At 46.1% G+C, this 144,179-nt stretch overlaps 2 protein-coding genes across 2 annotated transcripts; both read left to right on the forward strand.

Annotated features, from left to right (window-relative positions):
• Positions 1-41,656: 41,656 nt before the first annotated feature.
• LOC138792204 (zinc finger protein 268-like) lies at positions 41,657-45,975 on the forward strand. Its single transcript, XM_069969346.1, has 2 exons — positions 41,657-41,757; positions 42,856-45,975. Exons 1-2 carry the CDS (start codon positions 41,691-41,693, stop codon positions 44,766-44,768), a joined length of 1,980 nt encoding a protein of 659 aa, XP_069825447.1. The 5' UTR covers positions 41,657-41,690; the 3' UTR covers positions 44,769-45,975.
• An 11,825-nt stretch (positions 45,976-57,800) lies between these two features.
• LOC138793976 (uncharacterized) lies at positions 57,801-115,207 on the forward strand. Its single transcript, XM_069972740.1, has 19 exons — positions 57,801-57,927; positions 77,239-77,648; positions 78,874-81,538; positions 82,470-82,542; positions 86,860-86,969; positions 87,036-87,237; positions 89,329-89,515; positions 95,223-95,334; positions 95,615-95,718; positions 95,795-95,961; positions 96,053-96,945; positions 97,184-97,532; positions 97,679-99,900; positions 102,229-102,266; positions 104,776-104,879; positions 105,219-105,431; positions 105,800-105,917; positions 106,625-106,873; positions 113,308-115,207. Exons 2-19 carry the CDS (start codon positions 77,582-77,584, stop codon positions 114,945-114,947), a joined length of 9,513 nt encoding a protein of 3,170 aa, XP_069828841.1. The 5' UTR covers positions 57,801-57,927; positions 77,239-77,581; the 3' UTR covers positions 114,948-115,207.
• Positions 115,208-144,179: the final 28,972 nt, after the last annotated feature.

The following is a 144,179-nucleotide window of genomic DNA, read 5'->3' on the forward strand; positions in this document are numbered from 1 at the left end:
GCCATTAAATGACGGCCATCCACTCAATTACAACATTATGTGAACATAGCCTTTCTGTGTTTTCAATCCACTCCTGGTTTTGGTTGCTATACAGCCTCACAAATACAGCCTCAAATATACATAGTGTGAACCCAGCCTTGAGGTGCACCAATGTAGCAACTTTGGATTCCTGCTGTCAGTTCCCAGCCGTGAGGAGCGTAGTGCCGATGGTATTCTCTACTATAGACTATACAGAGGATGTAACAGAATTTTTTGAGGATTCCTTTCAGGTTGATGAGAACATAAGCAGGGACACGGAGCAGGGTCGCTGCGCAGTTATAGGGGACCTACCTACACACACACACAAAAAAACCAATCCCAAGCAGCCTGTAGATCTGCAGGTCATATACTTGACCACTTCCACAATAGCTGGCCGTTCCTGCCTCCAAGCCAGGCTTGTGTAACAAACATACTTTGATGATGTAGCTTATAGAGACTGTGAATTCATAGAGGGCCTGAGAATTCGTAGAGGCTCACGATAGCCAAACATAATAGTTCTCCTTTCTTACAAATGGTGGGGAGACAGTGGTCACCCTTATGGGGCTGGTGTTGTTGCCAATTTACCTAAACCCTTCAGACGTGACCTACAAAAAGAAACTGATAAAATAGATCTGGTCCAAAGACGGGCTACAAAAATGGTGGAGGGTGTAAATCATAAAACCAAAAATCGGGGAAGACATAAGAATCTAAATCTGTATAATCCGCAGGGAAGAAGGGAAATGATTTACCATTTTATTACATAAGGATTTGATAACCAACCGACCAGCAGGAATTCGGCCACTCACAGAGCTGTTAGTGTCTCTATAAGAAGCTCCTCCTACTCTGCCCGCATTACCTGAATTACCGGCACCTGTGCAACCTCATTATGTCAGGACGGGGCAGGTAGGGACAGGACACGAGCCCTGACGCTGAACCCACCAACTGTCCCTACCTACTTGCCTCAGACGGCCCTATGCGGCTGTGGACAACCACGTTGACGTTCCCTGCGCTGAATATGTGCACGCAGAACAAGACAGACAAACAAACACAAAATGGAATAGTCAAACAGGCCTGGTCAAAACCAAACAGGCAGCGCAGTACAAAAACAAGTAACAATCGGATAGTCTAAAGTCAAAGCCAGATGTCAGGTGACAGACGGCAAAGGGAGTTAGGATGGGAAACGCAGGAATAGACAGGGGGAGCTGGGATCAGGTTAATAATCTAATAGCCAGCAAAGAAGTGAGCAGCTAGCTGTATTTTATCCAGGATCAGAGGCTAGGTCCAGCAGCTGATTGGACCAGCCCTGATCCCAGGACCAAGGTCAGCTGAAACATTGAAGTCCTACAGAGCTCTGATTAACTCCCGCATTGCTGGATGGAAAGCAATCGGGTGTGTCAGAAGAAACCAGGCCCAGTTTACACCAGGTTACTGCACATTCCTGACAGTACCCCCCCCCCCTTATGAGCGGCCTCAGGACCCTTAGCCAATGGACCAGGCTTAGAAGGATTTAGTACATGGTATCGCCATAACAGGCGAGGAGCGTGCATGTCCTTGGCAGAAATCCATGTACGTTTCTCTGGCCCGAAGCCCTTCCAGTGAACAAGATACTGCAATGAGCCTTGTACCCAACGAGAGTTCAGAATCTTCTCCACCTCATACTCCAATTCACCCTGGATGATGAGCGGAGCAGGGGGAGGCGACGGAGACACTGGAGGAACACACTATAAGGCTATGTTCACACTACGTAAAACTACGGCCGTAGTTCTCGCCGCAGAAGTGGGATCCCGGCCGGAGCGTACACACATCGTATGAGCTCTAGCCGGGATCCCATGCGGCGCCAGTAAAAACTGACAGGTCAGTTTCCTGCGGCCGGAATTCAGAGAATTCCGGCCGCAGAAAGACCGGTCAGTTCACACAGTGAAGCAAGCGGCTCTGATGCGCCCGCATCAGAGCTCCGCGGCCGGAAAGATCACCCAGCCGGTACTTAAGTACTTAAGGGGTCACGGAACGGCCGGGTGTTCACGTAATGTGAACATAGCCTAAATACGGAGAGATACAGGCAGTTTTAACCTGAAAGTAACAGGGTTAATGATCTCCACAATCGTATATGGACCAATATATTTGGGTGCCAGTTTACCGGACTGCACCCTTAACCTTAGGTTCTTGGTAGAGAGACAGACCTTCTCACCTAGTACGTATTGATGGCCAGGTATGCGTCTTTTATTAGTTTTGAGTATATGGCTTCAGCTGAGGGGTTCACAAATTTGGCGGAGTGAGTGGATGAATACCTAGGGTTAAAACCAAAATTACAAAAGAACGGCGACATCTTAATTGAACGTTGCTCATGATTGTTTAGAACAAACTCTGCTAGTGAAATAAAGTCCCTCCATTTGTCCTGGGCATCAGCCACGAAACACCTCAGAAACTGTTCTAGTGACTGGTTGATTCTCTCAGTCTGTCCATTAGTCTGTGGATGGAAAGCAGATGAGAAAGATAAAAAGATACCCAACCTGCCACAAAATTCTCTCCAGAACTTAGCTACAAACTCAACACCTCTGTCGGAGACAATGTTTTCAAGGACACCATGCAAGCGCAGAATGTGGTTAATACACAGTGTGGCTAGAGTGCGGGCGTTAGGGAGCTTACACAGAGGGATGAGATGGCACATCTTAGAAAATCTATCCACAACCACCTATATCACGGTCTTTCCCTTAGAGAGTGACAAGTCTGTAATAAAATACATAGAAATATGTGTCCAAGGTCTCGTAGGCAACGGCAGTTAGGATGGGAAACGGACCACGGACGAAGTTCAGCTGAAACCATAATCAAGAAATTCTCGGCACTCCAAATGCACTTAGGATACAAGGTAAAAAATTTTTTTGGTCATTTTGTATTTTTGTATGCGATTTTAGAATTATCTTCTCTATCTATTTATTACAGGTTGCTATGAGAAATTGAAGTATATGTGGGGTAGGCTCTTGGTCCTTTTATTAGTGTTCAAGTTTGTGTGTATTTTGTATATATATATATGACATGTTATTTACTTACCTGTGTTCACATTTCGCTAGTTGCGGTTATGTTTCTATTTCCTTGGGAACCGGATACTCGGACTTGTTTATACGTTGTCAAGGCATGGATTGACGTCATCTGGGAGCGCCGCACGTTGGGCGAGAGACGTCATCATTATGAGCAGGATTCCTATAAGTATAGACAGCGCTCCAGTGTGTATTAGGCAGTTGAGAAAGGCGGTTGCGCCGAAACGCGTCCTGACTTTATATGTATGTGCACCTCGTCTTATCAATAAAATCACCTTGCATCCTAAGTGCATTTGGAGTGCCGAGAATTTCTTGATTTTGGAATTGTACTCTAATCTACGAGCACCAGCTGCAGAGTGCCGACGGTGTGGAAGTTATTATACAGCTGAAACCATAGTCTCATAGATTACTGTTAATAACACACTACACCATCATGGATTATAATCCTGCGGGGCACACACCAGCACATGTCGAGACCCGGGTGACGTCACAAATGACCGTCTGATAATCCATGATCTAGAAGAGGTCATCTGGTCAGATGAGGCCAAATAGATTTTTTTGGTATCAACTACTCATGCTGTATTCGGAGGAAGAAGAAAGAGGAATACAACCCCAAAAACACAGTCTCGACCAGAAAGCATGGGGGAGGGGGGGGGAACACCATACTTTGGGGGCTTTTCTATAGAAGGGACACAACGACTGCACCGTATTGATGGGGGATGGATAGGGCTGTGTTTCACCAGATTTTGGCCAACAACCTCCTTCTCTCAGTAACAGTCTTGACTGGGTCTTCCAGCAAAACAATGACCCAAAACACATAGCAAGGACAACTAAGGAGGAAACCCACAGCCGGGACAACTAAGGGAGAAACCCACAGCCGGGACAACTAAGGAGGAAACCCACAGCCGGGACAACTAAGGGAGAAACACACAGCCGGGACAACTAAGGAGGAGACCCCCAGCCGGGACAACTAAGGAGGAAACCCACAGCCGGGACAACTAAGGGAGAAACACACAGCCGGGACAACTAAGGAGGAAACCAGCAGCCAGGACAACAAAGGAGGAAACACGCAGCCGGGACAACTAAGGAGGAGACACACAGCCGGGACAACTAAGGAGGAGACACACAGCCGGGACAACTAAGGAGGAGACACACAGTTGGGAGAACTAAGGAGGAAACCCACAGCTGGGACAACTAAGGAGGAAACCCACAGCCGGGACAACTAAGGAGGAAACACACAGCTAGGACAACTAAGGAGGAAACACACAGCTGGGACAACTAATGAGGAAACCCCCAGCCGGGACAACTAAGGAGGAAACCCACAGTCGGGACAACTAAGGAGGAAACCCACAGCCGGGACAACTAAGGAGGAAACCCACAGCCGGGACAACTAAGGAGGAGACACACAGCCGCGACAACTAAGGAGGAGACACACAGTTGGGAGAACTAAGGAGGAAACCCACAGCTGGGACAACTAAGGAGGAAACCCACAGCCGGGACAACTAAGGAGGAAACACACAGCTGGGACAACTAAGGAGGAAACACACAGCTGGGACAACTAATGAGGAAACCCCCAGCCGGGACAACTAAGAAAGAAACCCACAGCCGGGACAACTAAGGAGGAAACCCACAGCCGGGACAACTAAGGAGGAAATCCACAGCCGGGACAACTAAGGAGGAGACACACAGCCGGGACAACTAAGGAGGAGACACACAGTTGGGAGAACTAAAGAGGAAACCCACAGCTGGGACAACTAAGGAGGAAACCCACAGCCGGGACAACTAAGGAGGAAACACACAGCTGGGACAACTAAGGAGGAAACACACAGTTGGGACAACTAATGAGGAAACCCCCAGCCGGGACAACTAAGAAGGAAACCCACAGCCGGGACAACTAAGGAGGAAACCCACAGCCGGGACAACTAAGGAGGAAACCCCCAGCCAGGACAACAAAGGAGGAGACCCACAGCTGGGACAACTAAGGAGGAAACCCATAGCCGGGACAACTAAGGAGGAGACACACAGCTGGGACAACTAAGGAGGAAATCCACAGCCGGGACAACTAAGGAGGAAACCCACAGTCGGGACAATTATGGAGGAAACGCACAGCCGGGACAACCAAGAAGGAAACCTACAGCCGGGACAGCCAAGAAGGAAACCCACAGCCGGGACAATAAGGAAGAAACCCACAGCCGAGACAACTAAGGAGGAAACCCACAGCGGGGACAACTAAGGAGGAAACCCACAGCGGGGACAACTAAGGAGGAAACCCACAGCCGGGACAACTAAGGAGGAAACCCACATCGGGGACAACTAAGGAGGAAACCCACAGCCGGGACAACTAAGGAGGAAACACACAGCCGAGACAAGTAAGGAGGAAACACACAGCCGGGACAACTAAGGAGGAAACCCACAGCCAGGACAACTAAGGAGGAAACCCACAGCCAGGACAACTAAGGAGGAAATACACAGCCGAGAAACCCACAGTCAGGACAATTATGAAGGAAACGCACAGCCGGACAACCAAGAAGGAAACCTACAGCCGGGACAACCAAGAAGAAAACCCACAGCCGAGATAACCAAGGAGGAAACCCACAGCCGGGACAATAAGGAGGAAACCCACAGCCGAGACAACTAAGGAGGAAACCCCCAGCAGAGACAACTAAGAAGGAAACACACAGCCAGGACAACTAAGGAGGAGAAACCCACAGCAGGGACAACTAAGGAGGAAACACACAGCCGGGACAACTAAGGAGGAGAAACCCACACCAGGGACAACTAAGGAGGAAACACACAGCCGGGACAACTAAGGAGGAAACACAGCCGGGACAAGTAAGGAGGAAACCCACAACCAGGACAACTAAGGAGGAAACCCACAGACTGGACAACTAAGGAGGAAACCCACAGCCGGGACAACTAAGGAGGAAACCCACAGCCGGGAAACCCACAGTCGGGACAATTATGAAGAAAACGCACAGCCGGACAACCAAGAAGGAAACCTACAGCCGGGACAACCAAGAAGGAAACCCACAGCCGGGATAACCAAGGAGGAAACCCACAGCCGGGACAATAAGGAGGAAACCCACAGCCGAGACAACTAAGGAGGAAACCCACAGCGGGGACAACTAAGGAGGAAACCCACAGCCGGGACAACTAAGGAGGAAACCCACAGCCGTAACAACTAAGGAGGAAACCCCCAGCAGGGACAACTAAGGAGGAAACACACAGCCGGGACAACTAAGGAGGAGAAACCCACAGCAGGGACAACTAAGGAGGAAACACACAGCCGGGACAACTAAGGAGGAGAAACCCACACCAGGGACAACTAACGAGGAAACACACAGCCGGGACAAGTAAGGAGGAAACACACAGCCGGGACAACTAAGGAGGAACCCCCCAGCCGGGACAACTAAGGAGGAAACACACAGCCGGGACAACTAAGGAGGAAACCCACAGCCGGGACAACTAAGGAGGAAACCCACAGACTGGACAACTAAGGAGGAAACCCACAGCCTGGAAAACTAAGGAGGAAACCCACAGTCGGGACAATTATGTAGGAAACGCACAGCCGGACAACCAAGAAGGAAACCTACAGCCGGGACAGCCAAGAAGGAAACCCACAGCCGGGACAATAAGGAGGAAACCCACAGCCGAGACAACTAAGGAGGAAACCCACAGCGGGGACAACTAAGGAGGAAACCCACAGCCGGGACAACTAAGGAGGAAACCCACAGCGGGGACAACTAAGGAGGAAACCCACAGCCGGGAACACTAAGGAGGAAACCCCCAGCCGGGACAACTTAGGAGGAAACCCACAGCCGGGACAACTAAGGAGGAAACACACAGCCGGGACAAGTAAGGAGGAAACACACAGCCGGGACAACTAAGGAGGAAACCCACAGCCAGGAGAACTAAGGAGGAAACCCACAGCCGGGACAACTAAGGAGGAAATACACAGCCGGGAAACCCACAGTCAGGACAATTATGAAGGAAACGCACAGCCGGACAACCAAGAAGGAAACCTACAGCCGGGACAACCAAGAAGAAAACCCACAGCCGAGATAACCAAGGAGGAAACCCACAGCCGTCACAATAAGGAGGAAACCCCCAGCCGGGACAACTAAGGAGGAAACACACAGCCGGGACAACTAAGGAGGAAACCCACAGCCAGGACAACTAAGGAGGAAACCCACAGCCTGGAAAACTAAGGAGGAAACCCACAGTCGGGACAATTATGGAGGAAATGCACAGCCGGACAACCAAGAAGGAAACCTAGAGCCGGGACAGCCAAGAAGGAAACCCACAGCCGGGACAACCAAGGAGGAAACCCACAGCCGGGACAATAAGGAGGAAACCCACAGCCCAGACAACTAAGGAGGAAACCCACAGAGGGGACAACTAAGAAGGAGACACACAGCCGGGACAACTAAGGAGGAAACACACAGCCGGGACAACTAAGGAGGAAACACACAGCCGGGACAACTAAGGAGCAGCTCCGTTAGATACAGTTCAAGGTCCTGGAGTGGCCACCAGTCTCCACACCTGAACCCAATAGAAAATCTATTTGTCAGGACAGGGCAGGTAGGGACAAGACAAGACAGTGAGCCCTGATGCTGAACCCATCAACTGTCCCTACCTACTTGCCTCAATCGGCCCTAGGCGGCCGTGGACAACCACAAAAACGTTCTCTATAATGAGTACGTGAAACACAGAACAAGACAGACAATCAAACACAATATAGGATAGTCAAACAGGCAGGGTCAAAACCAAACAGGCAGCGCAGTACAAAAACAAGTAGCAGTCGGATAGTCAAAAGTCAAAGCCAGAGGCAGGGGCGCAACTAAGAATTATGGGGCCTCATAGCAAGAAAATTTAAGGAGCCCCCCTCCTCTACGCACAACACAAAACACTGCGCATATGAATATATATACAATATATGCTCTGTGATGTGGCCTCTTGTGGCCAGAGACAAAATCCTGGCAGCAGCCACAAGAGTCACTGGCAGAGCAGAGAGCTTATGGCTGCTTGCTCTGTCAGTCCACTGTTTTTACCTGTAAGGGCCCATTATTAGCCCTTATGGATAAATACATAGGTGCAGGAGCAGACTACCTTCTGCATAACCCCTTTTGTACTGCAGTGTGTAAGTGACCCAAAGTTCAGAAGACAGAGAGATATCTGCTTTACTGTTGGTTCACTGATAAGCACTGACCTCTGCACAGCAGCTGGAGAACAGAGGTTATCAGAGGAGATCTCTTTCTTCTGCTTGTTAACCCTTTCTTTGTGTTGCAACACGTAAGTCAACATTGGGTCACTTACACACTGCAGTACATAAGGGGTTAAGCAGAAGGACACACTCTTACCTTCTCCCACAGGCCCCCCTCCTGCACAGGTCCCATAGCAACTGCCTACCCTGCCTCTATGGTAGCTACGCCACTGGCCAGAGGTCAGAGGGAGTTAGGACGGGGAGCGCAGGAATAGGCAAGAGTTAGCTGGGATCAGGGTGTTAATCTAATAGCCAGTGCTGGGACTCTGCCTCAGCTTAGTTTTATGCTGACCAAGGGCCCGGCCCGGATCCCCATTGGACCAGCACTCTGATCTTTCAGGTTGCTGACAGTCAGAGGAACCCGTCAATCACACAGACAGCACAGATGCATTATCAAATTCAGCAGCTTCTCAGCTTAACTCCTGCATTGCCGGAATCTGAGAAGCAATCGGGTGTGGCACACAAAAGCAAACACCAGGTGCAGTTCACACCAGGCTACTGCACATTCCTGACACTATTCAGGAGCTGAAACTCAAAGTTTCCCACCCGCAATAGGCCCGAAACCTTAAAGATCTTTGACAGACCTCTCCATTCTTTATAGGTAGGAAATCTTCTTATAAAATCAGCAGCGTATGAAATACTTACTTTCCCCACTGTATCTATCCTTAGATAATAACAAAGAAAATACTAATAGGGTGGATATATCTGCAGATATATATATATCTGCAGTTGGGGTATGTCTACATAGGGAATCCTGGCAGATCACCCGCCGTGGATTCCGCAGCTCGCCCCCGCTCGCATCTCCGTTGGTCCCATAGGCTTCATTCTTTGGCTTGGCAGATTCCACCGTTCGCCCGAAGAATAAGCGGGTACATTGGATGGTTCCCGGCATAGTGTCAGTCTATTTCCTGTCCCTTTCCTCCTTGTTCCTTATTCTCCTGGTAATACATGTGGATGAGATGGAAATGATGGCGACATTGAGTGCGGACATTATATGGCGTCACCATCTCTGGGGATTGTTACCGTCCTCTAGTGTCTATAGGATTATATGGTGACCTGTGTAATACATGAGCTGTCATTCGGATTCCTGTCAGTGTGACCATGCGGGGGCGCTATTGCTTGTGCTGCTATAGATAGTTCCCTATAAGGAAACCCACATCGGGGACAACTAAGGAGGAGACCCACAGCCTGGACAACTAAGGAGGAAACACACAGCCGGGACAACTAAGGAGGAAACACAGCCGGGACAAGTAAGGAGGAAACCCACAGCCAGGAAAACTAAGGAGGAAACCCACAGACTGGACAACTAAGGAGGAAACCCACAGCCGGGACAACTAAGGAGGAAACCCACAGCCGGGACAACTAAGTAGGAAACTCACAGACTGGACAACTAAGGAGGAAACCCACAGCCTGGAAAACTAAGGAGGAAACCCACAGTCGGGACAATTATGGAGGAAACGCACAGCCGGGACAACCAAGAAGGAAACCTACAGCCGGGACAGCCAAGAAGGAAACCCACAGCCGGGACAATAAGGAGGAAACCCACAGCCGAGACAACTAAGGAGGAAACCCACAGCGGGGACAACTAAGCAGGAAACCCACAGCGGGGACAACTAAGGAGGAAACCCACAGCCGGGACAACTAAGGAGGAAACCCACATCGGGGACAACTAAGGAGGAAACCCACAGCCGGGACAACTAAGGAGGAAACCCCCAGCCGGGACAACTAAGGAGGAAACCCACAGCTGGGACAACTAAGGAGGAAACACACAGCCGGGACAAGTAAGGAGGAAACACACAGCCGGGACAACTAAGGAGGAAACCCACAGCCAGCACAACTAAGGAGGAAACCCACAGCCAGGACAACTAAGGAGGAAATACACAGCCGGGAAACCCACAGTCAGGACAATTATGAAGGAAACGCACAGCCGGACAACCAAGAAGGAAACCTACAGCCGGGACAACCAAGAAGAAAACCCACAGCCGAGATAACCAAGGAGGAAACCCACAGCCGGGACAATAAGGAGGAAACCCACAGCCGAGACAACTAAGGAGGAAACCCCCAGCAGGGACAACTAAGGAGGAAACACACAGCCAGGACAACTAAGGAGGAGAAACCCACAGCAGGGACAACTAAGGAGGAAACACACAGCCGGGACAACTAAGGAGGAGAAACCCACACCAGGGACAACTAAGGAGGAAACACACAGCCGGGACAACTAAGGAGGAAACACACAGCCGGGACAAGTAAGGAGGAAACACACAGCCGGGACAACTAAGGAGGAAACCCACAGCCGGGACAACTAAGGAGGAAACACACAGCCGGGACAACTAAGGAGGAGAAACCCACAGCAGGGACAACTAAGGAGGAAACACACAGCCGGGACAACTAAGGAGGAAACACAGCCGGGACAAGTAAGGAGGTAACACACAGCCGGGACAACTAAGGAGGAAACCCACAACCAGGACAACTAAGGAGGAAACCCACAGACTGGACAACTAAGGAGGAAACCCACAGCCGGGACAACTAAGGAGGAAACCCACAGCCGGGAAACCCACAGTCGGGACAATTATGAAGAAAACGCACAGCCGGACAACCAAGAAGGAAACCTACAGCCGGGACAACCAAGAAGGAAACCCACAGCCGGGATAACCAAGGAGGAAACCCACAGCCGGGACAATAAGGAGGAAACCCACAGCCGAGACAACTAAGGAGGAAACCCACAGCGGGGACAACTAAGGAGGAAACCCACAGCCGGGACAACTAAGGAGGAAACCCACAGCCGGAACAACTAAGGAGGAAACCCCCAGCAGGGACAACTAAGGAGGAAACACACAGCCGGGACAACTAAGAAAGAGAAACCCACAGCAGGGACAACTAAGGAGGAAACACACAGCCGGGACAACTAAGGAGGAGAAACTCACACCAGGGACAACTAACGAGGAAACACACAGCCGGGACAACTAAGGAGGAAACACACAGCCGGGACAAGTAAGGAGGAAACACACAGCCGGGACAACTAAGGAGGAAACCCACAGCCGGGACAACTAAGGAGGAAACCCACAGACTGGACAACTAAGAAGGAAACCCAAAGCCTGGAAAACTAAGGAGGAAACCCACAGTCGGGACAATTATGTAGGAAACGCACAGCCAGACAACCAAGAAGGAAACCTACAGCCGGGACAGCCAAGAAGGAAACCCACAGCCGGGACAATAAGGAGGAAACCCACAGCCGAGACAACTAAGGAGGAAACCCACAGCGGGGACAACTAAGGAGGAAACCCACAGCCGGGACAACTAAGGAGGAAACCCACAGCGGGGACAACTAAGGAGGAAACCCACAGCCGGGACAACTAAGGAGGAAACCCCCACCCGGGACAACTAAGGAGGAAACCCACAGCCGGGACAACTAAGGAGGAAACACACAGCCGGGACAAGTAAGGAGGAAACACACAGCCGGGACAACTAAGGAGGAAACCCACAGCCAGGAGAACTAAGGAGGAAACCCCCAGCCGGGACAACTAAGGAGGAGACACACAGCCGGGACAACTAAGGAGGAAATACACAGCCGGGAAACCCACAGTCACGACAATTATGAAGGAAACGCACAGCCGGACAACCAAGAAGGAAACCTACAGCCGGGACAACCAAGAAGAAAACCCACAGCCGAGATAACCAAGGAGGAAACCCACAGCCGGGACAATAAGGAGGAAACCCCCAGCCGGGACAACTAAGGAGGAAACACACAGCTGGGACAACTAAGGAGGAAACCCACAGCCAGGACAACTAAGGAGGAAACCCACAGCCTGGAAAACTAAGGAGGAAACCCACAGTCTGGACAATTATGGAGGAAATGCACAGCCGGACAACCAAGAAGGAAACCTAGAGCCGGGACAGCCAAGAAGGAAACCCACAGCCGGAACAACCAAGGAGGAAACCCACAGCCGGGACAATAAGGAGGAAACCCACAGCCCAGACAACTAAGGAGGAAACCCACAGAGGGGACAACTAAGGAGGAAACCCACAGCCGGGACAACTAAGGAGGAAACCCCCAGCCCAGACAACTAAGGAGGAAACCCACAGAGGGGACAACTAATAAGGAGACACACAGCCGGGACAACTAAGGAGGAAACACACAGCCGGGACAACTAAGGAGGAAACACACAGCCGGGACAACTAAGGAGCAGCTCCGTTAGATACAGTTCAAGGTCCTGGAGTGGCCACCAGTCTCCACACCTGAACCCAATAGAAAATCTATTTGTCAGGACAGGGCAGGTAGGGACAAGACAAGACAGTGAGCCCTGATGCTGAACCCATCAACTGTCCCTACCTACTTGCCTCAATCGGCCCTAGGCGGCCGTGGACAACCACAAAAACGTTCTCTATAATGAGTACGTGAAACACAGAACAAGACAGACAATCAAACACAATATAGGATAGTCAAACAGGCAGGGTCAAAACCAAACAGGCAGCGCAGTACAAAAACAAGTAGCAGTCGGATAGTCAAAAGTCAAAGCCAGAGGCAGGGGCGCAGCTAAGAATTATGGGGCCTCATAGCAAGAAAACTTAAGGAGCCCCCCTCCTCTACGCACAACACAAAACACTGCGCATATGAATATATATACAATATATGCTCTGTGATGTGGCCTCTTGTGGCCAGAGACAAAATCCTGGCAGCAGCCACAAGAGTCACTGGCAGAGCAGAGAGCTTATGGCTGCTTGCTCTGTCAGTCCACTGTTTTTACCTGTAAGGGCCCATTATTAGCCCTTATGGATAAATACATAGGTGCAGGAGCAGACTACCTTCTGCATAACCCCTTTTGTACTGCAGTGTGTAAGTGACCCAAAGTTCAGAAGACAGAGAGATATCTGCTTTACTGTTGGTTCACTGATAAGCACTGACCTCTGCACAGCAGCTGGAGAACAGAGGTTATCAGAGGAGATCTCTTTCTTCTGCTTGTTAACCCTTTCTTTGTGTTGCAACACGTAAGTCAACATTGGGTCACTTACACACTGCAGTACATAAGGGGTTAAGCAGAAGGACACACTCTTACCTTCTCCCACAGGCCCCCCTCCTGCACAGGTCCCATAGCAACTGCCTACCCTGCCTCTATGGTAGCTACGCCACTGGCCAAAGGTCAGAGGGAGTTAGGACGGGGAGCGCAGGAATAGGCAAGAGTTAGCTGGGATCAGGGTGTTAATCTAATAGCCAGTGCTGGGACTCTGCCTCAGCTTAGTTTTATGCTGACCAAGGGCCCGGTCCGGATCCCCATTGGACCAGCACTCTGATCTTTCAGGTTGCTGACAGTCAGAGGAACCCGTCAATCACACAGACAGCACAGATGCATTATCAAGTTCAGCAGCTTCTCAGCTTAACTCCTGCATTGCCGGAATCTGAGAAGCAATCGGGTGTGGCACACAAAAGCAAACACCAGGTGCAGTTCACACCAGGCTACTGCACATTCCTGACACTATTCAGGAGCTGAAACTCAAAGTTTCCCACCCGCAATAGGCCCGAAACCTTAAAGATCTTTGACAGACCTCTCCATTCTTTAAAGGTGGGAAATCTTCTTATAAAATCAGCAGCGTATGAAGTACTTACTTTCCCCACTGTATCTATCCTTAGATAACAACAAAGAAAATACTAATAGGGTGGAATAGATGGACATGGGGGCTTTTTCTGCCTACAATCTTCTATGTTTATATATCTGGTAAATCCCAGAAATAACCGGCCATATATCTGCAGTTGGGGTATGTCTACATAGGGAATCCTGGCAGATCACCCGCCGTGGATTCCACAGCTCGCCCCCGCTCGCATCTCCGTTGGTCCCATAGGCTTCATTCTTTGGCTTGGCAGATTCCACCGTTCGCCCGAAGAATAAGCGGGTACATTGGATGGTTCCCGGCATAGTGTCAGTCTATTTCCTGTCCCTTTCCTTCTTGTTCCTTATTCTCCTGGTAATACATGGGGATGAGATGGAAATGATGACATTGAGTGCGGACATTATATGGCATCACCATCTCTGGGGATTGTTACCGTCCTCTAGTGTCTATAGGATTATATGGTGACCTGTGTAATACATGAGCTGTCATTCGGATTCCTGTCAGTGTGACCATGCGGGGGCGCTATTGCTTGTGCTGCTATAGATAGTTCCCTATAAAGAGCGGATTGATTTAGGCCTTATGCACACGTTCAGTATTTTTTTCTGGTCCTGAAACAACCCGTGAGAAATTGCGTATTGGACATCCGTATTCCATCCGTATTCCATCCGTTGCTGGACCAGACTTCAACTGAGCAGTGAATGAATGGCAGACCCCCTCTGTGGCATCAGACCCCCTCTGCGGCTGCATCAGACCCCCTCCGGCGGCATCAGACCCCCTCCTGCGGCATCATACTTTCCTAACCACATAGTAAACACCAATTTATTGAGCTAATTGGTAATGATGATTGGCAGCTGGGCTACAAAGGTACAAGTACCAATTACCTCAATAAATTGGTGTTTACTATGTGGTTAGGAAAGTATCAATGAATCAATTAAGAGCACTGAAGGCAGAACGGCACAGGAGGATCGCATAGGAGATTGCATCCTTACCGCAGGAGGGGTCTGATGATGCCGCAGGAGGGGGTCTGATGCCGCCGGAGGGGGTCTGATGCCGCAGAGGGGGTCTGATGATGCAGGAGGGGGTCTGATGCCGCCGCAGGAGGGGGTCTGATGCCGCCGCAGGAGGGGGTCTGATGCAGCCGCAGGAGGGGCTCTGATGCAGCCGCAGGAGGGGGTCTGATGCAGCCGCAGGAGGGGGTCTGATGCAGCCGCAGGTTCAGACTGAGGAATTCTCGCAGAAAATGTCCGCGGAATTCCGTCAGCTGTCCGCCCGGAGATCCGGAGAACTATAGATCCCAGCACTTCTATATACTGCTGTGCACAATAGGAGCATGAGTTATCCATATTTTTCTACGGAAATACGGATGCCAAACATGTTGCAATCCGCAAACAATCCGTAGACAATTGATGTCAATGAGAGCATCCGTGAAAAAATCTGGGTCCGCACTAGGACATGTCCTTTTTTTTTTTACGGATTGATTTTCATCCATTTCTGCTACTGATCGTGTGAATAGCCCAATAGACTTCAATGTGCACTAACTCGGATACGGAAATACGGATCCGTAAATTACGGAACGTGTGAATAAGGCCTAACTATCCGAGGACCGAGGGACAGTCGTGTCTTCTCATGTAGGTTGTAGCTGACTCCTCCCACCCATGTGACTGATCACATGACTGTGACATCATCAAAGGTCCTTAAGACAACCAGGATCCTCCTCATATAGAGGGTTGAGACTAGAATGTAGTTGCCAGGGGTAGGTCCTACCTCTGAAGACCGGAATCTAGCCCATTCAGTGTGAGCAGGCTAGAATGTAGTTGCCAGGGGTAGGTCCTACCCCTGGAGTCCAGAATCTAGCCCATTCAGTGTGAGCAGGCTAGAATGTAGTTGCCAGGGGTAGGTCCTACCCCTGGAGTCCAGAATCTAGCCCATTCAGTGTGAGCAGGCTAGAATGTAGTTGCCAGGGGTAGGTCCTACCCCTGGAGTCCAGAATCTAGCCCATTCAGTGTGAGCAGGCTAGAATGTAGTTGCCAGGGGTAGGTCCTACCCCTGGAGTCCAGAATCTAGCCCATTCACTGTGAGCAGGCTAGAATGTAGTTGCCAGGGGTAGGTCCTACCCCTGGAGTCCAGAATCTAGCCCATTCAGTGTGAGCAGGCTAGAATGTAGTTGCCAGGGGTAGGTCCTACCCCTGGAGTCCAGAATCTAGCCCATTCACTGTGAGCAGGCTAGAATGTAGTTGCCAGAGGTAGGTCCTACCCCTGGAGCCCGTAGTTGCCAGAAGTAGGTCCTACCCCTGGAGCCTGTAGTTGCCAGAGGTAGGTCCTACCCCTGGAGCCCGTAGTTGCCAGAGGTAGGTCCTGGCTAAAAAGTAATTCCTACCTCCGGAGTCTAACCTATTCAGTGTGAGCAGGCTAGAATGTAATTGCCAGAGGTAGGTCCTACCCCTGGAGCCCGTAGTTGCCAGAAGTAGGTCCTACCCCTGGAGTCCAGAATCTAGCTCATTCACTGTGAGCGGGCTAGAATGTAGTTGCCAGAGGTAGGTCCTACCATTGGAGTCTGTAGTTGCCAGAAGTAGCTCCTACCCCTGGAGTCCGGAATCTAGCCCATTCACTATGAGCAGGCTAGAATGTAGTTGCTAGAAGTAGGTCCTACCTCTGGAGTCCGGAATCTAGCCCATTCAGTAGGAGAAGGCTAGAATGTAGTTGCCAGAGGTAGGTCCTACCCCAGGAGTTGCTAAAAAGTAATTTTTACCCCTGAAGTACAGAATTTAGACTGTTCTCTACTGAGCAGGCTAGAATGTAATTGCCAGAGGTAGGTCCTACCCCTGGAGCCCGTAGTTGCTAGAAGTAGGTCCTACCCCTGGAGTCCGGAATCTAGCTCATTCACTGTGAGCAGGCTAGAATGTAGTTGCCAGAGGTAGGTCCTACCCCTGGAGCCCGTAGTTGCCAGAAGTAGGTCCTACCCCTGGAGTCCGGAATCTAGCTCATTCACTGTGAGCAGGCTAGAATGTAGTTGCCAGAGGTAGGTCCTACCCCTGGAGCCCGTAGTTGCCAGAAGTAGGTCCTACCCCTGGAGTCCGGAATCTAGCTCATTCACTGTGAGCAGGCTAGAATGTAGTTGCCAGAGGTAGGTCCTACCCCTGAAGCCCGTAGTTGCCAGAAATAGGTCCTACCCCTGAAGCCTGTAGTTGCCAGAAGTAGGTCCTACCCCTGGAGTCCGGAATGTAGCCCATTCACTATGAGCAGGCTAGAATGTAGTTGCTAGAAGTAGGTCCTACCCCTGGAGTCCGGAATCTAGCTCATTCACTGTGAGCAGGCTAGAATGTAGTTGCCAGAGGTAGGTCCTACCCCTGGAGCCCGTAGTTGCCAGAAGTAGGTCCTACCCCTGGAGTCCGGAATCTAGCTCATTCACTGTGAGCAGGCTAGAATGTAGTTGCCAGAGGTAGGTCCTACCCCTGAAGCCTGTAGTTGCCAGAGGTAGGTCCTGGCTAAAAAGTAATTCCTACCTCCGGAGTCTAACCTATTCAGTGTGAGCAGGCTAGAATGTAGTTGCCAGAGGTAGGTCCTACCCCTGGAGTCCCTGGTTGTCAGAGATTGGGGGTGGGGGGCTTTGGTAACCTACATGGCAACTCATCACTCACTAAAAAGCTGAGCCTGACAAGCTCAGAGAGAGAGAGAGACAGTCCTTACACCACACAGAGGGAACTGATCCATCTACAAGGAGAATGGGAGGTGGATAGAACTCACTGATCCATCTGCCACATTATACAGGCAGGAGAGATGTCAGCACATGGGTATTGTAAGGGTTAGTGCCAGAGATATGTAATTTCCTTAACAAACATCCAACCTTCCAGTATATATCAGCTGCTGTATGTCCTACAGGAAGTGATGTATTCTCTTTAGTCTGACACAGTGCTCTTTGCTGCCACCTCTGTCCGTGTCAGGAACTGTCCAGAGCAGTAGAAAATCCACATAGAAAACCTCTCCTGCTCTCCAGACTGGAAATAATAAAGTAATCTAAAAGAGGTTGCAGGGCCGTTCTATGGCCTCCCTTCCCTGCTTGCGCTCGCTTTGCGGGGTTTGCGGTCACTGACCGACAGTGTGTAGTGTAGGGACTCAGGGGACCTGCACGTGGTACACGAGGCAATATGGTTTAATCAAATTATATACCATCATCCTGGCGTTGGTTTTTAAATGTAGCCGAGAAGCATTAGGGCCCATTCACACAGAGCAAGAACGGCGGAATGCCGCCAGCCTTAGTGTCTTAATGACACTCTATGGGAGGTGCACACTGCATCTCTCGGCGCTGAAGAATGAACATGTTCATTCTTCAGCGCAGGGAGAGGAGCCGCACGCGCCTCCCATACAAGGTCATTATGACACGGAGGCTGGCGGCATTCCGCCGTTCTTGCTCTGTGTGAACAGCCCCTTAGTGTCAGCCATAGGTGTGAGGTGCAGCAGCTCCTTTCTCTCCATGCCGTATAATCTAAAAGAGGTTGTTTCTGATAGGCAGGCTTTAAAGGGAATCTGTCAGCACCGGGCCAGACCCAAGGTGCTGACAGTGTAGTATAGGTGTGCATGGTCACTTTCTACAAAGCCTCCCTGCAGTAATTTGTTTAAACTCCTTACAAACGCACTCTAACCAAGTGTCACAGAGTACTGGCTTGGCATTTGGGCCACACCTCGGCCCGCCTCACCCCATTTTCATGCATTTTACCCATTAGCCTGCCTCCTGCTCCCTGTCGTAGTCACGTTGTTGCACGTCTGCACAGACAATTCCCTCGGAGGGTGTGCTCCTGATAACACCATTCCTGCATGCACCATAGGGCGGAAGAGGAAGGTGCAGAGGGCATTGGCTTCAGGCCCTCAGCATGTGTGCACCGCACTTCTGCCCAACAACGCATGCACGATTAGCAACATAATGATATCGGGGAGCAGGAGGCAGGCGAATAGGTATATATGCATTAAAAAGGGGAGGAAGAAGTAGTGGTGAGGCGGGCCGAGATGCGGCACAAATGCCAAGCCACCACTCCTCTTTGACGCTTGGTTAGACTGTTTGTAAAGTGGAAAAATCCCACTGCACAGAGGCTTTGTAGACAGGTTCAATGCACACAAGGGGATACACACTGTTAGCACCTCGGGTCCAGTCACTGACGGATTCACTTTGGGGCTATGTTCACACTGGGTATTTTTCTGTCCGTAGTGCAAACCGCGAATATACGCACGTAGTTTTGAGGTTGATGCGTTTGCTTGGAAGTATACGATATACGCCTGCACAATGCACACTACGTATGAGCTTACGGCGGGATCGTATACGGCGCCATGAAAAATGAACAAGACCATTGTTTGAGGACGGAAATGTTGTAACTCACGGCCGTGGATTCCCATGCAGTCCCGTACGGAGTACTTATTTCAGCCAAATTAAACTTTATTTTTCGATCCAAAAGGTTCTGTGTGTTTTATTGGGCGAAGATTTCCAAGTAAATGACCTGTTTCAGATCACTACGAAACAAGCTAGGGAAGCATAACTCTACTACGGGCATATGTTCGCAGTTTGTATCATCCGGCCGCATGTCGATTTTTCCCACGCACGTAGTTTCAGCCGCACATGTACGGCAGCGTTGAACTACAGCCGGATTCATACGCAGTGTGAACATAGCCTAAAGCTTAAAAATGTAGAAAAATAAAAAAACTAACCCACATGGGGAAATGTTGTAACTTTTACATTCTGAACCCTGCCAATGAGCAGCACGCAGGGAGACGCATCCCCCAACTCACTCGGAATATATATGTATGTGTGTGTATAGGGTACCCAGCAACCTTGGTGCAGTGGGTACTGGAGTAATAATGGGGGAAGGTGGGGTTAGTGTTAGCCATTTTATACCAGCTAACACTAAGCCCTGACTCATGGATGCCATCTGTCAGCCTGTAAAGTAAAGATGACAAGTTGAAAAAAATAAATGTTTTATTCAAAAAATAACCCCCCCCCCCCCCCACACACACACACACACTCCTCGTTGACCACACTGGTAATTGACATTGTCCACCAAATCAGTCACAAGCCTGTTTACCAATATCTGAAAAACAAGAGGGGAGACACAAAAAAGGGCAGGAGCAGAACACCCATCATTTTGAAAGGTGTTTTGCACCTTACAATATACAGCATCTTGCCAGATGCTGCTTACAGTCCGGTACACAAGGGGTTAAGTGAGGATGCATCGCATCTCCACTTAACCCTTTTGGTGCCATACTGAACAATGTGGCCCACGATGGGGTTGTGAGGATGCACTGTATCCACAACAACTCCTTGGTGGCCAGACCAATCTCACTCTTTACCCATCCCCGCAAGGAAGGGGGGTTAAACGCCCCCTTCCTTTCTGGGATGGGTGCAGTGCGGGTAAACCTTCCATACTCACCTTCAACATCTTCCTTCTCCAGAGCCCAGCACACTGAGCTTTTAGTGTGCTGTGCTCTGTCTCTTCAAATCTACCATCAGCCACTCAGCGGCTGAGGCGGGGCATTGCTGCAGGCGATGACTGGCTGAGCAAAGACTTGTGCAGTGTCAGCTCAGCCAATCAGCAGCTGATCACCTCTCCCCCACCCCAATAAACACAATGAAACAACAGCCCCAGCTCTCCCCCACCCCAATAAAAACATGAAACCATTTTTTTTTTTAAATAAACTTTTATTACAAACAATTTAAAGATTAATATTGCACAGTGATCTGTCAGCAGGTTCTGGTTGTATAAACTAATAGTGTGTACAAGGCTTTTTATGCAATCAATATTATACCTTTATTTTGAAAATTAAGGTTATATTCACAGGTTTTTTTTGGGATCCGATGCAGGGATATGTCGCAAAGATGTCTGAGACAGCCCATAGAGGTCTATGGAAGTGCCGGAATTCTGGACACTTTCCTGATGCACATCAGGAAAGTGTCCGGAATTCTGGTGACAGGCCAAGCTGGGTGCAAGTGACAGGCCGGGGCTGGGCGCCTGCATGGAGCTACAGGCACCAGCCCCCCCTCCCAGGCAGACACAGTGCCAGTGCAGCGGACACTAGACTGGGAGCACTAGGCTGGGAGCAGACTACAGGCAATCTTGGCAGCATTCCTCTATCTAGCTACCCCCCCCCCCCCAACCTCAGCACAATGATGATCGCTAAGTCCCCCGGGACCGCAGCAGTGATATTTGCAGCCCCACCCATCTCATTCTCGCCAGCAGTGATAATTGCTAAGAAACAACTCCTCCCCCCCCCCCCCCACACCTATCATGTGTCACAAATCCGGAAAATCTGTCCAGATTTCCAGACCCATAGGGGTACATTAGTCATGGACACATTTCAGGATTTTTTTCTGAAGGGCGTCTGTTCCGGAAAATAGGTCAGAATTTTTCACATTCTGTCCTAATTTCATCCGAAATTCTGGCACAGATGCCCCCGTAGAACTATACGGGAGCACCAGAACTCCGGATGCTTTCCTGATGCACACCAGGAAAGCATCCAGAACTCCTGATTTGGTGCCCCAGTGTTCCTTTTACAGACCTCACTGTGCAACGATGAGTTCCCCTTACCCACCCTCACCCCTGCCACCCGGACCCTACCCTGCAATAAGGAGCGCACCCCATACCCTGATTGAGTAGCACCCCTTGTATCTCCCGGCTGTGTCAACGCAGAGCACAGCGCACTACTCACTCTCCCCTGTGTCCCTGCCGATCCACAGCAATCCTCCACCCTGGACCCTTCGGAACCTCAAAAGTGCTCCCCTACTTCCCCTTCCCCTCAGGAGTAATACCACCAGGACCTCAGGAGTGATCCTCCACATCCCAACTGTCCCCAACTACCCCACCTCAGATCTCGGCAGTGATGACATCAGCAGTGATGGACAGCCTGATCTAACTGGAGGTGGCCTGACCAGGAACCATGAGAGCAGAAAATCCCCCTTCAGCTGGGGGCGACAGAGGGGGGGGGGGGGGACTGGGGCAGCTGGGGGGAACAGAGGAGACTGGGGCAGCTGGGGGTGACAGAGGGGGACTGCGGTGAATGGGGGGGACATCTGGGGGGAACAGAGTGAAGTGGGGCAGCTGGGGGAGGGGCTGGGGGTGCCAGATGGGACTGGGGTAGCTGGACACCTCCTCCCGGCCGCACATGGAGCTCCTCGGTCTCTGGAGGCCGCGGGGACTGCAGGATAAGGTGATAGCATTGCTGCAGGTTCTGGGGCTGTACAGCAGGATTGGGGGTTTACACTGCACCCCCTGATCCTGCTGTAAAGCTCCAGGACTCGTAGCAATGCGATCACCTTACCCTGCAGCCCCCGCAGTCTCCTCCAGAGACCGGGGAGCAGGGCTGTATTTACCCGTTCCGCTTGCTCTTCCCCCGGCTGCCAGTGTGCTGTGACATCTGTGGGCGCTCCGCTGCCGGCTGTACAGGGAGGCGGTAGTCCCCATGTGGCCGGCACTCTCTGGGACATGTCCTTCTCCCCTGCAGTACGGAGTGCACCCTCTGCTCCCAGGCACCGCCCACCTCTGAACCCGCGCACTGCATGGGTTCAGATGGTCACTCGCCTGCGGCGGTAGAGTGACTGTGATGGGCGTCTCGCTCCTGGTGTTTGGCCGGTAGAGAATGCCGGCCACAAGAACCACGTTCAGCGGCCCCATGTTCTGCCTTGTGCAGCTCTTTCTCTCCTCGTGCACCTCACCGCCCGCAATGATTTTTACGATGAATTTACGATTTTCACAAAAAATTCAAATCAATTCTAAAATTCTGGGCAAATTAATTGAATTTGATTAATCGCCCAGCCCTATGGTCTAGTGGTGCGCCAACATACATTCCACACACATCACATGTCCCCTTGTGTACTGTAGGGCTTCATATCACCACACCATGCTGGGAGATGTAGTTCTACTGTGCCACTGCCTCCTCCTCCTATGCTGTCATCCTCTAATCTGCTGCAGAACTAAAACTCCCAAAATGATCAGCCTATAAGCATGATGGGGGTTGTAGTTCTGGATGGCCACAGGCTGCAAAACTACAACTCCCATCATGAGCTGTTAGCAGGACATGGTGGGGGTTGTAGTTTTAGGGGGTAATCTCACCTCTCCTGTCAGGCTGTCACTGCTGATATTTTCACCGCTGAGGTCCGTCAGACCTGGGATGGAGGATCAGCCCCTTTGTCCGGGGGACGGTTGGACTGCTGAGGTTCGGGTGGGGGTCCGGGGTATGGTGAGGTAGGGGGATCTTGGCCTTCAGTTGGGGGGGGGGGGGGTCGGAGAACTTCTGAGGTTCGGGGAAGGGGGAGTGTGGAGGTGGACGGAGGGGAAAGCAAGCAGGGCGCTATACAAGGGGCACCACTCCATCGGGCTCCCGGTCAGAGGGGCACTCATCACTCTGCACTGTGAGCTCCCCCCATCTCACCCGCTGGGGCCTTCCTTTAAAGCTGCAGTTGGGCACCATGGCAACAATCCAGGAATGGGGGGCCCGATCATTAATCATTACAGCTGTCCAGGAGCCCAGGGCCGTCTTCATCAGTGAGGGGGGAGCTGTGCCACTCAGGGGGCATGATCTTAACTGCGAACCCGGGTGGGGGGGGGAGGGTACAGGCTGGTTAGGGGCTGTGACGGCCAGCACCGCAGAGGTCCAGGGGGGGGGGGGGGGGCATTGTCAATCATTACAGCGATTCAGGAGCAGAAGCCCAAAGCAATGGATCCCCACACCCCTGACCCTGCAGATCATCTCACAATAGTGCATCCACACACCCCTGACCCTGCAGAACATTGCATACCAGTGCACCCACACCCCCCCTGCAGACCATCTCATAACAATGCACCCACACACACTGACCCTGCAGAGCATCACATAACAGTGCACCCACAAACCTGTCTCTGCAGAGCATCACATAACAGTGCACCCACAAACCTGTCCCTGCAGAGCATCACATAACAATGCACCCACAAACCTGTCCCTGCAGAGCATCACATAACAGTGCACCCGCACACACTGACCCTGCAGAGCATCACATAACAGTGCACCCACAAACCTGTCCCTGCAGAGCATCACATAACAGTGCACCCACAAACCTCTCCCTGCAGAGCATCACATAACAGTGCACCCACAAACCTCTCCCTGCAGAGCATCACATAACAGCGCACCCACAAACCTCTCCCTGCAGAGCATCACATAACAGTGCACCCACAAACCTCTCCCTGCAAAGCATCACATAACAGTGCACCCACAAACCTGTCTCTGCAGAGTATCACATAACAGTGCACCCACAAACCTGTCCCTGCAGAGCATCACATAACAGTGCACCCACAAACCTCTCCCTGCAGAGCATCACATAACAGTGCACCCACAAACCTCTCCCTGCAGAACATTGCACCCACACACACTGACCCTGCAGAGCATCACATAACAGTGCACCCACAAACCTCTCCCTGCAGAGCATCACATAACAGTGCACCCACACACACTGACCCTGCAGAGCATCACATAACAGTGCACCCACAAACCTCTCCCTGCAGAGCATCACATAACAGTGCACCCGCACACACTGACCCTGCAGAGCATCACATAACAGTGCACCCATAAACCTGTCCCTGCAGAGCATCACATAACAGTGCACCCACAAACCTGTCCCTGCAGAGCATCACATAACAGTGCACCCACACACCTGTCCATGCAGAGCATCACATAACAGTGCACCCACACACCTCTCCCTGCAGAGCATCACATAACAGTGCACCCACACACACACTGACCCTGCAGAGCATCACATAACAGTGCACCCACACACACTGACCCTGCAGAGCATCACATAACAGTGCACCCACACACACTGACCCTGCAGAGCATCACATAACAGTGCACCCACACACACTGACCCTGCAGAGCATCACATAACAGTGCACCCACAAACCTGTCCCTGCAGAGCATCACATAACAGTGCACCCACAAACCTGTCCCTGCAGAGCATCACATAACAGTGCACCCGCACACACTGACCCTGCAGAGCATCACATAACAGTGCACCCACAAACCTGTCCCTGCAGAGCATCACATAACAGTGCACCCACAAACCTCTCCCTGCAGAGCATCACATACCAGTGCACCCACAAACCTCTCCCTGCAAAGCATCACATAACAGTGCACCCACAAACCTCTCCCTGCAGAACATTGCACCCACACACACTGACCCTGCAGAGCATCACATAACAGTGCACCCACACACCCCCTCAAAACAGTGGTTTACCTCCTGCTGATCATATACACCGCACTCACTATACTGCTGCCTCATGAAAGGCGGGAAACCAGCCGCCTCATAGAAAACCGAGCAGAGGAAGATAGCTCCTCCCACACATGAGGCTGGTCACATGGGCATGACATCATCACAGGTCCTCAAGACCTACCTCTGGCAACTACATTCTAGCCTCCACCATATAGAGAGGTTAGTGACGAGAAGTGAGATTTGTATTCATTGTTATATAGTGTATATCTATAGTGTGTATTATATATAGTATATATCTATAGTGTGTATTATATATAGTATATATCTATAGTGTGTATTATATATAGTATATATCTATAGTGTGTATTATATATAGTGTATATCTATAGTGTGTGTATTATATATAGTGTATATCTATAGTGTGTATTATATATAGTGTATATCTATAGTGTGTATTATATATAGTGTATATCTATAGTGTGTATTATATATAGTGTATATCTATAGTGTGTATTATATATAGTGTATATCTATAGTGTGTGTATTATATATAGTGTATATCTATAGTGTGTATTATATATAGTGTATATCTATAGTGTATGTATTATATATAGTGTATATCTATAGTGTGTGTATTATATATAGTGTATATCTATAGTGTGTATTATATATAGTGTATATCTATATAGTGTGTATATATAGTGTATATCTATAGTGTGTATTATATATAGTGTATATCTATAGTGTGTGTATTATATATAGTGTATATCTATAGTGTGTATTATATATAGTGTATATCTATATAGTGTGTATATATAGTGTATATCTATAGTGTGTGTATTATATATAGTGTATATCTATAGTGTGTGTATTATATATAGTGTATATCTATAGTGTGTATTATATGTAGTGTATATCTATAGTGTGTATTATATATATAGTGTATATCTATAGTGTGTATTATATATAGTGTATATCTATAGTGTGTGTATTATATATAGTGTATATCTATAGTGTGTGTATTATATATATAGTGTATATCTATAGTGTGTGTATTATATATAGTGTATATCTATAGTGTGTGTATTATATATAGTGTATATCTATAGTGTGTATTATATATAGTGTATATCTATAGTGTGTATTATATATATAGTGTATATCTATAGTGTGTATTATATATAGTGTATATCTATAGTGTGTATTATATATAGTGTATATCTATAGTGTGTATTATATATAGTGTATATCTATAGTGTGTGTATTATATATAGTGTATATCTATAGTGTGTGTATTATATATAGTGTATATCTATAGTGTGTGTATTATATATAGTGTATATCTATAGTGTGTATTATATATAGTGTATATCTATAGTGTGTGTATTATATATAGTGTATATCTATAGTGTGTATTATATATAGTGTATATCTATAGTGTGTATTATATATAGTGTATATCTATAGTGTGTGTATTATATATAGTGTGTATTATATATATAGTGTATATCTATAGTGTGTGTATTATATATATAGTGTATATCTATAGTGTGTATTATATATATAGTGTATATCTATAGTCTGTGTATTATATATAGTGTATATCTATAGTGTGTGTATTATATATAGTGTATATCTATAGTGTGTATTATAGTGTATATCTATAGTGTGTATTATATATATATATAGTGTATATCTATAGTGTGTGTATTATATATAGTGTATATCTATACTGTGTGTTATATATAGTGTATATCTATAGTGTGTATTATATATAGTGTATATCTATAGTGTGTATTATATATAGTGTATATCTATAGTGTGTGTGTTATATATAGTGTATATCTATAGTGTGTATTATATATATATAGTGTATATCTATAGTGTGTGTATTATATATAGTGTATATCTATACTGTGTGTTATATATAGTGTATATCTATAGTGTGTATTATATATAGTGTATATCTATAGTGTGTATTATATATAGTGTATATCTATAGTGTGTGTGTTATATATAGTGTATATCTATAGTGTGTGTATAATATATAGTGTATATCTATAGTGTGTGTATAATATATAGTGTATATCTATAGTGTGTGTATTATATATAGTGTATATCTATAGTGTGTGTATTATATATAGTGTGTATCTATAGTGTGTATTATATATAGTGTATATCTATAGTGTGTATATCTATAGTGTGTATTATATATAGTGTATATCTATAGTGTGTGTTATATATAGTGTATATCTATAGTGTGTGTATTATATATAGTGTATATCTATAGTGTGTGTATTATATAGTGTATATCTATAGTGTGTATTATATATAGTGTATATCTATAGTGTGTGTATTATATATATAGTGTATATCTATAGTGTGTATTATATATAGTGTATATCTATAGTGTGTGTATTATATATATAGTGTATATCTATAGTGTATTATATATAGTGTATATCTATAGTGTGTGTATTATATATAGTGTATATCTATAGTGTGTGTATTATATATAGTGTATATCTATAGTGTGTGTATTATATAGTGTATATCTATAGTGTGTATTATATAAAGTGTATATCTATAGTGTGTGTATTATATATAGTGTACATCTGTAGTGTGTATTATATATATAGTGCAAACAAAGAGAGAAAGATGAGGGCACTCACCCATATGTGGCACTACGACTTCTTTATTCACAACATGTGCAGTTAAAAGTCCATGAAGACATCAAGACATGCGGGCAGACGCCATACACCTTCGCATCGTTAACATGATGGCCATTTCGCGCGCATGCGCGCTTCTACCGATGACGTCTCTCCCGTAGGTCGCAGGTAAAATACCTGTAGTGACGTACTGGGAGTAGGCGTTACAAAAAATATGATTAAAAAACCTTTTTACATAAAAACAAGCATTATTCGCTGGGTATACCAAAGGAGACCTATGTAAACATATTAAGTTCTATCTTATCATTTAAACCGCACTTTCCTTGTGCTCCTGTAGCTAGTATATACCGTGCTTCTAATTTCAGTAGCTGTGTGTTTATATCTTGTCCCGGTTTGAACATGATCCTCTTCAAACCTGTGAATGTAAGGCAATTCGTGTCTCCATTATGTTTTGTGTCAACGTGCTCTATTATTCTAGTAGCTGCTTTTTTATTTTTTATGGCATAAATGTGTTTGTAAAATCTGCGGTTGAGGGGCCGCAGAGTTTTACCGATGTAAAACATGCCACATGTACATAGAATGGCATACACTACACTTTTTGTTTTACAACAGATGAATTCATTTATATTGTGTCTAATGCCACCTAAGGTCACGGTTTTTGTTACCTTAGCTTGCTCACAAAAGGAGCAGTTTCCACATTTGAACATACCCTTAGGTGGCATAGATTTTATCCACATTGTATCTTCTCTATTGCTGAATTTGCTATGCACTAATATATCTTTTAGGTTTTTACACCTTTTAAACGCTATTACGTGTTTTTCCGTGATGCACTCAGACAGAATGGGATTGTTATTTATAAGGTACCAATTTTTATTGATCACATCTTTTATGGTTGACGCCATAGGACTATATTTAAAGGCTAACGTGAAATTTTGCTTATTCTGTTGGCCTCTATCTGAGGTTCTTTTTTTATGATTTTTATTGTTTTTCTGTCCTTAGAAAAGGCTCTCTCCTCAGCCCTTCGGAGCTCCCTCGGTGGGTAACCCCGTTGGACTAACCTGTGGGTAAGTTCTTTAGCTTTCTCTCTAAATGCATTATCAGTACTGTTAATGCGTCTTAGACGCAAGTATTGTCCGTATGGTAAAGCGAGCTTTACATGTGGGGGGTGATAGCTGTTAAAATGTAGTAAGGAATTGCAAGCCGTAGACTTGCGATAACTTACTACTGTCAATTCATTATCCACAATTTTTACTGTAGTGTCCAAGAACTCTAATTCCGATGTACTCAATTTGCTTGTGAAGGCCATGTTAAATGTATTTTTGTTGATACATGTTATGAAGTTACCAAAAGCTTCTGGGGTATCATTCCCAATAATAAGAATGTCGTCCACAAAGCGGTAATAATCACTTAACGCCCTTGTGAACGGGTTCCCATCACTGAAAATCATAACTCTCTCGAATTCTGCCAAAAACAAATTCGCTAGGGTACATGAAACTGGCGAACCCATTGCGGTACCGTATTTTTGTTGGTACCAAACCTCATTAAAGACAAACGCATTGTTTTCTAAAATGAAACTTAGTGCTTTACAAACAAAATCAACAAAATTTGTGCTTTTCCCTATTCTCTTTAGGAGTGATCCAATTATCTCTACTGCTAGTGCTTGAGGTATTCTTGTGTACAAGCTTTCCACGTCAATTGACGTTAAGAAAGCACCTTCAGGCCATACACTTGTGTCGATAGCTTTTAAAAATTCATTTGTATCCTTGTATCTTAACGCAGGGCGGGCAGACGCCAATACATTTTTTACCAATTGCGACCTAAAAGATGCACTTTATACTCTAAATTCTTGCTACTCATAGCATGTATAGCAACAGCTAGCTGAAAAAGAATTGAGACTTTTTTGGACAGTCAGCTCGCTTAAATCCTATGTGATGTGTGAACGAGTCCCTAGAGGCTTACGTCAATATAAAGAGGTATCGCAATTCATAGACAATATGGAATTTAAACAGGAATGGTATCAACTACACCAACAGCATGCTCTAAACTTATTACAACTAGTGTTAAAACAAAATGAAAAAGAATATGAGCGAGTTACGGAGGAACTATGCCGTACAAAACTTGAACTGCGCACCAGACTACAAGAAAAAGAATTTAAATCATTCACTAAGAGATTGGACGTAAAACTAGTGAGACTACAAGTGGAAATAAAGGACCAAAAGAAAGACAAATTTATACGGGACAAATTGGACTATGACACAGGAAAGGCTTTCACTACTAAAGTAATAAAATCTTTTTTTGAGGAAAAAATGGCAAAAACCGCAAACAAAAAACAACAAAGGACCAACTACTAAAAGGAAAAAAACATCAGATTTCTGGACGACGGAGTCCGATTCTTCCTCTAATACAGATGAGGCACCCCAGCCAAAAAAGGTTTTACCGCAGGAAAAAACTAAAGCAGCAAGACCAGCAGAGGCGGATAGAAACTTTAGCAATTTACAAAACCAGAATCAACCCAGAGGGAACGTTTGTGTAAAAAATAAATATAAAACCGGTAAAGAAGAAGAAAAAGAAAAAGATGTCCCTTTAGAAAGAAAATCAGAAGAGGAAGAAAGGGGAGGAAAAGAACAAGAACAGAAAGAAGGAGCAAGGAGGAAACAAGTTACTTGGAAATTACATCCCACATAAACAGTGAAGTACATGATCCTCCGATTGTGGTTAATTTGACAGACACTGAACTTGATGAGGACATGATGAGTGTATTAAGCAAGGGTCTAAATTTTTGTGTATCTGAGCCATTTGATTTAACAGAATTTGAGATAGATTTGCATAGAAGTGTGCGTAAGCTTAATCTGAAAAGATTTTTTTCACAGAATAAAGGTGCTAGCCCAGAACTCAGAGAAGGTGAGATACCTGTAGAATGTAATGATTTGGGTTTTAGCTTGGCGGGTGCTGCAACTACAGAGGAAATTGAGTGTCTAAAATCATTAATGGGATTGGCAGAAGGTCGAGAGACCGATAGAAATGTCTGCACAGATAATTTGTCTCCCTCTTTCTTTACAGGAGGTGTGAAATCTACGTTTACCCCACCAGTTGTGCCTGGCAGTAATATCGATTTATTTCGGTTTAAGGTAATGGAGGATATTAGAGCTTTGGTTTATCCAAGTCCCCCTAACAACCTAACAGCTAATGAGCATAAAGCACTAAAGAAACTTCAAAATAATTAAAATATAGAGATAAAAAAGGCCGACAAAGGGGGAAACGTAGTGATTATGAGTAAAGACTATTATGTAGAGGAAGCAGAGCGCCAATTAGGAGATGCATGCACCTACGCTACATTACAAAAAAATCCTACAGAAAAATTTAAAGACAAACTACGCACACTTCTGCGAAAATACATAGATAAGGGCGTCATTTCACAGAATAGAGCTGAAAAACTTTTGCCCATTAATCCTAAACACCCGAGCTGGTACCTCGTCCCAAAAATCCACAAATCATTAGACCGTCCACCAGGAAGACCTATTGTCTCCAGGGTGGGCAGCATAACTGAACCCCTTTCTCAGTATATTGACTGGCTTTTACGGCCGCTTCTGGACGAGGTGCCAGCTCTGGTCAAGGATACAAATGAATTTTTAAAAGCCATCGACACAAGTGTATGGCCTGAAGGTGCTTTCTTAACGTCAATTGATGTGGAAAGCTTGTACACAAGAATACCTCAAGCACTAGCAGTAGAGATAATTGGATCACTCCTAAAGAGAATAGGGAAAAGCACAAATTTTGTTGATTTTGTTTGTAAAGCACTAAGTTTCATTTTAGAAAACAATGCGTTTGTCTTTAATGAGGTTTGGTACCAACAAAGATACGGTACCGCAATGGGTACACCAGTTTCATGTACCCTAGCGAATTTGTTTTTGGCAGAATTCGAGAGAGTTATGATTTTCAGTGATGGGAACCCGTTCACAAGGGCGTTAAGTGATTATTACCGCTTTGTGGACGACATTCTTATTATTGGGAATGATACCCCAGAAGCTTTTGGTAACTTCATAACATATATCAACAAAAATACATTTAACATGGCCTTCACAAGCAAATTGAGTACATCGGAATTAGAGTTCTTGGACACTACAGTAAAAATTGTGGATAATGAATTGACAGTAGTAAGTTATCGCAAGTCTATGGCTTCCAATTCCTTACTACATTTTAACAGCTATCACCCCCCACATGTAAAGCTCGCTTTACCATACGGACAATACTTGCGTCTAAGACGCATTAACAGTACTGATAATGCATTTAGAGAGAAAGCTAAAGAACTTACCCACAGGTTAGTCCAACGGGGTTACCCACCGAGGGAGCTCCGAAGGGCTGAGGAGAGAGCCTTTTCTAAGGACAGAAAAACAATAAAAATCATAAAAAAAGAACCTCAGATAGAGGCCAACAGAATAAGCAAAATTTCACGTTAGCCTTTAAATATAGTCCTATGGCGTCAACCATAAAAGATGTGATCAATAAAAATTGGTACCTTATAAATAACGATCCCATTCTGTCTGAGTGCGTCACGGAAAAACCCGTAATAGCGTTTAAAAGGTGTAAAAACCTAAAAGATATATTAGTGCATAGCAAATTCAGCAATAGAGAAGATACAATGTGGATAAAATCTATGCCACCTAAGGGTATGTTCAAATGTGGAAACTGCTCCTTTTGTGAGCAAGCTAAGGTAACAAAAACCGTGACCTTAGGTGGCATTAGACACAATATAAATGAATTCATCTGTTGTAAAACAAAAAGTGTAGTGTATGCCATTCTATGTACATGTGGCATGTTTTACATCGGTAAAACTCTGCGGCCCCTCAACCGCAGATTTTACGAACACATTTATGCCATAAAAAAAAAAAAAAAAGCAGCTACTAGAATAATAGAGCACGTTGACACAAAACATAATGGAGACACGAATTGCCTTACATTCACAGGTTTGAAGAGGATCATGTTCAAACCGGGACAAGATATAAACACACAGCTACTGAAATTAGAAGCACGGTATATACTAGCTACAGGAGCACAAGGAAAGTGCGGTTTAAATGATAAGATAGAACTTAATATGTTTACATAGGTCTCCTTTGGTATACCCAGCGAATAATGCTTGTTTTTATGTAAAAAGGTTTTTTAATCATATTTTTTGTAACGCCTACTCCCAGTACGTCACTACAGGTATTTTACCTGCGACCTACGGGAGAGACGTCATCGGTAGAAGCGCGCATGCGCGCGAAATGGCCATCATGTTAACGCTGGGGGCTAGGTTCAGACGCTGTAACTGTGCGGCTGTATTTGTGGCTGTAATTGTGCGGCGTTAACGATGCGAAGGTGTATGGCGTCTGCCCGCATGTCTTGATGTCTTCATGGACTTTTAACTGCACATGTTGTGAATAAAGAAGTCGTAGTGCCACATATGGGTGAGTGCCCTCATCTTTCTCTCTTTGTTTGGACTGTTCATATACTATTATATGAGGAGCACCCCATGGACGACTGAGACATAGTCCATAGTGCCTGGAAATATTCCACAAGTAAGCCGCCGATAGAGAGTGAAGCCGGTGATCTCTACACACGTGTATCTATTATATATAGTGTATATCTATAGTGTGTATTATATATAGCGTATATCTATAGTGTGCATTATATATAGTGTATATCTATAGTGTGTGTATTATATATAGTGTATATCTATAGTGTGTATTATATATAGTATATATCTATAGTGTGTATTATATATATAGTGTATATCTATAGTGTGTATTATATATATAGTGTATATCTTTAGGCTAGGTTCAGACGCTGTAACTGTGCGGCTGTATTTTTTATGCGGCTGTAAATGTGCGGGTGAAACTGCGGCCGTGGGAAAAAATAGACATGCGGCTCAAAACATACGGTCATTTACTTGGAAAATAAAAATAACAAATAAAATCTTAAGAAAGTGATGGAAACACCTCTGGATGCATCTGGGAAAGCAGGGAAACAGTTTACATGAATCGCTATTACCGGGGTTTGCGATCCTCTGCACTATAGCCGATGTCTCTCATGGTTAATATATTGAATTAATAAAACACATTTTCTTTGTAATAAAGTCCCTTTCATTGTTCAATAATTAAATGTAAACGATTCCATCATTTTGCAATTAAATATACTGTTAAAATAAATATATATATAAATAAATGTATATTTATATATATATTTATTTTTTGACAGTATATTTAATTGAACAATGATGGATTCGTTAGAATTAAATTATTGAACAAAGAAACTATTTATTTCAACGAAAATGTGTTTTATTCATTAAATATTAATTAGTACAGGAAGCTCCATAAGCCGTTAATTCATATTCCCAGCAATAGAGCCTTCTGTACTAATCATCACTTTACTTTAATGAAAACATCAAATGTTTCTTCTAATTATGTTGTGACAATAGCATTATTAGAAGAAACATTTAGAATTATATGTGCGCTCAGCTGATTGGCTGATCGGCTCAGCGCACATATAATGAGCCGGTCCGCAGTACAGTCACTTCATTGTGCTGCAGACCAGCGAAGAGGACACATCGGGGTGAGTATAGAGCTCTCCCCACCCCCTCCCCAGCACTGCACCCCTCCCAGCAAGGAAGGGGGGTCACTTAACCCCTTCCTTGCTGGGATGGGTGCAGTCTGACATCAGTCTGGCCCCCAGGGGGTTAAGGGGGATGCAATACATCCTCCCTTAACCCCTTGGGGGTCAGACTGTAAGCAGCGATCTGTAAAGATGCTGCATACTGTAAGGAGCACAACACCGCTCACAATGATGGGTGTTGTGCTCCTGTTTGTGTGTTTTTTGTGTGTTTCTCCCTTTTTGTTTTTCAGATATCGGTATCTTGGGGATTACGTCGGATTCCATGGACTACGTCGATGACCAGAGGTTGTTGTTTTAATTTTTTTAATAAAATGGTCAATGAGGGGTGTGGGGGTGTTTTTATTTGAATACATTTTTTTTTTTAACTTGTGTGTTGTCTTTATTTCTTTACTTTATAGACTTAGTAGTGGAAGCCGTCTAATAGACGGAATCCATTACTAAGTTGGGGCCTAGTGTTAGCCGGTATAAAATGGCTAACACTAACCCCCCATTATTACCCCAGTACCCAATGCCACCAGGGGTACTGGGAAGAGCCGGGTGCCAGTGGTCCCGGAGCGTCAAAATTGGCGCTCCTGGACCGGGCGGCAGCAGGCTGGTAAGATTTAGGCTGGGGAGGGCCTAAACCAATGGCTCTTCCCACCCTGGTGTTACCAGGCTGCTGTTGCTTGGTTTTTAACTCGGCTGGTTATAAAAATAGGGGGGACCCTATGCAGGTTTTTTTCAAATAAATAATTAAAAAAACCCTCAAAGGGTCCCCCCTATTTTCATAACCAGCCGGGTTAAAAACCAAGCAAAAGCAGCCTGGTAACACCAGGGTGGGAAGAGCCATTGGTTTAGGCCCTCCCCAGCCTAAATCTTACCAGCCTGCTGCCGCCCCAGTCCAGGAGCGCCAATTTTGACGCTCCGGGACCACTGGCACCCGGCTCTTCCCAGCACCCCTGGTGGCATTGGGTACTGGGGTAATAATGGGGGGTTAGTGTTAGCCATTTTATACCGGCTAACACTAGGCCCCAACTTAGTAATGGATTCCGTCTATTAGACGGCTTCCACTACTAAGTCTATAAAGTAAAGAAATAAAGACAAGACACAAGTGAAATTTTTTTTTCATTCAAATAAAAACACCCCCACACCCCTCATTGACCATTTTATTAAAAAAAAAAAAAAAAACAACCGCTGGTCATCGACGTAGTCCACCGAATCCGACATAATCCACTGGATACCGATAGCTGAAAAACAAAAAGGGAGAAACACACAAAAAACACACAAACATTGTGAGCGGCGTTGTGCACCTTACAGTATGCAGCATCTTTACAGATTGCTGCTTACAGAGTGGCACCCAAGGGGTTAAGGGAGGATGCATTGCATCTCCCTGAACCCCTTGGGGTCCAGACTGATATCAGACTGCACCCATCCCAGCAAGGAAGGGGTTAAGTGACCCCCCTTCCTTGCTGGGAGGGGTGCAGTGCTGGGGAGGGGGTGGGGAGAGCTCTATACTCACCCCCATGTTGTCTCTTCACTGGGCCGCAGCACAATGAAGTCACTGTACTGCGGACCGGCTCTTTATATGTGCGCTCAGCCGAACAGCCAATCAGCTGAGCGCACATATAATTCAAAATGTTTCTTCTAATAATGCTATTGTGATAACATAATTAGAAGAAACATTTGATGTTTTAATTAGAAGAAACATTTGATGTTTTAATTAAAGTAAAGTATTGATTACTACAAAATGCTCTATTGCCGGCAATATGAATTAACGGCTTAATGGAGCTTCCTGTACTAATTAATATTTAATTAATAAAACACATTTTTATTGTAATAAAATCAGTTTCGTTGTTCAATAATTTAATTTAAACGAATCCATCATTGTGCAATTAAATATACTGTCAAAAAATAAATATACATATAAATATACATTTATATATATATATTTATTTTAACAGTATATTTAATTGCACAATGATGGATTCGTTTAAATTTAATTATTGAACAACGAAAGGGACTTTATTACAAAGAAAATGTTTTTTATTAATTAAATATATTAACCGTGAGAGGCATCGGCTATACTGCAGAGGATCGCAAACCCCGGTAATAGCGATTCCTGTAAACTGTCTCCCTGCTTTCCCAGATGCATCCAGAGGTGTTTCCATCACTTTCTAAAGATTTTATTTGTTATTTTTAGTTGAACCAGATTTCCAAGTAAATGACCGTATGTTTTCAGCCGCATGTCTATTTTTTCCCACAGCCGTAGTTTCAGCCGCACATTTGAACATAGCCATATCGTGTATATCTATAGTGTGTATTATATATAGTGTATATCTATAGTGTATATTATATATAGTGTATATCTATAGTGTGTATTATATATAGTGTATATCTATAGTGTGTATTATATATAGTGTATATCTATAGTGTGTGTATTATATATAGTGTATATCTATAGTGTATATTATATATAGTGTATATCTATAGTGTGTATTATATATAGTGTATATCTATAGTGTGTATTATATATAGTGTATATCTATAGTGTGTATTATATATAGTGTGTATTATATATAGTGTATATCTATAGTGTGTGTATTATATATAGTGTATATCTATAGTGTGTGTATTATATATAGTGTATATCTATAGTGTGTATTGTATTATATATATAGTGTATATCTATAGTGTGTGTATTATATATAGTGTATATCTATAGTGTGTATTATATATAGTGTATATCTATAGTGTGTGTATTATATATAGTGTATATCTATAGTGTGTATTATATATAGTGTATATCTATAGTGTGTATTATATATAGTGTATATCTATAGTGTGTGTATTATATATAGTGTATATCTATAGTGTGTGTATTATATATATAGTGTATATCTATAGTGTGTGTATTATATATAGTGTATATCTATAGTGTGTATTATATATAGTGTATATCTATAGTGTGTATTGTATTATATATAGTGTATATCTATAGTGTGTGTATTATATATAGTGTATATCTATAGTGTGTGTATTATATATAGTGTATATCTATAGTGTGTGTATTATATATAGTGTATATCTATAGTGTGTGTATTATATATAGTGTATATCTATAGTGTGTGTATTATATATAGTGTATATCTATAGTGTGTATTATATATAGTGTATATCTATAGTGTGTATTATATATAGTGTATATCTATAGTGTGTATTATATATAGTGTATATCTATAGTGTGTGTATATCTATAGTGTGTGTATTATATATAGTGTATATCTATAGTGTGTGTATTATATATAGTGTATATCTATAGTGTGTGTATTATATATAGTGTATATCTATAGTGTGTGTATTATATATAGTGTATATCTATAGTGTGTGTATTATATATAGTGTATATCTATAGTGTGTATTATATATATAGTGTATATCTATAGTGTGTATTATATATATATATAGTGTATATCTATAGTGTGTATTATATATAGTGTATATCTATAGTGTGTGTATTATATATAGTGTATATCTATAGTGTGTATTATATAGTGTATATATATATATATAGTGTGTATTATATATAGTGTATATCTATAGTGAGTGTATATATAGTGTATATCTATCTATAATGTGTATATTGCATCCCCCCTATGCTCCGGCGATAAGCCTGCCTGTGTGTGCCTACACCGCTTTACCAACAGTGGCACATGTGCAAGACTCATGTGGTGAAAAGGGGCATATTCCAGCCCAGGGGGTTACTGAATGCAGAGAGGAGGGGAAGAAGCACAGAGAGGCATTGCAGGCCTAGGTCCCAGCTCTTTGACCCGATGGCACAAAATAAAAGTCTTCTTTAAATAATGCCCCCTATATAGCCCCCTACATAGTAGATGTGCCCTCTGTGCATTCCCTATATAGTAGATGGCCCCCTTTATGTAGCCTCCCTATAATAGATGGAGACTCTTTGTTGTCCTCCTATAGTAGATGGGCCCCCTATATAGGTCCCCCTATTGTAGATGGCCACGCTATGTAGGCCCCCTATAGTCTTCTTCTCTACCCAGAGAGAATTGCGACCAATAACAATAAAATGATGCTGCTGCAGGAAAGATGCGATCAGCTGATGAGCTGACATTTTACACTGAAAAAAAATCCAAGACGCCAGTGCCACTACATTATATTATGTCGTTTTGTTGTTTGACATGAAAATTCCAAAAATAATCCCCGTTTTGCTGACTGACACCCCCCCCCCCCCGGTTCAGGTAAATGGCCGTCAGCTCAGAAGAGGTAGCTTGGCTGCCTGAGGTATCTGTAGTAGGGGTTACTTGAGTAGGATAAGGCTAAGGGGCTGGCGTGGGGCCTTGTCTAAGACAGCGTTACCTCAGTGTTTGAACAATTTGGTTCTCGAACCACAATTTCCTCCAAAGTTTTGTTCAGTGCTCAAACTTTACCAAACAAAACTGGGAGAGATACCTGTCGGCTGAACAATAGTTCATCAATTATCAGGTACCAATGATTAGAGCTGGGAATCCCTTCATTATGAAGAGATTTCCCGCTCCTCTAAACAGGGTTTCCTGGCCAGAAGCAGAAACCTTGTGCTCCTGTGTGGGCCCTGTCTGTACTGCAGCTGCTGAGCTGCTCAGCGTGCTGACCACGCAGGGGTTAAGTTATGATGCTGTGCACAGAATCACCTCCTAGCCCCCTAGGAGGAGCAGAACACCGAAATTAGGTGTTTACTTAATCTGCCTGGGTCACATGATTACCGCCTCTAGTGATGGTCACATGATCGCAGCCTGTAGGGATGGTCACATGATCGCAGCCTGTAGTGATGGTCACATGATCGCAGCCTGTAGTGATGGTCACATGATCGCAGCCTCTAGTGATGGTCACATGATTGCAGCCTCTAGTGATGGTCACATGATTGCAGCCTGTAGTGATGGTCACATGATCGTCACTAGAGGCAGCAGTGAACATGAATACACAGACAGGACCATGGCCAAGGAAGTTAATCCATTCCAAATAGGAGCACAACACCCATCTTTTGTTGTTCTGCTCCTCCTAGGGGGTCAAGAGGTGATTCAGCATCATAACAGTACAGACAGGGCCCCCTCAGGAGCAGAAGTTTTAGAGTGGTAAACCCCGTTTGTACTGGGATTCCCAACTCCTACAGTAAGGAGCAGTGTGCAATGCACTAATAGGCTATGTTCACACTACGTATATGCGCATACGCATATTTTACGTATATACGTATATACGTATACGCATATTTTACGCTGCCGGACATATGCATGTGAAACTCCGGCCGGGGATTTACGTAAGTTGCGGCCGGCTACGTACAGTCCGCGAACTCACACCCGTAGTCTTCTTACGCTTCCCGAGCGCCGTACGTAGCGATATGACAGCGCTCTTTTACTTGGAAATCTTCGGCTAGCTCCGGACACCCCACAGAGCCTTTTGGATCGGCAAATCAAAGTGCAAAAATAAAGAAATCACCACTCCGAACGGGACCGCATGTTACGCTACGGGCGTAAGTTACAGCATTTCCGTCCTCAAACAATGGTCTGGTTCATTTTTTACGGCGCCGCATACGATCCGGGCGTAAGTTCTTACGTAGTGTGAACTGTGCAGCTGTAGATCCTTTACATTGTACGCAAACTACGTAAGTCTCCGTCCGCTTATTCACGAAATGCGCTACGGCCAGAAACTTACGTAGTGTGAACATAGCCATACTGTGTGTGCAGAGGCGAGGATGACCCATGGAGTGTAAAAACCAATCCAATGCACCTTCATTATTTCCTGTGGGAAAATCTCTGCTCGGTTCTCATGCTACTCGGTTCTGGAACCTTCCAGAACTGATTAAGCTCGAGAACAGAGGTATGACTGTACATGCAGAACTCTTCCGGGGCAAGTTGTACTGTGTTTAGGTGACTTGCTTAGAGACTTTCGTACTCACAGTTTAGAACATATATCACCTTCTGTTAGAAGAATCCACAGGGTGTTAGATCAGGAAGTATGAGTCCCAGGCTTGAACAACCGGGCAAAGCTAACCCTTCAAAGTTCTCAGAGCAGGTATCAATAGAGTTCGTCGGCGTACTTGCACTTTGCTCCACTGCAGACAATATCTCCTTGTCCCTGTCCGGGACCCTGGCGTAAACTTTTGCAGGACCACTATCCCCATCTTTCTCTCTCAACACCCTCTACTAAAAGAAGACCCTCCCACTAAGTACTGACTAACCTTAAATAGGGGTCACCAGGACTAACCTGCTATTGGTGGGGAAAGTGCTAGAAGAAAGCAGGTGTGTCTGATATTCCATACGTGACCCTTGTATCTTTGTGTTTCTCAGGTTCCTCTAAGGTGTCAGGACGTCACCGTCTATTTCTCCATGGAGGAGTGGGAGTATGTAGAAGGACACAAGGATCTGTACAAGGAGGCCATGATGGAGGATCAGCCGCCCCTTCTCATCAATGACCCCCCAAGGCTGGAGAAGGCGGGAGACATGATGGCGGCCAGGATATTAGAGCTCACCCTAGAGATAATCCACCTGATCACCGGAGAGGTGAGCCATGCGTCACATCCCCTCCCTCTTATCCCTATAGATAATACAGGGAGATGACTGGAGAGGGGAAGGATTGTTAGACTCTCTGTAGTGATCAGTGTCTCACCATACACAGGATTACACAGTAGTGAAGAAGTGGTGTGGTGAGTGTGTGGCGCCCCCTGTGTCAGGAGGCTGGAGCAGCAGCCCCATCACAGATCCTCCACCTCCATCACTGATCCATGAGCAGAAGATCCTAGAACTGACCACCAGGATGACTGAGCTCCTGACTGGAGAGGTGAGCAATGCTGCTGGGAATGCTGGGACATATAACACCAAGGTGGGAGGTGTCTGGAGGATGACGCCATCATTGTGTGTGTCAGGTTCCTATAAGGTGTCAGGACGTCACTGTCTATTTCTCCATGGAGGAGTGGGAGTATGTAGAAGGACACAAGGATGTGTACAAGGAGGCCATGATGGAGGATCAGCCGCCCCCCACATCACCGGGTAAGAGGAGACCTACTGATTATAGAGGAGACCAGGGGGGAGGGGCACCGAGACCCCCATCATCCCTCATCACATATACACAATGTATTCAGTCCCTGTATATTCCCTACAGATGGATCCAGGAGGAGAAATCCAGCAGAGAGATGTCCCCGTCCTCTGTATTCCCAGGACTGTCCGGAGGGAAATCACAGGATTAAAGAGGAAGAAGAAGAGAGGATGAGGAGCGATCCCCGGTGTATGAGTGAGGTGAAGGAGGAGGAGACGCCGGGAGCTGCTACCCCAGGTATGGTATAATGGAGGTACACAGGGAGGTGACAGGGATATAAGGGGGGGCTCCAGTTACTGGGCCCAGGGAGGCAGCAAAGCTGTCTGGACTGTTGCTGGTGTGTAGTGCCCCCCATTGTTCATTCTCATATTCTACATATAATATATAAGCTGATCAAAATGTGTAAACATAAAAAAAAAAAAATCAACAAAAATACGTAAGTTAAAGAAGTCCGGCAATTTTTTTTTAATTAAAGTATTGTATTTCCCCACAAAAGTTATACAAATCCCCAATATATACTTATTACAGGAAATGCCTATAAAGTGTTTACATGGTGATGTCACTTCCTGGATAACACGGCGATGTCACTTCCTGGATAACACGGTGATGTCACTTCCTGGATAACATGGTGATTTCACTTCCTGGATAACACTGTGATGTCACGACCCGACTCCCAGAGCTGTGCGGGCTGTGGGTGCTGGAGAGGATGATGGCAGGGGGACACTGAGGGACACAGGGCACTGGAGGGACACTGAGCATCCAACTGCCATCATCCTCTCCAGCAGCCACAGCCCGCACAGCTCTGGGAGTTAGGTCGTGACATCACCATGTTATCCAGGAAGTGACATCACCATGTTATCCAGGAAGTGACATCACCGTGTTATCCAGGAAGTGACATCACCATGTTATCCAGGAAGTGACATCACCATGTTATCCAGGAAATGACATCACCATGTTATCCAGGAAGCAACATAACAATGTTATCCAGGAAGTAACATCACCATGTTATCCAGGAAGTGACATCACGATGGTATCCAGGAAGTGAAGCCTTGATGCAGTAGTAAGTGCAGGGAAAAAAGCACTTTATAAGCATTTACCATAATAAGTCTATATTGGGGGTTTGTATAACTTTTGGGGGGCAATACAATACTTTAATAAAAAATTTTGCCGGACTTCTCCTTTAAATAAAGAAGGAGACTGAAAATGAATATAAAGGAGGGAGTGATGATCAGGATCTGTGAGTTTCTAGGATGATAGGAAGGAGATCAGTTAATCATCTTTGTGCGTAAAAAAAAATAATAATAATAATTACTAAATCAATTTTAATCCAAACAGAGAATCCCAGTGATGCGGCTGATGGAGACTTCATGTTATCACTGGATTATAAAGCAGAAGATGAAGAAGTGGAGCAGCAGTCCTCAGGAGAAACCCGCCGGGACCTTACTGTACATCCAGGAGGTCACAGGACAGATCTATCATATAATCCCCCTAATCATGAGGAACCTTCTCCTGACCCATCACAGGTTGTTACCACAAGGACAGATCAGACAGACCGGAAAAGGTTCCATTGTGGTGAATGTGGGAAAAGTTTTATTGAAAAATCTGAGTTTGTTTCTCATGAGGCAAGTCACACAGGAGAGAAGTCTTATCCAAGTCCTGAACATGGCAAATGTTTTATAGAAAAGTCAGAACTTGTTACACATGAAAGAAGTCACAAAGAAAAAAAGTCTTATCCATGTACTGAATGTGGGAAATGTTTTATGGAAATTTCAGAGCTTGTTACACATGAGATAAGTCATAAAGAAGACAGGCTATATTCATGTGAAGAATGTGAGAAATGTTTTACTAAAGAATCAGATCTTGCTATACATGAGAGAAGTCACAAAGAGAAGCCATATTCATGTTCAGAATGTGGCAAATGTTTTTCAGATAAATCAAGTCTTTTTAACCATGAGAGAAATCACACAGGAGAGAAGCCATATTCATGTTCAGAATGTGGCAAATGTTTTAGAGATAAAAGATATTTTGTTACACATCAGAGAATTCACACAGGAGGGAATCTGCATTCATGTTTAGAATGTGGAAAAAGTTTTACCAAAAAATCAAGTCTTGTTACACATGAGAGATTTCACACAGGAGAAAATCTATGTACATGCTTGGAGTGTGGGAAAAGCTTTACAAATAAATCGGCTCTTGATACACATGTGAGAATTCACACAGGAGAGAAGCCACACTCATGTCTGGAGTGTGGGAAATGTTTTAAAAATAAAGCACATCTTGTGAAACATCAGAGAACTCACAAAGTTGGGAAGCTGTATTCATGTTCAGAGTGTGGCAAATGTTTTTCAGATAAATCAAGTCTTTTTAACCATGAGAGAAATCACACAGGAGAGAAGCCATATTCATGTTCAGAATGTGGCAAATGTTTTAGAGATAAAAGATATTTTGTTACACATCAGAGAATTCACACAGGAGGGAATCTGCATTCATGTTTAGAATGTGGAAAAAGTTTTACCAAAAAATCAAGTCTTGTTACACATGAGAGATTTCACACAGGAGAAAATCTATGTACATGCTTGGAGTGTGGGAAAAGCTTTACAAATAAATCGGCTCTTGATAGACATGTGAGAATTCACACAGGAGAGAAGCCACACTCATGTCTGGAGTGTGGGAAATGTTTTAAAAATAAAGCACATCTTGTGAAACATCAGAGAACTCACAAAGTTGGGAAGCTGTATTCATGTTCAGAGTGTGGGAAATGTTTTTCACGTAAATTGTATCTTCTAAACCATGAGAGAAATCACACAGGAGAGAGGCCGTATTCTTGTTCAGAATGTGGGAAATGTTTTTCAAATAAATCTTATCTTCTTAACCATGAAAGAAATCACAAAGGAGTAAAACCGTATTCATGTTCAGCATGTGGGAAATGTTTTAGAGATAAAAGATATTTTGTTATACATCAGAGAATTCACACAGGAGAGAAACTGTATTCTTGTTCAGAATGTGGGAAATGTTTTGCAGATAAAAGATATTTTGTTACACATCAGAGAATTCACACAGGGGAGAAACCATATTTATGTACAGAATGTGGGAAATGTTTTACAACTCAAACATATCTCTTTACACACAAGAGAAGAAATCACACAGGAGAGAAGCTGTATTCATGCGTAGAGTGTGGGAAAGGTTTTACAAATAAAACACACCTTGTTACACATAAGAGAAGTCACACAGGAGAGAAGCCTCTGTGATGGTCAATATGTAGCAGGTTTCCATAGAGAAGAAACTAGATGGCCACTAGGGGATAAAAACTCCGGTCTGGAAAAGTCTCTGGAGGCGTAAACGGGTTTAGAGGTGGACTTCACGAAGAGACAGAAGGAAACTAAAGGAGGAGGGAGAGGAGACACTAGAGGAAAACCTAAAAAAAGAAAAATAGAAATAATCTAGTTTCTTGGCTTGGAGAAGTTATTTGTAAAATCTAAATGTAAGTAGTGAAGTTGTGAGGATGATTCCTTAAAGGGACAGTGTCATCAGAAAATGACTTATTGTATAAATATTTTTGTGTTTAAATTTTTTAAAAGAATTTTTGGTAAAATTATTTCAAATTTTTCTTTCTATATTATGTAATAATCCTGATATCTTGCAGTTCTCATTCTCACCACTGGGGGCTAAAACTAAGCTGAGACTTCCTGTTGTGTCTGTGGTGATAAGAGGAGGCTGCCGTAAAGTGATCTTTACAGCATTGCAGCGTCATGTGACACCAGTAGATAGAGGAGACAATAGCAGCTCCCTGTGGAATGACCTCTTCACAGGTCACAGAGCGCGCTCAGTAATGTCTCACATTCATCTCAAGGGGACAGAGTCTGTCTATTGTCGTCTATGTCCATGAGTCTTTCTGTAAAGTGTCACTAAATGCTTTTAAGAACAACCCAGGCAAGATGGCCGCCCCCATAACAATGTACAAAGAGTGAAATAAATAAAAATTACAGTCAGAAAATAGAAACAGATTAGAATAAAAGAGAACAATTTTTAGTATCTGACTCCAATCAGTAACAGAAAATGTAGGTGACACCGTCCCTTTAAAGGGTTTTATCATCCTTCCCTGGATGTCACTGTGTGCGGTATTCTCTTCTATGGGATCAGGGATAATGGGAAATTTATCATTGGTTTTACCACAGAATTCACTACTGCCAGCTCCAGCTTTCTGCGCAATGTTCACAAATTATAGAGCAAATCAGTGACAGCTCAAAGGTCTGAAAGAATTCTACACGGAAGCCAGAAATAAATTCCCCCATAGCGTTCAGCAGAACTATTCTGGGGTTTGTATAGGTGTTTGATGAAATTTATTAATTTAACCTTTTTACATTTATTTTTTATTTTATGCCTTTTTTTCTTAGCCCTGGACTGTTGGTGACCTGTGATTGATCGCTGAGCAGAGGGTCCCTGTACTGTTGGTGACCTCTGGTCGCTGAGCAGAGGGTCCCTGTACTGTTGGTGACCTGTGATTGGTCGCTGAGCAGAGGGTCCCTGTACTGTTGGTGACCTGTGATTGATCGCTGAGCAGAGGGTCCCTGTACTGTTGGTGACCTGTGATTGGTCGCTGAGCAGAGGGTCCCTGTACTGTTGGTGACCTGTGATTGGTCGCTGAGCAGAGGGTCCCTGTACTGTTGGTGACCTGTGATTGATCGCTGAGCAGAGGGTCCCTGTACTGTTGGTGACCTGTGATTGGTCGCTGAGCAGAGGGTCCCTGTACTGTTGGTGACCTGTGATTGATCGCTGAGCAGAGGGTCCCTGTACTGTTGGTGACCTGTGATTGGTCGCTGAGCAGAGGGTCCCTGTACTGTTGGTGACCTGTGATTGGTCGCTGAGCAGAGGGTCCCTGTACTGTTGGTGACCTGTGATTGATTGCTGAGCAGAGGGTCCCTGTACAGTTAGTGACCTGTGATTGATCGCTGAGCAGAGGGTCCTTGTACTGTTAGTGACCTGTGATTGATCGCTGAGCAGAGGGTCCTTGTACTGTTGGTGACCTGTGATTGGTCGCTGAGCAGAGGGTCCCTGTACTGTTGGTGACCTGTGATTGATCGCTGAGCAGAGGGTCCCTGTACTGTTGGTGACCTGTGATTCATCATAGAGCAGAGGATCCCTGTACTGTTAGTGACCTGTGATTGGTCGCTGAGCAGAGGGTTCCTGTACTGTTAGTGACCTGTGACTGGTCGCTGAGCAGAGGGTCCCTGTACTGTTAGTGACCTGTGATTGATCGCTGAGCAGAGGGTCCCTGTACTGTTGGTGACCTGTGATTGATCGCTGAGCAGAGGGTCCCTGTACTGTTGGTGACCTGTGATTCATCATAGAGAAGAGGATCCCTGTACTGTTAGTGACCTGTGATTGATCGCTGAGCAGAGGGTCCCTGTACTGTTGGTGACCTGTGACTGGTCGCTGAGCAGAGAGTCCCTGTACTGTTAGTGACCTGTGATTGATCGCTGAGCAGAGGGTCCCTGTACTGTTGGTGACCTGTGATTGATCGCTGAGAAGAGGGTCCCTGTACTGTTGGTGACCTGTGATTCATCATAGAGCAGAGGATCCCTGCACTGTTAGTGACCTGTGATTGATCACTGAGCAGAGGGTCCCTGTACTGTTGGTGACCTGTGATTGATTGCTGAGCAGAGGGTCCCTGTACTGTTGTTGACCTGTGATTGATTGCTGAGCAGAGGGTCCCTGTACTGTAGGTGACCTGTGTTTCATCATAGAGCAGAGGGTCCCTGTACTGTTGGTGACCTGTGATTGGTCGCTGAGCAGAGGGTCCCTGTACTGTTGGTGACCTGTGATTGATCGCTTTGCTATTGTGACTGGGTACAAGACATCATCTGGACACCCGGATAAGAATCCAAAGAATCTGTTGGCCGATTCTGAAAGAATTCTACCCCCCCCCAAAATTTCCGGAGAGCCGCTCAACCCTAGGGGTGTAAGATAGCCCAAATGAATCAGTGTGTTTTCTCATTATTAATGGTGTAGATACGGGATTTACCTGTGGGGGTCGCCTGTGGGGGGGTCGGCTGAAGGGGTCACCTGTGGGGGTTGCCTTTGGGGGTTGCCTGTGACGGTTGCCTTTGGGGGTCACCTGTGGGGGTTGCCTTTGGGGGTTGCCTGTGGCGGTTGCCTTTGGGGGTTGCCTGTGGCGGTTGGCTGCTGGGGGTTGCCTGTGGCGGTTGGCTGCTGGGGGTTGCCTGTGGCGGTTGCCTTTGGGGGTTGCCTGTGGCGGTTGGCTGCTGGGGTCGCCTGTGGGGGTCACCTGTGGGGGCAGTGTCGTGTTCAGGAAAAAGTCTTAGCCAAAACTCTTCATGGAATACGTTTGTGCAGTTGTTGATGTTGTAGTGCTGTCACTGCTGGATCTTCTGGCCGTGTTTCTGGATTCTGTGTGAAGCCGCATTGTATCCTAATGACTTGCGGAATATTTCGGTTGTTTACGGCCAGAAGATTTGGCTTCCAAACTAAGGGCGTCCGGCTCTGAACCTGTTGATCACCATTCTCAGGCTGTGGCATCATTTGCCTTGCAGGTAGGGATGAGTCAATTTACAGAACTAGCAAAGCGCTATGGTCAGCTAGTCAGCCGGCTGCTTCTGAACTCTGCGCTGCTCTGCTCCGGTCACCTCTGAACTCTGCTCTGCTCCGGTCACCTCTGAACTCTGCGCTGCTCCGCTCCCGTCACCTCTGAACTCTGCGCTGCTCTGCTCCGGTCACCTCTGAACTCTGCACTGCTCCGCTCCCGTCACCTCTGAACTCTGCGCTGCTCTGCTCCGGTCACCTCTGAACTCTGCGCTGCTCCGCTCCGGTCACCTCTTAACTCTGCGCTGCTCTGCTCCGGTCACCTCTGAACTCTGTGCTGCTCCGCTCCGGTCACCTCTGAACTCTGCGCTGCTCCGCTCCCGTCACCTCTGAACTCTGCGCTGCTTTGCTCCGGTCACCTCTGAACTCTGCGCTGCTATGCTCCCGTCACCTCTGAACTCTGCGCTGCTCCGCTCCCGTCACCTCTGAACTCTGCGCTGCTTTGCTCCGGCTGCCTCTGAACTCCGCACTGCTCCGCTCCGGCCTTCTCTGAACTGGGGGTCTCCCAATAGATGATATCGGTGGAGCTGGGGGTCAGGCACGATGGATCTTGACTGCCCGACCCATTGTAAGGCCACCTCTCCCAGTATATGTGGGATGACACCTCCATAGTGTATATCCATTACCCTCCTACTCGTGTGATATACATCCTAATCCATTGCTTATCGTACTGATGGACTATGAGGGGTCTGGAAGGGGCTCACTGGTTTCTTAAGGTTTTGTTTGTTGTAAATTAAAAATGTATAATAAAAATTATGATTAAAAATAAATCCTATCATTTTGCTGCTGTTCATTGAAAGATAAAGAAGTTTGATTCCTCTGGATCGGATTTGTCCGTCAGTAACATGGTCCTCACCACGGACCACCATCAAACTCTATGGGGGAGATTTATCAAAGGGTGTAAAATGTAGAATGGTGCAAACTGGCCACAGCAACCAATCACAGCTCAGCTCTCACAGCAACCAATCACAGCTCAGCTCTCACAGCAACCAATCACAGCTCAGCTCTCACAGCAACCAATCACAGCTCAGCTCTCACAGCAACCAATCACAGCTCAGCTCTCACAGCAACCAATCACAGCTCAGCTCTCACAGCAACCAATCACAACTCAGCTTTCAGCTCTGCTAAAAGAAGAGATAGCTGTAATTTGCTGTTATGGGCAGTTTTTATACATCTCCCCCAATAAGTTCTATTACCCCTTGACCCCTCCCCATGTGTTGTGCCACTTGCAGACCCCCCATGTGTTGTGCCACTTGCTGACCCCCCATGTGTTGTGCCACTTGCTGACCCCCCATGTGTTGTGCTACTTGCTGACTCCCCGTGTGTTGTGCTACTTGCTGACCCCCCATGTGTTGTGCCACTTACTGACTCCCCATGTGTTGTGCCACTTACTGACTCCCCATGTGTTGTGCCACTTACTGACTCCCCATGTGTTGTGCCACTTACTGACTCCCCATGTGTTGTGCTACTTGCTGACCCCCCATGTGTTGTGCCACTTGCTGACTCCCCATGTGTTGTGCCACTTGCTGACTCCCCATGTGTTGTGCCACTTGCTGACTCCCCATGTGTTGTGCCACTTGCTGACTCCCCATGTGTTGTGCCACTTGCTGACTCCCCATGTGTTGTGTCACTTGCTGACTTCCCATTTGTTGTGCCACTTGCTGACTCCCCATGTGTTGTGCCACTTGCTGACTCCCCATGTGTTGTGTCACTTGCTGACTTCCCATTTGTTGTGTCACTTGCTGACTCCCCATGTGTTGTGCCACTTGCTGACTCCCCATGTGTTGTGTCACTTGCTGACTTCCCATTTGTTGTGTCACTTGCTGACTCCCCATGTGTTGTGCTACTTGCTGACCCCCCCATGTGTTGTGCCACTTGCTGACTCTCCGTGTGTTGTGCCACTTGCTGACTCCTCATGTGTTGTGCTACTTGCTGACTCCCCGTGTGTTGTGCTACTTGCTGACCCCCCATGTGTTGTGCTACTTGCTGACCCCCCATGTGTTGTGCCACTTACTGACTCCCCATGTGTTGTGCCACTTACTGACTCCCCATGTGTTGTGCCACTTACTGACTCCCCATGTGTTGTGCTACTTGCTGACCCCCCATGTGTTGTGCCACTTGCTGACTCCCCATGTGTTGTGCCACTTGCTGACTCCCCATGTGTTGTGCCACTTGCTGACTCCCCATGTGTTGTGTCACTTGCTGACTTCCCATTTGTTGTGTCACTTGCTGACCCCCCCATGTGTTGTGCTACTTGCTGACCCCCCCATGTGTTGTGCCACTTGCTGACTCTCCGTGTGTTGTGCCACTTGCTGACTCCCCGTGTGTTGTGCCACTTGCTGACTCTCCGTGTGTTGTGCCACTTGCTGACTCCTCATGTGTTGTGCTACTTGCTGACTCCCCGTGTGTTGTGCTACTTGCTGACCCCCCATGTGTTGTGCTACTTGCTGACTCCCCATGTGTTGTGCCACTTACTGACTCCCCATGTGTTGTGCCACTTGCTGACCCCCCATGTGTTGTGCCACTTGCTGACTCCCCGTGTGTTGTGCTACTTGCTGACCCCCCATGTGTTGTGCTACTTGCTGACTCCCCATGTCTTGTGCTACTTGCTGACTCCCCATGTGTTGTGCCACTTACTGACTCCCCATGTGTTGTGCCACTTGCTGACCCCCCATGTGTTGTGCTACTTGCTGACTCCCCATGTGTTGTGCCACTTACTGACTCCCCATGTGTTGTGCCACTTGCTGACTCCCCATGTGTTGTGCCACTTGCTGACTCCCCATTTGTTGTGCCACTTGCTGACTCCCCATTTGTTGTGCCACTTGCTGACTCCCTGTGTGTTGTGCCACTTGCTGACTCCCCATGTGTTGTGCCATTCGCTGACTCCCCATGTGTTGTGCTACTTGCTGACCCCCCATGTGTTGTGCCACTTGCTGACTCCCTGTGTGTTGTGCCACTTGCTGACTCCCCATGTGTTGTGCCATTCGCTGACTCCCCATGTGTTGTGCTACTTGCTGACCCCCCATGTGTTGTGCCACTTGCTGACTCCCTGTGTGTTGTGCCACTTGCTGACTCCCCATGTGTTGTGTCACTTGCTGACTTCCCATTTGTTGTGTCACTTGCTGACCCCCCCATGTGTTGTGCCACTTGCTGACTCTCCGTGTGTTGTGCCACTTGCTGACTCTCCGTGTGTTGTGCCACTTGCTGACCCCCCATGTGTTGTGCCACTTACTGACTCCCCATGTGTTGTGCTACTTGCTGACCCCCCATGTGTTGTGCTACTTGCTGACTCCCCATGTGTTGTGCCACTTACTGACTCCCCATGTGTTGTGCCACTTGCTGACCCCCCATGTGTTGTGCCACTTGCTGACTCCCCGTGTGTTGTGCTACTTGCTGACCCCCCATGTGTTGTGCTACTTGCTGACTCCCCATGTCTTGTGCTACTTGCTGACTCCCCATGTGTTGTGCCACTTACTGACTCCCCATGTGTTGTGCCACTTGCTGACCCCCCATGTGTTGTGCCACTTGCTGACTCCCCGTGTGTTGTGCTACTTGCTGACCCCCCATGTGTTGTGCTACTTGCTGACTCCCCATGTGTTGTGCCACTTACTGACTCCCCATGTGTTGTGCCACTTGCTGACTCCCCATGTGTTGTGCCACTTGCTGACTCCCCATTTGTTGTGCCACTTGCTGACTCCCTGTGTGTTGTGCCACTTGCTGACTCCCCATGTGTTGTGCCATTCGCTGACTCCCCATGTGTTGTGCTACTTGCTGACCCCCCATGTGTTGTGCCACTTGCTGACTCCCTGTGTGTTGTGCCACTTGCTGACTCCCCATGTGTTGTGCCATTCGCTGACTCCCCATGTGTTGTGCTACTTGCTGACTCCCCATGTGTTGTGCCACTTGCTGACCCCCCATGTGTTGTACCACTTGCTGACCCCCCATGTGTTGTGCTACTTGCTGACTCCCCATGTGTTGTGCTACTTGCTGACTCCCCGTGTGTTGTGCTACTTGCTGACTCCCCGTGTGTTGTGCTACTTGCTGACTCCCCGTGTGTTGTGCCACTTGCTGACTCCCCGTGTGTTGTGCCACTTGCTGACTCCCCATGTGTTGTGCTACTTGCTGACCCCCCATGTGTTGTGCCACTTGCTGACCCCCCATGTGTTGTGCTACTTGCTGACTCCCCGTGTGTTGTGCTACTTGCTGACTCCCCGTGTGTTGTGCTACTTGCTGACTCCCCGTGTGTTGTGCTACTTGCTGACCCCCCATGTGTTGTGCCACTTGCTGACTCCCCGTGTGTTGTGCTATTTGCTGACCCCCCATGTGTTGTGCTACTTGCTGACTCCCCGTGTGTTGTGCCACTTACTGACTCCCCATGTGTTGTGCCACTTGCTGACTCCCCATGTGTTGTGCCACTTGCTGACTCCCCATTTGTTGTGCCACTTGCTGACCCCCCATGTGTTGTGCCACTTGCTGACCCGCCATGTGTTGTGCCACTTGCTGACTCCCCGTGTGTTGTGCTACTTGCTGACTCCCCATGTGTTGTGCTACTTGCTGACCCCCCATGTGTTGTGCTACTTGCTGACTCCCCATGTGTTGTGCCACTTACTGACTCCCCATGTGTTGTGCCACTTGCTGACTCCCCATGTGTTGTGCCACTTGCTGACTCCCCATTTGTTGTGCCACTTGCTGACTCCCCATTTGTTGTGCCACTTGCTGACTCCCTGTGTTGTGCCACTTGCTGACCCCCCATGTGTTGTACCACTTGCTGACCCCCCATGTGTTGTGCTGCTTGCTGACCCCCCATGTGTTGTGCCACTTACTGACTCCCCATGTGTTGTGCCACTTGCTGACCCCTCATTTGTTGTGCCACTTGCTGACTCCCCATTTGTTGTGCCACTTGCTGACCCCGACATGTGTTGTGCTACTTGCTGACCCCCCATGTGTTGTGCCACTTGCTGACTCCCCATGTGTTGTGCCACTTGCTGACCCCCCCATGTGTTGTGCTACTTGCTGACCCCCCATGTGTTGTGCTACTTTCGGACTCCCCATGTGTTGTGCTACTTGCTGACCCCCCCATGTGTTGTGCTACTTGCAGACCCCCCATGTGTTGTGCTACTTGCAGACCCCCCATGTGTTGTGCCACTTGCTGACTCCCCGTGTGTTGTGCCACTTGCTGACTCCCCGTGTGTTGTGCTACTTGCTGACTCCCCTTGTGTTGTGCCGCTTGCTGACTCCCCGTGTGTTGTGCCACTTGCTGACTCCCCGTGTGTTGTGCTACTTGCAGACCCCTCATGTGTTGTGCCACTTGCTGACTCCCCGTGTTGTGCCACTTGCTGACCCTCCATGTGTTGTGCCACTTGCTGACCCCGACATGTGTTGTGCTACTTGCTGACCCCCCATGTGTTGTGCCACTTGCTGACTCCCCATGTGTTGTGCCACTTGCTGACCCCCCCATGTGTTGTGCTACTTGCTGACCCCCCATGTGTTGTGCTACTTTCGGACCCCCCATGTGTTGTGCTACTTGCTGACTCCCCATGTGTTGTGCCACTTGCTGACCCCCCATGTGTTGTGCTACTTGCAGACCCCCCATGTGTTGTGCCACTTGCTGACTCCCCGTGTGTTGTGCCACTTGCTGACTCCCCGTGTGTTGTGCCGCTTGCTGACTCCCCATGTGTTGTGCTACTTGCAGACCCCTCATGTGTTGTGCCACTTGCTGACTCCCCGTGTGTTGTGCCACTTGCTGACTCCCCATGTGTTGTGCCACTTGCTGATTCCCCATGTGTTGTGCCACTTACTGACTCCCCATGTGTTGTGCCACTTGCTGACCCCCCATTTGTTGTGCCACTTGCTGACTCCCTGTGTGTTGTGCCACTTGCTGACCCCCCGTGTGTTGTGCTACTTGCTGACTCCCCATGTGTTGTGCCACTTACTGACTCCCCATGTGTTGTGCCACTTGCTGACCCCCCATTTGTTGTGCCACTTGCTGACTCCCCATTTGTTGTGCCACTTGCTGACCCCCCATGTGTTGTGCCACTTGCTGACTCCCCATGTGTTGTACCACTTGCTGACTCCCCGTGTGTTGTGCCACTTGCTGACCCCCCATGTGTTGTGCTACTTGCTGACTCCCCATGTCTTGTGCCACTTGCTGACCCCCCATGTGTTGTACCACTTGCTGACTCCCCGTGTGTTGTGCCACTTGCTGACCCCCCGTGTGTTGTGCTACTTGCTGACTCCCCGTGTGTTGTGCCACTTGCTGACCCCCCCATGTGTTGTGCCACTTGCTGACTCCCTATGTGTTGTGCTACTTGCTGACCCCCACATGTGTTGTGCCACTTGCTGACTCCCCATGTGTTGTGCCACTTGCTGACTCCTTATGTGTTGAGCCACTTGCTGACTCCTTATGTGTTGAGCCACTTGATGACTCGTCTGTGGATGGATGCCTGCCTTGGTAAACCCTTGTCATGTCGCAATACTCGCCACAGAGTTAGACTTTGACGTATAAGGGGCCACCCTGGTGTTTTCCTATTTATGTTCCAATACTCACAACCGAGTGGTACCTAAGGGGCTATGTATCAGGGTGGTTTGGTGTACTCCCCACTGGGAGGCACCCCCTCGGCAATAGGCTTCCCTCCCCTGGAGGGATAACTGACTATTCCCGCGTTTTGAGACTCGTAACTGAGACTCCACAGACCCCTCTTTTGCATATTTAAATTTATAGGAGGCAATGCATCAGTGGAGACTCTTCAGTTAGTACTCCAATTGATTTTTTTGTCGCTGCTCTCTCTGAGTTCAGTGATTGCTGTGTTGTGCTTCTTGCTGACCCCCCGTGTGTTGTGCTACTTGCTGACCCCCCATGTGTTGTGCCACTTGCTGACCCCCCGTGTGTTGTGCTACTTGCTGACCCCCCATGTGTTGTGCCATTCGCTGACTCCCCATGTGTTGTGCCACTTGCTGACCCCCCATGTGTTGTGCTACTTGCTGACTCCCCGTGTGTTGTGCCACTTGCTGACCCCCCATGTGTTGTGCCACTTGCTGACCGCCCATGTGTTGTGCCACTTGCTGACTCCCCGTGTGTTGTGCCACTTGCTGACCCCCCATGTGTTGTGCCACTTGCTGACCCCCCATGTGTTGTGCCACTTGCTGACTCCCCGTGTGTTGTGCCACTTGCTGACCCCCCATGTGTTGTGCCACTTGCTGACCCCCCATGTGTTGTGCCATTCGCTGACTCCCCATGTGTTGTGCTACTTGCTGACTCCCCATGTGTTGTGCCACTTGCTGACTCCCCGTGTGTTGTGCCACTTGCTGACCGCCCATGTGTTGTGCCACTTGCTGACTCCCCGTGTGTTGTGCCACTTGCTGACCCCCCATGTGTTGTGCCACTTGCTGACCCCCCATGTGTTGTGCTACTTGCTGACTCCCCGTGTGTTGTGCCACTTGCTGACCCCCCATGTGTTGTGCCACTTGCTGACCGCCCATGTGTTGTGCCACTTGCTGACTCCCCGTGTGTTGTGCCACTTGCCGACCCCCCATGTGTTGTGCCACTTGCTGACTCCCCGTGTGTTGTGCCACTTGCTGACTCCCCGTGTGTTGTGCCACTTGCTGACTCCCCGTGTGTTGTGCCACTTGCTGACCCCCCATGTGTTGTGCTACTTGCTGACTCCCCATGTGTTGTGCTGCCTATGGGACGTTGGAAGAGTAGACTTTATGTTAATGTGTTTTCCCTTAGTCCCATTGGCAGCACAAGGCTCTCTCCATTTAGTTATTTTATAATTACAGTACTAGGGGACTGACTCATCTATATACTACCTGGGCTAGGAGTTATGCTTATTTTTGTATACTTCATCGTTCCCTCATCCCGCGGCTCATAGGGGTGATAATACTCCATGTCTTGCGCTGCCAATGGGACTAAGGAAAAGCACATTAACATAAAAAAAGTTACCTTCTTATCTCAGATAATGTTACTGTTTATGGGTCCATCATCAGGAGGACACTGATCAGCCATGGTGTGTATGGCAGGATTGCAAGGAGAAAGCCGCTACTTCAGTGCAGTTTGCTATAGATCAGAAGGCAGAAGCAGTAGGAGCACACTGTCTCAAAAGCTTGTGTTCTTCCAACCAGAGGAGAAGACAACCCTTTACTAACCAGCGGAGAAGACAACCCTTTACTAACCAGCGGAGAAGACAACCCTTTACCAACCAGAGGGGAAGACAACTCTTTCCCAATCATCAGAGAAGACACAGGGCCAGTTGCTAGGGGCACGCAGATGGCGTCCCTAGCAGCTGCCCTGCACTTCCGGGCCCGCATGGCGCCCAGAGACGCCGACTGCATCCTTAGTTTCTAGCAGCGCTGGTTGCTGGGGGCGCAGCTGCCCCCGGCCGATCGGCATCGGGTGTTCTGAGTGGAGGTGCTGTGACTGACGGCTGACCTGGCCAGTTAGCTGTCGGCACTGTGCCTTCACTTTACTATAAGTTGACGCTCCAGCATTTCTTCCTTGCCTGTGATAGCGCTTTGTGCCTTGACCTAGCATTTCTCTGACCGTCTGTTATAGTGATTCTGATCTTAGGATTTTTGTGACCCCGACCTTGCTTCTTGGATTGTGATTCTATACCTTTGCTGCCGGTTTGTTGCCGACCCTGATTTCTGACCATTCCTTTATTGTGTGAGTTCGTCTTGTCTTTTTTTGCACCTATTTCAGTATAGGGAACGTCGACCAGTTGTCCACGGTAACCTTTAGTACTGTTGTGGCAAGCAGGTAGGGACCGCTGGGGCGGGTGCCAGTTTTAGGGCTGCACTCATCTGTTGTCTTTCCAGACCCCTACCTGACATTATCACAGGCCCAAAATTACTGGTCACCAGGTGGAGGCATGAGCGCCGATAATTCGGTCACCGACCATCTGGAGGCTTTGACCACCCAGCTGGAGGGCGTTGCAGGGTTGGTGGCACAACTAGCCACTCGGGTTGATGGTCTTGCTACCATCTCCCCACCTGCTGCGATGCCCCAGCCCTCGGCTGATACTCTAGTACAGGTGGTCAAACACAAAACCAAGATGTTGTTACCGGAGAGGTTTCAGGATGACACCAGCAAATTTCGGACCTTTAGGGAGTCTTGTATGCTGTATTTTAGACATAACCCATTTGTGTCTGATGCTGAGAGAGTGGCGCTGATTGTTTCACTCCTGCAGGAACCCCCCGCAGGATTGGGCCTTATCTCTTCCTGCGGAAGCTCCTGAGTGAAACTCAGAGGAGATGTTTTTTACATCTTTAGGTCAGATTTATGACGATCCCAACCGGGCTACAGTGGCTGAATCTGACCTCCTGTCTATCCAGCAGGGTCGCCGTACAGCGGAGAAATACTGTGCTGAGTTTCGCCAATGGTGCACCCTGACTGGATGGCCAGACTCCCCACTAAGGACACTGTTTCGACAGGGACTCTCTGACGCCATCAAGGACATAATGGTTAGTCACCCGACTCCCAACTGCCTCGGTGACTTTATGACACTTGCAGTGACCAATGACCGGAGGCTGAGGGAAAGGAAGTGAGAAAGGTCAGGGATGACTCCGGGACAACTGAGGTCAGCTCAGTTTCCCAAACTGCCCCCTAGGGCATCTGCATCTGCTCCCAAGACTCAGGAGGAACCCATGATCTTGGGCAACACTTCAGCCAGGAGAAAATACCGCCTGGAGAATTCCCTTTGCCTTTATTGTGGGAAATCTGGTCACTTCCTAAAATCATGCCTGGTTAAGCCTTTCCAGAAGTCAGAAAACTCCAGTGTTGATGGCCCGGAGGGTCACTCAGGCACCCAGGTACCTCCAAAGTATTTTGAAAAATTTGTTACCTGTTATTTTATACTACAATGGTCTTTTTGTTGACGGTACAGCCAAGGTGGACTCAGGGGCAGCCTTAACCCTTTAAGGACATGGCCCATTTTCGTTTTTACGTTTTCGGTTTTTCCTCCTTGTGTTTAAAAGGTCATAGCACTTGCATTTTTCCACCTAGAAACCCACATGACCCCTTATTTTTTGCGTCACTAATTGTACTTTGCAATTACAGGCTGAATTTTTGCATAAAGTACACTGCGAAACCAGAAAAAAATTCAAAGTGTGGTGAAATTGAAAAAAAAAACGCATTTCTTTTATTTGGGGGAAATGTGTTTTTACGCCATTCGCCCTGGGGTAAAACTGACTTGTTATGCATGTTCCTCAAGTCGTTACGATTAAAACGATATATAACATGTATAACTTATATTGTATCTGATGGCCTATAAAAAATTCAAACCGTTGTTAACCAATATACATTCCTTAAAATCGCTCCATTCCCAGGCTTATAGCGCTTTTATCCTTTGGTCTATGGGGCTGTGCGAGGTGTCATTTTTTGCGCCATGATGTGATCTTTCTATCGGTACCTTGATTGCGCATATACGACTTTTTGATCGCTTTATATTACATTTTTTCTGGATTTGATGCGACCAAAAATGCGCAATTTTGCACTTTGGGATTTTTTTGCGCTGACGCCGTTTACCGTACGAGATCAGGAATGTGATTAATTAATAGTTCGGGCGATTACGCACGCGGCGATAGCAAACATGTTTATTTATTTATTTATTTGTTTACTTTTATTTAAAACCTGGGAAAAGGGGGGTGATTCAGACTTTTATTGGGGGAGGGGGCTTTTTACTATTAACAACACTTTTTTTTTTTTTTTTACACATATACTAGAAGCCCCCCTGGGGTTGGGGTTATTCCCCCTGGGGGACTTCTAGTATATACACTTGGATCTCTCATAGAGATCTCTGCAGCATAGATATGCTGCAGAGATCCATGAGATCGGCACTCGTTTGCTTTCGGCTGCTGCAGCCGAAAACGAACGAGTGCCGAGCCGAGGACGGCGCCATCTTGGACGCGTCCCCGGCCGGCATCAGTAACGGAGATCGCTCCTCCGGGACAAGGTCCCGGAGGAGCGATCTCCCCCACTAGACCCCAGGGAAACGTTGCCTCCGGTAATCGGAGGCAGCTGTCAACTTTGACAGCTGCCTCCGATTAGCTAATTAGCGGGCACGGCGATCAGACCGTGCCCGCTAATAGCAGCGGTCCCGGGCTACTCGCGGCACCCTGGATCGCGGCACTTCAAAGCGGGGCCGCCGCGCGGCCCCGCTTTGAAGTGCAAGTGAGGACATAAGACGTACGCATACGTCCTATGTCCTTAAGAGGTTAAAGGGGTATTCCCCCCCAAGAGCTAAAAAAAATGTAATGCTCCCAAACTTAGCTGGCCTTACTCGCCAAGTCCCCCTGAGTATTTTGAGCCGTCTCCCATCTTTCTAGCTGCTGCCGTTCCTGAGTTACACATTTTTCTAAAAGATGGTCTGTAATCAAGATAGGAAACTACATTTCCCATCATGCAATGCTTATACCTGATACTGGTGAAGTAGCTTAGCTGAGTTGGTTAAGTAGCTGAGCTGAGATGGTGAAGTAGCTGAGCTGAGATGGTGAAGTAGCTGAGCTGAGATGGTGAAGTAGCTGTGCTGAGATGGTGAAGTAGCTGTGCTGAGTGTCACGGCCGCGGCGGCGTCCCGTGCTCCGGGCCGCCGCCGCGACCTCCCTCTGTCTCATGCAGCTGCCGGGGTCCTTGTGCAGGGACCCGGCGCTGCTACATGTTCGGCCCCGGGGGGCGCCTTACCTGCTCCCGCTCCTGCCTCCGTCTGTGCCGGCCGGCGCGCGCGTCCCCGCCTCCTAGGGCGCGCGCGCGCCGGCTGTCTCAGATTTAAAGGGCCAGTCCGCCCCTAATTGGTTAGTTGCACCAATCACTCCCTATTTATTCCAGCCCTGCCCCACTACAGGTGTTGGAGCCTCTACATGCTTCCCATAGCGTTTGGCCCAGCTCCCTGTTGTTCCTGATTCCTGTCCGCTACCTGGTCCCTAGTCCTTGTTCCTGGTTCCTGCTTCCCTGTTACACTATTGCTCCTGTGTTCAGCCTGTCACCTGCGGTTACGCCTACAGACCTCTGCTAGCACCATCTCCTGCCTACTGCTCCTGCCACGCCTCGCCTGCCGTCACTAGCAACCAAGCCAGGGGTAGCGACCTGGGGGTCGCCTGCCGCAGCAAGTCCATCCCGCCTTGCGGCGGGCTCTGGGGAAAACCAGCGGCCCCTTAGACTCCGCTCCCTGGTGAGGTTAGTGCCATCGCTGGTGACGGTCCAGTGGATCCACTACTCCAGGCGTTACAGTAGGCTCCAACCATGGATCCCGGCGAGGTGCCTGATATCCGCGAGGTAGCCCGAGTGGTCGCCCTACAGGCTCAACAGATCCAGCAACAGTCACAGCTGATCCAACAACTGACTGCAGCCGTACAGCAGCATACCACAGCTCAGCAGTCATCACCTCCTGCAGCCTCTTCAAAACTACGACTGGCTCTCCCAAGTAAATATGGAGGTGACCCCAAGTTGTGCAGAGGATTCCTGACCCAATGCACTATGTATATCGAACTTCTAAGCAGTCAGTTTGCCACCGAGCGCTCTAAAGTGGCTTTCAATATCAGCCTATTGGAAGGTAGAGCTCTGGCCTGGGCCACACCACTATGGGACCGTAATGATCCGGTTGCTGCCAATCTCCGAATCTTCCTGGACGAGTTCCGCTCTGTCTTTGAGGAACCTGCCCGTGCGTCTTCGGCTGAGACTGCTCTCCTCAATCTATCCCAAGGTACTTCCTCCGTTGGTGATTACGCCATCCAGTTCCGCACCCTGGCTGCGGAACTAGACTGGAATGAGGCCGCTCTGATTGCCACCTTTAAAAAGGGCCTGTCCAGTCAAGTGAAGGATGTGCTCGCTGCCCGAGACCTGCCTACCTCCTTGAACGAACTCATCCTACTGGCTACCAGAGTCTACACCAGGTTTTCCGAGAGAGTGGAGGAGATCTGGCAAGAACAGCGTCTGAGTCTGCCCCGTCGCCATCCTCGGCTGGCACCGGCGTTCCAGAATCCCGTTGCTCCTATGTCCCAGTCGTCTCCAGAGATTCCTATGCAGGTGGAACGTGCTCGCCTGACGACTGAGGAGAGGACCCGTCGACTGGACCTGAATCTCTGCCTCTATTGCGGTGGCGCTGATCACTATCGGCAGAGATGTCCCCAACGTCCTCAGCGTTCGGGAAACGCTCGCACCTAGGTCCGGTGGGAGAGGCCTCCCTAGGTGTGAATGCCACCTCTCCAAGGTTGACTATGCCCGTCTCCATCTAGAGACCCTCAGGGCAAGTTTTCCAGACTACTGCTCTCATCGACTCTGGCTCTGCTGGCAGTTTCATCTCTGCTTCGTTGGTCCAAAGATGGCGGCTACCCGTGATCCAGCTAGCCCAACCCCGGTCTATCTCTTCGGTTACGGGGGAGATTCTTACCGAAGCTGTGCACTACCAGACGGCACCCCTAGTCCTCCAGGTGGGCGCCTTACATCAGGAGAGGATCTCCTTCTATGTCTTGCGCCATTCCTCTTCCAACATCCTGCTGGGTCTTCCTTGGCTGCAATTACATACCCCTAAGCTGGACTGGAGAACTGGGGAGGTTCTCAGCTGGGGCCAGGACTGTCATAACCGGTGTCTGAGATCTCCTCAACCCAAGTGCTCTACGAGGTCACCTGCTTATGTCAAGCCTCTATCCGGACTACCGGAGGACTACCAAGACTTTGTTGATGTTTTCTCGGCCAAGGAGGCGGACTCTGTACCACCTCATCGGGCCTATGATTGCCCTATAGACCTTCTTCCAGGGGATTCTCCTCCACGTGGTCGAGTATACCCTCTCTCTGTGCCCGAGACTGAAGCCATGTCCTCCTACATCCGGGAGAACTTACAAAAGGGCTTCATCCGTAAATCCACGTCTCCCGCTGGCGCTGGATTTTTCTTTGTTCAGAAGAAGGACGGTTCCCTCCGCCCATGCATAGACTACCGGGGCTTGAATAAGGTGACTGTTAAGAACCGCTATCCTCTTCCGCTTATTCCTGAACTATTCTACCGTCTTCGTGGAGCTAGGATCTTCTCCAAGCTGGATCTCAGGGGAGCGTATAACTTGATCCGTTCGTAAAGGAGACGAATGGAAGACCGCTTTCAACACCAGAGATGGGCACTACGAATATCTGGTCATGCCATTCGGCCTATGCAATGCCCCAGCGGTCTTCCAGGAATTCGTGAACGATATCTTCCGAGACCTCCTCTATGTCTGCGTCATTGTCTATTTGGATGACATTTTGGTCTTCTCCCCGGACCAGCAGACTCATGTGGCACAAGTGCGTCAGGTCCTACGAAGACTACGGGCCAATCATCTATACGCCAAGCTAGAGAAGTGTGTTTTCCATCAGCGCAGTCTTCCATTTCTTGGCTATATCGTCTCCGACCAGGGTCTACAAATGGATCCAGCCAAGCTCTCAGCTGTCCTCCAATGGCCACGCCCTGTGGGACTTAGAGCTATCCAACGTTTCCTTGGATTCGCCAACTATTATCGGCAATTCATCCCTCACTTCTCAACCCTGGTCGCACCCATAGTGGCTCTCACTAAAAAGAAGGCGGACCCCAGACGTTGGCCTCCAGAGGCCGAACAAGCCTTCAATAGCCTTAAGTCTGCCTTTGCCTCTGCTCCTGCTCTAGTCCGCCCGGATGTCTCCAGGCCATTTTCTCTCGAGGTCGATGCTTCTTCTGTGGGCGCAGGAGCCGTTCTCTCGCAAAGGGACACATCAGGCAAGACCAGAACCTGCGGGTTCTTTTCTAAGACTTTTTCCCCTGCCGAGAGGAACTATACTATTGGGGACCGTGAACTCCTGGCCATTAAGTTGGCACTGGAGGAGTGGCGTCATCTACTAGAGGGGGCTAAACACTCCGTTAACATCTACACGGACCACAAGAACCTCCTCTACCTCCAATCGGCTCAACGCCTCAATCCCCGGCAGGCCAGGTGGTCCCTCTTCTTCTCTCGGTTCAACTTTACCATCTATTTCCGTCCAGCCGAGAAGAATCTAAAGGCCGATGCATTATCCCGAGCATCCGATGTCATGGGGCAAGAGGAATCTCCTCGTCACATAATACCTCCCGACCGCCTAGTACCAGTTGCCACTTCTGCTCTGCAGAGACTGCCTCCCGGGAAGACTTATGTGCGCCCCGCACTCCGTAAACGCATCTTGAAGTGGGGGCATTCCTCTTTGGTGGCCGGGCATCCAGGGGCCCAAAAGACCGGGCAATTGATCTCCCGTCACTACTGGTGGCCCAATCTCCTCCAGGATGTCAAGGATTTTGTGGCTTCCTGTGCAGTCTGTGCCAGGAATAAGTCTCCCCGTCAAAGACCTGCAGGCCTACTATTGCCCTTGCCAGTCCCGGACCATCCCTGGCACCACATTGGGATGGATTTCATCACAGACAGACCTATCTGCGGGCAATACAGTTATTTGGGTGGTGACGGACCGCTTCTCTAAAATGGCTCACTTCGTGGCCCTTCCTGGTCTGCCCTCTGCTCCTCGTCTGGCTCAGTTGTTCTTCCGACACATCTTCCGCCTGCATGGACTTCCGCTTCACATTGTGTCCGACCTAGGCTCTCAATTTGTCTCTAAGTTTAGGCGAGCCCTCTGCTCGCAACTCCAAGTGAAGCTGGACTTCTCATCGGCCTATCATCCTCAGACTAACGGGCAAGTGGAGAGAGTCAATCAGATTCTGGGTAACTACCTACGCCATTTTGTTTCCAGCCGCCAAGACAACTGGTCCGATCTACTCCCATGGGCGGAATTCTCATATAACCATCTGGACTCGACTTCCACAGGCAAGTCCCCTTTCTATGTGGTCTACGGGCATCATCCTCGTCCTCCTCTGCCTCTCTCTCCATCCTCTGAAGTCCCAGCCGTGGAGGAGTTGTTATCTGACCTGCAATCGATCTGGGAACAAACTCGACAGTCCTTACTCAAAGCCTCTGAACGCATGAAGGACCAGGCTGATAAGAAGAGGAGACCTGCCACGAATTTTCTCCCAGGTGACAAAGTCTGGCTCTCGGCCAAATATGTCCGACTCAAGATTCCCAGCTACAAGTTGGGCCCTCGATTCCTCGGTCCTTTCTCGGTGCTAAGACGCATCAACCCTGTCACCTACAAACTCCGCCTACCCCCCACTATGCGGATTCCGAACTCCTTCCATGTTTCCCTCTTAAAACCAGTGGTCCTGAACCGGTTCTCCGATAAGTCTTCGTTCTCTGCTCCACAAGCCATCTCTGATGATGTCTACGCTGTTAAAGACATTCTGGCCATGAAGACTGTCAGAGGGAGAAGGTTCTTCCTGGTGGACTGGAAAGGATTTGGTCCTGAGGAGAGGTCCTGGGAACCCGAGGCTAACATCCTGGACCAAGATCTCATCAAGAGGTTCCTGCAGGCTAGAAAGAGGGGGAGGCCAAAGGGGGGGGGGGTACTGTCACGGCCGCGGCGGCGTCCCGTGCTCCGGGCCGCCGCCGCGACCTCCCTCTGTCTCATGCAGCTGCCGGGGTCCTTGTGCAGGGACCCGGCGCTGCTACATGTTCGGCCCCGGGGGGCGCCTTACCTGGTCCCGCTCCTGCCTCCGTCTGTGCCGGCCGGCGCGCGCGTCCCCGCCTCCTAGGGCGCGCGCGCGCCGGCTGTCTCAGATTTAAAGGGCCAGTCCGCCCCTAATTGGTTACTTGCACCAATCACTCCCTATTTATTCCAGCCCTGCCCCACTACAGGTGTTGGAGCCTCTACATGCTTCCCATAGCGTTTGGCCCAGCTCCCTGTTGTTCCTGATTCCTGTCCGCTACCTGGTCCCTAGTCCTTGTTCCTGGTTCCTGCTCCCCTGTTACACTATTGCTCCTGTGTTCAGCCTGTCACCTGCGATTACGCCTACAGACCTCTGCCAGCACCTTCTCCTGCCTACTGCTCCTGCCACGCCTCGCCTGCCGTCACTAGCAACCAAGCCAGGGGTAGCGACCTGGGGGTCTCCTGCCGCAGCAAGTCCATACCGCCTTGCGGCGGGCTCTGGTGAAAACCAGCGGCCCCTTAGACTCCGCTCCCTGGTGAGGTTAGTGCCATCGCTGGTGACGGTCCAGTGGATCCACTACTCCAGGCATTACACTGAGATGGTGAAGTAGCTGTGCTGAGATGGTGAAGTAGCTGAGCTGAGATAATAATGAAGAAGTAGCAGAGTTGAGTGAGTTTGCAGAGTGTGCCCAGGTGGTGCTGCGGGTGGCCACCGTATCAGATACAGCGGGGGGGGGGGGGGGGGGGGGGGCTGAAGGGAGGCGACGGGTGTCGGTGGGTTGCCACAATCAGATGCCACGGGAGGGCACCCGGTAAGATGCCGGGTCAGACGCGCAGGGGGGGAGGCAGTGTTGTTGCCGTGATCAGATGCGGGACGGGGAGGCGGCCGGACGGCCACAGGGTCAGATGGTGGGGGAAGCCGCGGGAGCCAGCCGAACGAAGGTCACTGGAGGGGACCCAGTAAGATGCTGGGTCTGATGCGGGAGAGGGGGGAACAGGGGTGTCGGCGGCAATGCCGCGGGCATCCACTGGGTCAGGTTTGGGGGGGTGCCACGATCAGATTTGGGTGGGATGTGCCGCATTTGACCCGCAACTAACTGGGCTGTTTGGGGGGAAGGGGGGGGGGTACGACGACGATGCCGCAGGTGGCCAACTGGTCAGATTTCCCGGTCAGGGGGACGTATGGGGGGTGCCGCGGGATATGAAGCGGCCACCGGGAGATCGCACCTGAGGGGGGAGGGTTGAGGGGACTGATATCGAGCGGCCACCGGGAGATCGCCCTGCGGGGGGGGGGCGCCGGCTGTACTGAGGGGGGGGGTTGCACTCACAGGAGCGGCCACCGGGTGAGCAGAGAGAGTGGGTACACTTCTAGTGGGGGGATACAGGGTGCAGGGCGGGTGAGGACGAGCACACACTGTGGAGGGGGGGGTTGGGGGCCTGCTGTCAGAGAGGGAGACAGTGATCAGCTGCAGCAACTGTCAGCGTCTCACTGTTCTCCCTCACTTCAATGAGCCGGGTTAGAAGTGCTAACCCGGCCCATTGAAAAGACTGAGGACATGTGATACCGTCTCGGAGGAAGCGGGTCAGAAGCAGGGAGCGTGTCGGGTTGGACTGAGGTTTGATGATTCTATGCATTCGGTGGGGGTAAATGCACCTGGATAACTGTGCAGAATCCGTAATAACTTTATATTGGAAAGATGGAAAGCTATGAACTACCGCACCCCCGAGGTCACCATGCAGGTGGGCTGTCTCCATTACATTTCCTTTTTTGTTTAAGAGAACCTGGCAGCGGATATAATATTAGGGTTACCTTGGCTATGCCAACACAATCCTGTGTTTGATTGGAGAACTACAGAACTGGTCCAGGTTACGCAAAAATACTCTTTGTGCAAAAATGTCCAAATGTCTGTTGGGAGTACAGGAGATTGGGTTCTTGGGGTATATTATCACTCCTGAGTCAGTTCAAATGGACCCAAAAAAAGTTTCAGCGGTTTTGGAATGGGCTAGACCCACTACTTTAAAAGAACTCCATAGATTCCTCCGTTTCTCAAACTTCAACAGGAAGTTTATCCAAACTTTTTCCCTAATTGCTAAGCCGCTGACTGACCTCACCAAAAAAGGTCCAACCCCAATCCCCTGGCCTCCAGAGGCCGAAGTCGCATTTACTCAGTTGAAGCACAGTTTCTCCTCTGCTCCGGTGTTAGTGCACCATGATTCCGAGCTCCCATTTGTTATCGAGGTTGATGCCTTTAAATCTGGTGTGGGGGCGGTGTTATCCCAAGGTAGGGAACCATATACTAATATGCGTGCAGTAGCCTTTTTCTCCAGGAAATTCTCCCATTCTGAACAAACTATGATGTCGGCAACAGGGAATTGCTAGCTATCAAATGGGCTCTGGAAGAATGGCGACATTTCCTGGAGGGAGCCAGGCACCAGGTTTTGGTCCTTACTGACCATAAAAATCTGCCGACCTTGCTTCTTGGATTTTGAATCTGTACCTTTCTGACCTTGTTGCCGAACCCTGATTTCTGACCATTCCTTTATTGTGTGAGTTCGTGTTGTCTTTTGTTTTCTGTTGCACCTATTTCATTATAGGGAATGTCGACCAGTTATCCGCAGGAACCCTTAGTACTGTTGTGGCAAGCAGGTAGGGACAGCTGGGGAGGGTGCCAGTTTTAGGGCTGCACTCATCTGTTGTCTTTCCAGACCCCTACCTGACACAACCCTTTACCCTCCAGCAGAGAAGACAACCCTTTACCAATCAGAGGATAAGACAGCCCTTTAACAACCAGAGGAGACAACAAACCATTTACCAACCAGAGAAGACAACCCTTTATCAACCAGGGGAGCAGACAACCCTTTACCAACCAGCAGACAAGACAACCTGAAGACAACCCTTTACCAACTAGAGAAGAAGGCAACCCTTTACCAATCATCGGAGAAGACAACCCTTTACCAACCAGGGGAGAAGACAACCCTTTACCAATTAGAGGAGAAGGCAACCCTTTACCAACCAGTAGAGAAGACAACCTGAAGACAACCCTTTACCAACTAGAGAAGGCAACCCTTTACCAATCATCGGAGAAGACAACCCTTTACCAACCAGCGGAGAAGACAACCCTTTACCAATCATCGGAGAAGACAACCCTTTACCAATCATCGGAGAAGACAACCCTTTACCAACCAGCAGAGAAGACAACCCTTTACTCCTCCCACCCATGTGACTGATCACATGACTGTGACATCACCAAAGGTCCTTTAGAAAGCCGGGATCCTCCTCATATAGAGAGGTTAGTGATGAGAAGTGAGATTTGTGCTCATTATTATACTGTGTATTATATATAGTGTATATCTATAGTGTGTGTTATATATATATAGTGTATATCTATAGTGTGTGTATTATATATAGTGTATATCTATAGTGTGTATTATATATAGTGTATATCTATAGTGTGTATTATATATATAGTGTATATCTATAGTGTGTGTATTATATATAGTGTATATCTATAGTGTGTATTATATATATAGTGTATATCTATAGTGTGTGTATTATATATAGTGTATATGTATAGTGTGTATTATATATAGTGTATATCTATAGTGTGTATTATATATAGTGTGTATATCTATAGTGTGTATATTTATAGTGTATATCTATAGTGTGTATTATATATAGTGTATATCTATAGTGTGTGTTATATATATATAGTGTATATCTATAGTGTGTGTATTATATATAGTGTATATCTATAGTGTGTGTATTATATATAGTGTATATCTATAGTGTGTGTATTATATATAGCGTATATCTATAGTGTGTGTATTATATATAGTGTATATCTATAGTGTGTGTATTATATATAGTGTATATCTATAGTGTGTATTATATATAGTGTATATCTATAGTGTGTATTATATATATAGTGTATATCTATAGTGTGTGTTATATATATATAGTGTATATCTATAGTGTGTGTATTATATATAGTGTATATCTATAGTGTGTGTATTATATATAGTGTATATCTATAGTGTGTATTATATATAGTGTATATCTATAGTGTGTGTATTATATATATAGTGTATATCTATAGTGTGTGTATTATATATAGTGTATATCTATAGTGTGTATTATATGTAGTGTATATCTATAGTATGTATTATATATAGTGTATATCTATAGTGTGTATTATATATAGTGTATATCTATAGTGTGTATTATATATAGTGTATATCTATAGTGTGTATATTATATATAGTGTATATCTATAGTGTGTGTATTATATATAGTGTATATCTATAGTGTGTGTATTATATATATATATATATAGTGTATATCTTTAGGCTGGGTTCACACTACGTATATTTCAGTCAGTATTGTGGTCCTCATATTGCAACCAAAACCAGGAGTGGATTAAAAACACAGAAAGGATCTGTTCACACAATGTTGAAATTGAGTGGATGGCCGCCATAAAATGGCAAATATTTGCTGTTATTTTAAAACAACGGCTGTTATATTGAAATAATGGCCGTTATTTACTGTTATATGGCGGCCATCCACTCAGTTTCAACATTGTGTGAACAGATCCTTTCTGTGTTTTTAATCCACTCCTGGTTTTGGTTGCTATATGAGGACCACAATACTGACTGAAATATACGTAGTGTGAACCCAGCCTTAGTGTGCATTATATATAGTGTATATCTATAGTGTGTATTATATATAGTGTATATCTATAGTGTGTATTATATATAGTGTATATCTATAGTGTGTATTATATATAGTGTATATCTATAGTGTGTGTATTATATATAGTGTATATCTATAGTGTGTATTATATATATAGTGTATATCTATAGTGTGTATTATATATAGTGTATATCTATAGTGTGTGTATATATAGTGTATATCTATAGTGTGTATTATATATAGTGTATATCTATAGTGTGTATTATATATAGTGTATATCTATAGTGTGTGTGTTATATATAGTGTATATCTATAGTGTGTATTATATATAGTGTATATCTATAGCGTGTGTATTATATATAGTGTATATCTATAGTGTGTGTATTATATATAGTGTATATCTATAGTGTGTGTATTATATATAGTGTATATCTATAGTGTGTATTATATATAGTGTATATCTATAGTGTGTGTATTATATATAGTGTATATCTATAGTGTGTATTATATATAGTGTATATCTATAGTGTGTGTATTATATATAGTGTATATCTATAGTGTGTATTATATATAGTGTATATCTATAGTGTGTATTATATATAGTGTATATCTATAGTGTGTATTATATATAGTGTATATCTATAGTGTGTGTATTATATATAGTGTATATCTATAGTGTGTGTATTATATATAGTGTATATCTATAGCGTGTGTATTATATATAGTGTATATCTATAGTGTGTGTATTATATATAGTGTATATCTATAGTGTGTGTATTATATATAGTGTATATCTATAGTGTATATCTATAGTGTGTATTATATAAGTGTATATCTATAGTGTGTATTATATATAGTGTATATCTATAGTGTATATCTATAGTGTGTATTATATAAGTGTATATCTATAGTGTGTATTATATATAGTGTATATCTATAGTGTATATCTATAGTGTGTATTATATAAGTGTATATCTATAGTGTGTATTATATATAGTGTATATCTATAGTGTGTATTATATATAGTGTATATCTATAGTGTGTATTATATAAGTGTATATCTATAGTGTGTATTATATATAGTGTATATCTATAGTGTGTATTATATATAGCGTATATCTATAGTGTATATCTATAGTGTGTATTATATAAGTGTATATCTATAGTGTGTATTATATATAGTGTATATCTATAGTGTGTATTATATATAGTGTATATCTATAGTGTGTGTATTATATATAGTGTATATCTATAGTGTGTGTATTATATATAGTGTATATCTATAGTGTGTGTATTATATATAGCGTATATCTATAGTGTGTGTATTATATATAGTGTATATCTATAGTGTGTATTATATATAGTGTATATCTATAGTGTGTGTATTATATATAGCGTATATCTATAGTGTGTGTATTATATATAGTGTATATCTATAGTGTGTGTATTATATATAGTGTATATCTATAGTGTGTATTATATATAGTGTATATCTATAGTGTGTGTATTATATATAGTGTATATCTATAGTGTGTGTGTTATATATAGTGTATATCTATAGTGTGTATTATATATAGTGTATATCTATAGTGTGTGTATTATATATAGTGTATATCTATAGTGTGTATTATATATAGTGTATATCTATAGTGTGTGTATTATATATAGCGTATATCTATAGTGTGTGTATTATATATAGTGTATATCTATAGTGTGTGTTATATATAGTGTATATCTATAGTGTGTATTATATATAGTGTATATCTATAGTGTGTGTATTATATATATAGTGTATATCTATAGTGTGTGTATTATATATAGTGTATATCTATAGTGTGTATTATATATAGTGTATATCTATAGTGTGTGTATTATATATAGTGTATATCTATAGTGTGTATTATATATAGTGTATATCTATAGTGTGTGTATTATATATAGCGTATATCTATAGTGTGTATTATATATAGTGTATATCTATAGTGTGTGTTATATATTAGTGTATATCTATAGTGTGTGTATTATATATAGTGTATATCTATAGTGTGTGTATTATATATAGCGTATATCTATAGTGTGTGTATTATATATAGTGTATATCTATAGTGTGTGTTATATATAGTGTATATCTATAGTGTGTGTAATATATTAGTGTATATCTATAGTGTGTGTATTATATATAGTGTATATCTATAGTGTGTGTATTATATATAGTGTATATCTATAGTGTGTGTATTATATATAGTGTATATCTATAGTGTGTATTATATATAGTGTATATCTATAGTGTGTATTATATATAGTGTATATCTATAGTGTGTATTATATATAGTGTATATCTATAGTGTGTATTATATATAGTGTATATCTATAGTGTGTATTATATATAGTGTATATCTATAGTGTGTGTATTATATATAGTGTATATCTATAGTGTGTGTATTATATATAGTGTATGTCTATAGTGTGTGTATTATATATAGTGTATATCTATAGTGTGTGTATTATATATAGTGTGTATCTATAGTGTGTATTATATATAGTGTATATCTATAGTGTGTATTATATAGAGTGTATATCTATAGTGTGTGTAATATATTAGTGTATATCTATAGTGTGTGTATTATATATAGTGTATATCTATAGTGTGTATTATATATAGTGTATATCTATAGTGTGTGTATTATATATAGTGTATATCTATAGTGTGTGTTATATATAGTGTATATCTATAGTGTGTGTAATATATTAGTGTATATCTATAGTGTGTGTATTATATATAGTGTATATCTATAGTGTGTGTATTATATATAGTGTATATCTATAGTGTGTGTATTATATATAGCGTATATCTATAGTGTGTATTATATATAGTGTATATCTATAGTGTGTGTATATATATAGTGTATATCTATAGTGTGTGTATTATATATAGTGTATATCTATAGTGTGTGTATTATATATAGTGTATATCTATAGCGTGTGTATTATATATAGTGTATATCTATAGTGTGTGTATTATATATAGTGTATATCTATAGTGTGTATTATATAGTGTATATATATATATAGTGTGTATTATATATAGTATATATCTATAGTGAGTGTATATATAGTGTATATCTATCTATAATGTGTATATTGCATCCCCCCTATGCTCCGGCGATAAGCCTGCCTGTGTGTGCCTACACCGCTTTACCAACAGTGGCACATGTGCAAGACTCATGTGGTGAAAAGGGGCATATTCCAGCCCAGGGGGTTACTGAAATGCAGAGAGGAGGGGAAGAAGCACAGAGAGGCATTGCAGGCCTAGGTCCCAGCTCTTTGACCCGATGGCACAAAATAAAAGTCTTATTTAAATAATGCCCCCTATATAGCCCCCTACATAGTAGATGTGCCCTCTGTGCATTCCCTATATAGTAGATGGGCCCCTTTATGTAGCCTCCCTATAATAGATGGAGACTCTTTGTTGTCCTCCTATAGTAGATGGCCACGCTATGTAGGTCCCCCTATTGTAAATCACTGAGTTGAGAAAAAAACCTTTAAAATTTCACTTTTATTTCATAGATTAAAATAAAAAACTTTAGACACACGTGACTCACCACCTAATCTATATCGGCCACCATCCTATTCCTATATATTCTGACCTTTATACATAATAATCGCAACATGTAAACAGTATTTGTAAATATTGCACCAGTCCTTATACTTATTGCACTTGTGATTGCACTATTCCACTGGTTCCTTTGGCTTAGTCCTATAGTGCAGGTGTGCTTTTGTAAACAGGAGACTTCTTAGTGCAATATAACATATATGATAATACGGTTTTTACTTTCCTTTTAGTAGATATAGTCTTTCTCTTGAGGACCCAACGCCGTTTCCATCGCCACTTTTCATCAGGGGTCTTTGTTTAGCATAGTTATTTAAGACACTTGCTGTACATGTGCGTACGGCTCTGATGGCGGCCGCACTCTGAGCTATGAGCTCACGCTATTTATGTGTTAGCTCCTCCTCTATCCGTCACATGACTTGTGGTCCGCCCGCCCTATTGATTTCCCGGCTGGCAGACTGACGTGTTGGAGGGAGGATCTCGGTGATACCAATTTGTGAGGTCATTGGAGCGCATTCGCTACCAAGCCTCGTTTTCACTCCTAGTCCGTATTGTGGATAACATCAGATGGTAACAATAGATAGTAACATCTTTTTGTTTCTTTATGTTTCAATTCATCCTTGCCGCGACTTGAATATTCACCATCCAACTCACTCCTGAGTGCGGTCATTCATCTAGGTCTGCATTCTTAAATCCCACTTATGTTTACACATATAACCGCATGTTGTGAATTCTAATCATGCGGTTTTTTGTGAACATGTGCGTTTTTCTGCATATATGTTCCCAGTATTGCAGCTTCCTTCCCTATGTACTTCGATTTTTGTTTATTGTTATTCTTCAATTATTATTTGGATTTTGTTGTTTGTTGCACTTTTTCTCTGCTCAATGTGCGTTTTTTTCACAATATTGCAGCTTCGTCCCCTCTGTACATGAATTTCTGTTTATTGTTTTTATTATTGTTTGGATTTTCTTGTTTGTTTTACTTTTCTTCCACTTAGTGCAATATTATTTTAATCAATGAAGCAGTTGTAAGAAATGAAGTCATTAAGTCCCCAGGGCTTAACTGTTTGTAGTCTAAATGTCCATTCCGCTTCTTTTTGTAAAAGTTTTTTGTCCCAATCTCCTCTTCTTCTAGTCTGTTTAATTACTTCAATTATATGACATGTTAGACCTCTTGGGTTACTTTCATGTACTTCTCTGAAATGGACAGCCACTGGTGTTTCACGTCTGTTCTTAATGTCTCCAATATGTTCCCTTAATCTTTCTTTCATGCTTCTAAAGGTTTTCCCCACATAATTCTTTGGACATGGACAGGTCAACATATATACGACTCCTTTTGTTGAGCAGTTCCCCAGGTCTCTGATGATGTACCTCTCTTTAGTACTGCTACTTTGGATTTCCTTGCCTGGCAGCATATATGGACACATAGAGCAATGGCCACATCGATACGATCCAGTAGTTCGCATCCAATTCTGATCTGATATCCCTGGTGGCATATAGCTATGTGTTAGTCTGTCCTTCAGATTCTTCCCCCTTCTGTACGTAATTAGGGGGTTATTGGGGATAATGTCTGAAATTATCTGGTCCATTTTAAGAATTTGCCAGTAACGCTATTGTAGATGGCCACGCTATGTAGGCCCCCTATAGTCTTCTTCTCTACCCAGAGAGAATTGTGACCAATAACAATAAAATGATGCTGCTGCAGGAAAGATGCGATCAGCTGATGAGCTGACATTTTACACTGAAAAAAAATCCAAGACGCCAGTGCCACTACATTATATTATGTCGTTTTGTTGTTTGACATGAAAATTCCAAAAATATTCCCCGTTTTGCTGACTGACACCCCCCCCCCCCCCGGTTCAGGTAAATGGCCGTCAGCTCAGAAGAGGTAGCTTGGCTGCCTGAGGTATCTGTAGTAGGGGTTACTTGAGTAGGATAAGGCTAAGGGGCTGGCGTGGGGCCTTGTCTAAGACAGCGTTACCTCAGTGTTTGAACAGGTACCAATGATTAGAGCTGGGAATCCCTTCATTATGAAGAGAGTTCCCGCTCCTCTAAACAGGGTTTCCTTGCCAGAAGCAGAAACCTTGTGCTCCTGTGTGGGCCCTGTCTGTACTGCAGCTGCTGAGCTGCTCAGCGTGCTGACCACGCAGGGGTTAAGTTATGATGCTGTGCACAGAATCACCTCCTAGCCCCCTAGGAGGAGCAGAACACCGAAATTAGGTGTTTACTTAATCTGCCTGGGTCACATGATCACAGCCTCTAGTGATGGTCACATGATCGCAGCCTCTAGTGATGGTCACATGATCGCAGCCTCTAGTGATGGTCACATGATCGAAGCCTCTAGTGATGGTCACATGATTGCAGCCTGTAGTGATGGTCACATGATCGTCACTAGAGGCAGCAGTGAACATGAATACACAGACAGGACCATGGCCAAGGAAGTTAATCCATTCCAAATAGAAGCACAACACCCATCTTTTGTTGTTCTGCTCCTCCTAGGGGGTCAAGAGGTGATTCAGCATCATAACAGTACAGACAGGGCCCCCTCAGGAGCAGAAGTTTTAGAGTGGTAAACCCCGTTTGTACTGGGATTCCCAACTCCTACAGTAAGGAGCAGTGTGCAATGCACTAATAGGCTATGTTCACACTACGTATATGTCCTGCCGCATATTTTACGCGGCCGGACATATACGTGTGAAACTCCGGCCGGGGATTTACGTAAGTTGCGGCCGGCTACGTACAGTCCACGAACTTACACCCGTAGTCTACTTACGCTTCCCGAGCGCCGTACGTAGCGATATGACAGCGGTCTTTTACTTGGAAATCTTCGGCTAGCTCCGGACACCCCACAGAGCCTTTTGGATCGGCAAATCAAAGTGCAAAAATAAAGAAATCACCACTCCGTACGGGACCGCATGTTACGCTACGGGCGTAAGTTACAGCATTTCCGTCCTCAAACAATGGTCTGGTTCATTTTTTACGGCGCCGCATACGATCGTAAGTTCTTACGTAGTGTGAACTGTGCAGCTGTAGATCGTATACTTTACATTGTACGCAAACTACGTAAATCTCCAGCCGCTTATTCACGAAATGCGCTACGGCCAGAAACTTACGTAGTGTGAACATAGCCATACTGTGTGTGCAGAGGAGAGGATGACCCATGGAGTGTAAAAACCAATCCAATGCACCTTCATTATTTCCTGTGGGAAAATCTCTGCTCGGTTCTCATGCTACTCGGTTCTGGAACCTTCCAGAACTGATTAAGCTCGAGAACAGAGGTATGACTGTACATGCAGAACTCTTCCGGGGCAAGTTGTACTGTGTTTAGGTGACTTGCTTAGAGACTTTCGTACTCACAGTTTAGAACATATATCACCTTCTGTTAGAAGAATCCACAGGGTGTTAGATCAGGAAGTATGAGTCCCAGGCTTGAACAACCGGGCAAAGCTAACCCCTCAAAGTTCTCAGAGCAGGTATCAATAGAGTTCGTCGGCGTACTTGCACTTTGCTCCACTGCAGACAATATCTCCTTGTCCCTGTCCGGGACCCTGGCGTAAACTTTTGCAGGACCACTATCCCCATCTTTCTCTCTCAACACCCTCTACTAAAAGAAGACCCTCCCACTAAGAACTGACTAACCTTAAATAGGGGTCACCAGGACTAACCTGCTATTGGTGGGGAAAGTGCTAGAAGAAAGCAGGTGTGTCTGATATTCCATACGTGACCCTTGTATCTTTGTGTTTCTCAGGTTCCTCTAAGGTGTCAGGACGTCACCGTCTATTTCTCCATGGAGGAGTGGGAGTATGTAGAAGGACACAAGGATCTGTACAAGGAGGCCATGATGGAGGATCAGCCGCCCCTTCTCATCAATGACCCCCCAAGGCTGGAGAAGGCGGGAGACATGATGGCGGCCAGGATATTAGAGCTCACCCTAGAGATAATCCACCTGATCACCGGAGAGGTGAGCCATGCGTCACATCCCCTCCCTCTTATCTCTATAGATAATACAGGGAGATGACTGGAGAGGGGAAGGATTGTTAGACTCTCTGTAGTGATCAGTGTCTCACCATACACAGGATTACACAGTAGTGAAGAAGTGGTGTGGTGAGTGTGTGGCGCCCCCTGTGTCAGGAGGCTGGAGCAGCAGCCCCATCACAGATCCTCCACCTCCATCACTGATCCATGAGCAGAAGATCCTAGAACTGACCACCAGGATGACTGAGCTCCTGACTGGAGAGGTGAGCAATGCTGCTGGGAATGCTGGGACATATAACACCAAGGTGGGAGGTGTCTGGAGGATGACGCCATCATTGTGTGTGTCAGGTTCCTATAAGGTGTCAGGACGTCACCGTCTATTTCTCCATGGAGGAGTGGGAGTATGTAGAAGGACACAAGGATGTGTACAAGGAGGCCATGATGGAGGATCAGCCGCCCCTCACATCACCGGGTAAGAGGAGACCTACTGATTATAGAGGAGACCAGGGGGGAGGGGCACCGAGACCCCCATCATCCCTCATCACATATACACAATGTACTCAGTCCCTGTGTCTTCCCTACAGATGGATCCAGGAGGAGAAATCCAGCAGAGAGATGTCCCCGTCCTCTGTATTCCCAGGACTGTCCGGAGGGAAATCACAGGATTAAAGAGGAAGAAGAAGAAGAGAGGATGAGGAGCGATCCCCGGTGTATGAGTGAGGTGAAGGAGGAGGAGACGCCGGGAGCTGCTACCCCAGGTATGGTATAATGGAGGTACACAGGGAGGTGACAGGGATATAAGGGGGGGCTCCAGTTACTGGGCCCAGGGAGGCAGCAAAGCTGTCTGGACTGTTGCAGGTGTGTAGTGCCCCCCATTGTTCATTCTCATATTCTACATATAATATATAAGCTGATCAAAATGTGTAAACATAAAAAAAAAAAAAATCAACAAAAATACGTAAGTTAAAGAAGTCCGGCAATTTTTTTTTTATTAAAGTATTGTATTTCCCCACAAAAGTTATACAAATCCCCAATATATACTTATTACAGGAAATGCCTATAAAGTGTTTACATGGTGATGTCACTTCCTGGATAACATGGTGATGTCACTTCCTGGATAACATGGTGATGTCACTTCCTTGATAACACGGTAATGTCACTTCCTGGATAACACGGCGATGTCACTTCCTGGATAACACGGTGATGTCACTTCCTGGATAACATGGTGATTTCACTTCCTGGATAACACTGTGATGTCACGACCCGACTCCCAGAGCTGTGCGGGCTGTGGGTGCTGGAGAGGATGATGGCAGGGGGACACTGAGGGACACAGGGCACTGGAGGGACACTGAGCATCCAACTGCCATCATCCTCTCCAGCAGCCACAGCCCGCACAGCTCTGGGAGTTAGGTCGTGACATCACCATGTTATCCAGGAAGTGACATCACCATGTTATCCAGGAAGTGACATCACCGTGTTATCCAGGAAGTGACATCACCATGTTATCCGGGAAGTGACATCGCCATGTTATCCAGGAAGTGACATCACCATGTTATCCAGGAAATGACATCACCATGTTATCCAGGAAGCAACATCACCATGTTATCCAGGAAGTGACATCACCATGTTATCCAGGAAGTGACATCACCATGTTATCCAGGAAGTGACATCACGATGGTATCCAGGAAGTGAAGCCTTGATGCAGTAGTAAGTGCAGGGAAAAAAGCACTTTATAAGCATTTACCATAATAAGTCTATATTGGGGATTTGTATAACTTTTGGGGGGCAATACAATACTTTAATAAAAAATTTTGCCGGACTTCTCCTTTAAATAAAGAAGGAGACTGAAAATGAATATAAAGGAGGGAGTGATGATCAGGATCTGTGAGTTTCTAGGATGATAGGAAGGAGATCAGTTAATCATCTTTGTGCGTAAAAAAAAAAAAATAATAATAATTACTTAATCAATTTTAATCCAAACAGAGAATCCCAGTGATGCGGCTGATGGAGACTTCATGTTATCACTGGATTATAAAGTAGAAGATGAAGAAGTGAAGCAGCACTCCTCAGGAGAAACCCGCCGGGACCTTATTGTACATCCAGGAGGTCACAGTACAGATCTATCATATAATCCCCCTAATCATGAGGAACCTTCTCCTGACCCATCACAGGTTGTTACCACAAGGACAGATCAGACAGACCGGAAAAGGTTCCATTGTGGTGAATGTGGGAAAGTGTTTACAAAAAACTCAGATCTCGTAACGCACAGAAGAAGTCACACAGGGGAGAAGTATTCATGTTCACTATGTGGGAAATGTTTTACCATAAAATCTGAGCTTGTGTCACATGAAAGACTGCACACAGCGGAGTATCCATATTCATGCTTACAATGTGGGGAACGTTTTGCTCAGAAATCAGTTCTTGTTAAACATCAGGAATCTCACACAGAAAAGAAACTATATCCGTGTCCTGAATGTGGGAAATCTTTTACATCTAAATCAAGTCTTTTTATGCATGAGAGACGTCACAAAAGAGAGAAACCACATTCATGTTCAGAATGTGGGAAATGTTTTAAAGGAAAATCAGAGCTTGTGTCTCATGAGGCGACTCACACAAGAGAGAAGTCTTATGCATGTCCTGAATGTGGGAAATGTTTTATATCAAACTCAGGTCTTGCTGCACATGGGAAAACTCACAAAGAAGAGAAACTGTATTCATGTTCACAATGTGGCAAAAAGTTTATTGAAAAATCAGAGTTTGTGTCTCACGAGGCAAGCCACAAATCAGAGAAGACTTATCCATGTCCTGAATGCGGGAAATGTTTTATAGAAAAATCAGAGCTTTTGTCTCATGAGGAAACACACAAAAGAGAGAAGTCTTATCCAAGTAATGAATGTCAGAGGATATTTTTTACATCAAAATCAGATCTTGTTGCACATAAGAAAAATCAGAAAGAAGAGAATTCGTATTCTAGTTCAGAATATGGGAAATGTTTTAAAGAAAAATCAAAGCTTGTGTCTTATGAGCAAAGTCACAAAGTAGAGAAGTCTTTTTCATGTCCTGAATATAGAAACTGTTTTAAATTAAAATCAGATCTTGTTACATATGAGAAACGTCACAAAGTAGAGAAACTGTATTCTAGTTCAGAATGTGGGAGATGTTTTATAGAAAAATCAGAGCTTGTGTGTCCTGAGGCAAGTCTCACTAGAGAGAGTTTTTTTCTATGTCCTGAAAGTGGGAAATGTTTTAAAGAGAAATCAGAGCTTGTGTCTCATGAGGCAAGTCACAGAGTAGAGAAGTCTTATCCATGTCCTGAGTGTGGGAAAAGTTTTACATCGAAATCAGATTTTGCGGCACATGAGAAAAGCCACAAAGATGAGAAGCTGCATTCTAGTTCAGAATGTGGGAAAAGTTTTATTGAAAAATCTGAGTTTGTTTCTCATGAGGCAAGTCACACAGGAGAGAAGTCTTATCCAAGTCCTGAACATGGCAAATGTTTTATAGAAAAGTCAGAACTTGTTACACATGAAAGAAGTCACAAAGAAAAAAAGTCTTATCCATGTACTGAATGTGGGAAATGTTTTATGGAAATTTCAGAGCTTGTTGCACATGAGATAAGTCATAAAGAAGACAGGCTATATTCATGTGAAGAATGTGAGAAATGTTTTACTAAAGAATCAGATCTTGCTATACATGAGAGAAGTCACAAAGAGAAGCCATATTCATGTTCAGAATGTGGCAAATGTTTTTCAGATAAATCAAGTCTTTTTAACCATGAGAGAAATCACACAGGAGAGAAGCCATATTCATGTTCAGAATGTGGCAAATGTTTTAGAGATAAAAGATATTTTATTACACATAAGAGAATTCACACAGGAGGGAATCTGCATTCATGTTTAGAATGTGGAAAAAGTTTTACCAAAAAATCAAGTCTTGTTACACATGAGAGATTTCACACAGGAGAAAATCTATGTACATGCTTGGAGTGTGGGAAAAGCTTTACAAATAAATCGGCTCTTGATACACATGTGAGAATTCACACAGGAGAGAAGCCACATTCATGTCTGGAGTGTGGGAAATGTTTTAAAAATAAAGCACATCTTGTGAAACATCAGAGAACTCACAAAGTTGGGAAGCTGTATTCATGTTCAGAGTGTGGGAAATGTTTTTCACGTAAATTGTATCTTCTAAACCATGAGAGAAATCACACAGGAGAGAGGCCGTATTCTTGTTCAGAATGTGGGAAATGTTTTTCAAATAAATCTTATCTTCTTAACCATGAAAGAAATCACAAAGGAGTAAAACCGTATTCATGTTCAGCATGTGGGAAATGTTTTAGAGATAAAAGATATTTTGTTATACATCAGAGAATTCACACAGGAGAGAAACTGTATTCTTGTTCAGAATGTGGGAAATGTTTTGCAGATAAAAGATATTTTGTTACACATCAGAGAATTCACACAGGGGAGAAACCATATTTATGTACAGAATGTGGGAAATGTTTTACAACTCAATCATATCTCTTTACACACAAGAGAAGAAATCACACAGGAGAGAAGCTGTATTCATGCGTAGAGTGTGGGAAAGGTTTTACAAATAAAACACACCTTGTTACACATAAGAGAAGTCACACAGGAGAGAAGCCTCTGTGATGGTCAATATGTAGCAGGTTTCCATAGAGAAGAAACTAGATGGCCACTAGGGGATAAAAACTCCGGTGTGGAAAAGTCTCTGGAGGCGTAAACGGGTTTAGAGGTGGACTTCACGAAGAGACAGAAGGAAACTAAAGGAGGAGGGAGAGGAGACACTAGAGGAAAACCTAAAAAAAGAAAAATAGAAATAATCTAGTTTCTTGGCTTGGAGAAGTTATTTGTAAAATCTAAATGTAAGTAGTGAAGTTGTGAGGATGATTCCTTAAAGGGACAGTGTCATCAGAAAATGACTTATTGTATAAATATTTTTGTGTTTAAAATTTTTAAAAGAATTTTTGGTAAAATTATTTCAAATTTTTCTTTCTATATTATGTAATAATCCTGATATCTTGCAGTTCTCATTCTCACCACTGGGGGCTAAAACTAAGCTGAGACTTCCTGTTGTGTCTGTGGTGATAAGAGGAGGCTGCCGTAAAGTGATCTGTACAGCATTGCAGCGTCATGTGACACCAGTAGATAGAGGAGACAATAGCAGCTCCCTGTGGAATGACCTCTTCACAGGTCACAGAGCGCGCTCAGTAATGTCTCACATTCATCTCAAGGGGACAGAGTCTGTCTATTGTCGTCTATGTCCATGAGTCTTTCTGTAAAGTGTCACTAAATGCTTTTAAGAACAACCCAGGCAAGATGGCCGCCCCCATAACAATGTACAAAGAGTGAAATAAATAAAAATTACAGTCAGAAAATAGAAACAGATTAGAATAAAAGAGAACAATTTTTAGTATCTGACTCCAATCAGTAACAGAAAATGTAGGTGACACCGTCCCTTTAAAGGGTTTTATCATCTTTCCCTGGATGTCACTGTGTGCGGTATTCTCTTCTATGGGATCAGGGATAATGGGGAATTTATCATTGGTTTTACCACAGAATTCACTACTGCCAGCTCCAGCTTTCTGCGCAATGTTCACAAATTATAGAGCAAATCAGTGACAGCTCAAAGGTCTGAAAGAATTCTACACGGAAGCCAGAAATAAATTCCCCCATAGCGTTCAGCAGAACTATTCTGGGGTACGTATAGGTGTTTGATTAAATGTATTAATTTAACCTTTTTAAATTTATTTTTTATTTTATGCCTTTTTTTCTTACCCCTTCACAGTTGGTGACCTGTAATTGATCGCTGAGCAGAGGGTCCCTGTACTGTTGTGGACCTGTGATTGATCGCTGAGCAGAGGGTCCTTGTACTGTTAGTGACCTGTGATTGATCGCTGAGCAGAGGGTTCCTGTACTGTTGTTGACCTGTGATTGATCGCTGAGCAGAGGGTTCCTGTACTGTTAGTGACCTGTGATTGATCGCTGAGCAGAGGTTCCTTGTACTGTTAGTGACCTGTGATTGATCGCTGAGCAGAGGGTTCCTGTACTGTTGGTGACCTGTGTTTCATCATAGAGCAGAGGGTCCCTGTACTGTTGGTGACCTGTGATTGATCGCTGAGCAGAGGGTCCCTGTACTGTTGTTGACCTGTGATCGATCGCTGAGCAGAGGGTCCCTGTACTGTTGGTGACCTGTGTTTCATCATAGAGCAGAGGGTCCCTGTACTGTTGGTGACCTGTGATTGATCGCTGAGCAGAGGGTCCCTGTACTGTTGTTGACCTGTGATTGATCGCTGAGCAGAGGGTCCCTGTACTGTTGTTGACCTGTGATTGATCGCTGAGCAGAGGGTCCCTGTACTGTTGGTGACCTCTGGTCGCTGAGCAGAGGGTCCCTGTACTGTCGGTGACCTGTGATTGGTCGCTGAGCAGAGGGTCCCTGTACTGTTGGTGACCTGTGTTTCATCATAGAGCAGAGGGTCCCTGTACTGTTGGTGACCTGTGATTGATCGCTGAGTAGAGGGTCCCTGTACTGTTGTTGACCTGTGATTGATCGCTGAGCAGAGGGTCCCTGTACTGTTGTTGACCTGTGATTGATCGCTGAGCAGAGGGTTCCTGTACTGTTAGTGACCTGTGATTGATCGCTGAGCAGAGGGTCCCTGTACTGTTGGTGACCTGTGATTGATCGCTGAGCAGAGGGTCCCTGTACTGTTGGTGACCTGTGATTGGTCGCTGAGCAGAGGGTCCCTGTACTGTTGGTGACCTGTAATTGGTCGCTGAGCAGAGGGTCCCTGTACTGTTGGTGACCTGTGATTGATCGCTTTGCTATTGTGACTGGGTACTAGACATCATCTGGACACCCGGATAAGGATCCAAAGAATCTGTTGGCCGATTCTGAAAGAATTCTACCCCCCAAAAAAATTTCCGGAGAGCCGCTCAACCCTAGGGGTGTAAGATGGCCCAAATGAATCAGTGTGTTTTCTCATTATTAATGGTGTAGATACGGGATTTACCTGTGGGGGTCGCCTGTGGGGGGGGGTCGGCTGAAGGGATCACCTGTGGGAGTTGCCTGTGGGGGTCACCTGTGGGGGCAGTGTCGTGTTCAGGAAAAAGTCTTAGCCAAAACTCTTCATGGAATACGTTTGTGCAGTTGTTGATGTTGTAGTGCTGTCACTGCTGGATCTTCTGGCCGTGTTTCTGGATTCTGTGTGAAGCCGCATTGTATCCTAATGACTTGCGGAATATTTCAGTTGTTTACGGCCAGAAGATTTGGCTTCCAAACTAAGGGCGTCCGGCTCTGTAACCTGTTGATCACCATTCTCAGGCTGTGGCATCATTTGCCTTGCAGGTAGGGATGAGTCAATTTACAGAACTAGCAAAGCGCTATGGTCAGCTAGTCAGCCGGCTGCTTCTGAACTCTGCGCTGCTCCGCTTCGGTCACCTCTGAACTCTGCTCTGCTCCGGTCACCTCTGAACTCTGCGCTGCTCCGCTCCGGTCACCTCTGAACTCTGCGCTGCTCCGCTCCCGTCACCTCTGAACTCTGCGCTGCTCTGCTCCGGTCACCTCTGAACTCTGCGCTGCTCTGCTCCCGTCACCTCTGAACTCTGCGCTGCTCTGCTCCCGTCACCTCTGAACTCTGCGCTGCTTTGCTCCGGTCACCTCTGAACTCTGCGCTGCTCCGCTCCCGTCACCTCTGAACTCTGCGCTGCTTTGCTCCGCTGCCTCTGAACTCCGCACTGCTCCGCTCCGGCCTCCTCTGAACTGGGGGTCTCCCAATAGATGATATCGGTGGAGCTGGGGGTCAGGCACGATGGATCTTGACTGCCCGACCCATTGTAAGGCCACCTCTCCCAGTATATGTGGGATGACACCTCCATAGTGTATATCCATTACCCTCCTACTCGTGTGATATACATCCTAATCCATTGCTTATCGTACTGATGGACTATGAGGGGTCTGGAAGGGGCTCACTGGTTTCTTAAGGTTTTGTTTGTTGTAAATTAAAAATGTATAATAAAAATTATGATTAAAAATAAATCCTATCATTTTGCTGCTGTTCATTGAAAGATAAAGAAGTTTGATTCCTCTGGATCGGATTTGTCCGTCAGTAACATGGTCCTCACCACAGACCACCATCAAACTCTATGGGGGAGATTTATCAAAGGGTGTAAAATGTAGAATGGTGCAAACTGGCCACAGCAACCAATCACAGCTCAGCTCTCACAGCAACCAATCACAACTCAGCTCTCACAGCAACCAATCACAGCTCAGCTCTCACAGCAACCAATCACAGCTCAGCTCTCACAGCAACCAATCACAGCTCAGCTCTCACAGCAACCAATCACAGCTCAGCTCTCACAGCAACCAATCACAGCTCAGCTTTCAGCTCTGCTGAAAGAAGAGAGAGCTGTAATTTGCTGTTATGGGCAGTTTTTATACATCTCCCCCAATAAGTTCTCTATTCTCTGCACGGACGGCACTTGACCCCTCCCGATGTGTTGTACCACTTGCTGACCCCCCATGTGTTGTACCACTTGCTGACCCCCCATGTGTTTTGCCACTTGCTGACTCCCTGTGTGTTGTGCCACTTGCTGACTCCCCATGTGTTGTGCTACTTGCTGACCCCCCATGTGTTGTGCCACTTGCTGACTCCCCATGTGTTGTGCTACTTGCTGACTCCCTATGTTTTGTGCCACTTGCTGACTCCTTATGTGTTGAGCCACTTGCTGACTCGTCTATGGATGGATGCCTGCCTTGGTAAACCCTTGTCATGTCGCAATACTCGCCACAGAGTTAGACTGTTTCCCTATTTATGTTCCAATACTCGCAACCGAGTGGTACTTAAGGGGCTATGTATCAGGGTGGTTTGGTGTACTCCCCACTGGGAGGCACCCCCTTGGCAATAGGCTTCCCTCCCCTGGAGGGATAACTGGCTATTCCCGTGTTTTGAGACTCGTAACTGAGACTCCACAGACCCCTCTTTTGCATATTTAAATTTATAGGGGGCAATGCATCAGTGGAGACTCTTCAGTCAGTACTCCAATTGATTTTTTTGTCGCTGCTCTCCCTGAGTTCAGCGATTGCTGTGTTGTGCCACTTGCTGACCCCCCGTGTGTTGTGCTACTTGCTGACCCCCCATGTGTTGTGCCACTTGCTGACTCTCCATGTGTTGTGCTACTTGCTGACTCTCCATGTGTTGTGCTACTTGCTGACTCCCCATGTGTTGTGCTGCCTATGGGACGTTGGGGGAGTAGACTTTATGTTAATTTGTTTACCCTTAAACCCATTGGCAGCACAAGGCTCTCTCCCTTTAGTTATTTTATAATTACAGTACTAGGGGACTAACTCATCTATATACTACCTGGGGGAGGAGTTATGCTAATTTTTTTATACTTCATCATTCCCTCATCCCGCGGCTCATAGGGGTGATAATACTCCATGTCTTGTGCTGCCAATGGGACTAAGGGAAAGCACATTAACATAAAAAAAGTTACCTTCTTATCTCCCCACCTGCTGCGATGCCCCAGCCCTCGGCTGATACTCTAGTACAGGTGGTCAAACACAAAACCAAGATGTTGTTACCGGAGAGGTTTCAGGGTGACACCAGCAAATTTCTGACCTTTAGGGAGTCTTGTATGCTGTATTTTAGACATAACCCATTTGTGTCTGATGCTGAGAGAGTGGCGCTGATTGTTTCACTCCTGCAGGAACCCCCCGCAGGATTGGGCCTTATCTCTTCCTGCGGAAGCTCCTGAGTGAAACTCAGAGGAGATGTTTTTTACATCTTTAGGTCAGATTTATGACGATCCCAACCGGGCTACAGTGGCTGAATCTGACCTCCTGTCTATCCAGCAGGGTCGCCGCACAGCGGAGAAATACTTTGCTGAGTTTCGCCAATGGTGCACCCTGACTTGATAGCCAGACTCCCAACTAAGGACACTGTTTCGACAGGGACTCTCTGACGCCATCAAGGACATAATGGTTAGTCACCCGACTCCCAACTGCCTCGGGGACTTCATGACACTTGCAGTGACCAATGACCGGAGGCTGAGGGAAAGGAAGTGAGAAAGGTCACGGATGACTCTGGGACAACTGAGGTCAGCTCAGTTTCCCAAACTGCCCCCTAGGGCATCTGCATCTGCTCCCAAGACTCAGGAGGAACCCATGATCTTGGGCAACACTTCAGCCAGGAGAAAATACCGCCTGGAGAATTCCCTTTGCCTTTATTGTGGGAAATCTGGTCACTTCCTAAAATCATGCCTGGTTAAGCCTTTCCAGAAGTCAGAAAACTCCAGTGTTGATGGCCCGGAGGGTCACTCAGGCACCCAGGTACCTCCAAAGTATTTTGAAAAATTTGTTACCTGTTATTTTATACTACAATGGTCTTTTTGTTGACGGTACAGCCAAGGTGGACTCAGGGGCAGCCTTAAAGGGGTATTCCCCCCAAGAGCTAAAAAAAATGTAATGCTCCCAAACTTAGCTGGCCTTACTCGCCAAGTCCCCCTGGGTGTCGGTGGGTTGCCACAATCAGATGCCACGGGAGGGCACCCGGTAAGATGCTGGGTCAGACGCGCAGGGGAGGAGGCAGTGTTGTTGCCGTGATCAGATGCGGGACGGGGGGTGCAACGGGAGGCGGACGGACGGCCACAGGGTCAGATGGTGGTGGGGGGGGGAAGCCGCGGGAGCCAGCCGAACGGAGGTCACGGGAGGGGACCCAGTAAGATGCTGGGTCTGATGCGGGAGGGGGGGGAACGGGGGTGTCGGCAGCGATGCCGCGGGCAGCCACTGGGTCAGGTTTGGGGGGGTGCCACGATCAGATTTGGGTGGGATGTGCCGCATTTGACCCGCAACTAACTGGGCTGTTTGGGGGGAAGGGGGGGGTACGACGACGATGCCGCAGGTGGCCAACTGGTCAGATTTCCGGGTCAGGGGGACGTATGGGGGGTGCCGCGGGAGGGGGCGGGATATGAAGCGGCCACCGGGAGATCGCACCTGAGGGGGGAGGGTTGAGGGGACTGATATCGAGAGGCCACCGGGAGATCGCCCTGCGGGGGGGGGGGGGGGGGGGCGGCGCCGGCTGTACTGAGGGGGGGGGGGGGGGGGTTGCACTCACAGGAGCGGCCACTGGGTGAGCAGAGAGAGTGGGTACACTTCGGGTGGGGGGATACAGGGTGCAGGGCGGGTGAGGACGAGCACACACTGTGGAGGGGGGGTTGGGGGCCTGCTGTCAGAGAGGGAGACAGTGATCAGCTGCAGTAACTGTCAGCGTCTCACTGTTCTCCCTCACTTCAATGAGCCGGGTTAGAAGTGCTAACCCGGCCCATTGAAAAGACTGAGGACATGTGATACCGTCTCGGAGGAAGCGGGCCAGAAGCAGGGAGCGTGTCGGGTTGGACTGAGGTTTGATGATTCTATGCATTCGGTGGGGGTAAATGCACCTGGATAACTGTGCAGAATCCGTAATAACTTTATATTAGAAAGATGGAAAGCTATGAACTACCGCACCCCCGAGGTCACCATGCAGGTGGGCTGTCTCCATCAGGAGATTTCCTTTTTTGTTTAAGAGAACCTGGCAGCGGATATAATATTAGGGTTACCTTGGCTATGCCAACACAATCCTGTGTTTGATTGGAGAACTACAGAACTGGTCCAGGTTACGCAAAAATACTCTTTGTGCAAAAATGTCCAAATGTCTGTTGGGAGTACAGGAGATTGGGTTCTTGGGGTATATTATCACTCCTGAGTCCAGGCCCGCTTCTGCCATGAGGCGGAATGAGCCTTCCGCCTCAGGCGGCAGAATTTGCGGTCCGGCTGGGGGCGGCATTATGTCCCCCCTGCTGTCATTTTTGTTAAGTATCACTTAACAAAAATGACAGCGGCCGCTCACCTGTCCCGTCGCCCGCGCTCTCCACATCCTGTCTGGTCCCGCGACGTCACTCTGCAGCTGTCACGGACCTCCAGGCTGTGGTGAGTGCCCGGGGTCGGTGGGGGACGCGCTGGGGTGATCAGGTCGCGCGGGACTGCCCCGCGCGACCCGATCACCCCACTCACTCACCACAGCCTGGAGGTCCGTGACAGCTGCAGGGTGACATCGCGGGACCTGACGGGATGTGGAGACAACGGAGAGCGCGGGCCGGCTGCGGTGTGGGACAGGTGAGTAGATGGCGGCGGCGGCGGCGGCGGGGGGGGGGGGGGGTTCCGGGGGGATGCCGGCTATCACTCGGGGCGGCCGCCTGAGGTTTGCCTCAGGCGGCAGAAAACCTTCAATCGGCCCTGCCTGAGTCAGTTCAAATGGACCCAAAAAAAGTTTCAGCGGTTTTGGAATGGGCTAGACCCACTACTTTAAAAGAACTCCATAGATTCCTCAGTTTCTCAAACTTCAACAGGAAGTTTATCCAAACTTTTTCCCTAATTGCTAAGCCGCTGACTGACCTCACCAAAAAAGGTCCAACCCCAATCCCCTGGCCTCCAGAGGCCGAAGTCGCATTTACTCAATTGAAGCACAGTTTCTCCTCTGCTCCGGTGTTAGTGCACCATGATTCCGAGCTCCCATTTGTTATCGAGGTTGATGCCTTTAAATCTGGTGTGGGGGCGGTGTTATCCCAAGGTAGGGAACCATATACTAATATGCGTGCAGTAGCCTTTTTCTCCAGGAAATTCTCCCATTCTGAACAAACTATGATGTCGGCAACAGGGAATTGCTAGCTATCAAATGGGCTCTGGAAGAATGGCGACATTTCCTGGAGGGAGCCAGGCACCAGGTTTTGGTCCTTACTGACCATAAAAATCTGCCGACCTTGCTTCTTGGATTTTGAATCTGTACCTTTCTGACCTTGTTGCCGAACCCTGATTTCTGACCATTCCTTTATTGTGTGAGTTCGTGTTGTCTTTTGTTTTCTGTTGCACATATTTCATTATAGGGAATGTCGACCAGTTATCCGCAGGAACCCTTAGTACTGTTGTGGCAAGCAGGTAGGGACAGCTGGGGAGGGTGCCAGTTTTAGGGCTGCTCTCATCTGTTGTCTTTCCAGACCCCTACCTGACACAACCCTTTACCCTCCAGCAGAGAAGACAACCCTTTACCAATCAGAGGATAAGACAGCCCTTTAACAACCAGAGGAGACAACAAACCATTTACCAACCAGAGGAGAAGACAACCCTTTATCAACCAGGGGAGCAGACAACCCTTTACCAACCAGCAGACAAGACAACCTGAAGACAACCCTTTACCAACAAGAGAAGAAGGCAACCCTTTACCAATCATCGGAGAAGACAACCCTTTACCAACCAGGGGAGAAGACAACCCTTTACCAATTAGAGGAGAAGGCAACCCTTTACCAACCAGTAGAGAAGACAACCTGAAGACAACCCTTTACCAACTAGAGAAGGCAACCCTTTACCAATCATCGGAGAAGACAACCCTTTACCAACCAGCGGAGAAGACAACCCTTTACCAATCATCGGAGAAGACAACCCTTTACCAAACAGCAGAGAAGACAACCCTTAACCAACCAGTGGAGAAGACAACTCTTTACCAACCAGTGAAAAGACAATCCTTTACCAACCAGCAGAGAAGACAACCCTTTACCAACCAGCAGAGAAGACAACCCTTTACCATTCAGAGCAGAAGACAACCCTTTACCAACCAGAGCAGAAGACAACCCTTTACCAATCATCAGAGGAGAAGACAACCCTTTGCTAACCAGTGGAGAAGACAGCCCTTTACTAACCAGTGAGGAAACAGCCCTTTACCAACCAGAGGAGGTCTGATACTGCCAGGAATACTGAAGCCTTTACTGCTGCTATAAATAGTTCGCTATAGAGAGCGGATTGATTAACTATCTGAGGACTGAGGGGCAGTCGTGTCTCCTCATGTAGGTTGTAGCTGACTCCTCCCACCCATGTGACTGATCACATGACTGTGACATCACCAAAGGTCCTTTAGAAAGCCGGGATCCTCCTCATATAGAGAGGTTAGTGATGAGAAGTGAGATTTGTGCTCATTATTATACTGTGTATTATATATAGTGTATATCTATAGTGTGTGTTATATATATATAGTGTATATCTATAGTGTGTGTATTATATATAGTGTATATCTATAGTGTGTGTATTATATATAGTGTATATCTATAGTGTGTATTATATATAGTGTATATCTATAGTGTGTATTATATATAGTGTATATCTATAGTGTGTATTATATATATAGTGTATATCTATAGTGTGTGTATATATATAGTGTATATCTATAGTGTGTATTATATATAGTGTATATCTATAGTGTGTATTATATATAGTGTATATCTATAGTGTGTGTATTATATATAGTGTATATCTATAGTGTGTGTATTGTATATAGTGTATATCTATAGTGTGTATTATATATATAGTGTATATCTATAGTGTGTATTATATATATAGTGTATATCTATAGTGTGTATTATATATAGTGTGTATCTATAGTGTGTGTATTATATATAGTGTATATCTATAGTGTGTGTATTATATATAGTGTATATCTATAGTGTGTATTATATATAGTGTATATCTATAGTGTGTATTATATATATAGTGTATATCTATAGTGTGTGTATATATATAGTGTATATCTATAGTGTGTGTATTATATATAGTGTATATCTATAGTGTGTGTATTATATATAGTGTATATCTATAGTGTGTATTATATATAGTGTATATCTATAGTGTGTGTATTATATATAGTGTATATCTATAGTGTAAACACCTATATCATAGGATCAACCAAGCTATTCAAAATATCATACAAATGTCCCCTCATCTACTATAAACCATGAAACACCAAAAAAGAGATATGGGGAACCCCAATGAGAAAAATCAGACCAAACTGATAATTACAAATACCAAAATTCATTTTATTAAATAGTATACAGAAAAAAACACATGCAACATTAAAAACAAGACCTGGGGAGGCGGGGGACCAGATTTCTGGGACTCATTGTAACAGTAATCCTCCATCCACATACATACTAATGTAGGGCATATGTAAACATTCATACAGCATAAAGTGCAAAAGGTAAAGTGCTAGTGCTATGTTGCTACAGTATGCTGCTTAGAATAAAACACATGTGTAAACCCAAACACGGATGCTGGTTACCAATACCAGTAGGTACTATATGTCCCAGTCCACTGGTCACCCACCTCACACTCCAACGCCGTTTCGCACCGCTTCGTCACTCCCTGGCGAAGCGGTGCGAAACGGCGTTGGAGTGTGAGGTGGGTGACCAGTGGACTGGGACATATAGTACCTACTGGTATTGGTAACCAGCATCCGTGTTTGGGTTTACACATGTGTTTTATTCTAAGCAGCATACTGTAGCAACATAGCACTAGCACTTTACCTTTTGCACTTTATGCTGTATGAATGTTTACATATGCCCTACATTAGTATGTATGTGGATGGAGGATTACTGTTACAATGAGTCCCAGAAATCTGGTCCCCCGCCTCCCCAGGTCTTGTTTTTAATGTTGCATGTGTTTTTTTCTGTATACTATTTAATAAAATGAATTTTGGTATTTGTAATTATCAGTTTGGTCTGATTTTTCTCATTGGGGTTCCCCATATCTCTTTTTTGGTGTTTCATTTATATCTATAGTGTGTATTATATATAGTGTATATCTATAGTGTGTGTATTATATATAGTGTATATCTATAGTGTGTGTATTATATATAGTGTATATCTATAGTGTGTATTATATATAGCGTATATCTATAGTGTGTATTGTATATAGTGTATATCTATAGTGTGTGTATTATATATAGTGTATATCTATAGTGTGTATTATATATAGTGTATATCTATAGTGTGTGTATTATATATAGTGTATATCTATAGTGTGTATTATATATAGTGTATCTATATTGTGTATTATATATAGTGTATATCTATAGTGTGTATTATATATAGCGTATATCTATAGTGTGTGTATTATATATAGTGTATATCTATAGTGTGTGTATTATATATAGTGTATATCTATAGTGTGTATTATATATAGTGTATATCTATAGTGTGTATTATATATAGTGTATATCTATAGTGTGTGTATTATATATAGTGTATATCTATAGTGTGTGTATTATATATAGCGTATATCTAGTGTGTGTATTATATATAGTGTATATCTATAGTGTGTGTATTATATATAGTGTATATCTATAGTGTGTGTATTATATATAGTGTATATCTATAGTGTGTATTATATATAGTATATATCTATAGTGTGTGTATTGTGTATATCTATAGTGTGTGTTATATATATAGTGTATATCTATAGTGTGTAGTATATATAGTGTATATCTATAGTGTGTGTATTATATATAGTGTATATCTATAGTGTGTATTATATATAGTGTATATCTATAGTGTGTGTATTATATATAGTGTGTATCTATAGTGTGTGTATTATATATAGTGTATATCTATAATGTGTGTGTGTGTGTGTGTGTGTGTGTATATACACTCACCGGCCACTTTATTAGGTACACCTGTCCAACTGCACTTTACCACTTAATTTCTAATCAGCCAATCACATGGCGGCAACTCAGTGCATTTAGGCATGTAGACATGGTCAAGACAATCTCCTGCAGTTCAAACCGAGCATCAGTATGGGGAAGAAAGGTGATTTGAGTGCCTTTGAACGTGGCATGGTTGTTGGTGCCAGAAGGGCTGGTCTGTGTATTTCAGAAACTGCTGATCTACTGGGATTTTCACGCACAACCATCTCTAGGGTTTACAGAGAATGGTCCGAAAAAGAAAAACCATCCAGTGAGCGGCAGTTCTGTGGGCGGAAATGCCTTGTTGATGCCAGAGGTCAGAGGAGAATGGGCAGACTGGTTCCAGCTGATAGAAAGGCAACAGTGACTCAAATAGCCAACCGTTACAACCAAGGTAGGCCGAAGAGCATCTCTGAACGCACAGTACGGCCAACTTTGAGGCAGATGGGCCACAGCAGCAGAAGACCACACCGGGGGCCACTCCGCTCAGCTAAGAACAGGAAACTGAGGCTACAATTTGCACAAGCTCATCGAAATTGGACAGTAGAAGATTGGAAAAACGTTGCCTGGTCTGATGAGTCTCGATTTCTGCTGCGACATTCGGATGGTAGGGTCAGAATTTGGCGTCAACAACATGAAAGCATGGATCCATCCTGCCTTGTATCAACGGTTCAGGCTGGTGGTGGTGGTGTCATGGTGTGGGGAATATTTTCTTGGCACTCTTTGGGCCCCTTGGTACCAATTGAGCATGGTTGCAACGCCACAGCCTACCTGAGTATTGTTGCTGACCATGTCCATCCCTTTATGACCACAATGGACCCAACATCTGATGGCTACTTTCAGCAGGATAATGCGCCATGTCATAAAGCTAGAATCATCTCAGACTGGTTTCTTGAACATGACAATGAGGTCACTGTACTCCAATGGCCTCCACAGTCACCAGATCTCAATCCAATAGAGCATCTTTGGGATGTGGTGGAATGGGAGATTGGCATCATGGATGTGCAGCCGAGAAATCTGCGGCAACTGTGTGATGCCATCATGTCAATATGGACCAAAATCTCTGAGGAAGCTTCCAGCACCTTGTTGTATCTATGCCACCAAGAATTGAGGCAGTTCTGAAGGCAAAAGGAGGTCCAACCCGTTACTAGCATGGTGTGCCTAATAAAGTGGCCGGTGAGTGTATATAGTGTATATCTATAGTGTGTGTATTATATATAGTGTATATCTATAGTGTGTATTATATATAGTGTATATCTATAGTGTGTGTATTATATATAGTGTATATCTATAGTGTGTGTATTATATATAGTGTATATCTATAGTGTGTGTATTATATATAGTGTATATCTATAGTGTGTGTATTATATATAGTGTATATCTATAGTGTGTGTATTATATATAGTGTATATCTATAGTGTGTGTATTATATATAGTGTTTACGTCCCATTGGCATCACAACATATGGGGTATATTCGCCCCTGCGAGCCCCTGGGACGAAGGAATATTTAATGAAAATAAATGAATAAATCTTTAATCCCTTCATCCAGGTGGTATAAATAGGCTCCACCTCCCCCAGACATCAGTCTTTTTTTTACTTTGCATCTGATAGCCCTAAGGGACTTTGTCCCTCCTCCTTAAATGAGTTACCTGTTGGATTGTGGATTCCTTTCAGGTTTTTGTACTGTGTTGCCGCTGGATCCGGTACCAGGTAATATCAGGGGACTTAAGGTATGTGTCTTAAGCCCTGTTGTTGTTCTGTTGTGTTATTAAGCTCGTGGAACGCTGTTAGCTTATCCCGAGCTGCCGGCGTTCACTTCCGGTTTGCGTCGCGCTGTGGAATGCATGGTGCGTTCCACCGCGGCGTCATGCGTACGTCACTTCCGGTAAGCCGGGACCCGGCCACGTCACGCGCCCGCGCGCTCGCACGCTGTCCAGCAGTATTTAACAGACCTGGAGGGTGAGTAGTTCTCTCTCCTCTGACTGTGAGTCTTCTGGTCTGAGTTAATAGAGTGCTGTATTGGATTCTCGGTTCTTCTCCTTGCCTTAGAAGTAAGTGTATTGCTGCCACCTTGTGGCAGTCTTTGGTATTGCATTTGGCTTGCTGCTCTGCTCATATGAAATGGTTAAATGTTCTGGCAGTATAGTAATGGGTTTTCTTTCCAGGATGTCTGAGATGGAAACCAGCCCTGCAGGGAAAAAGGCTACCAAGAGGAAGCACTTCACCTGTGCCGAGTGTGAAACCCCATTACCGGACGGCTATGAATACCGTACGAGGATCATCTGATTCAGATAGGAGTCATTTTTTTCCTCCTAAAATATTTATACATGCCTATATGTTTTCAGTACTCTGTGCGTCTTGCCGACCAAAACCTAATGATGAACCTGATGTACAGGATGTTGTAATATGGGTCAAGGATTATGTGCAAAAAACACTAGCGGCTAATGAGTCTTGCCGCCCCTGTCCTAAAAAGAAGACCAAAAGGAGTATATCTCCTTCCACTTCTCAGCCTGTGAGTATATTACTTTCTGGCTGTAAGCATTAAGGTGTCTATATAAAAGAAAAAAATATATATTTTTTTCTTTATACATATCTTACCTTAGGGGTCTGAATTTACTGTTATTGACGAAGTAAAATCATCCTCTTCGTCAGAATCCTCTTCTACTTCTGAAGACGAAAAAGAGCTGTTCAAGGGGTATTTTACAGCTGATAGGATTTACAAGCTCCGTAAAGCTGTTCAGGCTGAAATACACCCTGAAGAATTAGAAGAGGATAAAGGATCTTCCTCCTCTAAAAAGCCCAGGGCTTTTTCAGTAGGAGAGACTTTGTTATCTATGCTTCAGGCAGAATGGAAGAAACCGGAAAAAGCTCCGGTTCTAAGTAAGAGGTTCAAGACCTTATATGTTCTCAAGGAGGAACAATGTAAGGAGTGGATTGAGCCTCCTAAGGTGGACACGGCCATAGCCAAGTTATCTAAGCGTACGGTGCTGCCTGCAGAGGATGGATCCAATCTCAAGGATCCAATGGATAGAAGGGTAGAGGTAGCTCTAAAAAGATCTTATACGGCAGCGGCGGCCCAAGGGGCAGTCTCTATATCTTCATTTGAGGTTTCTAGAAGCCTACGAAGGTGGCTGGCCAAGGTCCAAGAGAATGTGGAAGCTGGAGCGAGCAGGGACAAGGTCCTTCGCTCCTTCAAGAAGGTCAATATGGCCATAGACTTCCTATGTGATGCGGCATCCCAAGGAACCAGATTGGCATCTAAAACTATGGCGCTTTCGACCGCGGGACGAAGAGCGCTATGGCTGAAACCCTGGTTTGGAGATGCCAACTCCAAATTTCTGTGTAACATGGAGTTTCAGCCAGGCAGATTGTCTGGCTCGGAACTGGATAAGCTGATGGAAGAGATGTCCGACAAAAAGGGGAAGTCGCTACCCCTTTCCTACAAAAGTCGTGACTCCTTTCGGAGAGCTAGATCGCCTCAGCGAGGCAAGGGGAGGTATCAATACAGAGGAAGAGGACGTAATTATTCCAGAAGAAATTCCGGAAAACAGCAGAACAAGGACACTAAGAAGCCAGACTTCTGACGCCAGAAGCATCCCGGTAGGGGGGCGTCTGAGTTTGTTCCTTCCCGCCTGGGAAAGACTAATAAAGGATCATTGGGTGTTAAACATTATTCGAGATGGTTATGTCCTTCATTTATCACCTCTTCCTCCCCCATGGTTTCTTCTATCAAGAAATCTAAGGCCAGACAAACATGTGGTCTTGGAAAAGGATATTCTTCACCTCCTATCCATAGAGGCACTGGAAGATGTTCCCCTGCCCAAGGTCGGTCAGGGAGTTTACTCCCCAGTGTTTCTCATGCCGAAGCCATCCGGAAAGTGGAGGCTTATTATAGACTTGCGATATCTAAACAGATTTATCGTAAAGAAGAAGTTTCGCATGGAAAACATAAGATCCGTAAGATCGATTCTCCAGGAGGGAGATTTCATGGTAACGATAGATCTGCAAGACGCCTATCTTCATATTCCGATTCTGAAGGCTCACAGGAGAATTCTAAGAATCGCCATCCAACTCCAGGGAAAGGTAAGGCATTTACAATTCAAAGTTCTTCCTTTCGGAATAACCTCAGCACCCTTTGTCTTCACAAAGGTTGTGTCCGCTATGATGGTTCTGTTCCGATTACAGGGGATAAAAATTATCCCTTACCTGAACGATTGATTATGACTCAGACTCAGGATCTTCTGAGAATTCAGTTGAGCTATGTCCAGGACATACTGCAACAGTTGGGTTGGCTTATCAACCTAGAAAAGTCGGACCTAATTCCATCCCAGATCAAGATCTTTCTAGGATTCCGAATAGATTCTGTTCAGATGAGACTATTTCTCTCAACTCCAAGACTAACACGCATCCAAGCGGGAGCTCAATTCCTTATCCCTCCTCGTCAAGTATCAGTAAGAACTTTAATGCGATTCCTGGGTCTCCTGGCGTCAGCAGCGGACGCAGTGCCATGGGCATTATGGCACATGAGATTTCTACAAAGAGAGACACTATCAGTTTGGAATCGAAAACTAGAGGATTTGGATGCGATGCACGTCCTGTCTACACAGACAAGACAGTCCCTAATGTGGTGGAGACAAGTCAGACATGGTGTTTCAATTTCAGAACCACATTGGGTAACCATCATGACGGATGCCTCAGGAACAGGTTGGGGAGCCCATCTGTCAGAGACTACAACTGCAGGAACATGGAATCGACAAGACTCCGCCCTTCCCTCCAATGTGAGGGAACTCAGAGCGATTTATCTAGCTCAACTTCATTTTTCACCACTCATTTTTCACAAAGCTGTCAGAATCAGGACGGACAACATGGCATGTGTTGCCTACATAAACAAGCAGGGAGGTACCAGATCTCCAGCTCTTCTCAAGGAAGTGGAGAAGATTTTCTGTTGGGCAGAAACCAGAGTAACCAAATTGTCCGCAATTCATATCAGAGGTGTTCACAATACCTTGGCAGATCGACTGAGTCAAGGCCTTACAGTCCCGGGAGAATGGTCTCTCTCAAGGAGAGTGTTCATTCAGTTAACCCAGAAATGGGGGCTTCCTCAGATAGATCTTATGGCATCAGCAAGCAATGCCAAACTGAGGAATTTCTGTTCGCTTTACAGGGCAGACAATCCCACAGTAGTGGATTCAATGACAATTCTGTGGACATATCAACTGGCGTATATCTTTCCGCCCATAGTCATGATTCACAGAGTTCTGACGAAGATCAGGCTGGATCAGGCGTCTGTAATAATAATAACTCCCTTTTGGCCGAAAAGGTCATGGCTCACCCTGCTCATGAATATGAGCAAGGGAGACTTTTGGAAGTTACCCCTGCACCCGGATTTGATATCTCAGGGACAACAACTGGTGCAGGGATCTATCCAGCCTCTGCTTACCAGCTTGGAGGCTGAGGGGACCATATTAAATGCTGGATTTTCGGAAAGAGTACTGCTAACCCTTTCTCATGCTCGTAGTAATGCCACAAATAAGTCCTATTCTCGCATATGGAAGATCTTTCAAGTCTGGTGCACTGGCAGAGATATTGATCCAATCAAACCTTCCACTCCACAATTATTGGAATTCTTACAGGAGGGATTTGATAAGGGGCTAAAGCCTAAGGCCATCATGGTGCACATAGCAGCTCTCTCTGCCCACCTAAACTTACGTTTATTCCAGATAATTGAAGTTAAGAACTTTGTCAAAGCCATAACCAGATTAAGGCCTAATCTGGTAAAACAAGTAGACACTTGGGATCTGTCCTTTGTTCTAAGACGATTATGTCTTCCTCCGTTCGAGCCTTTGGAAGAAGTGGACTTCAAATTTCTCACCTTTAAGGTTGTCTTCTTATTAGCTATTACCTCTGCCAAAAGAGTCGGAGAACTGCAAGCCTTTGGTTCCGCACCTTCATATGTGATTTTTTCCCAGGATAAAGTTATCCTGAGATTCCTCCCAGGATTCCTTCCTAAAGTGGCATTATTTTCTAACATCAACCAGCAGGTGGTGTTGCCAGTTTTTTCACCAGCAGGCTCATCTGAAGAGGATTTGGACCTGTCTCTGTTGGACGTTTCTCGGCAAATCAGAGTATATCTGGGAAGAGTAAAGGATTTCCGTAAGGAAGAAATTTTTTTTATCTTATTCGCTGGGAAAAATAGAGGCAAGAAGGCTTCAAAACCTTCTATTTCCAGATGGATCTGCGATACTATTGCATTATGTTATTCATCTGCTGATTTAGATCCACCAGCGCTTACCAAGGCTCATTCTACCAGAGCGGTAGCTTCCTCCTGGGCGGAGCGTGCCTCTGTTCCTCTTGAGGACATTTGCCAGGCGGCGACCTGGTCTTCACTCTCTACATTTGTTAGACACTATAGGTTGGATACTTCATTTTCATCGAGAACGGCCTTTGCTAGGTCGGTTCTTAATGCGGCTGTGATTGATAACCTGCCCATTGGGGAGCATACTTGCTAATTCCCCATATGTTGTGATGCCAATGGGACGTAAGGGAAGCAGAAATTATAATGTTAATTTGTTTTCCCTAAGACCCATTGGCATCACAAGACTCCCTCCCTTGTTTGTGATTCTTTATAATTTGACTGATGTCTGGGGGAGGTGGAGCCTATTTATACCACCTGGAGGAGGGGATTAAAGATTTATTCATTTATTTTAATTAAATATTCCTTCGTCCCAGGGGCTCGCAGGGGCGAATATACCCCATATGTTGTGATGCCAATGGGTCTTAGGGAAAACAAATTAACATTATAATTTCTGCATATCTATAGTGTGTATTATATATAGTGTATATCTATAGTGTGTATTATATATAGTGTATATCTATAGTGTGTATTATATATAGGGTATATCTATAGCGTGTGTATTATATATAGTGTATATCTATAGTGTGTGTATTATATATAGTGTATATCTATAGTGTGTGTATTATATATAGTGTATATCTATAGTGTGTATTATATATAGTGTATATCTATAGTGTGTATTATATATAGTGTATATCTATAGTGTGTGTATTATATATAGTGTATATCTATAGTGTGTGTATTATATATAGTGTATATCTATAGTGTGTATTATATATAGTGTATATCTATAGTGTGTATATTATATATAGTGTATATCTATAGTGTGTGTATTATATATAGTGTATATATATAGTGTATATCTATAGTGTGTGTATTATATATAGTGTATATCTATAGTGTGTGTATTATATATAGTGTATATCTATAGTATGTATTATCTATAGTGTATATCTATAGTGTGTATTATATATAGTGTATATCTATAGTGTGTATTATATATAGTGTATATAGTGTGTATTATATATATAGTGTATATCTATAGTGTGTGTATTATATATAGTGTATATCTATAGTGTGTGTATTATATATAGTGTATATCTATAGTGTGTATTATATATAGTGTATATCTATAGTGTGTGTATTATATATAGTGTATATCTATAGTGTATGTATTATATATAGCGTATATCTATAGTGTGTATTATATATAGTGTATATCTATAGTGTGTGTATTATATATAGTGTATATCTATAGTGTGTATTATATATAGTGTATATCTATAGTGTGTGTATTATATATAGTGTATAGCTATAGTGTGTGTATTGTATATATAGTGTATATCTATAGTGTGTTATATATAGTGTATATGCGCTGGGCCACTCCGCTGAGAGTAGTAGTAGGTGGTAGTACTGGGTAGGAACCCGGTTAGCCACTTGCCTGATGGTATGTCACCATAAGGGCATGAGCTGTAGACCGGGAACCTGACCAAGCGGAGGCCGAGCAATTCCTCGTTGTCCTTAGTCAGGGCACCAATGATCACACCAATGCCAAGGTTCAGAAACAACGGTAGTTGTGTATTTATTATAATGGTGGTAACTCGTAGCAACAGTCTCTCCGGATGCAACGGGGTATAAGGCAGACTTGGATAAAGCGGAGTAATGGGTGATGCTGCAATAGGCTGTGAGAGTAACGTGCTGGATGATGGGAGTAGTAGTGATACCAAAGTTGAGATGCTGGGCGGAATGAAACTGAAATGAATACTTGCTGTTGATGATTAGAGAAGATGATGAGAGGAATGTCTGAAGAACGGCACCCAGATCTTTAGTATAGATGAGGATCTTGAAACTTGAGAATAAGGACACGGCCAGGTCGAGACTGGACCGGAACACTTCTTGTGACACTGGAGCAGCAGAGCACACGTATCTCTCTCCTGGCAGTGGAGAGAGGTCACACACACCCTATGCCCTTGAAGGTAGGAGATAGGACTCAGGAAGAACAGAGCAACACACCCTTCTCACCTAAAGGTGGAGAGAAGACTGAGGTAGGACAAGAAGTCACATGGTATTCCCAGCCAAAGCTCAATGGCCATTGGGGTTACCATGGAAGCAGGGGACAATCACATGACACCAAGCCATTGCATCATCACACCATTAGGACATATAGGACCAAATATTCATGAAAATGAGTGAAACAGCAGACCTGAATACTGAGAGGGTTGACACATCATACAGTTTGCAGTGGACCATAGTTTTCCAGAACAGAGGCAATAACATATTGACTAACTCAGATATAAAGATACACTTTGAAGGAAACAACAAGAGAAGGAACTCTGTTCTGGGACACTGCATACCTCCCCACTAAGAATGAGCCGACCTCGGCGAATCTGAAGTTGAGGTAGCATCTCTATAATTGAAACACAGATGGACAGGACGACTAAACAAGAGGAAGGAATGTGATTGTGAGTATGTAGGTGTGTGTTTTCCACGCTCAAGGCACAGGTGAGAGAAGGAATGTGGAGAGAAAACCCTAGTGGCAGGACTTCACCTAGGGGTGCCTAGCGTACTCTGGCGACCAGGTAGCTAGTGCGTGTGCTATCTGACATGGAAGTCAGGACTACTTAACTGCTGGCGGGCGACCCTCAAGTTTCAGACAGTTTGGACAGTAGGTTTTCAATGAAATACGTTACCCTACTGGAAAAGAACGTGAAGACCTGTGTACTGCCTTGGGTGTCTGTGTGAAATGACTTGGACACCTGGAAGAGAAAGAAGAAAATAACAAAAGCAAACATACATGGGGAGCTCCTTTTCATACCAGTCAATCATACAACGCAATTACTCAATAGGCCAGATACACAAAAAGGTGCCAAAGGTGCAGTATGTATGAACAAATGTAAATGTTGAGTGTGACTATGTGTAATGACTACTGTGTGTTGGGACAAAACAGGGATGAACAAACAATGGAGACACAAGGAAGGGAACATAAAAGACAAAACACTGCGAGGTCCTGAAGAACACTGGCTCAAAGGAAAAATACAATGCTCTGTTAGAAAACACACTTTACTTTGAGGCTATCCATATGACTTTTCTTCTTACTCAGAGGAGGAAATATATGACTTTGATATGAAAACTAAACTTTGACTACTGTAGTGCAATACTAGAGAGCAATAATACCTTTATAACCACATACTCATACAAGTGCTTTAGGAAGAAACGGGTAAGTGTCTGTTATGGTAGAGTCTCTTTGGCAATATAGACTATCGTTCATGTAAAGCCTCTGGGACAGGCACTAAACAACTATATAACAACCTGAGTGTCTCTTCCGCACATAGCTGGACAGTAAACAAGGGAACTTGGTCAGGAGGACCAGGTACACAGCTCGAACTTTGCATAACTTCTTCAAACTTTGAACACAGAAACCACACAGTCACATGAACAACTAGGAACTCTGGTCTCTATAACGGACTCAATGAGAGGGTGCAGGGGAATCCTCAGTAGGCTTCTTCTTCCACGGATAGCAATAGTGTGAGGGGCCTGGAGCAGAAGCATCACTGGATGCAGTGGTGGCCACAATGTTAGGCTTCACTCTGGTAATGGGAGAGAAGATGGGGGCCATGTGGTAGGTAACTGATGTGGTGGAACAGGCGGCTTTAGCCACGGCAGTGGGAGCAGTAGAAGTTAAGCCCGGAGCCTTGGGGGTAGCAGTGAGGGTAGTGAGTGTTGCTTTGTTGTTACTTGTTTGTATTTGTATATCGGTATACACATGTCAAAAAGTTTATCCCCGTCCCCAATTATACTGCCCAAATCATTCACACAAGCAATCTATTATTTTTGTCAGTACAATTCCTGTGTCGGCCCAGTGTTTAGCAGTACATTGTCGGTTGTGGTGGAATTTCCTGACATGGGGTCGGCAACCACCCACAGCGGCAGCAGCCTGCCTTTATGTCCCACCATATTCCTGTATATCCTGGATCGCTCTGCACCAGACGTTTACTACCCACCAGGCTCTTACTACCCACCAGGCTCTTACTACCCACCAAACTCTTACTATCCACCAGCCACTTACTACCCACCAGGCTCTTACTACCCACCAGGCTCTTACTATCCACCAGCCACTTACTACCCACCAGGCTCTTACTACCCACCAGGCTCTTACTACCCACCAGCCTCTTACTACCCACCAGGCTCTTACTACCCACCAGGCTCTTACTACCCACCAGCCTCTTACTACCCACCAGGCTCTTACTACCCACCAGGCTCTTACTACCCACCAGGCTCTTACTACCCACCAGCCTCTTACTACCCACCAGGCTCTTACTACCCACCAGGCTCTTACTACCCACCAGGCTCTTACTACCCACCAGCCTCTTACTACCCACCAGGCTCTTACTACCCACCAGCCTCTTACTACCCACCAGGCTCTTACTACCCACCAGGCTCTTACTACCCACCAGCCTCTTACTACCCACCAGGCTCTTACTACCCACCAGGCTCTTACTACCCACCAGGCTCTTACTACCCACCAGCCTCTTACTACCCACCAGGCTCTTACTACCCACCAGGCTCTTACTACCCACCAGGCTCTTACTACCCACCAGCCTCTTACTACCCACCAGGCTCTTACTACCCACCAAACTCTTACTATACACCAGCCACTTACTACCCACCAAACTCTTACTACCCACCAGGCTCTTACTACCCACCAGGCTCTTACTACCCACCAAACTCTTACTATCCACCAGCCACTTACTACCCACCAAACTCTTACTACCCACCAAGCTCTTACTACCCACCAGGCTCTTACTACCCACCAGGCTCTTAATATCCATCAGGCTTTTACTATCCACCAGGCTCTTACTACCCACCAGGCTCTTACTACCCACCAGCCTCTTACTACCCACCAGCCTGCGCTTTTATGTTGATATGGTTCTTATGGCATACCATTCTCCATGATGGTGTTCGGTTTTATAGTGTCACCTCACATTGTGACGAACGAGTGCAAACTGTCCCAGCGTTCCCAGTCTCAATCTACACCTCAAGAACTGGTAGAAGAACGTTTTTCCTTTCAGCTCTCAGTAAGATCCTTCAGCATAGGATCGGCTGTGTAGGATCGGCCCGGTGATGCTGCCGCTGTCCATCATGCACTATACTCTACATTACTTGCACTGTCCTTCATGTTCTATGGTCTAGTCTACTACAACCCCCACACCCTTCTAAAACTCAACCTCATGTGTTTCTGTCATCTTAATAACCTACATAACCCTTAGATTTCCATCTCATTGTGTGGTGCTATAATAACTCCTACTAAATTAGAGGTTGTCACCATCACCGGGTATATAGTATGTACTACAGGATCCGGGATGGGTCAGATATTCCATACGTGACCCTTATTCCTGTATCTTTGTGTTTCTCAGGTTCCTATAAGGTGTCAGGACGTCACCGTCTATTTCTCCATGGAGGAGTGGGAGTATGTAGAAGGACACAAGGATCTGTACAAGGAGGCCATGATGGAGGATCAGCCGCCCCTTCTCATCAATGACCCCCCAAGGCTGGAGAAGGCGGGAGACATGATGGCGGCCAGGATATTAGAGCTCACCCTAGAGATAATCCACCTGATCACCGGAGAGGTGAGCCATGCGTCACGTCCCCTCCCTCTTATCCCTATAGATAATACAGGGAGATGACTGGAGAGGGGAAGGATTGTTAGACTCTCTGTAGTGATCAGTGTCTCACCATACACAGGATTACACAGTAGTGAAGAAGTGGTGTGGTGAGTGTGTGGCGCCCCCTGTGTCAGGAGGCTGGAGCAGCAGCCCCATCACAGATCCTCCACCTCCATCACTGATCCATGAGCAGAAGATCCTAGAACTGACCACCAGGATGACTGAGCTCCTGACTGGAGAGGTGAGCAATGCTGCTGGGAATGCTGGGACATATAACACCAAGGTGGGAGGTGTCTGGAGGATGACGCCATCATTGTGTGTGTCAGGTTCCTATAAGGTGTCAGGACGTCACCGTCTATTTCTCCATGGAGGAGTGGGAGTATGTAGAAGGACACAAGGATGTGTACAAGGAGGCCATGATGGAGGATCAGCCGCCCCCCACATCACCGGGTAAGAGGAGACCTACTGATCATTACTGCGGGCTGGTGTATGTGACTGTACAGCAATATATGTTGGAGCCTTCTCTCAATTATTCATTTAGAGATCCGACTTCCCTAACTTAAATAGTGGGTGGGGCTTCACATAAAAGGGGGCAGATCCTCCAGAATAGAAAGAGATATGGTATTACAGCACACATCCAGGAGGGCTAGAGAGCAGCACATTTTTCTTGCTAATTCAATTCCTAACAACTAGACACTTATTCCAGAAAAAGATTTAACATTCCGGAGGGATTCAGGGAAGCTGGAGGCTTGGGCAGAGAAATTGCAAATATAGGTTAATGTAGATGAATGTAAAGTTATGGTCATGGGCTGACCATGACCATGGCAGGTTTGTGGCCAACAGCCCCGGCCATACACAAGAAAGGCAAACAGATCAGAGGAAGAGGCAGAAGCCGAGTCAAGGAGCAGGCGAGGGTCATACACAGTAACGAAAACTCAGAAACCACACTTGGTGCCCCCAGGTTAAGCCGGTGTGGCTGCCTCAAAAAGGGACTCCGGCTCCGTGAGAAACAGCAAGGGAGCGCACATTTACTTATCTCTAGTGGTCAACGCATCGTGTTATTGAGGCCTGATATATAACCTATAATGATAGGAGTGTCTGATAAATAGAGGAGTATACGGGAGGTCTTGTATTCAGTCCCTGTGTCTTCCCTACAGATGGATCCAGCAGGAAAGAGACACCAGAGAGATGTCCCCGTCCTCTGTATTCCCAGGACTGTCCGGAGGGAAATGTCCCAGAGAATCATCAGGAAGATGACGCTGATCCCGTACCAGATCTCTATACGTCACAACAGATGGCAGATCTGACTATCATCAAAGTGGAGGATGAAGAAGAAGGCGTGTGGGGCGATCCCCGGTGTATGAGTGAGGTGAAGGAGGAGGAGACGCCGGGAGCTGCTACCCCAGGTATGGTATAATGGAGGTACACAGGGAGGTGACAGGGATATGGGGGGGCTCCACCTTACAGCTACATTACAGTAACCCTTCAGGCCCCGGTGACCCCCTGTGTATATATGTATAGTGCAGTATAGTGAGGGAGGTGACAGGGATATAAGGGGGGGCTCCACCTTACAGCTACATTACAGTAACCCTTCAGCCCCCCCCATGTGTATATATGTATAGTGCAGTATAGTGAGGGAGGTGACAGGGATATAAGGGGGGGCTCCACCTTACAGCTACATTACAGTAACCCTTCAGCCCCCCCCCCCTGTGTATATATGTATAGTGCAGTATAGTGAGGGAGGTGACAGGGATATAAGGGGGGGCTCCACCTTACAGCTACATTACAGTAACCCTTCAGCCCCCCCCATGTGTATATATGTATAGTGCAGTATAGTGAGGTTACAGGGATATAAGGGGGGGCTCCACCTTACAGCTACATTACAGTAACCCTTCAGCCCCCCCCCCCCCCCCTGTGTATATATGTATAGTGCAGTATAGTGAGGGAGGTGACAGGGATATAAGGGGGGGCTCCACCTTACAGCTACATTACAGTAACCCTTCAGGCCCCGGTGACCCCCTGTGTATATATGTATAGTGCAGTATAGTGAGGGAGGTGACAGGGATATAAGGGGGAGCCCCACCTTACAGCTACATTACAGTAACCCTTCAGGCCCCGGTGACCCCTGTGTATATATGTATAGTGCAGTATAGTGAGGGAGGTGACAGGGATATAAGGGGGGGCTCCACCTTACAGCTACATTACAGTAACCCTTCAGGCCCCCCCCCCCTGTGTATATATGTATAGTGCAGTATAGTGAGGGAGGTGACAGGGATATGAGGGGGGGCTCCACCTTACAGCTACATTACAGTAACCCTTCAGGCCCCCCCCCCTGTGTATATATGTATAGTGCAGTATAGTGAGGTGACAGGGATATAAGGGGGGGCTCCACCTTACAGCTACATTACAGTAACCCTTCAGCCCCCCCCCCCCCCCCCCGTGTATATATGTATAGTGCAGTATAGTGAGGGAGGTGACAGGGATATAAGGGGGGGCTCCACCTTACAGCTACATTACAGTAACCCTTCAGCCCCCCCCCTGTGTATATATGTATAGTGCAGTATAGTGAGGGAGGTGACAGGGATATAAGGGGGAGCTCCACCTTACAGCTACATTACAGTAACCCTTCAGCCCCCCCCCCTGTGTATATATGTATAGTGCAGTATAGTGAGGGAGGTGACAGGGATATAAGGGGGGGCTCCACCTTACAGCTACATTACAGTAACCCTTCAGCCCCCCCCCCCCCCGTGTATATATGTACAGTGCAGTATAGTGAGGGAGGTGACAGGGATATAAGGGGGGGCTCCACCTTACAGCTACATTACAGTAACCCTTCAAGCCCCCCCCTCTGTATATATGTATAGTGCAGTATAGTGAGGGAGGTGACAGGGATATAAGGGGGGGCTCCACCTTACAGCTACATTACAGTAACCCTTCAGCCCCCCCCCCCTGTGTATATATGTATAGTGCAGTATAGTGAGGGAGGTGACCGGGATATAAGGGGGGGCTCCACCTTACAGCTACATTACAGTAACCCTTCAGGCCCCGGTGACCCCCTGTGTATATATGTATAGTGCAGTATAGTGAGGGAGGTGACAGGGATATAAGGGGGGGCTCCACCTTACAGCTACATTACAGTAACCCTTCAGCCCCCCCCCCCCCCGTGTATATATGTATAGTGCAGTATAGTGAGGGAGGTGACAGGGATATAAGGGGGGGCTCCACCTTACAGCTACATTACAGTAACCCTTCAGCCCCCCCCCCCCCTGTGTATATATGTATAGTGCAGTATAGTGAGGGAGGTGACAGGGATATAAGGGGGGGTCTCCACCTTACAGCTACATTACAGTAACCCTTCAGGCCCCCCCCCCCCCCTGTGTATATATGTATAGTGCAGTATAGTGAGGGAGGTGACAGGGATATAAGGGGGAGCCCCACCTTACAGCTACATTACAGTAACCCTTCAGGCCCCCCCCCCCCCTGTGTATATATGTATAGTGCAGTATAGTGAGGGAGGTGACAGGGATATAAGGGGGGGCTCCACCTTACAGCTACATTACAGTAACCCTTCAGGCCCCAGTGACCCCCGCTGTAATGTATGGTGTCGGAGATGAGGGCATTAGTAATGTTAAAAACATTACATAGAATTTACATTCACATTTTGATGCCATTCTTAACCAGTCTGGAACCTTTATGATGGTCATGAGGAAGAACGCTTGACACACCTGAAACTCGTCGGCTAGGGTAGGTGACCTGTGTGCATTCATTAAAGTTCTGCTTTAATCCCAATATAAATCGCGGATCGACCTTGAATTTGTAAGAAAGTCGAGTTTGTCACGATTGTTACAATTCATAAAAACAGTGACTCTCAGAATAGACAAATTCTGCCCATACTATAGAAAACATCCACAGTTGGGTTCTGTTCACACTGAGGAATAGACGAGGAGTCGAAGAGGAAAGTTTTCTGCTTGAAATTTGCACTTCAGCTCTGGCAGAACAGGTGCAGAATTTGAGCGGAAAGCAGAAATTCAAAGCCCCATAGACTTCTATGGCTGTGCCGATTCTTTGGGCGGTGGAACATTCTGCGTGTTAATTCTTTCGTGTGAGCAAGAGAGTAAAAAGCCCATTGAACATAGTGGGAGATTACTCTGTACATATTTTACAGGTGGAATACCCATAAAATTAAGTGCGGATTCTGCTTGAAATTCCTAGGGAGGGCCGCACATCAGGTCCCGGACCGTGATATAGGGAGGGCCGCAGATCAGGTCCCGGACTGTAATAAAGGGTGGGCCGCAGATCAGGAGCCGGACCGTGATATAGGGAGGGCCGCATATCAGGTGCCGGACCGTGATATAGGGAGGGCCGCAGATCAGGAGCCAGACCGTGATATAGGGAGGGCCACACGTCAGGAGCCGGACCGTCATATAAGAAGGGCCGCACATCAGGACACGGACCGTGATATAGGGAGGGCCGCATTTCAGAACCTGGACCGTGATATAGGAAGGGCCGCACATCAGGACACGGACCGTGATATAGGGAGGGCCGCACATCAGGACACGGACCGTGATGTAGGGAGGGGCGCACGCCAGGACACGGACCGTGATATGGGGAGGGCCGCACATCAGGACCTGGACCGTAATATAGAGGGGCCACACATCAGGACCCGGACTGTGATATAGGGAGGACCGCACATCAGGACCTGGACCGTGATATAGGGAGGGCCACACATCAGGTCCCGGACCGTCATATAGGAAGGGCCGCATATCAGAACCTGGACCGTGATATAGGGAGGACCGCACATCAGGTCCCGGACCGTCATATAGGAAGGGCCGCATATCAGAACCTGGACCGTGATATAGGGAGGACCGCACATCAGGACACGGACCGTGATATAGGGAGGGCCGCACATCAGGACCCGGACCGTGATATAGGGAGGGCCGCACATCAGGACCCAGACAGTGATATAGGGAGGGCCGCACGTCAGGACATGGACCATGATATAGGGAGGGCCGCACATCAGGACACGGACCGTGATATAGGGAGGGCCGCACATCAGGACACGGACCGTGATATAGGGAGGGCCGCACATCAGGACCCGGACCGTGATATAGGGAGGGCCGCACATCAGGACCCAGACAGTGATATAGGGAGGGCCGAACATCAGGACACGGACTGTGATATAGGGAGGGCCGAACATCAGGACCCAGACAGTGATATAGGGAGGGCCGCACATCAGGACACGGACCGTGATATAGGGAGGGCCACACATCAGGACACGGACCATGATATAGAGAGGGCCGCACATCAGGACACGGACTGTGATATAGGGAGGGCCGAACATCAGGACCCAGACAGTGATATAGGGAGGGCCGCACGTCAGGACACGGACCGTGATATAGGGAGGGCTGCACATCGGGACACGGACCTTGATATAGGGAGGGCCGCACATCAGGACCCGGACCGTGATATAGGGAGGGCCGCACATCAGGACCCAGACAGTGATATAGGGAGGGCCGCACGTCAGGACACGGACCGTGATATAGGGAGGGCCGCATATCAGGTGCCGGACCGTCATATAGGAAGGGCCGCACATCAGGACACGGACCTTGATATAGGGAGGGCCACACATCAGGACACGGACCATGATATAGAGAGGGCCGCACATCAGGACCCGGACCGTGATATAGGGAGGGCCGAACATCAGGACCCAGACAGTGATATAGGGAGGGCCGCACGTCAGGACACGGACCGTGATATAGGGAGGGCTGCACATCGGGACACGGACCTTGATATAGGGAGGGCCACACATCAGGACACGGACCATGATAGAGGGAGGGCCGCACATCAGGTCCCGGACCGTCATATAGGAAGGGCCGCACATCAGGACGTGATATAGGGAGGGCCTCACATCAGGACTGTGATATAAGGAGGGCCGCACATTAGGACCCGGACAGTGATAAAGGGAGGGCCGCACATCAGGACATGGGCCGTGATATAGGGAGGGCCGCACATCAGGACACGAACCGTGATATAGGGAGGGCCGCACATCAGGACACGGTCTGTGATATAGGGAGGGCCACACATCAGAACCTGGACCGTGATATAGGGAGGGCCGCTAGCCAGTACACGGACCATGATATAGGGAGGGCCGCACATCAGGACATGGAGTGTGATATAGGGAGGGCCGCACATCAGGACTCGGACAGTGATATAGGGAGGGACGCACATCAGGACACGGAGCGTGATACAAGGAGGGCCGCATACCAGGGCATGGACCGTGATAGAGGGAGGGCCGCACATCAGGACCCGGACCGTGATATAGGGAGGGCCGCACATCAGGACCCAGACAGTGATATAGGGAGGGTCGCACATCAGGACTCGGACCGTCATATAGGAAGGGCTGCACATCAGGACGTGATATAGGGAGGGCCTCACATCAGGACTGTGATATAGGGAGGGCCGCACATTAGGACCCGGACAGTGATAAAGTGAGGGTCGCACATCAGGACTCGGACCGTGATATAGGGAGGGCCGCACATCAGGACACGGAGCGTGATATAGGGAGTGCCGCACATCAGGACACGGACCGTGATATAGGGAGGCCCGCACATCAGGACACGGACCGTGATAGAGGGAGGGCCGCACATCAGGTCCCGGACCGTCATATAGGAAGGGCCGCACATCAGGACGTGATATAGGGAGGGCCTCACATCAGGACTGTGATATAGGGAGGGCCGCACATTAGGACCCGGACAGTGATAAAGGGAGGGCCGCACATCAGGACATGGGCCGTGATATAGAGGGGCCACACATCAGGACACGGACCGTGATATAGGGAGGGCCACACATCAGGACACGGACCGTGATATAGGGAGGGCCGCACATCAGGACACGGTCTGTGATATAGGGAGGGCCACACATCAGAACCTGGACCGTGATATAGGGAGGGCCGCTAGCCAGTACACGGACCATGATATAGGGAGGGACGTACATCAGGACACGGAGTGTGATATAGGGAGGGCCGCACATCAGGACCTGGACAGTGATATAGGGAGGGCCGCACATCAGGACACGGAGCGTGATACAAGGAGGGCCGCATACCAGGACATGGACCGTGATATAGGGAGGGCCGCACATCAGGACACGGACCGTGATATAGGGAGGGCCGCACATCAGGACATGGAGTGTGATATAGGGAGGGCCGCACATTAGGACACGGAGCGTGATACAAGGAGGGCCGCATACCAGGGCATGGACCGTGATACAAGGAGGGCCGCACATCAGGACACGAACCGTGATATAGGGAGGGCCGCACATCAGGACACGAACCGTGATATAGGGAGGGCCGCACATCAGGACACGAACCGTGATATAGGGAGGGCCACACATCAGGACACGGTCTGTGATATAGGGAGGGCCACACATCAGAACCTGGACCGTGATACAAGGAGGGACGCATACCAGGGCATGGACCGTGATAGAGGGAGGGCCGCACATCAGGACTCGGACCATGATATAGGGAGGGCCGCATACCAGGACACGGACCGTGATAGAGGGAGGGCCGCACATCAGGACCTGGACAGTGATATAGGGAGGGACGCAGGTCAGGACACGGACCGTGATAGAGAGCCGCAGGTCAGGACACGGACCGTGATAGAGGGAGGGCCACACATCAGAACACGGACCGTGATATTGGGAGGGCCGCACATCAGGACCGTGATATACCGATACCGCGGATAAATACGCCAACCAGAGGGATTACATTCATAGCAATGTTATAACCCTGTCTACTCTTATGGGGCAAATATAAAATAACGCCATCAACTTTTCATCCACACAGAAAACTTCAATGACGACTCCGATGAAGACTTCATAGATTCTGCAGTAGAAGATGAAGATGTCTCGGCCAGAGGAAACCTCCTTACCTGTACCTTACGCTCCGGACTTCGCAGTACAGAGGCGTTCTATAATCCTCGTATACACGGGGAGCCTTCCTCGCCTGACCTATCACTGGTTGTTACCACAAGGACCAATCAGAAAGACGGCAAAAGGGTTCGTCGTGATGAGCGTGACAAAGAGTTCACAAAAAGTCTGATATCTCAGCGGAGAAGTCACACAGGGGAGAAGTATTCATGTTCACTATGCGGGAAATGTTTTACAAGTAAACCTGAGCTTGTGTCCCATGAGAGAATGCACATAGGAGAGAAGCCGTATTCATGCTCAAAATGTGGGGAACGTTTCTCCCAGAAAACCGATGTTCTTAAACATCAGGAAACTCACTCCGCAGAGAGGCCGTATCCGTGTCCTCAATGTGGAAAACGTTTTACATCCATACCGTACCTTGTTATACATGAAAGAAGTCACACAGGAGAGAAGCCGTTTTCATGTTCAGAATGTGGGAAAAGTTTTACAAGAAAATCAGATCTTATTACACACGTGAGAATCCACAAAGTCGAAAAGCCGTATTCGTGTTCAGAATGTGGGAAATGTTTTACAGAAAAATCACAGCTTGTCGCGCATGAGACAACTCACATAGGAGAAAAGCATTATTCGTGTTCAGAATGTGGCAAAGGTTTTAAAGAAAAAACAGATCTTGTTGCACATGAGAGAAGTCACAAAGGAGAGCTGTATTCATGTTCAGAATGTGGGAAAAGTTTTACTCAAAAATTGCATTATTTTATACATATGAGAATTCACACAGATGAGAAACCATATTCATGTTCAGAATGTGGGAAATGTTTTTCAAAAGAATCATATCTTCTTAACCATGAGAGAAGTCACACAGGAACAAAGCCGTATTCATGTGCAGAATGTGGTAAATGCTTTAGAGATAAAAGATATTTTGCTACACATAAGAGAATTCACACAGGAGAGAAGCTGTATTCGTGTACGGAATGTGGGAAATGTTTTGCAGATAAAAGATATTTTGTTATTCACGAGAGAATTCACACAGGAGAGAAGCCATATTCATGTTCAGAATGTGATAAATGTTTTACAAAAAAATCAAGCCTTGCTACACATGAGAGAATTCACACAGGAGAGAAATTGTACTTCTGTTCAGAATGTGGGAAATGTTTTACAGATAGAAGATATTTTGTTATACATAAGAGAATACACACAGGAGAGAAGCCGCATTCATGTTCAGAATGTGGGAAATCTTTTACAAACAAATCACATCTTGTGATCCACCAGAGAATTCACACAGGAGAGAAGCCTTATTCATGTGCAGAGTGTGGTAAATGTTTTACAAAGAAATCCCATCTTGTTATACATGAGAGAATTCATACAGGAGAGAAGCCGTATACATGTTTAGAATGCGGGAAAGGATTCACAACCAAATCAAATCTCCTTACACACGAGAGAAGAAATCACTCTGATGAGAAGCCATATTCGTGTTCAGAATGTGGGAAATGTTTTAAAAATAAATCAAGTCTTGTCGCACACGAAAAAAGAAGTCACCCAGCAGAGAAGTCTCTTTAAGAAATATCAAGGAATATAACATGTTTATACCCAGAGAAAAAAAACTGTATTCTTGTTTGGATTTATAAAATAGTGATAGTGAGATACCGGATAGAAAGTGTATAAAGGATGAAGAAAGCCGAGAATTGAGAACACAACCTGAAGGCGAGGAAATGGCATTTATAAGACTTATAGGAAAATCTGAAAAGGAAGAGACTGAAGCCAATTAATAGCGGAAGCAAAAAGAGGAGGAAGAGGGGGCTGGAGGGAGAAGAGGAAGAGGAGAGAGAAGAGGGAGGAGGAAAAGGAGGGAGGGAGGAAGAAGAGGAGGAAGAGGGGGCTGGAGGGAGAGGAGGGGGGGAGGAGGAAGAGGGGCTGGAGGAAGAGGAGGGAGGGAGAAGAAAGAAGAGGAGGGAGGAGGGAGAGAAGGAAGAAGAGAGGGGAGAGGAGACAGAGGAAAGGGAGGAGGAGGAAGAAGAGGGAGGAGAGAGGAGGGGGAAGAGGAGTGACTAGAGAATTAAAAGAAAAAAATATATAAAACTCTGACTTTGTTCCCATCTGTGGGTATTATGGCCTCTGTCCTAAAGTAAATTGACTGCATAAAAATGAAGCTGGTCGGTCACCAACTGATCCTGGCTAATGCCATTGACTTTATTGGGCTCTGTTGGGTGGTCGGGGGGTTTAGGCTGTTTATTTTGTTGCTCAGGCCGCATTCAATAAGCTGATTGTGAAGCAGAGGTCAGAAACTTATCCGTTACCGGTCACCCCGAGGTTAGGGAGACATCAGTTACCGATCACCCCGAGGTTAGGGAGACATCAGTTACCGATCACCCCGAGGTTAGGGAGACATCAGTTACCGATCACCCCGAGGTTAGGGAAACATCCGTTACCGATCACCCCGAGGTTAGGGAGACATCAGTTACCGATCACCCCGAGGTTAGGGAGACATCCGTTACCGGCCACCCCAAGGTTAGGGAGGCATCTGTTACCAATAACCCCAAGGTTAGGGAGACGTCAGTTACCGGTCACCCCGAGGTTAGGGAGACATCCGTTACCGATCACCCCGAGGTTAGGGAGACATCCGTTACCCGTCACCCTGAGGTTAGGGAGACATCCGTTACCGATCACCCCGAGGTTAGGGAGACATCCGTTACCCGTCAACCCGAGGTTAGGGAGACATCCGTTACCGATCACCCCGAGGTTAGGCAGGCGTCAGTTACCAATAACCCCAAGGTTAGGGAGACGTCAGTTACCGGTCACCCCAAGGTTAGGGAGACGTCAGTTACCAGTCACCCCGAGGTTAGGGAGACATCCGTTACCGATCACCCCGAAGTTAGGGAGACATCCGTTACCCGTCACCCCGAGGTTAGGGAGACATCTGTTACCGGTCACCCCGAGGTTAGGGAGACATCCGTTACCGATCACCCCGAGGTTAGGGAGACATCAGTTACCGGTCACCCCGAGGTTATGGAGACATCCGTTACCAATAACCCCAAGGTTAGGGAGACGTCAGTTACCAATAACCCCAAGGTTAGGGAGACGTCAGTTAACGGTCACCCCGAGGTTAGGGAGACGGCAGTTACCGGTCATCCCGAGGTTAGGGAGACATCAGTTACCGGTCACCTTGAGGTTAGGGAGACATCTGTTACCAATAACCCCAAGGTTAGGGAGACGTCAGTTACCGGTTACCCCGAGGTTAGGGAGATATCCGTTACCGATCACCCCGAGGTTAGGGAGACATCCGTTACCCGTCACCCCGAGGTTAGGGAGACATCTGTTACCGGTCACCCCGAGGTTAGGGAGACATCCGTTACCAATAACCCGAGGTTATGGAGACATCCGTTACCAATAACCCCAAGGTTAGGGAGACGTCAGTTACCGGTCACCCCGAGGTTAGGGAGACATCTGTTACCAATCACCCCGAAGTTAGGGAGACATGGGTTACCCGTCACCCTAAGGTTAGGGAGACATCCATTACTGATCACCCCAAGGTTAGGGAGACATCCGTTACCGGTCACCCCGAGTTTATGGAGACATCCGTTACCGGTCACCCCGAGGTTAGGGAGACGTCAGTTACTGGTCACCCCGAGGTTAGGGAGACATCCGTTACCTGTCACCCCGAGGTTATGGAGACATCCGTTACCGGTCACCACGAGGTTAGGGAGACGTCAGTTACTGGTCACCCCGAGGTTAGGGAGACATCCGTTACCTGTCACCCCGAGGTTAGGTAGACATCTGTTACCGGTCACCCCGAGGTTAGGGAGACATCCGTTACCGGTTACCCCGAGGGTAGGGAGTTCTGAGCTTTCATTGGAGATTCCATGAGGCACAGAACATAGCTGGACGGTCCCATCAGACAATTACTAATGGCCGGGGATGCCATTGACTTCAGTGGGGGCCATTTATTTAGCAGGATTCGAGCTAATAAAAACATACAGGGGGCAGGATTTTTTTTTTGTTGGTTTTCATCCTGCTGAATAACTTCCGCCATCGCCCCCCCCCCCCCCTCCCTCCCCGAATGCGCCAGATGGGAATGTGCAGCCAGACAGCGGGATTCAGAAGCCGATCGTTCTGATTCGTATGAACCCTGACAAAGCCGCTTCGCTCTAGAAGATTTACCAAGAACGTTGCTGAGGATGGAGGTAAGAAAAGACGGTTTGTGTTTCCAGAATTAATTCTCATTGAAACTTAGCAAATGGCTCAGACACTCAGCCATGTTGGAAGCCCCATTAAAAAACAAAAAACCACAACTCCATCCTGAGGCCGGGTGCACGTGTGTATTTGGGGCCTCTGCCCCTTTGCTGCATTGTACAATAGACATTGTATCCCGAGAAATCCCATTGACTTCAATGAGGTCCGTCTTATTTTTAAGGATTTTTCTTTATTTACTCCACTCCCCAAACAGTGTGACCCCTAAAGCCGACATCCTGCGGACGTTTCAGCATGATACCGGACGTGAACAGCTTCCTGTTTCAGCATAAGCAGGGGATTTGTGAGGACGACGCTTTCAGGCAGTGCTGTAACTTCCCATTGATGTAACTGGACAATTGTTAGTGGGATGAATCGTATTGTCTATGAGGATCAGTTTGGGGTTTATACACTTTTTGACTAACCTTCATTATTGGGGGGGGGGGGGTAAATAATGTAACAATGGCTTCTTAGAATCGCGTACAATAGAACTCTGAAACAATAAAACATTTTTTAATTAAAATCTAATTGTAGATTTTTCATTCATTTATTATAATAGGTTATATTATAGACCTTATTATTATGTCTCATTGCTTATATATTGCTTTGTATACTCTGCATAGCCATCAGTGTTAGCCTGACAACCAGTCTATTCTTTCTACAGCAACAGAATTGAGCAAAAAGTTGGGGTCTGAAGAAGTTGGATGCCGCCATTGGGCTGCCAGAAAAACATGGATACAACCTATGGCTTATGGCTGTATCCATATTTACAGGACTCTCTAGGGCGGCATCTAACTTCACCGGCCTCCAGGAGTCAAATGCTGAGCGTTCAGGTTCAGGCAAATGTTGCCAAACCCAAACTTTCGGCAAGTTCACTCAACACTATTGCTGTACAAATAATAGATAGTGTCACAAACATAGGAAGGGTATACCCTGAGAAGAAGTCGAGGAGGACACAGACAGTGTCAGGGGTCAAAACCAAACAGGCACAAGGTAAAAAATCAGGATCCAAGAGGATAGTCCGGTAAAAGAGCCGAGGTCAGGATAAGGTGGGGTCAGGATAAGGCAGGGACAGGATAAGCTGAGGTCAGGATAAGGTGAGGATAGGATAAGCTCAGGTCAGGATAAGCCAAGGTCAGGATAGGCCAAGGTCAGGATAAGCCGAGGTCAGGATAAGGCGTAGTCAGGATAAGGCAGGGACAGGATAAGCTGAGGTCAGGATAAGGTGAGGATAGGATAAGCTCAGGTCAGGATAAGCCAAGGTCAGGATAAGGCGTAGTCAGGATAAGCCGAGGTCAGGATAAGGCAAGGAGAGGATAAGCCGAGGTCAGGATAAGCCGAGGTTGGAAAACCAGGAATAGCAGACAGAAAACACGATACACTACAATGCTTCAGAAAGAAGACAAATAGATGGCAAAGGTTAACAGACTGAGGACGTATACTGAGGTCCGTTTCAGAACCTGGTTGGAACAGCGGTCCAGAATCCAGCAAGAGTGCGTGGAAAGAGAAGATGTCAATCATCGAGGCAAAACAGAGGTTAATGGTGAAGTGGCCAAAAGGAGCTCAGCAGGGAAGAGACAGGTGTGGCAGATAAATCAATCAGCCGAGCAGAAGGAGAAGGACGATGTTCAGACAGAGCTTAGACAAATGCAGAAACATATTATTCACACACAAACATGACTACAGGCGCAGTCTCAGCCACATACCCCGAGCCTAGGGTCGCCTGGACCTCCAAATAGGCACGCGCATGGCAGATTGGTTTTCGGGTTCACAATGATGGCCAATGCTGAGTACATCAAACGGATATACATGAAACTGGAGAGATTAAAAAACACCGGGGGTGCACATAGTGTGTTACTGCAAACTGGACATTCAAATAGAAATGGTGGCTTTGGAGCCGCTCACCTGGGGTGGTCGTGCTAGAAGCCGGACACCGCCGATCGCATAATCAGATGAGCCTCTTGCAGCCAGTCCGCGTGCCGGGAGATCCCGGTGGAGAATCAACGGAAGGTTATGCCAGCTGGAGGTACAACCGTGCAGGAAGATCCGGGACTCTTGGTGGCGCTGACGGCATCAGATAAACATCACTCCTTCAATGATGGGAGTAGTAGTAGTTGATGTAAAATTAAAGTTTTTTTGCAGGAATTAAGCATTTCAAAGCACAGCCTCTTCATCAGATTCGCATCAAGTACTACTACTCCCATCATTGAAGGAGTGATGTTTATCTGATGCCGTCAGCGCCACCAAGAGTCCCGGATCTTCCTGCACGGTTGTACCTCCAGCTGGCATAACCTTCCATTGAAACGAATATACATGTTGCAGTGATGATAGAATCAGGGATTTGATCAAATCTCGGGAAATGATGAAATGACCGAACCCTTTCATGGAAATGATGGAATGGATTCTATCATTTCCCCTGCAACATACAAGTTGCTTACTGTATCGTCTCCTGTTCCCCCCGGCCTGTCCACTCTGCTCCCACGTCCGCATCCGCCTCTCTGCTCCCTGTCCGCATCTGCCTCTCTGCTCCCTGTCCACTTATTTCCCCTGCAACATTCCTCCTGCTTCCCCCGCCCTGTCTGCTCTGCTCCCCATCCGCCGCGCTGCCACATGCCTGCAGGGAGGTGTGTCGCTCTGCTCCCCGTCCGCTCATTTCCCCTGCAACATGCCTCATGCTCCCCCAACCTGCCCGCTCTGCTCCCCATGCGCCTCCTCTCTGATCCCCATCCGCTCATTTCCCCTGCAACATGCCTCCTGCACCCCAGCCTGCCTGCTCTGCTCCCCGTCCTGCCTCCTGCACCCCAGCCTGTCCGCTCTGCTCCCCGTCCTGCCTCCTGCACCCCAGCCTGTCCGCTCTGCTCCTCGTCCTGCCTCCTGCACCCCAGCCTGTCCGCTCTGCTCCTCGTCCTGCCTCCTGCACCCCAGCCTGTCCGCTCTGCTCCTCGTACTGCCTCCTGCACCCCAGCCTGTCCGCTCTGCTCCTCGTCCTGCCTCCTGCACCCCAGCCTGTCCGCTCTGCTCCTCGTCCTGCCTCCTGCACCCCAGCCTGTCCGCTCTGCTCCCCGTCCTGCCTCCTGCACCCCAGCCTGTCCGCTCTGCTCCTCGTACTGCCTCCTGCACCCCAGCCTGTCCGCTCTGCTCCCCGTCCTGCCTCCTGCACCCCAGCCTGTCCGCTCTGCTCCCCGTCCTGCCTCCTGCACCCCAGCCTGTCCGCTCTGCTCCTCGTCCTGCCTCCTGCACCCCAGCCTGTCCGCTCTGCTCCTGCTCCATGTCCACCCCCGCCACTGTGCCTGCCGAGAGGCCACCGCCATCTTGGGCCTCCTTTCCCCCCCCACCGCTGCTGTGCCTGGCCGGGGGTGAGTAACAGACTTAAATAGTGCAGCGAGCCGGGGTAATGGGAAGAGAGTGAGGGGAATGAGGAGAGGATGATGGTGGTAGTTGTCTCTCCTGGTAGTGTGGCGCTGAGCTCCTCTGTGAGGGGATGCACCGAGGGCTGCAGGGGGAGAGTGTGCTATACCTGCAGGATGGCTGGAACTTGTCACGGTCACAGGTGGGCACGAGGGCTTCTGCAGGTACAGGGGGACTCTCTGGCGCTTCCCTGGTATCTCTCTCTCTTCTGTGGCTGCTGCAGCGGTTTCTGTAGGGGGGCTGCACCCGTGTGTAAGGTGGTCGGTGGTGTGGACCTGTAGTTCCCCCGGGGCCAACCCCAAAATACTGCTGCCTGGTAATATGGCCCTTGATGGTGGTGTGGTGCAGGTGGACCAGGCAACAGGGAGACAAGGAGGGAGGCAGTGTAACAACAACTCCTTTACTGTAAGACTTGCAGGTGTTATACAGTCCTTTAGCATACAGTGATGAATACTGGCGGCTTTGACTGAGCTACTGTGCTTGTGAGAGCCTGGTGGTGTGTAGAGAGACGACCTGCCTTAGGTCCTGGTCTGCCAGTACGTGTGGGACGCTGGTGAGCACGGTGATCCTGTGGACTTCTCCCAATGGCGCTTGAGTCTGCTTTTCCCCTCCCTGTCTGCCAGGGAGCTTCCTGCAAAGTTACTGGGCCGGGCCTTAGGCCACAACTTTCGGTTCCCAGAGGATCCAGGGGTCCTAGTCAATCCTACCCCCCGAATGTCAGGAAGATGGGTGCCGAGGCTAAGTTAACTCGGCTCCCTCCTACAGCCAAGTCTCTCCACTGGGTGTCTGTCTTTAGGATTCCCACTGACTGTATATGTGCTGGCCCTTTCCTGAGGGGGCACCTGACAAACTGTCTCTCAGGGTCTCTCTTTCTCTCACCTCCAGCTGTTTGTTCTCTTGCTGCTCTGTGTAAGATCTTTCTCCTTGTTCCCCTCAGCAGCTTCTCTCTCTGTGGTGATCTCCTGAGGTGATGTTATTCCCTCTACAGCTGGTCACTTGTCTCACTGGTCTCTTGTCTCCTGTCTCAGCTAAGCTCTGCAACAGCCAGCCTTATATAGGGGGCCTATCTGCATAACCACACCCCCTTCCAGCAACTTCCTAAGCTTACCACACTACCTAGAGCAGTTCCCACTACGGTCAGTAAATGTCGCTGTAGTGTGTTGTGTGCAGTGTAAAGCATGTAACCCATTCTCTGCCTGCCAGTTACTGGTACAGAGAAATACACAGAATAGTTGCACATAAAACATGTTAACTCCTAAAAATATATAATAACACTTGTTGACAGGTGCCATCCTCAGCCCAGCCACAGGAACCATGCTCTGGTATACTACATAATTCCCCCTCTAAAAATAAGCCGGCCTCGGCGACGGGCTGGGGCGAGGATGAAAGCTGGAAACACAAATAAAAGGCACCATACCTGTATAAAAGTGTAAAAGTTTGGTTAGGCACATAGGCAAATATAGTGCAAACAATTTTGTAAACATAGTGGGCTCCTGCCCAACAGGGAACTCTTAAAGCCTCTCTATTGGCACTTAGCACAGCGTCCATATTAGAGTGGTTCTTTAGACAAGCAATACACATGGCTGCAATAACAGTGTAGTAGTGCAAACAAACTCTTTGGCACATGACCTGGGTAGCGTCCATTAGAGTGTCTGAGTTAAAGTGGAACACTGGAGTGGGCAGTCCATGGCATATGTGTGTCTTTTTAACACACTAAACCCCAACAAAAACATAACCCCCCCAAAACAAGAGCACTTTAAATGCAATACTTTGGAATGACCACATTACATGGTTTAAGAACCAGGCACTTTTACTTAGATAAGAAAACGTTGCAGCACACATAAAACTTTATAAAAGTATACTTTGGATCATGGCAGATGCCAGGCACATAGCACTTAAACGTTGCAATAAACAGTTAACTTGTAGTAGTTCCTGGGGTAACTAGGGCATTCCTGCCAACAGTGGGTAAAAGTACCTCAGACAAACTCAGCGCTGCTGCATCTTGTAGAGAGCCAAGATGGCGGCTCTGCCCTTAGCGCTGGATAAGGGTGGTCGCTCTTCACCTGGTGGGAGTGGCGGAAACGCTGGTAGCTGTGCTGCTGCTACTCCTGATGGTGTGGGGATGGAGGACTCGGCCGAGACCCCTGCAGACACTGCTTTCTCCTCTCCTGTGGATGTGCTAGGACCACTGAGCACCTTCACTCCTGGCGCTAAGTGCATATGCCAGGTGGCATTCGCCTCCACAATGGTGGTGGTGGCGACGTCCCGGACACCCGGAGGGCTTGTGGACCAGGTTGCGGTGGTCACAGGCTTTGCAACCACCAGGGTGGCCTCTACTTGCGTAGGTGGTACCTCTAAGGTGACGGTGGGTACCGCTGGAGCTGGGACAGTAGGGACCGGGGCAGGCGGAGCCGCTTCTGCAGCTACTGCTGGGGCTGAAGGGGGAGAAGGCGCTGGTTCAGCCATTTTGGAGCTGGGAGCACTCCCATCAGTGTCTGGGGGCGGTAGCGGCAACAGGCGTAGGCCCTCTGGGGTCTCTCGGAGGGCTACGGAGGGTCTAAGGGGGTCTTCTGACCAGTCCTCATCTAGGCCGCTATAAGGTGGGGGCGGTACCCTGGTGACACCCGCTGCCCACCACCCTCGGGGTCCCAGCATGGGGGTAAACTCCACCTGTTCTCCTGGGAACAGGGAGTGCAAGTGTTCCGGCAGGTCAGGGCGTTTCACCGAAGCCCGGTTTACAAAATACCATTTGGGCCCGTGGTTGTCCTCAATAAACCCATACCCCCGTTCCCGGCTGAACTCACGGACAGTCCCTTGCAGCCGTAAGGGGTGTGCGTCCTTCTCATTGGGCTCCTTCAGCCTCTGGCGGATCTCCCGCTCTCGGTCCACCCTCTCCTGGTAAAACTGCCGATACTTTTGGTCGGTGTCGGTGCTTGGCCGCTGTCGGGGCTGGGTCCCCTGGACTGTGTTGACTTCCCGGATCTCTGTGAGGATCTGCTGCAGGCAGTCTTCGTCCCCAAAGCACCATTTGGGGATCACGGATTCCTCCGGGCTCGGTGGCCGGCCGTCCATCAAACGGGGTTGTATCGCTGCCCCTTCCTCCCAGGGTATGACAGGAACTTGGCGCGGTGGAGCCTCTAGCGCCCCTGCCTCATCTGGGTCTGTTGTCTCGAGCGCTGCATCCGGAGGCATACTAATGCAGACCTGCTCCGAGGAGTGAGGGGCAGGCTGCGGCTCAGGCATGCCGTCCGGGTTGGCGGACATGGCGGATGCGGGAACTCCGGTCTCGGGTTGCTGCTCGCTCGCCATGCTGCTCGCTACTGAACCCCCTCCTCTTCCGGGCGGTCCAGGCTCCGCCCACTTCCTGTGTGGGAAGGAGGCGCTCTTTTTCCTATGAGGCTGGGACTCACCCAAGATGGCGACACACAGTGGACTCCGGAAGCGCTGTCTGTGCAGACCTCTAGGAGACTTGGCGGGCGACCGTTGCTGTTGTGGTGCTGCGTAGCTGCTCTGAGGTAAGGCGAGACTTACACTTTCCCGCGCTTCAGCGGAGCTGTAGTTAACCCCTTGAGGGACGGTGCACTGCGACTGTGACGCAGCAAACAAATCCTTCTTCTTTAGGATAGTGGCAAAGTCTCTGAGAGCACAGTAAAGGTGGCACAGTGAAACAAACATGGTGGCTTGTAAAGTCTCTTTCAATAAAGCAAGGTCCATGCTGAACATCTGCAAATCCACACACAGGGATATGGGTTCCATCTTCCCCCTCTTTTAAACAAAGTTTCTCTCAGGCGAAACAGTTCAGTAAAACAGTAGCAGAAACACTTTAGCAGTCTTTTCTCACAAGCAGCATACAGTTAAAGTCTCTGTGGATACAGGGTTCCCCCTCTTTTGCGGTTAGCACACACTTGAGGGCAGTTTGCTCACAGCTGAGGTGTTGGTACTTTGTGACAGGCACACAGCCTATCCTGTTCGTGACGCCAAAAGAGAACTATGCAGCGAGCCGGGGTAATGGGAAGAGAGTGAGGGGAATGAGGAGAGGATGATGGTGATGGTAGTCTCTCCTGAGCGTGACGCTGAGCTCCTCTGTGAGGGGATGCACTGAGGGCTGCAGGGGGAGAGTGTGCTATACCTGCAGGATGGCTGGAACTTGTCACGGTCACAGGTGGGCACGAGGGCTTCTGCAGGTACAGGGGGACTCTCTGGCGCTTCCCTGGTATCTCTCTCTCTTCTGTGGCTGCTGCAGCGGTTTCTGTAGGGGGGCTGCACCCGTGTGTAAGGTGGTCGGTGGTGTGGACCTGTAGTTCCCCCGGGGCCAACCCCAAAATACTGCTGCCTGGTAATATGGCCCTTGATGGTGGTGTGGTGCAGGTGGACCAGACAACAGGGAGACAAGGAGGAAGGCAGTGTAACAACAACTCCTTTACTGTAAGACTTGCAGGTGTTATACAGTCCTTTGGTACACAACGGTGACTACTGGCGGCTTTGACTGAGCTACTGTGCTTATGAGAGCCTGGTGGTGTGAAGAGAGACGACCTGCCTTAGGTCCTGGTCTGCCAGTACGTGTGGGACGCTGGTGAGCACGGTGATCCTGTGGACTTCTCCCAATGGCGCTTGAGTCTGCTTTTCCCCTCCCTGTCTGCCAGGGAGCTTCCTGCAAAGTTACTGGGCCGGGCCTTAGGCCACAACTTTCGGTTCCCAGAGGATCCAGGGGTCCTAGTCAATCCTACCCCCCGAATGTCAGGAAGATGGGTGCCGAGGCTAAGTTAACTCGGCCCCCTCCTACAGCCAAGTCTCTCCACTGGGTGTCTGTCTTTAGGATTCCCACTGACTGTATATGTGCTGCCCCTTTCCTGAGGGGGCACCTGACAAACTGTCTCTCAGGGTCTCTCTTTCTCTCACCTCCAGCTGTTTGTTCTCTTGCTGCTCTGTGTAAGATCTTTCTCCTTGTTCCCCTCAGCAGCTTCTCTCTCTGTGGTGATCTCCTGAGGTGATGTTATTCCCTCTACAGCTGGTCACTTGTCTCACTGGTCTCTTGTCTCCTGTCTCAGCTTGTCTCACTTGTCTCAACTTGTCTCAGCTAAACACTGCAACAGCCAGCCTTATATAGGGGGCCTATCTGCATAACCACACCCCCTTCCAGCAACTTCCTAAGCTTACCACACTACCTAGAGCAGTTCCCACTACGGTCAGTAGATGTCGCTGTAGTGTGTTGTGTGCAGTGTAAAGCATGTAACCCATCTCTGCCTGCCAGTTACTGGTACAGAGAAATACACAGAACAGTTGCACATAAAACATGTTAACTCCTAAAAATATATAATAACACTTGTTGACAGGTGCCATCCTCAGCCCAGCCACAGGAACCATGCTCTGGTATACTACAATAGGTTACTCATTCCATCATTTCCCTGAAAGGGGTCGGGGATTTGATCAAATCTGTGACTTTCTTCAGGGAAATGGTGAAACGGCGCGGCCATGTAATCAGTTCTCTGGATTTGATCAAATCCCTGATTCTATAATTTTACTACTAATATATATATACAGGGGCGGATTAACTTTACCATAGGCCCCGGGCTGTTCACCAAGCCTGGGCCCCCCCACCCCACTGTAACTATGGCAGCACTAGCCTGGGCCCCCCACCCCACTGTAACTATGGCAGCACTAGCCTGGCGTTCATAGTACAGGACAGATAATGTCATGATGTCCTGATTTGTGCAAAATTGCCATAAAAAAACAGTGATTTTTTGCAAATCATGGCAGAAGTGTAGCCAGGAGACAGTACACCACTGAAAGTATAAGTCTTTTTGGGTGGTCGTGGGCCTCCCAGGAGCTCAGGGCCCCTGGCTGCCGCCCAGAACGCCCCTATTATAATCCACTACTGTATATATATATATATATATATATATATATATATATACACACACACACACTATACAGTGACAAATGGCCTGAAGGGCTGTAATGGGTGTAGACACCTATCGATGGCCGATGATCAGAGTGACTGCAGCATCTCAGGGATGCAGCCACCATTGTGTCCAGTGTTGGCCGTTGCAGTGGGTGCCCGGCCGTGTACTGCAGCCGCGTCCTGATGAGGTCGGAGCTATCACAGGAGTGCAATAATAAATATAGTACAGGGGCAAAGACTTATTGTACATTATCCACCTCGCTGCCCGGTTCAGTCACAAGTTTTTGGCCTCTTCCTGATTGGGCCGAGTTTTGAGAAAGCGCGATATTTCTTTAGCGTGGACATATGTGTTATATTTGGGATATAACTGGCAGATTATATAATGGTTTTATTGATACGGACGGTCCGACATCTAGATTTCAGCTCATTACCGTCTTGGTTTTTGTCTTGTTTGCAGTATTTTTGCACATTGTGTTTATTCATGGCCGTTTCTATAGGCGGGCGGGCCGGGTTAGCGCACGGGGCGCCGACAGCTTGGGGGCGCTGGTGGCATCCCCCGGACCTCACTTTGCTGTGTGCGCCCCCCCGGCCCCCCAGCCGCCCGCCCCCTCACCTGTCCCGACCAGCAGAACGCCCACAGCCCCATCCCCCCTCCCCCCCGGACCATGAGCCTGGCAGCCTCCTCACCTGTCCTGACGACCGGCCGCCCGACCAGCTGAACGCCCACAGCTCCCCCGGACAGCGATCCAACTGAGCGCCGATCACCTGTCAGGTCGCCGCTGCCGCCCCCTCACACATCTTCTCCCTCTAGCAGGCACAGTGGCATCATATCACCGTGCCTGCTGGAGGGAGAAAATGTGTACGGCGGCGACCTGCTCCTCGCAGGCTGGAAGAGGAGAGAGGGACTCTCTGGATGTTTTAAGGTGAGTATAATTTTATTTTATTTTTTTTTGTGTGTGTGTTAGGCAATGGGGGGGGGCAGAGCACTGTGGGGATTGTTATTATGGGGGCAGCACAGGGGGTGATTATTACCATGGTGCAGAGCATGGGGGGGGGGTTGGAATTTTTACTATGGGGACAGCATAAGGGGGTTTATTACTATGGGGGGCAGACAACAGGTGGATTATTAATATTTGGGGGGGCACAGGGAGGGAATATTGATATGGTGTGGAGCACAGGGGGGGGGTTATTACTATGGGGGGGGGGGAGACCACAGGTGGATTATTAGTATGGCGGCAGCAGAGGGGGGATTATTAATATGGGGGCAGCACAGGGGGGATTATTACTATATGGGGCAGCACAGGGGGGATTATTTATATGGGGAAAGAGCACGGGGGGATTATTAATGTGGGGATAGAGCGCAGGGGGATTATTGATATAGGGTCATCATAGGGGGGATTATTGATATGGGGTCATCATAGGGGGGATTATTGATATGGGGTCAGCATAGGGGGGATTATTGCTATGGGGACAGCATAGGGGGGATTATTGCTATGGGGACAGCATAGGGGGGATTATTGGTATGGGGCAGAGCACAGGGGGGATCATTACTATGTGGGTAGCACAGTGGTACAGCTGGAGGCATTATTACTATATGGGGGCACAGCAGTGCCCCCATATAGTAATAGGAGCAACCCACATCCCTACTGACTTTAATGCACATGACACAAAAAAGTGGAAGTTGTAAAAGTGCGGAGCCTAAGATGTTTGTCTGGCAGGTTCAGAAGAGACGAATTGTAGCTGCAAGAAATCATCATGGTGGTCCGGGCCAGAAGGAGAGGAAAAGGAAATTGACGCCTCAGAAGACAACGTCACCTGTGAGTTACTGAATTACTTTTTTTTTTACCCCATCTGAAAAGGGTTGAATAACACTTCTACATGCCATAATACCCACACTGCTTCTCCCTAGTAACCCCCCCCCCCCCCAACATCACTTAATGGGGGGGGGGAGGGGGGGCGCTTTTAGCAAGGTTCGCCCTGTAGTTCAAATTAGCTAGAAACGGCCCTGTGTTTATTACACGTTTATTCATGTCACATTATCTTTATCACACACCTAATTTTATCACCTATATCTTATTTTGGTTTCATTAATAATTATTTTTTCACTTCTTCCCTTTTCTTATTTTACTTTGCACATTTTGTTACAATATACATGTTCGCCCACTTTTACATGCTTTATATTGCATCTCTTATTCATCATAATTTACATATACTAAACTATATAGCTAGATACACATGTGCTCCATCCAGCGCTTGGAGAGATATTACCGCTATAAATGGGCCTATCGGTGAGTATTGTGCATAGAAATATATCAGAGCTTGTTATCACACAGCAATGCCCGGTCTCATACCCATCAGTAGTAAGTCTATAATAACATGGCCACTACAGTGCAGTATGTATATCCGCTGTATATATATAGTCCTGAGGCAGAGATCACGCTGGATTCAGGGTGAGAGCCGGTGGCCGCTGTACTTGGTGGACAGTCCTCCTGGGGATTTTCCTGCTAGTTCAGTGTTCGGGCCGGTAACACAGTGCACTAACACAATAGCTGCTTACTGAACTGAAATCGGGGATTACAGTCCTTCATCAGGGGTTACAGTCCTTCATCAGGGGTTACAGTCCTTCATCAGGGGTTACAGTTCTTCATGAGAGATTACAGTTCTTCATCAGGGATTACAGTCCTTCACAAGGGGTTACAGTCCTTCATCAGGGGTTACAGTCCTTCATCGGGGGTTACAGTCCTTCATCGGGGGTTACAGTCCTTCATCAGGGGTTGCAGTCCTTCATCAGGGGTTACAGTCCTTCATCAGGGGTTACAGTCCTTCATCGGGGGTTACAGTCCTTCATCAGGGGTTGCAGTCCTTCATCAGGGGTTACAGTCCATCAGGGATTACAGTTCTTCATCAGGGATTACAGTCCTTCATCAGGGGTTACAGTCCTTCATCAGGGGTTACTGTCCTTCATCAGGGATTACAGTCCTTCATCAGGGGTTACAGTCCTTCATCAGGGATTACAGTCCTTCATCAGGGATTACAGTTCTTCATCAGGGGTTACAGTCCTTCATCAGGGATTACAGTCCTTCATCAGGGATTACAGTTCTTCATCAGGGGTTACAGTCCTTCATCAGGGGTTACTGTCCTTCATCAGGGATTACAGTCCTTCATCAGGGGTTACAGTTCTTCATCAGGGGTTGCAGTCCTTCATCAGGGATTAGAGTCCTTCATCAGGGGTTACAGTCCTTCATCAGGGATTAGAGTCCTTCATCAGGGATTCTGTTAATTACCAAATGCTGTGCAGCTGAGCAGGATCCTCCTTCTGTCTTTCATCTTAAAGGGGTAGTGCGGTGCTAAGCAATTATTTAAAAAATAACACACATTACAAAGTTATACAACTTTGTAATGTTTGTTATGTATGTGAATGGCCCCCTTCCCCGTGTTCCCCATCCACCCATGCTAAACCTGGAAGTGTGGTGCATTATACTCACCTGATTCGTGTTGATCCCCGGCCGCCATCTTGTGACAATGATGTAATCTTCGGGAGGCCGGCCGAACCGCTGCAGCCGTCCCTCATGCCGGCCCCCCTCTGCCGCGTCATCTGCTGCTCGGCATTTTTTGCATGAAAAAAACCCAGGGGCCAAGGAGAACATCTGGTCTCCATCCACTACTGTGTGTTTTTGACTTTTGGGCTACTAAGTTCCCAATATTACGAGCTTTTTTGAACGAATGTTGGCTGAGGAGGTAGTTTATCCCCCACTATCTTGGGACACCAAACCGAAGGGCTTAGCTGTTCATAAACCCTTTTCAGTGGATTTGGGGGACACTGAGACACTGAGGGAATGGAACTAGATGTTTCCTAAGCGTACTGTGATTTTTATCATAGAAAAGATAAAAAAGAAAATCATATAAACCAGTAACTTAATAGCAGTAAGCATTGAAAAAATAAAACCTCTAAAAGAACAGCCTGAGATTAAAATGTGTGCTAACAACATAAAGAAAGGAACAATCAAAGGAAGGGAGATCTATGAACGGACCGAGCAGGGGAACCAGATACACATTGATATGATATCAACACAGGAGGATATATCTCTATTCTACATTCATGAAACGACAGATTTGATACCCAAATTGGTACAATCAGCAATACACATATACCACTCCAAACAATGGAGGAAAACTGTAGTAAAAACTGCTGTATCCCTACACAAAACAAGTAGCAAGAACTGATAAACCTCCAACAGGGGAATAAAGAAGTCGCAGATCAGGCGGAGGAAGATTTGGTAGTTAGACCAAAAATATTCACAAAATACGTTTAGAAGAAAAACTGTGGAGAAAAAAGTGGACAAGAAAAATAGCAAAGCACCACCTGTCACTAACCCAAATAAACAGGATTTTTTTTCTAAAACGCTAAAAAACAGAACAACCAGAGGAAAGATAGGAGGGAAACTCACCCAAAGAAAACAATTAGATAGAAAACCAACATTTTTTTAACCTGAGTGGATACACCCTCAGCAAAGGGAGGAATTCTTACTCAAATAAGCACTCAAATAAGTTTCATAAATTCGAGGCATATATAGGAGTTAAAAAGTTTATAAGAAACCTCTCATTGAAAAAATATTTTTTTAAAAACCCCATTAAAACATCAGATAATGAGAAAAGTCAAGTAGATACCGCCTATATTCAAACAAATTTGAAGAATAAATCCAAATTCTGCCGTCATAATGAGCACTCAGAGGCATTCAATACGTTTGAAACCAGGACCACCAAAGAGATAAGGTCAATTTATAATTCAAACCAATAATAATATAATTATCCAACCAACGGGCAAAGGGGGCAGCATAGTGGTACAAGATCTAAACAAATACCATGAGGAATCTATGCCCCAAACATATGAACCCCATCACTATATACAACAAAGAACGAGCTGAACTGGTCAACTAAGGATCGGAGAAAGGAATAATATCAGAGCAAGAGAAAAAATATAGAATCAATCCAAAAACACCAGTATTTTACCATATACCCAAAATACACCAATCACAAGCTTCACCACCAGGGAGACCAATAATCTCACCTCTAACCTGTCAGGGTATGTGGATAGGTTCCTGCAAGGTTGTGTCCAGAATCTACCATCATATCTAAAAGACTCAAAGGATATAATACAATTATTAAAAGTCGTCACATGGGAAGAACATTTTATAATTGGTTCGCTGGACATCACATCACTCTATACAGTCATCCAACATGGCGTAAAGCTTCAGAATTTTTCCTACAAGACTCAGGGTAATATGCACAGGAACAAGTGGATTTTATCGGAGAATCTATTACATTTATTTGGACACACAGCTATTTTTCTTATGAAGGGTTTTTATAACCAGAGATGGGGAACCGCGATGGGGACCAGGTTCACACCCGGTTATTCAAGTTTGTACATGGGCCAATGGGAACATCTGGATGTGAACCTGGTCCTCTGGCGTCGTTTTATAGATGATGTGGTTTTTATATGGAGAGGAGGTCAGGAGAACTTGAACACATTTTTAAATTATATTAATAAAATTGAATTCTATCTACAGTTCACATTTTAGTAAGGTGGAGGTTCATTTTTTAGATTTGATAGACAGACTGAAAATTCGCCCGATCGTACGATTAACAATTTCGAAGTAACTCTTTTTTTTCGTTTTGCGATCGCTTAAGCCTATCTCACACATTGGTTAAATCGGCGAACGACTGTTTACACGGAACGATCTGCAATATTTTTGCGAACGACGATTTTAGAACATGTTGTAAGATCAAAATGAACAATTTCTCCTTTGTCGTTTGATCGTTCGCAGCGTTTACACGTACGATTATCGTGCGAATTTGCACGATAATCGTTCCGTGTAAACGCAGCATTAGTAGCCCCAACAGTCAAACACACAGTAGTGGATGGGGACCAGATGTTCTCCTTGGCCCCTGGGTTTTTTCCATGCAAAAAAATGCCGAGCCTGTAAGAGTGCGGGTTCCCAGGAAAATGTCCTACAGATCGAGTCGGGAGAAGATACTACAAAAATAAAAAAACACATTACATGGGAGACCAAGGGAGTGATCTATTGTATAACATGTCCCTGTCAGAAACTCTATGTGGGCCGAACTAAACGTCAACTCAGCATCAGAATACAGGAACACATATATAATATTACCAGGAAATACGAGGGACGCCCATTATCCCGCCACTATGTGGGAATACAGGAACACATATATAATATTACCAGGAATATGAGGGACACCCATTATCCCGCCACTATGTGGGAATACAGGAACACATATATAATATTACCAGGAATATGAGGGACACCCATTATCCCGCCACTATGTGGGAATACAGGAACAGGAAAAAGATACAGGCGACAGGAACACATATATAGATAATATTACCAGGAATATGAGGGACACCCATTATCCCGCCACTATGTGGGAATACAGGAACACATATATAATATTACCAGGAAATACGAGGGACACCCATTATCCCGCCACTATGTGGGAATACAGGAACACATATATATATAATATTACCAGGAAATACGAGGGACACCCATTATCCCGCCACTATGTGGGAATACAGGAACACATATATAGATAATATTACCAGGAATATGAGGGACACCCATTATCCCGCCACTATGTGGGAATACAGGAACACATATATAATATTACCAGGAATATGAGGGACACCCATTATCCCGCTACTATGTGGGAATACAGGAACACATATATAGATAATATTACCAGGAATACGAGGGACACCCATTATCCCGCCACTATGTGGGAATACAGGAACACATATATATATAATATTACCAGGAAATACGAGGGACACCCATTATCCCGCCACTATGTGGGAATACAGGAACACATATATAATATTACCAGGAATATGAGGGACACCCATTATCCCGCCACTATGTGGAAATACAGGAACAGGAAAAAGATACAGGCGACAGGAACACATATATAGATAATATTACCAGGAAATACGAGGGACACCCATTATCCCGCCACTATGTGGGAATACAGGAACACATATATAATATTACCAGGAATACGAGGGACACCCATTATCCCGCCACTATGTGGGAATACAGGAACACATATATAATATTACCAGGAATATGAGGGACACCCATTATCCCGCCACTATGTGGGAATACAGGAACACATATATAGATAATATTACCAGGAATATGAGGGACACCCATTATCCCGCCACTATGTGGGAATACAGGAACACATATATAATATTACCAGGAAATACGAGGGACGCCCATTATCCCGCCACTATGTGGGAATACAGGAACACATATATATATAATATTACCAGGAAATATGAGGGACGCCCATTATCCCGCCACTATGTGGAAATGCATAGTAGCAGCTTATAGGATCTTGTTTTCTCGCTATAGAATAAATGACACCAGACTGGGGGGGAGGGGGGGAGGGGGGGCAACTATGTGGAGCCCATGTCCAAGTCAGAATCAGAAGGGATATTTGCACTGAACACGCTCATCTCTAATGGTCTGAATAGCAACTTATTTGCCTTCTTATAAACCGCACCGTTCAGATAAGATAAATATGTCATATCCAGAGAAAACATCTACATATAACACATTATTCTATTGTAAGAACATTATATTGTACAACAAAACTCCAACCCTATATGAATCTAGAATCTTAGTTAAGACTCTCAACTCTGCTGTAAAATACTGATACACTGTAACAGAACTTCAGCTCTATACAGATTTTGGCTATGTTCACACTACGTAAAGTTTCCGGACGTAGCGCGTTCCGTGAATAAGCGGACAGAGATTTACGTAGTTTGCGTACAATGGAAAGTATACGATCTACGGCTGCACTGTTCACACTACGTAAGAACTTACGCCCGGATCGTATGCGGCGCCGTAAAAAATGAACCAGACCATTGTTTGAGGACGGAAATGCTGTAACTTACGCCCGTAGTTTAACATGCGGTCCCGTACGGAGTGGTGATTTCTTCATTTTTGCACTTTGATTTGCCGATCCAAAGGGTTCTGTGGGGTATCCGGAGCTAGCCGAAGATTTCCAAGTAAAAGACCGCTGTCATATCGCTACGTACGGCAACTTACATAAATCCCCGGCCAGAGTTTTACACGTATATGTCCGGACGCGAAAAATATGCGGCCGGACATATACGTAGTGTGAACATAGCCTTTAAGTACACTCTTTGATCCTGCTGTGGAAAAGTGACACACTGTAACGAAACTTCTCTGCATAGTCTGGACACACTGGGTGAACACAAAGGGTCCTATTCCACGGGCCGAGGAGGGCCCGATCAACGATGTAAACGAGCGGTGATCTGCTAGATCGCCGCTCATTTACTGGGCCTATTCCACGGCCCGATGATCGTTGAACGAGGGCTGCGGGGACATCGTTACCGATGTCCTTGCAGCCCTTGCAGCATCATACATTACCTGGCTGCAGGGCTTGTCCTCCGCTCCGGGTCCCCCACGCTCTATCTTCTGAATGGCCGGTCAGCTGACAGGCCACACTCAGCCAATCACAGGCCGCGGCGGTCCCGGCCTGTGATTGGCTGAGCGCTCCGTCAGCTGACCGGCCATTCAGAAGATAGAGCACGCGGGACCCGGGGATGAAGACAGCGCGGAGAAGAAGCCCTGCAGCCAGGTAATGTATGATGATGCTGCTGCTTCTTCTCAAATCGTCGGTCGCCCACCTGCGCACTGCTATTCAACCGTAGTGATGCACGGTGGGGGAACGATGATTTTAGGTTTGGCCCTAAGTGAACGATCAGCCGATGACACAATCATCGGCTGATCGTTCTCTCTATTTCACCGAACGATAATCGGCCGAATCGGGCCAAATGGGGCCGATCATCGTTACTGTGGAATAGGGCCCAAAGGGTTAAGGTGTAAAGACAGAAGGAGGATCCTGCTCAGCTGCACAGCATTTGGTAATGACCAGAATCCCTGGTTTACTGAACATATAAAGGAGAAAGGATCCTGGGAGCACTGTTATCCCTGATGAAGGACTGTAACCCCTGATGAAGGACTGTAACCCCTGATGAAGGACTGTAATCCCTGATGAAGGACTGTAACCCCTGATGAAGGACAGTAACCCCTAATGAAGGACTGTAATCCCTGATGAAGGACTGTTACCCCTGATGAAGGACTGTTACCCCTGATGAAGGGCAGTAACCCCTGATGAAGGACTGTAACCCCTGATGAAGGACTGTAATCCCTGATGAAGGACTGTAATTCCTGATGAAGAACTGTAATCCCTGATGAAGGACTGTAACCCCTGATGAAGGACTGTAATCCCTGATGAAGGACTGTAACCCCTGATGAAGAACTGTAATCCCTGATGAAGCACTGTAACCCCTGATGAAGGACTGTAATCCCTGATGAAGAACTGTAATCCCTGATGAAGGACTGTAACCCCTGATGAAGGACTGTAACCCCTGATGAAGAACTGTAATCCCTGATGAAGGACTGTAACCCCTGATGAAGGACTGTAACCCCTGATGAAGGACTGTAATCCCTGATGAAGGACTGTAACCCCTGATGAAGGACTGTAATCCCCGATTTCAGTTCAGTAAGCAGCTATTGTGTTAGTGCACTGTGTTACCGGCCCGAACACTGAACTAGCAGGAAAATCCCCAGGAGGACTACCCACCAAGTACAGCGGCCACCGGCTCTCACCCTGAATCCAGCGTGATCTCTGCCTCAGGACTATATATATACAGCGGATATACATACTGCACTGTAGTGGCCATGTTATTGTAGACTTACTACTGATGGGTATGAGACCGGGCATTGCTGTGTGATAACAAGCTCTGATATATTTCTATGCACAATACTCACCAATAGGCCCATTTATAGCGGTAATATCTCTCCAAGCGCTGGATGGAGCACATGTGTATCTAGCTATATATGTGCTCTCTTTATTTTAGTATTTTCACTATCTGTGGAGACAAATAGGGTTCCCCTTAAAGGACAAGTGCCATGAAAAACTTTTTCCCAGTAATTGAAGCACATTACAAAGTTATATAACTCTGTAATGTGCTTCAATCACCTATCTGCCCCCTTCCCTGTCTTTTCCCCCCTCCACCCCCCACCAGGAAGTGTCCTGACTCACACAGACCTGATTACTGTCGTCACCGTCACCAAGCTCTTCTCTCAGCTCCTTCTCCTGTTACACTAGCCTCCCCCCTCCCCTGCCTTGTCAGGTGACTCAGCTTTCTCAGCTCCCATTGGCTGAACAACTGCAAGCCATCACTTGTCACATCTCACTTGCTTATCTTCCCTCTGAATGACTCCGGCACATAGGCAGCTCCCCCCCCTCCCCTCATACCCTCTCTCCCCCCTCCCCTCTCTCCCCCCTCCCCTCATACCCTCTCTCCCCCCTCCCCTCATACCCTCTCTCCCCCTCCCCTCATACCCTCTCTCCCCCTCCCCTCATACCCTCTCTCCCCCCTCCCCTCATACCCTCTCTCCCCCTCCCCTCATACCCTCTCTCTCCTGCTGCTGTGGACTCAGTGAAGGAGTCATGTCACTAGAGAAGATAAGCTGAGGTAGCAGAGTCACCTGACAAGGAGGGGGAGGGGGAGGCTGGTGTAACAGGAGCTAGAGCAGCCCTCCTGCTGATGACTCATCCTCACAAGAAGGAACTGCGAGAAGAGCTTGGTGACGGTGAGGACAGTAATCAGGTCTGTGTGAGTCAGGACACTTCCTGGTGGGGGGTGGAGGGGGGAAAAGACAGGGAAGGGAGACAGATAGGTGATTGAAGCACATTACAGAGTTATATAACTTTGTAATGTGCTTCAATTACTGGGAAAAAGTTTTTCATGGCACTTGTCTTTTAACATCTAGCTGCTATCTTGAAGCAATATATAGCGTCAGTGTTGATTCTCTTGACACTACAAGGGATCTTATCTTTTATAATTTACATATATACTCACAGCACGTGTTTCACACAATAATAATAATAATACATTTATTTGTATAGCGCAGCGCTTATGTTAACTGCCTCCTCGGCCTTTGGCCTTAAAGAGGACCTGTCACCCCCCGTGATGGGGTGACAGGCTCCCGACCCCCGTTACAGCCCCCTATACTCACCTGATCCCGCCGGGTCCCGCTTCCTGATCCGGTCGGGTCACGGAGATATGAGTGCCCGAAGCCCGGCGCATGCGCTCACAGGAGAGTCCGATGCCCATAGAGAATGACGGAGCATTGGACTCCCCATTCATTCTCTATGAGCGTCAAACTCTCCTGTGAGCGCATGCGCCGGGCTTCGGGCACTCATATCTCCGTGACCCGACCGGATCAGGAAGCGGGACCCGGCGGGATCAGGTGAGTATAGGGGGCTGTAACGGGGGGTCGGGAGCCTGTCACCCCGGCACGGGGGGTGACAGGTCCTCTTTAACCCTTTGAGGACCAGGCCCAAAATGACCCAGTGGACCGCGCAAATTTTGATCTTAGTGTTTTCGTTTTTCCCTCCTCCCCTTCTAAGAGCTCCAGCACTCTCAGTTTTCTATCTACAGGCCCTGTAATGGCTTATTTGTTACAGGAATAGTTGTACTGTGTAATGGCGTCTTTCATTTTACCATAACATGTATGATGGAACCCCAAATATATTATGTATGATGGAACCCCAAATATATTATGTATGATGGAACCCCAAATATATTATGTATGATGGAACCCCAAATATATTATTTATAAAGATATAAATAGGTGAAATCGTAAATAAGAATGCAATATGGTAACGTTTGGGGGGTTCCTGTGTCTACGTAATGCACTATATGGTAACAGCGACATGATACTATTATTCTATAGGTCAGTCTGAACACAACCATATGCAGGTTACACAGATTCTCTAATGTTATATATATATTTTTTTTTATGAAATCCTTTTTTTTGGCAATTAAATATTAATAAAATGGGCCTATTGTGACACTTATAACAGTTTTATTTTTTCACCTATGGGGCTGTATGGGGTGTCATTTTTTCCGCCATGATCTCTAGTTTTTATTAATACCATATTTGTGAAGATCGGACGTTTTGATCACTTTTTATTGATTTTTTAAAATATATAATGTAACATAAAATCGGTAATCTGCGCACTTTTTCCCCTCTTTTCGTGTACGCCGTTTACCGGTCACAATGACGCTTGTTATATTTTAATAGATCGGACAATTCCGCACGCTACGGTATATTATATGTTTATCTATTTATTCATTTTTATATGTTTTATTTATATAATGGGAAAGGGGGGTGATTTAGACTTTTATTGGGGGAGGGGCTTTGGGGTAGTGTAATAGTGTTTTGAACTTTTTTTTTTTTTACACATTTGAAGTCCCTTTGGGGGACTTGTACATACATTAGTTTGATTTATACACTGATGATTGCTGTGCCATAGGCCTAGCATTGATCAGTGTTATCGGCGATCTGCTCATTGAGCCTGTCTGTGCAGGCTCAGTGTAGCAGATCGCCGATCGGACCGCACGGAGGCAGGTGAGAGACCTCCGGCAGTCCGTTTCAACGATCGGGACCCCCGCAGTCACACTGTGGGGGTCCCGATCGGTAAGTGACAGGGGACTCCCCCTGTCACTTACACTTAAACGCCGCGGTTGCGCCGTGATCGCGGCGTTTAAGGGGTTAATGACACGCGGCAGCGCGATCGCTGCAGCGTGTCATTACCGGTGAGATCCCGGCTGCTGATTGCAGCCGGCCCCCACCTGCTATGAAGCGCGCTCCGCTCCGGAGCACGCTTCATAGCGGGAGAAACACCCAGGACGTAAGGTTACGTCATGGGTCGTCTGGGGACAGACTTCCATGACGTAACCCTACGTCCAGGGTCGTCTAAGGGTTAAGATCATTGGATCTTTGTGTGTTAGTTGGACCTCTTTTCACGTTGGTCATCCCTGGACACATTGCATTTGTGTTATGAACAAGAAACCATCCAAAGGAATGGATAGAGAGGAAACCATATAGAAGAGGAACAGTGGGAAGCGATATGGATTCTGGCAATATGTCAAGCTCCAAAAAGAGAGAGAACTCATGAAATGAGAACTTATGTGATTCACCATTTGGATTGTGTTATACACGGTAGTGGTCTTCACTTGGTGTTGATTGTTACACCTTATTGTGTCTTTATATATGTTTACATTATTTATATTCATGTGTGTGTATATATATATAAATATACATATCTATATAAAAACCTTTTTATTATGCTTATTCTTTATTTCTATACGCTTTATCTACTTCCTAGTTTTTGTCTCTTTGATGTTTTTTTTTCACTTTTTTTTACCTATGACTATTTTTTGCATTGTTGCCACTAGCTGAACCCTTTGGGTGGTGGGCATACAATAATAATATTTCTGTCATTGTTATTTTGTATTTTATGCTGGTTTACACAGAACTTATCACGGAGTTGGGGATATCTGTACATGTAATAGTCCTATAACCAGCGGGAATGACTCCATGTTCTATGAATATTCTTCGGCACATGCGTCAGTGTATTTGATATCTTGTTGTTTCCGCAGCGCATGCCCTGATTACACAACCTGTGTGCGGCCCATAACATCTGCACTAGCACCGGTGGCCATTAACCCCTGATGAAGTCTTAGGGACGGAACGCGTGGGCATTCTGCCCCTCCCATCCCCCCGCGAGCCGCTCTCGTTATGTGATTTATTTTTATCACTTTTGCTTTATTATTTTGTAGTCATTTTTCTCATATTCTTCTAACACTTAGTAGCACATACTTTTGCATTAGCACATTATCTGTATTATATTTTTCTGATATTTGTTATTTCATTTTGAATATTAATATTTCCCACAAGGCGGGGGAGGGGGGGGTGCATGGTTGCACATTGAACCTTATCTGGCTCTGTGCTTGATTTGCATATGGTTTTTAGGGTTTTTAAATGTTTTTTGTTGTTTGGTTGTGTTTAATAAAATCTATTGGTATTTTTTTCTATTATATTTAGGTGCAGCCTGCTTTTTCTATACTCATCTCCATATATATATATATATATATATATATATATATATATATATAAAAATATATATACACAATTCCTACAGTTCCCGGCATAGTGTTAGGATAGCTAGAGGTCACTAGATGGCGCTATTACATATATACAATTCCTGCAGTTCCCGGCATAGTGTCAGTCTATACTGAGGCCGGCATTCTCCTCACTTTATGGCGTCCTGCTATTTCCTGTCCCTTTCCTCCTTGTTCCTTATTCTCCTGGTAATACATGTGGATAAGATGGAAATGATGGCGACATTGAGTGCGGACATTATATGGCGTCACCATCTGTGGGGATTGTTACCGTCCTCTAGTGTCTATAGGATTATATGGTGACCTGTGTAATACATGAGCTGTCATTAGGATTCCTGTCAGTGTGACCATGCGGGGGCGCTATTGCTTGTGCTGCTATAGATAGTTCCCTATAGAGAGCGGATTGTTGTGTGTTCTCCGTAGGTTGTAGATGACTCCTCCCACCCATGTGACTGATCACATGACTGTGACATCACCAAAGGTCCTTTACTCACCCGGAATCTTCCTTATACAGAGAGGTTAGTGGTGACACTTTTTTTTTTATGTATTATATATAACGTATATCTATAGTGTGTATAATATATATATATATATGGGGTGATTTATCAAACATGGTGTAAAGTGAAACTGGCTCAGTCGCCCCCGGGAAACCAATCACATTCCACCTTTCATTTCTCACAGACTCTTTGGAAAATGAAAGATGGAATCTGATTGGTTGCCGTGTATATCTATAGTGTGTGTATTATATATAGTGTATATCTATAGTGTGTGTATTATATATAGTGTATATCTATAGTGTGTGTATTATATATAGTGTATATCTATAGTGTGTGTATTATATATAGTGTATATCTATAGTGTGTATTATATATAGTGTATATCTATAGTGTGTGTATTATATATAGTGTATATCTATAGTGTGTATTATATATAGTGTATATCTATAGTGTGTATTATATATAGTGTATATCTATAGTGTGTGTATTATATATAGTGTATATCTATAGTGTGTGTATTATATATAGTGTATATCTATAGTGTGTATTATATATAGTGTATATCTATAGTGTGTGTATTATATATAGTGTATATCTATAGTGTGTATTATATATAGTGTATATCTATAGTGTGTATTATATATAGTGTATATCTATAGTGTGTGTATTATATATAGTGTATATCTATAGTGTGTATTATATATAGTGTATATCTATAGTGTGTATTATATATATAGTGTATATCTATAGTGTGTGTATATATAGTGTATATCTATAGTGTGTGTATTTATATAGTGTATATCTATAGTGTGTATTATATATAGTGTGTATTATATATAGTGTATATCTATAGTGTGTATTATATATAGTGTATATCTATAGTGTGTATTATATATAGTGTATATCTATAGTGTGTATTATATATAGTGTATATCTATAGTGTGTATTAAATATAGTGTATATCTATAGTGTGTATTATATATAGTGTATATCTATAGTGTGTGTATTATATATAGTGTATATCTATAGTGTGTGTATTATATATATAGTGTATATCTATAGTGTGTGTATTATATATAGTGTATATGTATAGTGTGTGTATTATATATAGTGTATATCTATAGTGTGTGTATTATATATAGTGTATATCTATAGTGTGTGTATTATATATAGTGTATATCTATAGTGTGTATTATATATAGTGTATATCTATAGTGTGTGTATTATATATAGTGTATATCTATAGTGTGTGTATTATATATATAGTGTATATCTATAGTGTGTATTATATATAGTATATATCTATAGTGTGTATTATATATAGTGTATATCTATAGTGTGTGTATTATATATAGTGTATATCTATAGTGTGTATTATATATATAGTGTATATCTATAGTGTGTATTATATATAGTGTATATCTATAGTGTGTGTATTATATATAGTGTATATCTATAGTGTGTATTATATATAGTGTATATCTATAGTGTGTATATATAGTGTATATCTATAGTGTGTGTATTATATATAGTGTATATCTATAGTGTGTGTATTATATATAGTGTATATCTATAGTGTGTGTATTATATATAGTGTATATCTATAGTGTGTATTATATATAGTGTATCTATAGTGTGTGTATTATATATAGTGTATATCTATAGTGTGTGTATTATATATAGTGTATATATATAGTGTGTGTATTATATATAGTGTATATCTATAGAGTGTATTATATATAGTGTATATATATATAGTGTGTGTATTATATATAGTGTATATCTATAGTGTGTGTATTATATATAGTGTATATCTATAGTGTGTGTATTATATATAGTGTATATCTATAGTGTGTGTATTATATATATAGTGTATATCTATAGTGTGTATTATATATAGTGTATATCTATAGTGTGTGTATTATATATAGTGTATATCTATAGTGTGTGTATTATATATAGTGTATATCTATAGTGTGTGTATTATATATAGTGTGTATCTATAGTGTGTGTATTATATATAGTGTAATATCTATAGTGTGTATTATATAGAGTGTATATCTATAGTGTGTGTATTATATATAGTGTATATCTATAGTGTGTGTATTATATATAGTGTGTATCTATAGTGTGTGTATTATATATAGTGTATATCTATAGTGTGTGTAATATATATAGTGTATATCTATAGTGTGTATTATATATAGTGTATATCTATAGTGTGTGTATTATATATAGTGTAATATCTATAGTGTGTATTATATATAGTGTATATCTATAGTGTATGTATTATATATAGTGTATATCTATAGTGTGTGTATTATATATAGTGTATATCTATAGTGTATGTATTATATATAGTGTATATCTATAGTGTGTGTATTATATATAGTGTATATCTATAGTGTGTATTATATATAGTGTATATCTATAGTGTGTATTATATATATAGTGTATATCTATAGTGTGTGTATTATATATAGTGTATATCTATAGTGTGTATTATATATAGTGTATATCTATAGTGTGTATATTATATATAGTGTGTATTATATATAGTGTGTATTATATATAGTGTATATCTATAGTGTGTATTATATATAGTGTATATCTATAGTGTGTATTATATATATAGTGTATATCTATAGTGTGTGTATTATATA

This window comes from Dendropsophus ebraccatus, chromosome 5 (assembly GCF_027789765.1).
Source record: "Dendropsophus ebraccatus isolate aDenEbr1 chromosome 5, aDenEbr1.pat, whole genome shotgun sequence".
NCBI lineage: Eukaryota > Metazoa > Chordata > Amphibia > Anura > Hylidae > Dendropsophus > Dendropsophus ebraccatus.

What these genes read in the sequence shown, in the direction of transcription:
- LOC138792204 (XM_069969346.1), top strand. Translation starts at nt 41,691, where the DNA reads ATGAGGAGCGATCCCCGGTGTATGAGTGAGGTGAAGGAGGAGGAGACG. An exon ending in GCCGGGAGCTGCTACCCCAG is followed by an intron (nt 41,758 to 42,855) that starts GTATGGTATAAT and finishes TAATCCAAACAG; the next exon opens with AGAATCCCAGTGATGCGGCT.
- LOC138793976 (XM_069972740.1), top strand. Translation starts at nt 77,582, where the DNA reads ATGAGGAGCGATCCCCGGTGTATGAGTGAGGTGAAGGAGGAGGAGACG. An exon ending in CACACAGGAGAGAAGCCTCT is followed by an intron (nt 81,539 to 82,469) that starts GTGATGGTCAAT and finishes GTTTTACCACAG; the next exon opens with AATTCACTACTGCCAGCTCC. An exon ending in ACCGGACGGCTATGAATACC is followed by an intron (nt 95,719 to 95,794) that starts GTACGAGGATCA and finishes ATATGTTTTCAG; the next exon opens with TACTCTGTGCGTCTTGCCGA.